Genomic DNA, 144,179 nt, shown 5'->3' with positions numbered 1-144,179 from the left:
AACCCCCCCCCCCCGACCCCCCACAACCCCTTCAGACAACTGGCACACAATCCCCTGGGAAGCATGTCCCCTCATGGCGGCTTAAGCCTCACGTGTCTCCACCACCTCGAAGCCACCCCCACCCCTTTTTCCACCCTTTCCCACTTCGCCGCTTCCTGCACCGCCCTTACCACATCCCAGCTGACTACCACTCCGCCGGCCGGACCTCCTGGTACAGGGACACCCTGCAGCGCGCCATCCAGAGGCAGTAACCGCATATCACCGAAATCAGAAAGCGTGTTACCGGATCCCCGCGTCCATCTCCACCCTCTGGGGCCATAACACCCAGTCCGCATAGCTGTAGTTGCGGAAACTGGGGATCTGCAGCAACGAGGAAACCCGGTCAGAGACCTGGACTGTAAATGGGCACCTCACCAGGAAATGCTCCATCGTCTCTCAGTTCCAGCACATTCCTCCCGTGGGCACCCTATATCCCGCACATTGCGATATTTCAAATTTCCTCGGACGTACAGTCTACCGTGAAAAGGACAGCCACGCCAGGTCTTTATACTTCACCGGGATGCGGTTCGAAGCAATCACCGTAACCCCTGCTGCATCCGTGGGGGCCGGCGCGCCCTCAGCGCCAGAGGAGCTGAGAACACCTGCGCCCGTACTCTGTCCGTCCAGACCCCCCGTTGTCCTGCCTTCACCTCCCCACCGTCAGCCCCCACACCCTCACCAATTTCACTAGGGTCTTGCAATAACTCACCCCCCCCCGGAAGCCCCCTTCGCAGTGCCACTACCCTCCCCCCTCCCGCCATAGGTCCAATATCTCGGCCACCACTGCAGGACACTCCTAGCCCACCCGGTGGCTCCCGCCCTACCGCCTCCCCAGATTGAACTGCAGGAACAAAGCGCTGAAAACAGGACTGGGTTTATCATGCCCACCCCCCCCCTCCCTCCTAGGCAGATAGGTAACATTCCGTTTTACCGGATTCGTCCTGTTGCCCCAGAGCAGCCGGAAGAACACCCCATACAAGGCCGTGTACCGGCTCTCCGGCTGCAGGCAGATGTAACTGACGAACAGAAACAAAGGAACTAAGTGTGCCTTGATGAGCTGTACCCGCTCCCCCATGGTCATTTTCCACCCTTCCATCTATCCACCCTCCCCTTCACTTCTTGGAGACACCTATCCCAGTTGTAGAGCCTATAATCCCCTTCTCGAAGTATATTCCCAAGACCCGTATACGTTCCACAGCTGTAGGAAACCTACCTCCCAACTCAAATTGCAGCCCCTGATCCCCAACCCACAGGCTATTGGACTTTTGAAAATTGACCTGCGACGCTGTTGCCTGCGAGTATTCCTGGATCAGGTTCTGCAATCTACCTCCCTCCCTCTGGTCCGCTACCCACACTGTAACGTCATCTGCATACGCCACGACCCTTAACTGGTTATTGTCCCCCACCTCACACCCCTCCAGCCCCTCCGCCCCCCCCCTTCTCCAGCCGTCTTATAAAAGGGTCGATGGCGTATGCATACAACAGCGGGCTGAGTGGGCACCCCTGTCGGACCCCTGCCCCTACCTCAAACCCCTGCCCTCTCCACCCGTTAACCAGGGGAAAACACCCGCATGGCCGATAGAGTAGCTGTAATTGCTCTATCCAACCCTTCGGAAAACCCATAGCGCTCCAGAATGCTCCATAGGACACCCCACTGCACTCTATCAAACGCTTTTTCCTGGTCGAGTGTTTACCAACAGCCTACCATGCCCTCCCACTCTACTGCGTTCTACCCCCTCCCGCACCCACGCTGCAGCTTCCAAGACCCCTCTCCCTTTAACACCCACATGCTTGCGAGGCTGCTAGCAAATCCCCAGACACCTGCCTCATTCTCTGGAATAGCATTCGCAGCAAAGATTTTTCGATCCGTATTAAGCAGTGCTATAGGCCGCCAGTTGGCCAGCATCGCCAGGGTCCTTCCCCTTACTTAGTAGGATAAGAGCCGCCTCTGTCAAGGAACTAGGCAAGGAACCCTCCAACTGGGCTGCCCCCCATACCTCACCAGGATCGGCACCAGCTGCTCCTTAAAGGCCTGGTAGAACTCAGTTGTTAGCCCATCCGGCCCCGGCGAGGTCTTCCTGTGGAGCGCCCCGATGGCTTCCTCACCTCCTGTTCTGTCCACGGGTTCAAGAGGGCCTGAAGCTGGGGTCCCCCGTGACCTATCCCCGGGTTCCTTCCACATAACACTCCATCTGCTCCATATCAATCTGCTGGGCTGAAAGGAACGCCGCAAAGTGGTCCCTCACTGCCCCCAGAATCCCCTCCTTGGTGTCCTGCAGGACCCCTGTGCATCCGCACCCCCTCCACCACCCTGCGCGCCCTCCGCTCCCGGCAGCATGCGAAGGGGTCCGGGCTACACATTTTCCCGAAGTCCCGCTCATACACCAAGGAGGTGTAGCGGTTGTACTGTACCTGCTCCAGGAGTGCTTGGAGATCATGTATTTCTTCCTCCCTCCCCCCTTGTGAAATCAATGTGTCCCTCTTTTTCTTTATTGCCATGCCCAACTTTGTCCTTTCCCTCCCCTCCCTTCTCGCCTGTCTGAGAAAGAATCCCCGCGTTCGTCTTTTCACTGTATCCCACCACTCCCCCAATGACTGAAATGCCCCCTGCACTGACACCTGATCTTACCAAAAAACCGGCGGTACTCCTCCCGCACCTGCTCGCTACCTAACCACTTTAAATTTAGTCGCCATAACCCCCTCCCTGGCCTCTGCGCTGCCTGCCCCCCCCACCTGAAGGAGGACCATGTGGTGGTCTGAAAAGTCCACGTCCACGGTTCGTGGACCCCCAGACAAACCCCCTCTTTACCAGGAATCTATCGATTCTACTTTTACACTGCCCTCGAAAGAACGTGAACCCCTCCTGTTCCTCACAGAAGGCCACATGCGTGTCTACCAGCTCCGCCTCCCGCATGATCCCTGCCAGCCTCACCCCGTCATAGCCCACCTGTACCGATCGTCCCCCACTATCCTTTTTCCGCAATATGGTGTTTAAATCTCCCCCCCAGACTACTTGGCGCGAAGTGTAGGTAGGGCTTGATCTTCCCAAAGAGGAGCACCCTTTCCTTCTTGCTTTGGGGCCCGTACACATTCACCACCCTCAGTGCTCTATCCTCCCAAATCGCATCCACAACAAGACATCTCCCCACCCCCAGCTCCACCACTCGCTGAATATTCACCCGGTGGGACTTAAATAAGATCCCCACCCCACCATACCTCTCCCCCGCCAACCCCCACACCGAGGGACCCCACTTCCAGGCCCGCCTTGCCCGCTCTGATCACCTCAATGGACCGCAGCCGAGTCTCCTGGAGCAGGAAGCAATCTGCTTGGACCCTCGCGAAACCAGTCATACGCTAAACCCTGCTTCTTCGGAGAGGCGATGCTGGCCACATCAGCGTGGCAAATGTCAACACTAAGCCCTGCCATCCTCATTGCGAATCACAGGTCTGCTCACTCCCACTTCTTTCCTTATCTCCTGGGATACCCCCTTCTTACCCTGAAGCAGGTCCTCTGCTATGCGGTCTACATCATCCCCTGCCAGATCCCCCTCCCCCCCCCCCGCAAGCCCGTCCTGTCTGCACCTTACCCCCCCCTCCCCCTTTCTTCCTTCCTTTCTTCTTTGCTCTATCCGGACCCACCCCCTGATCCCTCCCTCTCCCCTCTTCACCCCGCCCCCCTACCTCCTCCCTCCGAGGTCCTCCACCTCCCCAAGTCCTCCAAGTCCTCCAGATCCTCCTCTAGCTCCACTCTGTCCCCCCAAGCCTGCACTTGGGCCTTCACCACCTGCCCGGCCCCCTCAGCTTTCCTCTTACTCCCCTTTCCCCTCCCTCCCTCCCTTCCCTCTTCCTCCTCCCTCACCCCTCCCCCTCCCCCCAGAGCCTTCCCGCCCTTCTTCCTACCACCTGTACCCTCCTCCAGTGCTTCCTCATATTTCCGTTTGCCCTCTCCAATCCCCCCTGCCGCCCCCTCTTCCTCCATTAACTCCACCTCTTCTCCTTCCCCCTGTTCTTCCTCCTCCCTCCCAACCTCCCTATCCTCCTCCTCCTCCTCCAACACCTGAAATCTGTTCCCCCCTCTTCCCCTGCAGCGACCCCTCCCTGCCCACCCCTACTTTCCCCCCCCTCCGAAACTTCCCTTTCCTCTGTGGCACTTGTACCCACTCCCCCTCTCCCCCCTGCTCCACTCCTGACCCAGCCCCCTGCCGCCCCCCCTCCTGCATCCCCTCCTTCTCCCCCCCTTGCCCCTCCCTGCCTATCACCCCTGCCCTATCCCCTCCTCCATTACCCCCCTCTCCCCGTCCCTTCCCCCACATATCCCACTCGTTATGGGCCGCCCTAGGGCAGTTCCGATATGCATGGCCTAACCCGCCGCAGAGGTTGCACCTGATCGTGGTGCAGTCCTCTGTGGCATGCTGATCCCCGCATCTTCCACACTTTACCACTGGGCATGACATGCTGAAGTGCCTAAACGAACCACATCTGAAGCACTGCCGCGGCTGCCCCTTGTAAAAGCACAGTATCCTGTCACGACCGATAAAGGCAGCCGAAGGAATGTGCTGGACCACATGGCTCTCCTGTCTCAATTTGACCAGGGCTCCCCAACCTCCTGCCCAAACCCTGCTTGGATCCGGTAACTTTGTAAGTGGGGATCTCAGCTCCGCGTACCTCTGTAGCCAGTAGGCTAAATCTGCCCCAGAGATAGACTCATTTCTCACGAGCAGGGTGATCTGCACCAGGTCCGGCTTGCTGACTGGAATGGCCCTGAGGTCCCGCCACTCCCCCTTTCCCCTCACCCCCTCATACCTTTCCCAGAATATTTCCATCCCCCTCTGGGTCATGAAGCTCAAGTCATATTCTGGGATGTTGATGGGGTGTATACACGCGTAAAAGTCCTCGGGTATAAACCCCATCCCATCACCAGCCTCAAGACCCGATCCCTGGAGGGCATTGCCCCCTCCCCTATCCATTTGAGCTGTACCACATTTCGCCGCTTAGGCAGCTGTCCACCCCCTGTCCCCGCTCCCCCCCAACCCCTCCCTGGGCCCTCAAAACCACCCGATCTCCCCCCCCCCCTCCTTCCCCCTCCCTGGACTACTGCCGCAAAGGACTTGGACCCCAGCCCCCACCGCCCCCCCTCCACACTTGTTCCAGCCCTTCCCTCTGCCTCCCCCCCCTTCTGTCCCTCTGCCCCTCCCCTCATCCCTCTCCCTTCCTCAATATCCACCGCCCCCCCCCCCCTCCCGTTGTCCCCCCGTCCCCTTCCCTCTCAGACAAACATCCAGCAACGTCCATAGTCAGTTCTGCGGCTTGGGCTGCCTCCAACTGATTGTCCTGCCCATCACCACTTCCTGGAACGTCCCTGCTCGTCCCTGCCACTGCAGGCTCCAGCCTCTGGGCTTAATCGCCTCCTCTCCTCTGTCTCCTGGCGATACTCTGGCACCTGCCCAGTCAGGTCTGCAGCTGGCGATACCAGACTCCCTGCTCGCTCTGCCCCCGAACTCCCTCCAACCTCCGGCACCAGGGGCGAAGCCTCCGGAACTCCGCCGCTCCCCTTGGCTCCTCGCTCCCAGCCATCCTGCTGGCAGGTCTGCTCCACCACCCGCTGCACATCTGTTAGACTTGCCATGTCCACTTCTGTAGTCAACGAAAGTCTCTCAACAATCGGGTTATTTCCCCCTTGCTTCTGGTGCAGTCCCTCCTGCGTTCTCCCAATGGCTGGCGCTTCCCGGGGGCATGGCTTGTCTGTTCCTGATTCCGCCACAGGCTGGCTGTTAGCACCCCCCGATTTCACCTCTTGTAATGGACAGCTGGTCAAATGAGCTCCCAGCTGCTGCCCGCTCCTATTCCTCTCTCTCCGACCCCTCTCCTGTAAACCGCCAGCTACTCCATGCTCAGGAAGACCTCCCCTGCTCCCGGACTTCGTGGGCGGGCTTCTCCAGATGCCATGCTGCTTCGGTTTCCACTTCAGTCATTGCAGACCCGGCCAAAAATACCGGAGTCTGCCTCTGCTGACCCTTTTCCAACAGGGCCTCCTTCACGGCAACTGTCTCTGCTGTTTGCACAACTGCAGGTAAGCCCTCTGAGACTTCGACCACCACCTCTGTAGAAAACAGGCTGCTACCTGCGTCTCCCTCTGCTGCCTCCATTATCTGGAGTTTTGAAAAGTTACTGAGTTCTGTCCTCCCCTCCACAGGTAGGATCTCTACTCCAGCCCCCACCTCAGAGCCATGTCCTGCCGCTGCCTCCTTATCCTCTGGCTGCTGGGTAAGTGCTCTAGACTGTGTTGCCAACTGTCTCATGTATTTTAAAGTGGGGTCACCTCTGAACCCAGACAACTCTTTTGAGTCTAATGCTGCTGAAGACACTGAAGCTTGCTGCAACTGTAGTGTTCCTGAACCCCCAGACTGTGGTATTGAAGCCATCCTTTCTCGGTTAACATAGAGCTCCCTCAAAGGATTCACAGAACCCTTTTTTAAACAGTTCAACAAGTGTTCTTTTTTCCCCAACAACTTTGATATCCGGGCTTCCTCTTTAACATACATTTGTCTGTGCTCCGCTGGGGCAATTTACACATAGTTCTTGCCATTTTCAGACGTTTTCCTAGCTCCACTACTTCTTTTTCCACCAGCTTAATTCGTCTTACAATATTTACCACACTACTTGCTGGATCATCAGGGTCATAGCTCACTTCAAGGAACTCCTCATCTGACGATCCACTCTCCTCACTCTCACTCTCAGCTGCCTCCAGCAAAGGCTTCTGGCAAACTTCCATCGCCTCTTCCTTCTCCCTTCCTTGGAAGCGCCCTTCTGGGGCCTGTACTATCTTCCTCCCCCCTCCACTGTCTTCTCGCTTACCTTCCGCAAGCTGGGCCATGGAGGGGGAAATGCTCTGGTGGCCTCCACTGGGCTGCTTCTCCCTTCGGTCCACTGGACTCCTTTCCCTTCTCCCGGTAGTCAAACCAGGGAGAGAGCCACTCCTTTCGGCCTTCTGGTCCCGGGCCCCAGGAGGCCCCATAGCCTGGGACTTTCCTGAGGCCTTCTCCCCAGGGACCCTCTCATCTTTGGGGAGGGAGCTAGGTCTCACTCCCTTTCACTGGAAGTCAGCAGAGCTCTCTAAAACACCTCCTTCCTCCTCAGCAGACTGGATGGACCATACAGGTCTTTTTCTGCCGTCATCTACTATGTTACTATGTTTACCTTTTTTTTTGTTTTTGTAAAAGTGCCCCCTAGGGTGCCCGGTTGGTGTCCTGGCATGTGAGGGGGACCAGTGCACTACGAATCCTGGCCCCTCCCACGAACAAATGCCTTGGAATTATTCGTTTTTGAGCTGGGCGCTTTCATTTTCCATTATCGCTGAAAAACAAAAACGCCCAGCTCACAATTTGTCGAATAACACATGGACGTCTATTTTTTCCCAAAATACGGTTCGGTCCGCCCCTTCACGGACCCGTTCTCGGAGATAAACGCCCATGGAGATAGACGTTTTCGTTCAATTATGCCCCTCCATGTATATATATATATTTTTTGTTTGTTTGTTTGTTTTGTTTTTTGTTACAGTTATAAATGACTTTATAGGACTTTAGTAAATCCTGGTTTAGAATAAGCTTGCTGAGTTGACTGAGTTATTTAGTATGGAGAATTATAAGAGTCTAAACTGCTCATTTGGCCTTCTGACAAAATTCTAGTCTGAGCATTGGTCTCAAAATCTATAAATTTGGTTTTGTACCCGGTTCCCACTCCATGGTTAAGGCATCTAAGACTCTAATCTGTGGTTATACTTTTCTCCTAGAAGAATGTATACTATGGTTTAAAAATTACAATGTATATTAAAACAACATACAAATATTGATATATAAAATTCAATAACAATATGAAGCAGCAATCAAGCAATAAAACAAAATTATCATACCACTTCTATTGATAAGCTCTGAAACTCTATAAAATATTGATGAAACAAGGTTTTTAACAGCCAGTAAAAATTCAAGTAGTTCAGTTCCACTTTAATTGGCTCAGAAAATTGATGCCACTCCATACAAAACCTGCTTCCAAGTCCCAGCCAATTGAAAGTCAATAGGCCCTGGAATTATCACCTTCAACGCTGAGCCCAAACATATAGTGGTCTACTGAGCATATAATCATCAAATACCCACACAGTGAAGAATGACTAGTCCAGGGGGAAATGATTTCATACACCTGTGGCAATCTATAAGACTTTCTTATGCACACAGTGCAAAAAGTAATCATCAACCAAAACCCCCCAAAAACATATTTTTCAGTGTTTTTTTTTCTTTTTGCACTATAAAATTTTATATATATATATATATAATTAAACCTGGGTAGAGAGAGGCAGAAAAATAAAGTGAAGAAAACAAAGAAAAAGTGGAGAGAAAAATGACAAATTGACAGGAAACCCTGGCAAGAGAGTTATGAGAAGACGAATGAAAATAGAATAAAGAGATTGGAACCAACACAAGTAGAAAAAGTAAATGGCCAGACAACAAAGGTACAGAAAATAATTTTTATTTTAAATTTTGGATAAAGTAATGTGGTAGCTATGTTAATAAATGCAAATAAAACACAAAATAGAAAATAAGGTGATACCTTTATACTGGACTGATTTTAAAACATTTTTGATTAGCCTTCAGAGATCAAAACTTCCTTCCTCAGGTCAGGAGAGGATACTGTCCTGACCTGACCTGAGGCAGGAGGTTTTGGCCTCTGAAAGCTAATTGAAAAAGGTATTAGGCTAGTACAATAAAAAGGTATCATCTTATTTTCCACTTTCAAGTGCCTGAACTGAGCATATATGCTGGAGGGCCGGCATCAGCAACAGAAACACACTGCCAACTGCTGCACTGCTCAAACAGCACAGTAGGGGGCTCATGCAGTGGACCTCTTCAAGTAGCGGGACTTGGGCAGTTCCGCCAGCGATTCAACCAATGCCACAATTTTGGAGTGGGTTTAAGCTCAAAGTGTATACAGTGGGGGAAATAAGTATTTGATCCCTTGCTGATTTTGTAAGTTTGCCCACTGACAAAGACATGAGCAGCCCATAATTGAAGGGTAGGTTATTGGTAACAGTGAGAGATAGCACATCACAAATTAAATCCGGAAAATCACATTGTGGAAAGTATATGAATTTATTTGCATTCTGCAGAGGGAAATAAGTATTTGATCCCCCACCAACCAGTAAGAGATCTGGCCCCTACAGACCAGGTAGATGCTCCAAATCAACTCGTTACCTGCATGACAGATAGCTGTCGGCAATGGTCACCTGTATGAAAGACACCTGTCCACAGACTCAGTGAATCAGTCAGACTCTAACCTCTACAAAATGGCCAAGAGCAAGGAGCTGTCTAAGGATGTCAGGGACAAGATCATACATCTGCACAAGGCTGGAATGGGCTACAAAACCATCAGTAAGACGCTGGGCGAGAAGGAGACAACTGTTGGTGCCATAGTAAGAAAATGGAAGAAGTACAAAATGACTGTCAATCGACAAAGATCTGGGGCTCCACGCAAAATCTCACCTCGTGGGGTATCCTTGATCATGAGGAAGGTTAGAAATCAGCCTACAACTACAAGGGGGGAACTTGTCAATGATCTCAAGGCAGCTGGGACCACTGTCACCACGAAAACCATTGGTAACACATTACGACATAACGGATTGCAATCCTGCAGTGCCCGCAAGGTCCCCCTGCTCCGGAAGGCACATGTGACGGCCCGTCTGAAGTTTGCCAGTGAACACCTGGATGATGCCGAGAGTGATTGGGAGAAGGTGCTGTGGTCAGATGAGACAAAAATTGAGCTCTTTGGCATGAACTCAACTCGCCGTGTTTGGAGGAAGAGAAATGCTGCCTATGACCCAAAGAAACACCGTCCCCACTGTCAAGCATGGAGGTGGAAATGTTATGTTTTGGGGGTGTTTCTCTGCTAAGGGCACAGGACTACTTCACCGCATCAATGGGAGAATGGATGGGGCCATGTACCGTACAATTCTGAGTGACAACCTCCTTCCCTCCGCCAGGGCCTTAAAAATGGGTCGTGGCTGGGTCTTCCAGCACGACAATGACCCAAAACATACAGCCAAGGCAACAAAGGAGTGGCTCAGGAAGAAGCACATTAGGGTCATGGAGTGGCCTAGCCAGTCACCAGACCTTAATCCCATTGAAAACTTATGGAGGGAGCTGAAGCTGCGAGTTGCCAAGCGACAGCCCAGAACTCTTAATGATTTAGAGATGATCTGCAAAGAGGAGTGGACCAAAATTCCTCCTGACATGTGTGCAAACCTTATCATCAACTACAGAAGACGTCTGACCGCTGTGCTTGCCAACAAGGGTTTTGCCACCAAGTATTAGGTCTTGTTTGCCAGAGGGATTAAATACTTATTTCCCTCTGCAGAATGCAAATAAATTCATATACTTTCCACAATGTGATTTTCCGGATTTAATTTGTGATGTGCTATCTCTCACTGTTACCAATAACCTACCCTTCAATTATGGGCTGCTCATGTCTTTGTCAGTGGGCAAACTTACAAAATCAGCAAGGGATCAAATACTTATTTCCCCCACTGTATATGTGTGTGTGTGTGTGTGTGGTGGTGGTGGTGGTGGTGGGGGGGGGGGGAGGCGAGGCCCACTCACAGTTATGACCCTGAGAGGAATAGATGCTGGATACGGGGTGTAATAGAGTGAACTGAAACACTTCCTCTTTCCCATCCCTGCTGTTACTGGTGTAAATAAAATATTTTCTAGAATGGCTATAGGATTAAGGTGTATCAGGGGTGGAGTCATGAGGTAGCATGGGCGGCGCCAAGACAGATTGGGGTGGGGCTGGGGCATGTACTGAAATCTCCCTCTCAAAAATTGAGACTCCTTGACAGCTTTGTTTGGGACCTGTTTGTTAGGCCCTAGACTATTTTCTAGCCTGCTGCAACACACCCATTTTTGGGTTTGTATTAGCTTGAGAAGCCTGCTGTCTGCTGAGGGAGGGCTAGCATTGTGAACTGAAGCCTTATTATTTGTTCTGTGCTAACTCCAATGATCTGAATGATTAAAGTGATTTTTATGGGACACTGCAGTGTTAAACTACCTGCTGAACTTCATCCTGTGTTTTATCTAAGTTTCTGTGCTGCACCCTGCTGACACCCGGATATTTTTCCCTGATCGCCCGGCTGACCGCGCTGAGTGTGACAAGGTACACGCAATGACAAAATAGTATATATTACTTGTACACTACATGTAGGCTTTCCTTGGGGCATATTTGGGCAGGACAGGAGTAAAGTTATAAGCTATCTGTGTGCCTTATAAAATATGCAAGTACACTTACACCTTCTTCAGAGCATCAGTAAATTTATGTGTGTACAGGGGCTGATTCAGGGTGTCTATTTTATAAATAGAATAAACATTAAATATGTGCCTTTTGGACATTCTACAGAGACACCCTTTTAGAAAATTATCCTCATACTGTATATATTTTTTCTCCTTTTTGTTATCTAAGGAAAATGAAATAACTTTCATGAGATATTTCAGTTTGTAAAATACCTTAGGCAGAAACTTTCTTGGGAGTTCTGCTAGTCTGCCTATCCCTCACCAATGACTGATCGACTTGCAAGGTTTACTCTGCTTCACCTCTTTTCTGGAAGATATTGTATACAACTTTTCCTCTACAGGCTGCAGTTCTGCTTACTAAAACATTGTCTGGTTGCTTGGAAACTTACCTTCTTTTGTTTTTGTGTTCTATCTGGGCATCATAGAGCGATTTAGTAATTCTTTTACAAAAGTGCAATAAGAGATAGTGCAGATCCTTCTCTCTGTGGACCACATTCAACAATTTATTTTAAACTACATCTTGAAAAAATCCTTTAAGAAAAGGTAAGAAACACAGGGGTGTAGTTACTAATGTGTGTTTTAAGAACCTCCAAACTGGTGCAAGGCAAACACTCTTGGACTCACAAAAAAATTGTAATCACACCTGTGGTGTAGCAATGTGGGGCCACGGGGGCCTGGGCCCCCGTAGATTTGGCCCTGGACCCCCCTGCCGACGCCCTCTCGAACTCCCCTCCCTCCGCCAACCCTCCCCCGCCACCTTCACTGTCTGCTACCTTTGCTGGCGGAGGACCCCAACCCCCGCCAGCCGAGGTCCTCTTCTTCCTGCGCAGGGCTTCGTTCTGTTTCTGTGAGTCTGACTTCCTGCACGTACAACGTGCACCTTGGTAAATGGACCTCCAAGTTAATAATGGCAATCAATGAAAAGGAGGAAAAAAGGCCTCAGATGCCAACAGACCCCCATATTTTTCCAGTGTCTTCCAATATGCTTCAAATATCTTTCATAGGCCAAATACCTCTGTTGATTTTTATTACCTTTTAAAAATATTTCTTAAAGCTAAATTTAAATAATGTAGAAACACTTACAGGTCCTTTTATCAAAGGGCACCAGGGCTACCACCGGCCTGCCGCATGGCGAATTGGCCCTACCGCCAGGCTCACCCAGGAGGCTGGCGGTAGTTCTCGTTTTCCCACATGCCTTTTCTGGCCATAGAAAATACTTTTGTATTTTCTACCGCCGGAGCCCTCACAGCCGGAGCCACATGACAATTTTTTAATTACCGCATGGCCATTTACTGGCCCTTTAAAAAAAAAAAAAAGCCCTTTTACCTGTGGTGGTAAAAATTGTCCTTGGTGTGCGGCTGAATATCTTGGGGGGGGGGGGGGGGGGCTGGTTCTTAAATGCTAGAATGCGCAACTACAAAGTGGGGTGTACATGGGCAATCAGGGGCCTGTCTTGCAGTTGCACGTGTAATTTATAGAATACTATCATTTACATGTGCAACTGCCAACTTTAGGAACGAACATTTACACCAGCCTTTTGACACGGTGTAAGTGCTAGCGGCTAAAGATAGGCACGTGCATGCCGACTTACACTCCATTCTATAATAGCATTTTCATGTGAAATTGGCACTTAGTGCCCATAACATCCAGGGCTATAATTTGGACGTTTTGGCCGGGTAGCTGTCACAGTCTTAGATAAAGTAGTAAAACTGGGGATCGTGAAGGAGTCCCAGCAGCACAAATTAGTAGAGGCCCCTAACAGAGATGACTGACCATTGGAGGAGACTAGACTTATACGGTCTGTGCCAGAGCCGGTGGTGGGAGGCGGGGCTGGTGGTTGGGAGGCGGGGATAGTGCTGGGCAGACTTATACGGTCTGTGCCCTGAAAAAGACAGGTACAAATCAAGGTAAGGTATACACAAAAAAAAGCACATGTGAGTTTATCTTGTTGGGCAGACTGGGTGGACCGTGCAGGTCTTTTTCTGCCGTCATCTACTATGTTACTATCCAGCTTTTAATCGAAAGTGATCGCCGGCCATCTTCCGACACAAATCGGGAGATGGCCGGCGATTTCTTAAAAGCGGCGAAATCGGTATAATCGAAAGCGGCATTTTTGACAGCATCGCCGCTTTCCCGTCGCTTCGCCGGTGAAAGTTCAAGGGGGCGTGTCGGTAGATTAGCGAAGGCGGGGCATGGGCAGGCATGGGCGTGGCTACCAGTTGACCGGCTTTCGCCAATAATGGAAAAATAAAAAGCGGCGTTAAGCAGTATTTCGCCGGCTTTACTTGGTCCTTTTATTTTCACAACCAAGCCTCAAAAAGGTGCCCCAACTGACCAGATGACCACTGGAGGGAATGGGGGATGACCTCCCTATACTCCCCCAGTGGTCACCAACCCCCTTCCATACTAAAAAAATAAAACTAAAAACCTTTTTTGCCAGCCTGTATGCCAGCCTCAAATGCCATACCCACCTCCATGACAGCAGAATGTGTTGTATCCTCTGACAGCCTTTCCCTGGTTGCGATGTGGCTCTTGGGTGAGTGTGACACCTTTTCTGTTAGGTGCCCTGCAGAGTCACATTAGCAATGCATTTTGGTGGGTGTAGGGTACTGGGATCTACTCCCATGGTGCTTTCCCCCCCCCTGCTAACTGGGTCAGTGTGTGCCCTGTTTTGTTTCCTGTTGTAGCCAGTTTTAGTTCCCTTTCCTGTGTTACCCACGTTAGAGAACGTAGTTCTTACCTTGAATGGTGCTGAAAGAGGGCATTGTACACCATTGTGCCAGCTCTGACCTACTGCTAATCTTAGTACCAGGGGACTCTTTGCCAGTGGGGCACAACCTCTGATCTGCAGTTAACTGTGAGTAAATGTGCTTATTTCAAGAAAGGACTTTTTCAGAGAGATTAGTCTTCAGGTGTGAACTGGTGTACCAAAGTTATACAGCAGCAATAAGTCCTAGAGGCTGTATGCAGGTCCCTGGAGCAATTTTAGTGGGTGCAGTACATTTGTGGGTAGTGGGTTTGGGGGGGGGGGGGTTGGGGGGGTTGGGGGGCTCAGCTCCCAAAGTAAGGGAGCTATGCACGTGGGAGCTTTTCTGAAGTCCACCGCAGTGACCCCTAGGGCGGCTGGTTGGTGTCCTGGCATGTCAGGGGGGCCAGTGCACTAAAAATGCTGGCTCCTCCCACGGCCAAATGTCTTGAATTTGGCCGGGGTTTGAGATGGCCGACATAACTTTCCATTATCGCTGAAAAACAAACCCGGCCATCTCAAACCCGGCGAACTCCACGGCATTTGGCCGGGCTAAACCGTATTATCGAAAAAAAAAGATGGCTGGCCATCTTTTTCGATAATACGGGTTCCGGCCAGCTATAGCGCCGCCGCCAACATAGATCGCCGGCGATCTATTTGGCCGGTGACGTTCGATTATGCCCCTCCACGTTAGAAGAACATGAGGGAACTGCTGCTTTTAAGTTCACCAAGTGAGACAAAAAGGGCTGAATGGTTGAGACCTTATCATGGAAGAAGACTGCAAGATCCCTAGTAGTTGGACGGACTAGTAAGATCACGTATAATAGAGAACGTTTTTTGTGGCTTGTTGACTGATGAAAGAATTAAGGCGGAGAAATACTTTTTTTTTTTGCGCCTTTAACTGAAATGTGGCAGAAATTGTAACAATGCTTGTAATATGCTAAAGAAGTGGCAGACCCAGGGCTTTTTTTGAAGGGGTACTTGGAGGTACTGAGTACTGGCACCTTTTCTATTGTCTGCTAAAATTGACCCAAGGACCCCCAAGTTTTAATGAAAGAGCTCAGGCTCTACACACCAATTCTGCCTTGCCATAGATTCTGTGACTGATTGCAGGAGGCCTGGCTATTGTGGGGTGGGTCCCTCAGTGATCACCCCACCCCTGAAGGGTGGCCTGGCATTTGAGTACCGACACCTTTTTTGCTAGAAAAAACACGCTGGGCAGACCTAGACTTCTTCCAGAGCCTTTCAGCATGGCGTGTTTGCCATTTAAGAAGGTGCAGCCTGGCGTGGAACTATTTCTTGCCATCTCAATGACAATTGGTAGGCAAGAGTTGCCTTGACATAGATTGAATAATTTGAGCGGAGAGAGTAGAATCCCAGATTGCACCTGGTCATCCAGGTTTAGATCACTAAAGTTAAAGGGAAATAGGGAGAGAAAGGAGGGAAAGAAAGGAGGATCCATCCGAGTAAGCCACCCTGAAGGGCAGCTGGGATTATTAGAGAACCGAGGAGGAAAACAAGCATGCAACAATAAATATAATTTTAAAAAAATGATCAATCCAAGGAAGAGGGAGACTAGTTAAAAAAAAAAAAAAAAAGCCTAACAGGATCCAGCAAAGAACTTACTAAGACAAGAGTGGAGGAGCGGCCTAGTGGTGAGAGCATCAGTCTTGCAATCCAGAGGTGGCCAGTTCAAATCCCACTGCTGCTCCTTGTGATCTTGGTAAGTCACTTAACCCTCCATTTTCTCAGGTACAAACTTAGATTGTGAGCCCTCCTGGGACAGAGAAATATCCAGTGTACCTGAATGTAAATCACCTTGGGCTACTACTGAAAAAGGTGTGAGCAAAATCTAAATAAATCAGATCAAGTGTGTGCCCAGCCAGATGGGTGGGAAAGGGGATACACTGAACAAGATCAGGGTCCTCCAAAAAAGGAAAGGAACAGTTTATCACAGTACCAATTTGGGGTGTCAATATAAAGGTTGAACTACCCCATAATTATAAGGTTGGGGTACTCAACAGATGTTTGATTTAATGCAGCCCATTGCTCAGCATTGAATGATGGTGCAAAATAGACCAGTGTCATGCTGGCTAGTGTGTACAAATTCACATCTTAATCCCTTTTTTTCATAGAGGGTAGGAAGTAGGCAGAGAACGAGCGGGGACCACATAGTACAAGATGGTGCGTATCATGTGTTGTCACTTGTACGTAAACACAGGTTTACTTAGCGCCTTAATAGGAGGTAGTAACGTGTCTTTATGCTGAGACAAAGTTTACGCACACTAATGATTTTTTCAGTGTGGTAATTGCTGAAGACATGCTCGGCATGTCCCCAACAATTAATGCACCGCCTTTAGGCTTAGTGTGTTTCAATTTTTGCTGTTCAGGCGTGCTAAGTGCGGAAACGTAGTGCACTTTATAAAAGACCCTCAATGTGTGTTAAAGCACAATGAACTTGTGTCAAAACTCTATAACATGAAAATGATAGCATCACATGCAAATGCACGCAAAGTAGCTAATTATTGTCAAAGCAATGCAAGGTGTATCATTCCCAGAAAGTTATCAACACCTTCAGAACTGTTGATAATTTTACCCTAGGAGCATTAGCTTGCTAACATATAAATCGAAGCGCCTGAGGAGGCATTTAAAGGTGACAGTAACCAACTTAAAATAGATGCCTGCAGCCTTCCTCCCTTGCAAAGGGAACTCCCTGGTGTCCTACTGCCTAGTATCATGTAAACCCACTGTGATCTGTGCAAGCCTGGCAGTATGGAACATTTTAATAAATGATAAACAATGTCCTCTCCCCTCCTCCTACAAGGTATGTTAAATGAATAAAGTAAAATTTTGCCCAAAGCTCTTCTCGGGGTCCTCCTCCCTCCTCCCCAGTCCTCCTCTGGACATTTAGGGCACTTTTGGGGGGGCCTTATTCATTAAAAAAAAAACAGGTCCAGCTCAAAATGTCTTTTAGTTTTGTTTTGTTCCATTATGGCTGAAAAACTTCCAAGTCTTAGGAATGCCCAAATCCCACCCTTAACATGCCCCCAACACCCTCCCCACCTTGAGATTTGGATGCACTGCAGATGAACAGCATAGAAAAGCATCTGAAATATGTTTTGAAAATACTGATTTGGACATCTCTGTGAGAAAAATGTCCAAATGCTGCTTTATGCCAATTTTAAGACATTTTTCTCTTTTGAAATGAGCCCCATGGTGGTTGGGTTGCCTGGTGGAGGGGTGACCAAGTATGTGCCATGGGTCTACAGGAGCAGGCCACTGGAGGGAGAGCTTATGAGTATAAGTAACTTTGTATGTCTAGTATCCCTTACCTGTGTACGGAACTGGTTATACATTTTTCTGCATATTTTCTACATTTTTCATCTTCAAAATCTGCACCTTAGTCCACAAAATCATGTACAGCGTAGCAGAGGCGTAGCCACAGGTGGGCCTGGGTGGGCCAGGGCCCACCTACTTTGGACTCAGGCCCACCCAAAATTGTGACACTCTTGCTGTGGCTGGTAGAGATCCCCAATCCTTGCCAGCTGAAGATTTTCTCTCCTTGGGCAGCCAGCGCTCCTCCAAATGTCAGCCAGCAGCACATGCCTTGAGCTGATGCTGAGACCGGCCCTTCTGCAAATGCTCAGTTTTCGCACGTGCAAAAGTACTGAGCATGCACGGCCTGCTGGCAACAGCATTAGTTTGAGGCAAGTGCTGCCGGCTGCCATTGGGAAGCGTGCTGGCTGCTTGAGGAGGAGGTTTGGGGATCCCCGCCAGCTGAAGTATTTAATATTTGGGGGCAGGGAAGAGTGGAGAGAGGAGCAAACCAAGAGGGGTACCGAGGGGGAGAGGGGCAAATTCCATGCCCACCCACCTTGGGCTCAGGCCCATCCAAAAGTGGCCATCTGGCTACGCCCCTGCAGCGTAGTCCCATGATACATGACAGACCTTATAGACTTAACAATAAGAAACAAAGTCAGATCGTCAAGATGCTGCCTAAACCTACACTACCCAAATTGCAAAGGACTGAAATACAAAACAACTTACGCAGCTGGCTTCTCCAACATAAGCGCACAACTATGGAATGGGCTCCCAAAAGCTGTGAAAACAATCCACGACCACTTGAACTTCAGGAAATCACTAAAAACCAACCTCTTCAAAAATGCCTACCCCAACAACCCCCCGTAACCCTCTTCGCCCACCAACACAGTATGACTATGATCGAACAGGACATCAAGTAATCTTCATTCATTCCGACCCTCCACTTTATCTCATACGATCACTATACAACTTTATTTGTTATCCACCGACTGGGCAAACACCTTTGACGGTACTATGTAAGCCACATTGAGCCTGCAAATAGGCGGGAAAATGTGGGGTACAAATGCAACAAAAATAAATAAATAAATAAATGTACCTTTCACCTTTAACCTCTGTGTGGCTGTGTTTACTGAGGGCCCAGGCCTGTCTTCAGAGTCACACTACTACACAGGGGTTGGTGAATTTTGAATATTTTTTCTTTGGTATAGCATCATGCAGAGTTGTTATGTTTTATAATTTTGTAAATATGCCTCTAGGCTTTCCTACAGGAAATATTGAAAACAAAACAAAACAAAAAACCCAAACCAAATTGCCACTCATAGAGTTCATTATTTTTATGTGACATTTGGTCCATGAAGTCAATTTCAAGCATCATTAACTACAAATTTGAATAAAATTTTTCATGTATTACATTATATAGAAAATTTTATTCTTGGTTAAGCATCGTTTCAGGGCCCTCACTAGCCCAGTAAGTTCCTGGTATCTAAACCGTGCCATTACAATATAGAGAGGAAGATGTAAAGGAGCTGAATGGAAGGCTGCAGTAAGGTGTTTTTATCTTTGAGATCCATGGTTTTAGGATGACCCTTTTTGATTAAGGGCAATAGTCTTTTTGCCAACTTCCAATATATATTCCGTACAGTTGATGTGCCCCTGAAGCAGGCTGTTTGGTCGAAACATATCAGGCTTAATGTAACTGGATCTACTATATGCTTCATAATTGCTCGACTGTTTCAATGTGGCTAATCTCTTACAGGACCGTTGAACTATTCATGCACTTTTATTAAGGATTATGAGTCCTGTTTAGATTGTAAGCTCTGTCGAGCAGGGACTGTCTCTTCATGTTCAGGTGTACAGCACTGCGTACGTCTAGTAGCGCTATAGAAATGATTAGTAGTAGTAGTAGTTTGCTAAGCTGCACTATAGGCGCGTTAGCGTTTTTAGTGCGCACTAATGCTAAAGACATCCATATTATCTCTAGCATTAGCACACGCTAAAATGCTAGCGCACCTTAGTAAACAGGGCCCTTAGTGACTATTCCTAGCCTGGGATCTGGGTGTCGTCGTCGATAACACGCTGAAACCTTCTGCTCAGTGTGCTGCTGCGGCTAGGAAAGCGAATAGAATGTTGGGTATTATTAGGAAAGGTATGGAAAACAGGTGTGAGGATGTTATAATGCCGTTGTATCGCTCCATGGTGCGACCGTACCTTGAGTATTGTGTTCAATTCTGGTCGCCGCATCTCAAGAAAAATATAGTAGAATTGGAAAAGGTGCAGCGAAGGGCGACTAAAATGATAGCGGGGATGGGACGACTTCCCTTTGAAGAAAGACTAAGGAGGCTAGGGCTATTCAGCTTGGAGAAGAGATGGCTGAGGGGAGACATGATAGAGGTATATAAAATAATGAGTGGAGTGGAACAGGTGGATGTGAAGCGTCTGTTCACGCTTTCCAAAAATACTAGGACTAGGGGGCATGCAATTAAATTTAAAACAAATCGGAGAAAGTTTTTCTTCACCCAACGTGTAATTAAACTCTGGAATTCATTGCCGGAAAATGTGGTGAAGGCGGTTAGCTTAGCAGAGTTTAAAAAGGGGTTGGACGGTTTCCTAAAGAACAAGTCCATAAACCGCTACTAAACGGACTTGGAAAAATCCAAAATCCCAGGAATAACATGTATAGAATGTTTGTATGTTTGGGAAGCTTGCCAGGTGCCCTTGGCCTGGATTGGCCGCTGTCGTGGACAAGATGCTGGGCTCGATGGACCCTTGGTCTTTTCCCAGTATGGCATTACTTATGTACTTATGTGTTCTTCTGCTTATTTTCTTGTTTGTCTACCCATATATAAGCCAGAGACCTCTAGAGTGTTGGCGGAATAACTGGTAAATTGTGGGAATAAGTTGAAAGAGGCTACATGTGGAAGGCCTAGTTAGTTTATGTTGAGTATAAAGTCTCCCTTGACTCTAGAGCTAAGCGTCCTTGTGAGAAGCATGTATACAGGCTACAGGTTTTGTCTCCCCACTACCTGACTGGAAGAATCCATGCAGTGAACTAGAGAGCTTGAGCCACAAGCTGAGGTGAGAGGAGAGTTAGAAAACAGCCTCCAGGAAGAAGGTACAGTGGGCTAATCTTCCATAGTATGATAGAATCTGTGTGAAGAGGATCCCAACATGGAGGGACTGTAAAGTTTCAGTCAAGAAGGGAATAGATGGCTACTAACTAAAATACCTTAATAATCCTAAAAGGACAGACCAGCATTGAAAGAGATCACAGAGATAGATGGAGATAGAGAATGTTGCGACTCTACGGTGTTTACTTATGTTGGATTATTTGTAGTAAATAATTAGCAGATTTTAGTACACACAGCTTCAGCTTTAGAAATGTTAATTTCTTTCTTCATCTCTCTCTCATTCACCCCTGAATAATTCACTGCTGAGTCACTTTAAAGTTGAAGTAACAAAACATCTGTTTACTCACAGTTTGTAGTTAGATTATAATCAGACAGGCTTATATATACATATTACTATACATTTGTATTATCAGCTCCTTCCATGTGCTTAGATGGTAATGGATGCTCACACCACCATAGATCCTCTCAGGTTAGGAGAGATCATGAGCTCCATGTGCTCCATGTGCTGCATCTGCTGCATCTACCCCCACAGGAAGTTGCATAGCTGTGTGACCTCTCTAAGTAATTCACATCAGAGGTCACAGAGTAATCACAGAGAAATAATAGGTGACAGGCAATGCATGTAAAAATACAATACATTCCAACAAACCCCTTCTCATGCATAACTGTCATGCAATTATTTATTCATACAAAGTCCAAGCTTTATACGCAGATTCACAAAATGTTCTCTGCACGCTTCCGATACGGCCACATATTCAGCTTCTGTAGAAGACAAACTCACAATACTTTGTTTATGACTGGCCCATGAAATGTGTACATTTCCATACATAAACACATATCCACTTGTGGATTTATAATCAGAATGATCCCCTGCCCAATCTGAATCACAGTAACATATTAGTTTTGGATTACTATTGGCTGAAATCTTTAATTTACAATCAATGGTACCCTTTAAATACCTTACCATCCTTTTAACTGCAGTCCAATCTGATTTGGTAGGTGAGCTGACCCTTCTGCTCAAAATTCCTACTGCATTTGCTATATCAGCCCTGTATGTGGTAGCTAGATATAAAAGCTTACCTATGGCTGATCTATATTGGATGTTATCTGGTAAAGGTTCTCTTACTGTTTCATCCTTCAGAAAATCAGTGATCATGGGAGTGCTTACAACTTGGGCATCTTGCATACCTAAACTTTCAATAAGCTCATTTATTTTCTGCTTCTGGCTTAGAAGATAAGAACCATCATTTTGTTTCTCAATTTCTATACCAAGATAGTATGACACATTACCAAGTTCTTTTATCTCAACATTCTGGTTTAAACATTTTACAATGTCCTTGTACTCTTGCTCACTTTTGCTTGCAATGAGCAGATCATCAACAAAAGCTAAAATGTATGCATATTGTCCATTTCTGCACCTAGTGTACAAGCATTTATCTGCTTCACCTTGCTTAAATCCTAAATTTGTCAATATTTCATGCAATTTATCATTCCAACATTTTGCACTTTGCTTTAATCCATAAAGACCTTTGTTTAATTTACACACTAGCTGTCTTTGTTTTGTATTTATGAAACCTGTTGGCTGTTCCATGTACAAGTCTTCAGTTATTTCTCCATGAAGAAACGCTGTTTTCACATCAATGTGGTTGACTTGCATGCCTTTGAGACTGCAATGCTCAGAAGTGTTCTTATTGTCGTGTGTTTCACTACAGGTGCAAACACTTCATCAAAATCTTCTCCATATTTTTGAAGATATCCCTTTGCCACTAATCTGGCTTTATACCTTTCCACTTTTCCTTGTGCATTCCTTTTTAACTTGAATACCCATTTGCATCCTATAGCTTTCTTGCCAGGAGGTAATTTTGTAAGAATCCAAGTATTATTTTTATCCAATGCATCAATTTCTTCTTGTGCAGCTTTATGCCATTCAGCAGCTTCTTCTGCTTGCATTTTCTCAATCTCATCCCATGTTAAGGGCTCTTGAGCTTCTGCTGACTTTGTTAGGTAAGACAGTCTTGGGGGTGGAACACCTTTGTTTTCCCTGGATGAGCGTCTGACAACAGGTTGGTCTGACCTTTCTGCATCCTCTATATCTGAGAGTCCTTCTCCAATTGATTCCCCTTCTCCAACTGTACTGTCTTCTTCAATGATCCTTTCTGTGTCTGCTTCCTCTGCCTGTTCCTCGTTAGATACAGGTGAGTTGCTTTCAGACATCTGCCTTGGTATGGCATTTATATACACTGGCATGTCTATTATGGTTCTAGTTTCATATTCTGGATGATAAGGCTCATCTGGGATAATCCAGCCTTTATCAACCCTTTTGTTTTCATCAAAATATGTAACATGTCTTATGCCAACAATGCCAGTTTTCAGATTCAAAATTCTATATCCTTTGTGTCCTGGAGCATAGCCAACTAAAATGCCCCTTTCTGTTGTGGAATCCAGCTTATGCCTTCTTTGCTTTGGTTCATGAGCATATGCTGTACTTCCAAATGTTCTTATGTGTGACAGGTTTGGCTTCCTACCATGCCATGTCTCATGTGGTGTGCGCTCAGCGCCTTTAGTTGGCATTCTGTTTTGTAGGTACACTGCTGTGAGAATGGCTTCCCCCCATAGTCTTTTAGGGAGATTGCTATCTGACAGCATACATCTGGTCATTTCCACAAGTGACCTAAATTTTCTCTCTGCAACAGAATTTTGCTCTGGTGTATAAGCTACTGTTGTGATATGCTGAATGCCTTCTTGTTCTAGAAATGTGCGCATGCTTTGTGAAATGAACTCACCACCATTGTCGGTCTGAAGAACCTTTGGTTTTCTTTCAAATTTATTGCTCACCATGGCTACGTATTTCTTCAGCATGTCTGTGACTTGACTTTTTTCTTTCAGCAAATAGGCCACACAATATCTAGAGAAATCATCCAAGAATATTAGCACAAATCTGTTATTTCCCAATGATGGGATATTAAACGGTCCACATAAGTCACTGTGTATTAAGTCCAGCACTTTATTACTCCTATTTCCTGTGTATGCAGGAAATGAGGGTCTCACACCTTTTTGAGTAACACAGTCTATGCATTTCTCAATTTTACTAGCATCTGCACTTATCTGAATGCCAGTGGCCAGTTGCTTACTGTAAAGATCCTGGATCACCTTAGAATCACGATGTCCCAGGCGGCGGTGCCAGATTTCCAGACTACATTTACCATCATTCTTCCTTACTTGCGCCATATGTGAGGCTTCACCTGAAATGTTCAGCTTATAAACATCATTATGCATAAAAGCTTCAGCATACACTTCATCATTTTTAGAGATTGTGCACTTACTGTTTTCAAAATGAATCACAAATCCCTTCTTATCTAATGTAGATACACTAAGCATATTGCAAACTGCTTGGGGAATATACAAGACATCACTTACAGGAATTTCTTTAACTTCATTAGACACTTTGCATTTTAAGAATCCAATACCTTTTGCTTGGATCTTAGCTGTCCCTGCGTTTGCAGTTTTAAGAATACCTTCTTCTGGACACATTTCCTGAAAGAAATCCTTACAATTGGTTAAATGGCATGTGCTCCCTGAATCCAAAATCCAAGTACTTTCATTTGAATTATTATTTACCATAGTCAAAGATTTTTCTGCCATTAGAAAGCCCTTGTGTTTATCTTTGTCCTTCATACATTTCCTGGTTTGAAAATTCTTTATTTCCATTGGCTTAGGTGAGCTAGAGGGAGTGTTTCGTGTTTCCTTACACCATTTAGATACATGTCCCTCCTTTCCACATGAGTAGCAAATCAGCTTGCCCTTGGGTGGAGTTTTCCCATAGCTCCGCCTTCCTCTGTTCTTTGCCAAGAAATTTGTTTCATTTCTCTCTGACTTGCTTTGAGAACACATCTCCTCAGAATCATTTATTATGCATTCCTGCCTTAGTTTTGATGTTGCCTGTTCAAAAGATTGCCCTTCAATGGCCTCATTTACAGACCTAAAAACATCAAACTTCTTTGATAGTGAGGTAAAAAGAAATGCTCTTTTCAATGCATCACACATGGGAATTCCAGAAAGTTCTAGCTTTTGAAATGAAGACATAAGATACATAATGTGATCATTACATTTACTTTTATCCCTTAATTTGGTTTCATTCAACTCTGCCAGCCAAATTGGTTGCTGCTTTGCATATGTAGTTGCATACATAGTTCTCAGTTTATATAAAATGTCCTTTGGTGTATCTTTTCCCTCCACTAATATGGCTTGTTTCTCTGAGAGAGCTTCCAAAAGCATGCACTTCACATAATAGTTTGCATTGTCCCATTCAGCCATATTTTCAGCTGTTCTGTCTTGGTCTAAGCATATATTTAATCCTTTTGCTCGAAGGAGACATATGAATCTTAGTTCCCACTGCTGATAATTAAACTCAGTTAATCTAGGCACCTTGAGAGAATAGAAAAATGGTGAATTTCTTCCCTCAGCCATTTTCTTAGCCTTCTGTCTGCTGTGTGGGGGGAGAGAGAGACAGACTGAATCTTTCCTTTAAAACTTAAGAGAAAAATGTGGCCTTTTTTTCTGCCTGGTAATATTTCTCTTCTTTTTCAATTCCTGGGCCCTGGGCCCTGGGCCCATAACCCTTTTGTTGGATTATTTGTAGTAAATAATTAGCAGATTTTAGTACACACAGCTTCAGCTTTAGAAATGTTAATTTCTTTCTTCATCTCTCTCTCATTCACCCCTGAATAATTCACTGCTGAGTCACTTTAAAGTTGAAGTAACAAAACATCTGTTTACTCACAGTTTGTAGTTAGATTATAATCAGACAGGCTTATATATACATATTACTATACATTTGTATTATCAGCTCCTTCCATGTGCTTAGATGGTAATGGATGCTCACACCACCATAGATCCTCTCAGGTTAGGAGAGATCATGAGCTCCATGTGCTCCATGTGCTGCATCTGCTGCATCTACCCCCACAGGAAGTTGCATAGCTGTGTGACCTCTCTAAGTAATTCACATCAGAGGTCACAGAGTAATCACAGAGAAATAATAGGTGACAGGCAATGCATGTAAAAATACAATACATTCCAACAACTTAATGCTCTCCAACCTTTAAAAATTACAAGCACAAATCCTATAGAAATCATGCCTAGATTGAAGGTGCAGACACTGCACCTGCTCAAAAGCAGGTGTCAATGTTAGCACATAAAGCCCCCTGTTTACTATGTTTTGCCAGCGGCTGCTGCGCAGCAATGCCGACACAGCCCATTCAAAGTGGGCATTAGTGTGTGGCAGCAGCTAACATGGCTTAGTAAAGAGAGAGAAAAGTTTATGCATATTATATAAACTCTCTGGCCTATATTCAAAGCGATATAATTGGGAAGGAAAGGCTCCGGCCTGCTTAAATTGCACCTGGCTGTCAAACAACCAAAATTCAGCAGCACTTAACCAGGCAGTGGCACTAAATATCAGCTCTGACCCCCCCCCCCCCAAAAAAAAGAAAGTAGGCAGGCCAGGGGCGGTGCAGAGGACAGCGTTTGGGAGGAGCCAGGGGTTATGCGGTTGTCAGCAAAATTAACCTGCTTAGCAACGTGGGCACTGGACCTGAATATCTGCTGGGACTCACATAAAAAAAATATTGCTGTTTCCTTCTAAGGAGTTACCCCCCCAAATTGCACCCTTCTTTCCATCCCCCTCCCCACAACCCATGACAGAAAAACACCCCTGGGCCTACCTTAGCTCCCTGATGGTCCAGTGGAGGCAATGGGGGCAAGCTGCTACCTCTTGCAGCAGCCTCAAGAAAATGGCTGCCATGAGAGATTGTAACGGACATTTTCTTGAGACTGGCGCAATGGGCAGGAGGCAGTGGGTCTCGCTCCCACCCCATCACCCCCACTGGACCACCAGGAAGCTAAGGTGGGCCTGGGGGGGGGAGCTCTACTGAGACTGGGGGGTCTTCCTGTCACAGGCTGTGAGGAGGGGGAGCTTCCTGTTGCAGGCTTTGGGAAAGGGGGCTCTTTCCTGGGGTGGGAGGGGGAGTTTCAGAGGAAACAGCAACATTTTTCTATGTAGGTCCTGGCCAGTATTCAGCCATGTTCGGCATAACCACAGTTGGCTTGTGGTTAAAAGAACATCATCTAATGGTTAGTACTGACAAAACGGTTGCTTGCTGGTTTTCTGGTGTTTTAACACCACCATCCATTTTCATATCCCGTCTGGATTACTGCAACATCATTTGTGCAGGTTTACTGCAATCATCCTTAAAAATACAGCGATTCATTTACTTTGCCGTTCATGCCGTTATAATCATACTTCACCATTATTAAAACTACCAATGGTTGCCGGTTCACCAATGTATTTTATCTATAAGGTTGCTACGCTAACATTTAAAGCTTTTCGTGTAGGATCACCTGGCTATATTTCTTCCCTTACTATCCCATACACTCTAGCTAGAGTCCTCCGTTCAGTCAATGATCATCGTCTGATTCTTCCAAGTCCGAAATTCGCCTACTTAGAATCCACCACACACTGTGCTTTCTTTTTTCTCTCGCCCCACACATGGAATAATCTCCCACTGTCCCTCCGTAGTACCACCTCCTTTAAGCAGTTCAAAGTTGAACTTAAGACATGGTTATTTTTGCAGGCTTTCAGAGTGCCAGTTGCCTAACTGTGTCTCTATTATATTTTGATGGTGTTTGCCCTGTCTCAACATGTTATCTTTCCCCACATATTGTTTATGTCTTAACTATCAGAAAATGCAGTTCTTTTCCTTTTCTATTTGTATTTTGTAGTATGTATACTCAGGGCTGGCCCAAGGCAAGATGCCACCCCCTGGCCGAGAAGCCACTCCCTTCCTACCTCCTGCTGCCGGCACCCACCTCTTCCCTTTACTCCGGCTGCCTGAGCCTCTGACGAAACAGGAAGTTACATCAGAGAGGCGGCTGCAGTAAAGGGAAGAGACGGGTGCTGGTGGAAGGGCAGCGTATGGGAATCGCTTCCGCTGCCAGGTAACGCCGTGAAGGGGAGATCAGATGCTGCTCCTGAAGAGTGCTGCCTAAGGCCCCTGCCTCAGGTGGCCTAATAATTGGGCCGTCCCTGTGTACACTGATTAGTCCTGCATAGTCAGTCAAAGCGGTATAGAACGGGTTACCATATGTCCGGATTTACCCGGACATATCCTCTTTTTGAGGGCATGTCCGGGCAACCTGACGGGTTTTGCCAATCTGCCCGTTTGTCCGGATTTCTGGACATACGGGCAGGCTGGTGGGTGGGCCATCCTATAGGATGGCCCATTTGTCCAGAAATCCGGACAAATGGGCAGATTGCTAGCCTCCCCTCCCCTTACTTACTAGTGCCCTGGTGGTCTAGTGACCTCTTCCACCTTCGGGACAGGAAAGAGCAACAGGAAGAATGCATGCAGGGCAGTGCTCCGGGCAGGAAAGAGGGGGCTCTTTCCTGCCCCGAAGAGGTCACTAGACCACCAGGGCAGTAGTAAGGTAAGGGGAAGGGGGGTGACGGGGAGGGGGGGCGACGGAGTATGTGACAGGGGGGAGGGGAAAATGTGACAGGGGGCGGAGCGAGGGGATGACAGGGGGTGGAGCAAGGGGTGACAGGGGGCGGGGTGGGTGTGAAAAGGGGCGGGGTGGGGTGTATGGTGGGGCAGGGCATGTGTCTTCCTTTTTGGGAGACAAATATGGTAACCCTAGGTATAGAAAGCATGAATAAACTTTAAACTATCTTGTGCAGGCACTGGCTGAATATCAGCTGGGACCTGCATAAGCTCCGGTGGTCAGCACCTTACCAATTAGGCCAAGATATTGAGTGCCAGTGCCCGGACATAGCCAGGCACTGAATATCTGAAGCTAATTCTGCCCACAGTTGTCATGTTTAAAAAGACGCTAAATCACAACTAGGCCCCTAAGTGCACCTACTCAACAAGTATGCTCTGGCTTGCACTGCTTATTCTTTTAGGCATTGCCTAATTTTATATGAGGCTTTTACACATGAAAAACATCTATAAAATGACTCTCTTGTATGTGCTGGGCACCATTTGTATTTTAATATATTGGCATCCAAGTCTGCTATGGAACCTATTACTTTACAAAGTTCCAGATTGACTATCACAATGGTGTTCACACTGGTGCTTGGGACCCCCCTCCTCCCCCCCTCAAATCTGGTTGGCAGTACATGCAGATATATTACTTGAATATTCAGTAGTGATATCCTGAAAACCCACCTGGCTAGAAGGCCTAGAGGACAGATTTGCGCACCAGTGAACTCTATAATTAAAATGATTATACACAGTACATTAAATATGTACAAATACATTCTCATTTATATTATTCAAACAATATTTGTTTGAAGTACCCATCCGGTAAGATCCCTTTAATGAACTTGTATGTATTAATGCCAATGTCAAGGCAGTTACAGTATCTTTTCTGGCAGGGAAAGATTAAACGCATCTTTCCTCTTCCTAGAGGACAACTGGACTTTTTGCAAAGGGTGACAGTGTTATTGGATTAAGCTAAGAATAATCCCAAGATGCTGTAGAACAAGCTTTTGAGACCATATAGAGCCTGATCTTGGTTATGTGGAGGAGAACTTGTGTGGTCTCAAAACCTTGCGCACATAGCTTCTGTGGATGATTATTTTTGTCCCATATAAAGTATCACAACCAATACAGAAGACAGTTTTAGGCGAGCAAAAAATAATCCCCCCCCCCCCCGATATTCAACCGGCGGCGGGCAGCGCTTTGACTGCACACCGGCGGCGTTCAACCCGGATAGTCAATGTCAGACCATTTCCATTGAGTATCCGGTTCGGTTGAAGGGGGGCAGACTCAAGAAAAATGTCAGGAAGTATTTTTTCACGGAGAGAGTAGTGGATGCTTGGAATGCCCTCCCGCGGGAGGTGGTGGAAATGAAAACGGTAACGGAATTCAAACATGCGTGGGATAAGCATAAAGGAATCCTGTGCCGAAGGAATGGATCCTCAGGAGCTTAGTCAAGATCGGGAGGCGGGGCTGGTGGTTGGGAGGCGGGGATAGGGCTGGGCAGATTTATATGGTCTGTGCCAGAGCCGGTGGTTGGGAGGCAGGGCTGGTGGTGGGGAGGTGAGGATAGTGCTGGGCAGACTTATACGGTCTGTGCCTATGCCAGAGCCGGTGATTGGGAGGTGGGGCTGGTGGTTGGGAGGCGGGGATAGTGCGGGGCAGACTTATACGGTCTGTGCCCTGAAGAGCACAGGTACAAATCAAAGTAGGATATACACAAAAAGCAGCAAATATGAGTTATCTTGTTGGGCAGACTGGATGGACCGTGCAGGTCTTTTTCTGCCGTCATCTACTATGTTACTATGGTTCTTGGAATGCCGGCTAGCGCATGACTGGTTAAGGGTTCTTTTACTAAGGTGCGCTGAAAAATGGCCTGCGGTAGTGTAGGCGCATGTTTTGGACGCACACAGATTCATTTTTCAGCACACCTGTAAAAATGCCTTTTTAAAACTGGAAGGCCCCCAGAACATTCCAACATTGTTGGCCTTATTTTTTATGCTAACCAGTCATTATCAGCAGTCATAACCAGTTAAATGCTGCTGAAAATGACTGGTTATCCATATCGGGCCCCCTGCACTGACCTGACAGTGCCTCTCACCTCCGTGTGGAAGTGCTGCAGGCAGCAGCAGAGCGATCTGATGCTGCCTGCAGTGCTTTCACACGGAGGTGAGAGGCGCTGTCAGGTCAGAGCAGGGGGCCTGGCACGGAGGGGGGAGGGAGCGGCGGCGAGGAGGGTAGCTGGAAATCTCGCCCATTTTAATGGGCTTAACGGCTAGTATTCTATAAAGGGCACCTGACCTTTATAGAATACAAGCTAAGCATGCAGGTTACGTCTAACTTTGGGCGCAGGATTTAGGTCTGTGCCCAAAGTTATAGATCTATCAGGTATACATCTGGCACCCAAAGTTAGGTGCAAATAGTGATTATTCTGTAACATGGAGCCTAGCTTTTGGGAATTCAGATGTCCCGCCCAAGCCTCTTCCATGGCCACACCCCCTTTGGGGTTGTGCATAGGAAAAGTTAGGCGACTAGAATACCACATAGAGGAGATCCATATGCAACTCCAACAAGTGCTTGTTAACACAAATTAAGTGCCTAATTGGTACTTGTTACCCCCTCTTAATCAACTGAGTTGTGTGCGGATCTCAGATCCCTGTGCAAATTCCAGTGCCCAACTTTGGGCAATCTATATAGAATCTGGGGGCTATTGTATTGTATTCTCCCTGGGAGCATTCTTAAAGAGGCTGGTGCCTAACATAAGACCTTCTCACCCCCTGAATCACCTCCAGCTGAAAGTATCCCCCACTCCTCCAGACACCCCTGATCCTCCAGCAAAGACCCCCACTTCCCTGTAGGTACCCCACTGGGCCTACCACATCAGTCCACAGTATCTAGCAATGTGGGATAGGAATGATCCCTAGTCACTCCTATCCCATCAGGTGCCAGGTTCAAAATGACACCAGTTGATCCCTAGTGGTAGTCTTATGGTACTGCATCTAGTGGGTCACGCTGCCAAATAAGGCCATGGTGAAAATCAAAATGGTAGCAATGTAGAGATTGCTGTCTAATTTTAAGGCTTGTTATTGAAAATCCTGTTAAAAAGGAGAACAGGAAAATGTATAGTCATGTTCATGTAGAAAATGACTGTTACTTGTTTGAGTGGAACTGGATATACCTGTTAAATTAAAGAAAGAGGTAGATGATACTTAGAAGACAATTCTAGAACTGGATGCCTCCATTTAGACACCCAGAGAACCTTGACAACTAGGTTCCATTCTAGAATACTTATGTAACTCTCTATCGGTGCACTTAATAATTAGGTGCCACAGTTACACACTAACCACTGGCTTAAGTGTGGGTGCCTAAATGTGGCAAGGACGCATGTAAATTCCAGTATCCTGTAAGCAATGTGTGTAAGTGGGAGTCCCGTCTATGTCCTCGCCCAAGCCCTGCCCCCTTGCAAATACAAGCACTGTAAGTTAGTATTTGCAGAATAGTGCTTAAGCACACTACTTATGCAAATATATGCACACATACACACATAAATACCAGCATTCTAGATATTTACTTGTGCAAGGATATGCAGGGACCAGGATTATAGAGTTGCTCTTTTAACAGATATTTAATTTTCAACAAGAATACCATCTTCCAACAATTGCATCATTTCTTCCTTTGATCTGGTTCTTGAGGTGGTTACATAAATATCATCCACTATTCAAACTGCCTAGAGGTTTATAAACATTTGGGGGCAATGCTGAAAGGGGCACTTTTACTAAGGTGCGCTGAAAAATGGCCTGCGCTGGTGTAGATATGTGTATTGGACACGCGCAGGTCAACTTTTCAGTGCGTCTGCAAAAAAGGTATATTTTTTTTGCCCAAAGTGGACATGCGGCAAAATAAAAATCGAAATTATTTTCTGCCGCGTGTTTTGGATGCGCTTAGAAATTAGAATTACCTCCTGGGGCACGTGGTAGCTGGGCGGTAGTTCTAATTTGACGCACATTGTACATGCGTAGGAGTTTATGTGTCTTAGTAAAAGGGCCCATAAAGTAGGTGCTTAACACTTATGTGCCGATCACTTACATAAATGTTTAGAATACCAATATATATGCACGTATGTGTGTACATATGCAGATAATTGCTGAAAATCTGCCTCGGTGTTATTCTGTAAATATTTGCATATCTTACATAGTGAATATCTGACAGGTAGGTGTACACCTAAGTGGAGTCTGGGTAGAGCATATAACTGATAGAATACTATCAGTTAAGGGCATATCTTCAGCAGTTAGGTGCAAGCACGTACATCAGCTCTATGGCTGGTTAAAGTGCTTGTGTGTAACCATAAGTACATAAGTAATGCCATACTGGGAAAAGACCAAAGGTCCATCGAGCCCAGCATCCTGTCCCCCGACAGCGACCAATCCAGGCCAAGGGCACCTGGCGAGCTTCCCAAACATACCAACATTCTATACATGATATTCCTGGAATTATGGATTTTTCCCAAGTCTATTTAGTAGTGGTTTATGGACTTGTCCTTTAGGAAACCGTCTAACCCCTTTTTAAACTCTGTCAAGCTAACCGCCTTCAACACGTTCCCCGGCAATGAATTCCAGAGTTTAATTATGCGTTGGGTGAAGAAACATTTTCTCCGATTTGTTTTAAATTTACTACACTGTAGTTTCATTGCATGCCCCCTAGTCCTAGTATTTTTGGAAAGCGTGAACAGACGCTTCACATCCACCTGTTCCACTCCACTCATTATTTTATATACCTCTATTATGTCTCTCCTCAGCTGTCTCTTGTCCAAGCTGAAAAGCCCTAGCCTCCTTAGTCTTTCTTCATAGGGAAGTCGTCCCATCCCCGCTATCATTTTTGTCGCCCTTCGCTGCACCTTTTCCAGTTCTACTATATCTTTCTTGAGATGCGGCGACCAGAATTGAACACAATACTCAAGGTGCGGACGCACCATGGAGCGATACAACGGCATTATAACATCCTCACACCTGTTCTCCATACCTTTCCTAATAATACCCAACATTCTATTCGCTTTCCTAGCCACAGCAGCACACTGAGCAGAAGGTGAATATATATCCCTGCTTATGCTATTATTCTATAATGGAAAGTAGGCATCTTTTCAGAATGTGCTCCAACTGTATTAGGTACCCTCTAACCCCTGGATTATATATTTGGCGACTAAAGTTACATGTGCAATTTGCGTGTGCAACTTAATTGTTTAAGAAGCCAATCAGCACTGATAACTGGCTACTAACAAGGAATTATCGGCACTAATTAGAATGCATGCACACAACTTTCTAAGTGTATTCTGTAAAGTGATGCGCGTAAATTCTAATGCGTGGATCTCAAAAGGGGAAGGGGAGGGACATGGGCGTGTGTGTCATGGGTATTCCTAAAAATGACATGCACTGTTATGGAATATGCCCGATCTGCGCTTAAGTTAGGCACAGCATTTATACCAGGGTTTAGTTGGTGTAAATGTTTGAACCTAAATTTTAGTCACAAGAATGGGTACTATGCGTATTCTATAATGTGCGCCTAACTTGAGGTGAGGTTTATAGAATAGTGGTAAGCACCGTTTTTCCAGCGCTGATTTTTTAGGTGCCATATATAGAATCTGGTCCTTTGCACACAGTTACATAATTACCCACTTGCTTTTTTTTTTCCCCAAGCCCCCTTCCTTCTCCTTGCTTTGGGGAGATGTCTTCACAGGGTGGAATTATCCATGACCCTGTAGAGGGACGGGGTTCTGTGGAAGAGTAATAGGATATGAATTCTTAATTTGTGTACATTTCAAGTGATGTGAAGACAGCTTCAAACACCTGGCCTCAACAGAGATCCTTGGCACTCTGAAGCAGGCATTTTCTTGATCTCGGGGGGGGGGGGGGGGGGGGGGGGGGAGGGGGAGGCACAACACTACTCATTAACAAGCACAGTGTTTCTATGTAACTTATACAGTAAAGTAACTTCTGGTGATCATTCTGATCAATAAAATCCATTAAACTTAGACCTACAGGATAGTCACCAAAATAATTAAAGTATATCTTGATGTATAGAAAACAGAATTTTAACTTTTATTCCGCTTCAGATGAAATCTCATTTCATGTCCTCTAGTAGATGGGAAGGCGGTAGAACTAGAGGACATGAAATGAGATTGAAGGGGGGGGCAGACTCAAGAAAAATGTCAGAAAGTATTTTTTCACGGAGAGAGTGGTGGATACTTGGAATTCCCTCCCGCGGGAGGTGGTGGAGAGGAAAATGGTAACGGAATTCAAGAATGTGTGGGATAAATAAAAAGGAATCCTGTTCAGAAGGAATGGATCCTCAGAAGCTTAGCGGAGATTGGGTGGCAGAGCCGGTGATGGGAGGTGGGGCTAGTGGTTGGGAAGAGGGGCTAGTGCTGGGCAGACTTCTACGGTCTGTGCCCTGAAAATGGCAGATACAAATCAAAGTCAGGTATACACATAAAGTAGCACATATGAGTTTATCTTGTTGGGCAGACTAGATGGACCGTACAGGTCTTTCTCTGCTGTCATCTACTATGTTATGTTACCATGTTACTATGTTACTATATTTTTTAATTTTGAACAAATAATTTTTCAAATCATCTCATGACCTGAATGAAATTAGGTCACCCAAATGTTTCTTGGAAATAAAACAATACTTTGTCATCTTATCTACAATACAGGGCTAGAAATTATGTAAAAGCAGCGCACATCTGAGTAAAGTTGCAAATGATAATGAATGGTTCAGACAGAATCATTATCAATTTTCCGCAGGTGCAGCTGTGGGAATCAGCTGCTTCAATCAAAAGTCTCTGTCAGCTTCCATAGTAATGCCATTTTTTATATTCCAAATACTGCTGGAATTCATAAAAGGAAGAAAGGCAATCCTTGGTCTACCTTTGCATGTCTTTCACCTTTTGGTGGTGCTTTTGAGCAATGCTACACTGTAGTCCTATGCTGATGATTTAACAATTTAACAGCATTTATATCTCTCTATCTATCTCTCTATCTATCTATCTATAAACACACACACACACACACAAACACACACACACACACACCGGCGGCGACTCCGGGTGGGTGGGGGGAGCGGTAGCGGCAACCCTGGGGGGGGAGCAGTGTCAACGGCAGTTCCCTCACTCGCAGGTGCGCAGTTTCCCTCTCTGTCACGCCCCCGTCATCACGTATTGACGCGGGGGTGGGACAGAGAGGGTCTCTACTGCCCATTTGCGAGTGAGTACGCCTCTTGCCATTTATATGTTTGATATATATATATATATATATATATATATAGATAGATAGATAGATAGATAGATAGATATAGATAAATTGATATCTATCTATCTATATATATATATATATATATATATCAAACATATAAATGGCAAGAGGCGTACTCACTCGCAAATGGGCAGTAGAGACCCTCTCTGTCCCACCCCCGCGTCAATACGTGATGACGGGGGCGTGACAGAGAGGGAAACTGCGCACCTGCGAGTGAGGGAACTGCCGTTGACACTGCTCCCCCCCCCAGGGTTGCCGCTACCGCTCCCCCCACCCACCCGGAGTCGCCGCCGCCGCCACCCACCCTCCACCCGGCCCGGGTACCTGGCTTCACTATTCAAACCGCCGGAACGCAGCACACAGCTCATCTGAGCTGCCGTTGGCCTTCCTTACCTGCCTGTGTCCCGCCCTTGCCGACGTTACGTCACACGAGGGCGGAACACACGCAGAGAAGAAGGAAGGCCGATGTGTGCTGCGTTCCGGCGGTTTGAATAGTGAAGCCAGGTACCCGGCCCGGGTGGAGGGGCGGCGGCGGCGACTCCGGGGGGGGGGGGAGGGGCGGCGGTGACCTATCCGGGGGGGGGGGGGCTTTCAAACCCCCCTTTCCTTTACTAGCCCGTTTTTACAGGCTCAACGGCTAGTATATATATATATATATATACAGAGAGAGAGAGAGATTTATATATGTGTTCCACTTTCTATTTGTATGATATTTCTTTTGTGAGATTATGGAGACAAAATCGTGATGTGTTTCTTAACTTGTGTCTAAAGGCAAGCGGTAAACTCAAGGAAATAAGAGGTCCTTTTACTAAGGTGTGCTGAAAAATGGCTTGCAGTAGTCTAGGTGTGGGTTTTGGGCACACACCGATCCATTTTTTAGCGTGCCTGTAAAAAAGGCCTTTTTTGCCGAAAATGGACGTGTGGCAAAATCTAAATTGCCACACGTCCATTTTGGGTCTGAGACCTTACCGCCAGCCAATGACCTAGCGGTAAAGAATCCGGGCGGTAATGACCTACGTGCATCAAATGCTACTTGGCTTGCATCCATTACACACGCCCGAAAATAAAAAATATTTTCAGACGCGCGTATCGGACACGCGCCAAAAATGAAATTATCGCAAGAGCTACATGGTAGTCGGGCGGTAACTTCATTTTGGCAAGTGTTGGGCACACGTAGATGCTTACGCGGCTTAGTAAAAGAACCCCTAAGTCAGGGAAGCCTGCATTTCCTTCTTATAGATGTAGATCTATGAATGTAGAAACATCTTTTGCAATTTGTTCATGATAATTCAGTATAACTTGAACATTAACCTTTCAAAAATACTATGAAGGGACATTTTGAGGTGATGGCAGAGTTCACAATAAGTGAATTTATGAATAGTGTTTAAGTTCTTGCCTTGCATGCTGACACTGATATTTTAACCTACTTCTTTGCAAACTGTTGATTACAATTCAAAGCATTTAATCTGGTTCTGCCAACTCCTCGTAGGAGGTTTCTATATTTACAAACTCATTTAAAAAAAACTTAGATTAAAGAAGGGCATCTGTTCAGAAGATTGTATATACCACGAAAAGCTTTTGAATATCTAATCAGTTTGCATGAATCACAGAATGGGCTATTTTATTTTTATATATAAACTAGTAAAAAAGGCCCGTTTCTGACACAAATGAAACGGGAGCTAGCAAGGTTTTCCTCTGAGTGTGTATGTTTGAGAGAGAGTGTGTGTGAGAGATGGAGTGTGTGTGTCAGAGAATGAGAGAGAGACAGAGACAGCGTGTGTGTGTGTTTGTGTGAGAGAGAGTATGTGAGAGACAGAGTGTCTGTGTGTGTGAGGCTGTGTGTGTGTGACAGAGAGAGTGTGATAGACAGGGAGTGTGTCAGAGAGAGTGTATGTGAGAGACAGTGAGTGAGTGAGTGTGAGCCCCCACCCCCCTCTCGCAGGCCCCCCTCCCCACCCCCACCTCTCTGGTCTCAGGACCCCCTCCCCACCTCCCTCTCCCCTGCCCTGTCTCCAGCCATCCATGTCCAGCGACCCTCCCCTCCCCCTCCAGCTACCCATGTCCAGCGACCCTCCCCTCTCCCCATGTCCAGCGACTCTCCCCTCCCCCTCTGGTGCATCAGACCCCCTCGCCACCCGCAGCTGCCAGTGGTAACAGTGTCTGGCTGCTGCTGCTTCCCCTGTTGAGCAGCAGCAGCCGCTACAAAAAGAAAAGAAGTGGTAATGTTTTTAAACCCAGCCCAAATCATTCGCAAATGCCCGAGTCTTACAACGCAGTCTCTGCAGCCGCTCCTCCTCTCGCCTGTCACGTCACTGCGCTCCTCCAGGGTCTTACTCCAGGGGCAGTGACGTGGAGACGAGAGGAGGAGCGGCTGCAGAGACTGCGTTGTAAGACTCGGGCATTTGCGAATGATTTGGGCTGGGTTTAAAAACATTTATTGTTTCTTTTCTTTTTGTAGCAGCCGCTGCTGCTCAACAGGAGAAACAGCAGTGGCAGGACAGCGTTACTACTGGCATCTGCAGGTGGCGATGGGGTTTGATGCGCCGGGGGGTGTGTGTTGATGTGCTTCGGGTGGGGGGAGGGGGGTGTTTGATGTGCTTGGGGGGGGTGTTTGATGTGCCGGGGGGGGATTGGGTGATGCGCCAGGGGGGGGGGTTGTGGTGCCGCGGTTGTAGTTTTTTGATGCGCCGCTCCCTGCCACTTGCTCCGAAGTGGCAGGGAGCGGCGCACTGACAGCTGATTCCTAGGCAGGGGAATCAGTTGTTAGTGACGTCATCCTGGCTACGGAGCCTAGCTCAGCAACTCCAGGAGCCATGGACACAGGCAGTCCTACATTAGAACGTTGGTGGTGAGAATTATTATATAGGATATTCAGCAGGTTTTAATCCTGTAAACTGTTAAAATGCCTATGTGCTTTAGTAAAAAAAAATCTAACCAACCCACAATATTACATATTTGGCCCTACCGATTTGTTTTCTTCAAGGTTCGGTTCCCAGCAAGCTGTGATGTCATTATCATACTGTATTTATCTAAATCAGTAACTTAGGGGCCCTTTTACTAAGCCGCATAAGCATATACGCATGCCCAACGTGTGCCAAAATGGAGTTACCGGCCAACTACCGCATGGCTCTTGCGGTAATTTCAATTTTTGGCACGCATCCGATACGCGCGTCTGAAAAATATTTTTTATTTTCGGGTGGGTGTAACGGATGCACGTCAAGTGGCATTTGATGCGTGTAGGTCATTACCGCCTGGATTCTTTACCACTAGGTCAATGGCTGGCGGTAAGGTCTCAGACCCCAAATGGACGTGCGACAATTTTCATTTTGCCGCACGTCCATTTTCAGCAAAAAATTGCATTTTTTGTAGGTGTGATGAAAAATAATTCTGCTTGCGCCCAAAACCCGCGTCTACACTACAAAGCCACACTAGAGATTCCGGCGCAGCAAATAGGATGAAGCCCATTCAATTCCTAAGGGCTTTGTCACATTTGTGGTGTGGGAATCATTAGCACTGCTTTGTAAAAGGTGCCCTTAGCTATTAACTAGAAAGTCTACTGATGAAGATAATTTGATTAAATTTAACAAACTGTTCTTAAATTATTTCCATTTTTTCCTCATGGCCCTTAATATTTTACTTTATATTATGGGTGAAATAAATTTGTAATTAGTGGTTTATTAATGAATATTTCCTTTATTTATTTTCTTTTTATCCTCCCATATCACATGTATGGCTGTGACTGTATTTTTGGGAAAATTAGTAAATTAAAACAATGTTCTTAAATCATAGTACAACATTACTATGAAATATTCAAGCTGAACATTTCTGTGCTTTTCCTTTTCTTTAAGATACATGTGATACAGCAAGAAATACAATTTTTAAAATTGTAATCAAACTGCACTAGAAATGTCACTTTACAGCTGATTTTGATGGAAGATTTTTTTCTTGTGTAATGTTGAAGCCACATCTGTGTCACATCCACCTCCATTTGATTCCTTCCCAGAGAGAGTAATTAGGACAGCAATAGTAGCTTTCAGCTAATCTTCTGAAGACATAAAAGATGGCATAATCACTCATGAACTAAAGAAAAGCTAAGGAATTTCATAGGGTAAAAGCCCAATTTTGTGTAGGGCGTTTAGGTCAAGAAAGGGATGTCCAAGAGGCACAACACAAGATTTATAAGGTATTTTATAAAAGGCTTGTGGTTGCAAAGCCTTTAATAAAATATGTTCAAAGTCACAGAAAAAATATGAGTGATTCTATAAGGGATGCCTAAATTTGGGCACCATTTATGCACTAATTTATTGAATAGGTGTACCTATGTGCATAAGGGGTATGTTTACTAAGGTGCGTTAGCACTTTTTAATGCACCTGTAAATTTAAGGCGTGTTAAACGCTAACGCGGCTATACATTTCTATGGGTGTGTGAGCATTTAATGTGTGTAAACCATTTACACATGTTAAAAACGCTAATGTGCCCATAGCGCCACTTAGTAAACAGGCGTAAATGATGTCACTAATTGGCATTTACGTGTAAAGCTGTGCTAGGTGCTTTTCTATAAACACTGCATCTTGGTCACTTAGGGTCAGATTCAATAAATGGCGCCAAAACTTAGGTACTGAAAAACTTTAGTGCTAAGTACTGTTCTATAAAGGGTGCACAACTTACGTAGACTAGCTTTTAGAGATTCTATATATGGCACCTAAAATGTTGGCGCTGAAATCAGTGCCAACTAAGCATATTCTATAATCAGTGCTTAGGCATAGATTCCGGTACAGTAATCTAAGTGGCTCAATACCATAGATTGTATTAGTTTGCGAAAAACATCTCTGGGGAAAAAAGGTTTAATAGGTTTCAGTTTCCACATCGAGAAAAACATTTTCTTTGTGGTACAATTTCCCACAGGTGGAAGAAAAAAATGGCTACAGATGTAAAGAGATGTGACAAGACCTTTTTCAGATGTATTGGGGACTTCAACACCTTGATTTTTTCAGTTATTGTGTGCTTGTCTCTTCTGCTGTTTTTTTTTGCATCTGTTGTGCTGTGTGGAGGATTGTTCTATGTATTTTGGTTCGTCTTAATTTATAACCCACCTAGAAAATGAATGTGTCAACTATAGACCATGAGTTGCTTGAGCTCAATTTTGTTACCATCTGCAGCCTCCAGCCTGTTCTACCATAGGTTCTCATTGAATATGGCTGACTCCATCTCTTGGTGACATCATCGGAGTACACAGATATAGCACAAGAACCCACTCTGGAGTAACTGCCTGACTTTCCACCAGAGCTATATCCTTTGTACCTGCTGTGGACTGCAAATTACTTGTGCACTTGCTTCTACCATCTTCAGCCTCTAGACTGTTCTATGCATGGTTCCTCCATTGAACATATCTTATATTCTTTACTATTTTATAAAGAGGGTAATATTCAGATTGTGTTCATAAATACAAAATTTGGGCCAGACTCAGCAAACAGCAGTAGCGCAGCCAGACCTCATTTAATGGGTGGGCCAGGGGGTGAACCGGGTGGGCATGACCCACATTTCCTCTCTGCCTGCTACTCCCCTCCCCCCCACAGCATTAAAAATAGATACCTTGATTGGTGGGGATTCCTGAGCCCATTTGCAGCTGCCGACACCAGTCCAGTATCCCTCCTGCGCATGCTCAGTTTAACTAGCATCCCCCATGAACGCATGCGTGGGAATGCCAATTGAACTAAGCATGCATGGGGAGGGGGTGCCAGTGTCAGCAGCTGGCAAAGTGCTCCTGACTGCTCCGGGGATGAGACTAACAGGGGAGGAAATCCTAGAGGGGACTCCTCAGCTGCGGGGTCTGGGGATCCCCGCCAGCTACACTATTGATATGTGCTTCCACTGGGTGGGCCTGAAACGAAACTGGGTGGGCCCATGCCCACTTGGGCCCACCTGTGGCTATGCCACAGATATAGACTGGCTGTTGCGTGTCTTATATTTGAACAGACTTGTTTGGTTGATCAGCCTCAAGCCACTAGCCAAGCTGGTTCTGTCAATGGATACTCAGTTCAACATCTACACAGAAGAACCAGACTTACCTACAGCCCTAAATAAATGGACTACATGTTCAATAGCAATTCAAGAATGGGCAAAAAACAACAAACTGTGCCAAGTAAAACTGAGCTCCTGTAGGTCCCGAACACAATTACATACCTGACTTCAAAATCCTTTTTGGGAGCTATGAATGCCCCCCTTAAATCACGTGTCTGGAACTTTGGGGCACAGCTAGACTCAACACTTATTCTCATCCACCAAATCCAAATAATCTTCAGGAGCTGCCTGAAAAGTATGCTGTCTCTCTCTATACATTGTGTGACAGGAAAGAGAGCCTGGAGTTCTTAAGGTTCCTGTCAGAGTCACAATCACTTAAAAGGAGGTTTGGGAAAAACTGTTTGTTAAGGTGTTTATACAGCCCTTTTATTTTTATTACATTTGTACTCCACGCTTTCCCACTCATGGCAGGCTCAATGTGGGAGGCAATGGAGGGTTAAGTGACTTGCCCAGAGTCACAAGGAGCTGCCTGTGCTGGGAATCAAACTCAGTTCCTCAGGACCAAAGTCCACCACCCTAACCACTAGGCCACTCCTCCACTTTTGTGTTGGAGTGCCTTAAAGTAATCATAGACTAGCACTGGAAGCTGAAAGAAGAAATCCCTGTCCTCAGCAGGCATGTCTCTTTAAAGATATGGGGATGGGGAAATAAAGAGGACAGCTCCTGGGGTGGGCTTCTAGATCATTTGTAAGGAAACTCCCTCAGCCCCATGCATATTGAAGGGAAATGGTTCAATTCCAGTGTAGGGGGAGGAGTGGATTAATCTCTTGGTGAGGCATTAAAATCTCCCCTGAAATGATAAGGGGAGGAAGAGGGGTGGGTTGACAGGACTGAATTGTGATATTCTGAGGAGAAGCCCTGCCAGTGGAGTCCAAGATAGAAAAGAGAAATGGAGCAGCACTTTTGCTGACAGCTTTGGGGACAGATGGAACTATAAAGAAAAGTACCCAGTGCTGGTTTAATTTAAATGAAGTAGCAGAGTTGATACAATAGACAAGGTAGCAATGATTGAAGAAGCAGGCTGCCTCTCCTTTTCTAAGGAACTGAAACCTGGTGGACTTTTTCTGATAGTTTGTTTTGTCTTGTTTTCACAGCCATGGGAGTGGAAGATAGTGCCATAACGTTTTCAGGTACTATCTAGGGATGGTGGCTATTACAGGCTGAGCAGAGTCCTGTGTTTTAGAGGACATGGAGCCAGCCTGGTTATTATGTTAAATGTTTTGAATTATTAAACCCAGCAGTTCTGGGAAAAAGAGAGACTGTTGAGGAGAACTCTGAATTGGATTCATGTGTGTACTTGATTCTGCGTGAGAGAGTGAGTGAGAGAGAGAGAGAGAGAGAGAGAGAGAGAGTAATTTGCATACATACATACTTCATGTTTGAACATAGTTCACATTATATGAAAGCTGGAAGACAAGAGTATTATACATTCATGTCACACAAAGAAGCAGCTAGTGTGACTGTCTTTTAGAGCATAATACCCGGATATGGAAATGTATTGATGTGTCTTTCCATCTCACCCTGAGCATACAAGGTACTGTAAATGTATTTGCTCTGGATTTGTGCACTTGTAGACAATATGGTGGAGTTCTCTCCTAAATCATTCTTTTAGTTATTGCTGGGAGCTTCAGCTTGCTAAGCAGAACATAGGCTCAGTCTGCAACAATCTCACTGGAAGCTTCAACGTGACAATTAAGAAAGCGAGTCTTGTCACAGTAGTTCATATTATGATAGCATCAAAGCTGGGTTACTATAGTGTGCTGTACACTGGTGTGACTACAAAGAGTTTGCACCAGCTCAATCTGATTCAGAATACTACAGCACAACTGATGAAAGGCTATAAGCAACAGGATCACATCACATCATTCCTGCACAAACTTCACTGGCTACCAGTACAATACAATACAATACCATGCCCTCTCCCGAGGAAATCACACAATGTGGCCCTTGGTGATGAGCCTTCTTCAGACTATGTCCCTCCACTCTAGAAAGCACTCCCAGAAAGACTTTGCCTAACGTGAGACTACCTCTACTTCAAGAAGCAGGCAAAAGCTTGGTCCTTCTTCCAAGCCATTAATGGAGGAAGCAACTAACTAGCTAGTCACATACACAAGGATACACTGGAGCTGTGCATACAGTAAGAGGACTTGCTTATCCACTCCAGCTGTAGCTGAAATCATTTTCCTGCACTTTTTCTGACTTCATGTGCAATTTTTCCTTAAGTTAATCACCCTTATCTCTATCTACCTTCTGTTACTCTATCATATCTGTCCGTTACACCCTAGGCTGTCTATTAAGATGTTTTAATGCATATTGTATTGGCATTGTAAGTAACATATTATGCTATGATGTATATTATTTGAATATGTTTACTGCTATAATTGTCTATTATCTATATTTGGCTTATTCTTGCTGTACACTGCCTTGAGAGAATGTCTGATTTGCTTAAACACATGCATAGATTATAGTATTCTATAAGTTATCTGCATAATTGTGTATCATGTCCCTGTTCTATCCATGTGTTCATTCAACTTCATACCCTCTTCGCCCCTCTCATGTCCCCAAACCAAAAGAAATACCTGAACTGCCAGGGATTCACAAGTCTCGCCAGCTGAAGATCTCCTTCCAGCAGAAGGAACACATACCATATACAGCTGGCAGTAGTGTCCCTGAGCCACTCACATGGCCAGCCTCCATGCATGCACGTAAACTGAGCGTGCAAAAGCTGTTGGACAGCAGTGGCTCAGGGACACATACTGCCACTGGCTGCATAGGGTGTAATTGTTACTTCTTCTGGGAGGATGTCTTCAGCTGGCAGGGCTTACAGATCCACACCAACCATTCTAAAGGAGTACTGATTTTAAGTGGGCCTGAGTACCAAGGCCACTAACATGGCTAGCCTCTGCACATGCAAAAAGGGGAGAGGCGGCAGCAGCTCGGGACACTCACTACTGTTGGCTGCTTGGGGTGTACGTTTTTCTTCTGCTGGGAGGAGATCTTTGGCTGGTGGAGCTTGCAGATCCCCACCAGCCACATCAACAGACCACTGATTTTGGGTGAGCCTGAACCCAAAATGGGTGGGCTGGCCCACTCGTAGCTACACCACTGCTTCATACTATGCATCACTGCATTTAGGCATAGCTGGAATTTTGGCATTTACTTGCATATGTGCACACACATGCATGAATGTAATGATATACTGATCATTTACTTTGTTACTTATGTTATATTGTATATTTTAATATTTCAAAAATGTTTATTTTGTCATCTGCTTAGGAAGTACTGATAGGTGGAATACAATTATGAAAATATATTTAGCCTGTGGCCAGTGGCGTACCAAGGGGGGGGGGGGCGGTCGGGGCTGTCCGTCTCGGGTGCACGCCGCTGGGGGGGGGGGGTGCCGCATGCCTATTGGCTCCGAGTCCACTCATTCCCTCTTTGCTGCTCCCTCTGCGTGGAACAGGTTATTTCCTGTTCCCGGGGCAGAGGGAGCAGGAGGGAACGAACGAGCGGACTCGGAGCCGACAGGCACGTGGCACTCCCCCCAGCAGGTAAAGATGCACCGGGGGGGGGGGGGGGGAGGTCGCGCTACACCTGGGGGGGGGGGCGGTAATTTCACCGGGGGGAGGTCGCGCTGCACCCGGGGGGGGGGGCATCGGTGATCCGCCCCGGGTGTCAGCCAGCCTTGGAACGCCACTGCCTGTGGCAGTAAGCGCCTGTAAACCGCTCGCAGCTGTGGGCTGAATTAATCCTGGATATTAGAAGTCTAGGCATGTCCGGCCTCTAGCATTGGGGTTAGTGCAACGACCTGGAAGTTAACCGGGCACTGGTCAATATTCAGACTGCTGCACAGTTAAGTTGGCAGATAAAGTTAGGACAGAATTGTTGCTGTCCTAATTTTGTCTGCATACGTAGCTGATTAGTGGACTGAATAGCGCTGTTAACTGGCTAAGTAGTGGGTTAGCCCAAACTTTGTCCCAGACTGCCCCTAGCCTATCCAGTTAGAGAACTGGCTAGTTAGATCTTGCCAGCTCAGTGGAGTTTAAATGGGCAGGAGCCTCTCCTGCCTGGTGAAAGCCCTATGAATATCAACCGCAGAATTTCTAGACTTTGGGGTCGATATTCAAAGCGATTTAACTGGCCAGTTAAATCACCTGTTGGGGACCAATTGCTAATTTTCAGCAACATGGTTAGTGCTGCTGAAAATAACTGGTTAGTGCCAAACTGAAAACTGGTCATTTTGGGGCGTTCTGCTGGAGGAGTTGGCATTTGGCCAGCTAAGTGCTGATAGTCAGTACTTAACCAGCCAGGTTAACTACATAAATTGAACCACATAAAAGTGAATCCTATCTTTATGTGGAGGAGTGGCCTAGTGGTTAGGGTGGTGGTCTTTGGTCCTTGGGAACTGCGGAACTGAGTTCAATTCCCACTTCAGGCACAGGCAGCTCCTTGTGACTCTGGGCAAGTCACTTAACCCTCCATTGCCCCATGTAAGCTGCATTGAGCCTGCCATGAGTGGGAAAGCATGGGGTACAAATGTAACAAAAATAAATAAATATAAGAACATAAGCATTGATGTGCTTGGACAGACCAAAGGTCCATCAAACCCAGCATCCTGTTTCCAACAGTGGCAATCCAGATTACAAGTAATCCTGGCAGCGGTATAGAAATGCTAAGTAGTAGTAGTAAAACAGTACAAAACATTTTATGCTGCTTATCTTAGAAGTCGGCGAATAGAGATCTTGTAGTCGGAGACAGCACACAGCAGTTCCCCTTGAGAAAGCCAGGAGGGCGAAACAGGCTCCTGTTGGGGGTGTGCTTGTCCGAAGGCATTCAGATACAAGATAAGTGATAGTTCACATAATTAATGTGCTAGTAGCTAGCAGAATAGACAAAGAGAAATAGAAAAAGAAAAAGAAAAAAAAAGAAAAAAAGAAGTTAGTTACCAGTGAAGACCAGCGGAATGATGGAGGGTATAAGTCTATGATTATAAAACCGCAGCAATAATGCCAAGAGTAGCTGCAATGTTGAAATGAGACTTTGCCCTTAAACCTCCTACATACTGGTACTCCTGGTAGTTCTCTACTAATTTTGTGTATCTTAGAAAAAAAAGCAGTGGATTTTCCCCAAATCCATCTTAATAATGACTTGTGGACTTTTAGGAAGTTAGCCAAACCTATTTAATCCCCGCTAAGCTAACTGCTTTTACCACATTCTCTGGCAACAAATTCCAGTGTTTACTCGTTGACTGAAGGAATATTTTCTCCAATTTGGTTTACGTTTACAACTTTGCAGCTTTACTGTGTGCCCCCTAGTCCTAGGTATTTTTGGAAAGAGTAAACAAGCGATTCACGTCTACCTGTTCCACTCCACTCCACTCATTACTTTATAGACCTCTATCATATCTCCCTTCGTTCGTCTTTTCTCCAATTTGAAGAGCCGTAGGTGCTTTAGCCTTTCCTCATAGGGAAGTCATCCCATCTCCTTTATCATTTTCGTCGCCCTTCTCTGTACCCTATCCCAGGGGCGTATCTGAACTGCGGCGGTAGGGGGGGCCAGGGCCATAGTGAGGGGGCACATTATAGCCCCCCCCCGCCGCCGCCATTGCCGATCCCCCTCCCCCCAGCCGCTGCCATTGCCAACCCTCCCCCTCCGTTGCTCGCCTACCTTCGCTGGCGGGGGACCCCAACCCCCGCCAGCCGAGGTCCGCGTCCTCCTGCCCCTGCCGGCTGCCTTTAAAGAATTCCGTCAGCTGGCGGGGGACCCCCAACCCCCGCCAGCCAAGCCGAGGTCCTTTCATTTTTCCACCGAAGCTGGCGCCGACGAAAGTTTCTTTTGAGTCTGACGTTGCTGCACGTTGTACGTGCAGGACGTCAGACTCAGAAACAGCTTCTGAGTCTGACGTCCTGCACGTACAACGTGCAGCGACGTCAGACTCAAAAGAAACTTTCGTCGGCGCCAGCTTCGGTGGAAAAATGAAAGGACCTCGGCTTGGCTGGCGGGGGTTGGGGGTCCCCCGCCAGCTGACGGAATTCTTTAAAGGCAGCCGGCAGGGGCAGGAGGACGCGGACCTCGGCTGGCGGGGGTTGGGGTCCCCCGCCAGCGAAGGTAGGCGAGCAACGGAGGTGGAGGGTTGGCAGCGGTAGGGGGGTCCAGGGCGAAATCTGCAGGGGCCCAGGCCCCTGAGGCCCCACGCAGATATGCCCCTGCCCTATCCAGTTACATGCTGAATATCATACTTAACTGGCTATGTGTTAGCTGACACTATAAACTCAAAAATTCAATGCCAGTGCCTGGACATGGCCTGATATTGAATTTTCAGGTTTAATGCCAGTGACGGTCAGCAAAACGCTGATCACTTCTGGATTAATATTGGGCCCTTTGTTTTCTGCGGAGATTACAAATTTGTGTACTGGCTTTTCTCCATCCTTCTAAGAAAAATAAGAAAGCAAAGTGTTGACAGTAATCTGAAAGGAGAAAGACTGATATTTATTTATATGGATTTAGTCTACACCTTATTCAGTAGTAAATCAAGGTGAGCTACATTGGGTATACTAGGTATTTCCCTGTTCCTGGAGGGATTGCAATCTAAGGGGCTGATGCAGAACCACATAACTGAGCCACACACAAATGGCTGAGTGCACAGCTTCTTCTGCAAAATTATTTCAAAAATATACCGCAGCAATGCAGCATTCAATGAAAATCCAAATTACTGCTCCAATCCACAGCTCATTGTGAAAATCTCACCTACCTGTCAGTGTGTGAGTGGCGATTTTTTCATAAATTGAGAAGTTCGGGGACACTAAAAACTATACTCACCAGGTCTACAGCCTCCCCAACACCATAAATCCCTGCTAATCTAGTGGTCTTATTCCTGATCCTGAACCCGACGTCCCTGTCCCACCATAAAAAAATTTCCTGCTGGTCTAGTAACATCCCTGTCCTTTTAATCCCCCTGGGTTCCCCAGAGCTCCACCTCCCCCAGTGTACTTTCAAGAGGCAGGAGCAAAGCCCACTTGCTCTTGCTTTCACACCGCCATCTTGGAATATGGCATGTAAACCCCTGAGGCAGGGGCGTATCTACTATGGGGCCACAGGGGCCTGGCCCCCGTAGATTTGCCCCTGGACCCCCCTACCGATGACCCTCTCAACCCCCTCCTCCCGCCGTCACTCCGCCGTCGCGCCTCACCTCCCTTTGCTGGCGGGGGACCCCAACTCCCGCCAGCCGAAGTCTCCTTCCTTTCTTCGTTTGGGTTTGGTTTCTGACATCCTGCATGCACGTACAACGTGCAGGACGTCAGACTCACAGAAACAAGTCTGACGTCCTTCACGTTGTACGTGCGCGCAGGACGTCAGAAAACCAAACCCAAACGAAGGAAGGAAGGAAGGAAGGAAGGAAGAAAGGAGACTTCGGCTGGCGGGGGTTGGGGTCCCTCGCCAGCAAAGGGAGGTGAGGCACGACGGCAAAGGTACGGCGGGAGGGGGGTGTCAAAGTAGTTGGAGCCAGGTGGCGGTGTCGTCGTCGGGAGGGGCGGGGGGTTGTGGTGTCATCATCTTCAGCGGGGGGGGGAGGGGTCAGTGGCGCCGGGGGAGGGGGGGGGTGCTAAATGTGCCCCCTCACCTCGGCTCTGGCCCCCTACCGTCGAAGTTCAGATACGCCCCTGCCCTGAGGTATATCCTGGGATTCACTGTGTGGGTTCAGTCTGCCAAATGAAACCCCCCTAAAAGGAGGGGTTTGAGAAACAGAAGGAAAAAGCAGAAATCTCTGGAGAGAAAGGGAGCATTATAACTGACATGCTCTGCTCTGAAAGCAGCCCTGAAAAGGTACAGTTTGGAATACATCAGTGAACTTGGGTAAAGGTGAAGGGGGCTGAAAATGCAGATTACTGGTTTCACTGTAAAGGAAAGGCACAACAATAAAATCATTTGCATACTTTAAAGATAAGTTGGTGAATACAGTTATGGGTAATAACGTACACACACTAAACAGAGGTGACAGGAACATGTTAGGAGGTCAGTGAAAACTCCTTACCTAAACCTTCCCAGGAAAAATTAGGATAAGAAAATATAGAGATTTGGAAGAAGATCTCTGTCTCATGGCCTTTTGACGGAGAGGTAAGAGAGGGCCAGAATCAGAGAGAGCTAGACTCACAAAAGAGCTAAGAGCTGTGAGCAAGGCAGGGAATTGACATTTGGAGGCTCCTCCTGAAGAAGTGGACTGGCCCACCTGGAAGAAGAGGTAAAGTGGATTGGCCCAATTGGAAGAAGAGGGGACCCAATAGCAGGACAGCCCTTAGGAGCATGCTCAGGACAAACCTGAATGCAATTGAGGACACACACAATTGTTGCTTGAGACCCAGTGGCAGGATTGCCCCTGGAAATGCAATTGGTGCTTAGGGACCAGCAGTGACCCCAGGAGCATGGTCAGTGTTTGGGGTAAGGCCCATAGAAGCATAACTGGCACTTGGGGTCCAGCAGCGGTCTCTAGGAACATGGTCAGTGTTTGGGGTCCAGCAAAACAGCAGAAACTGGTCAGACATCTCACTGGATGTCCATCAGCCACTGGCCCAGTGTGCCCAGTAGGAGAGTAAGATTTGAGGCCATTGTGGGGGTGGACAGGGAAACGTCTTTATGAAAGAGTAGGGAGATATAATTAATTCTGCCCACATTGGTAAAGAGACTGATTGGTTCTAGGAATAAGGATTTTTTCAAGACTACCAAAGAAGGTTAAAATCCTGACCCCCCATGCGGTGCATCCCAGAATGCACCACATGGAGTCAGATGCTGCCATTTTCCAAGATTTTAGCATGGAGTCAGGAATCAGTGGGTATCATACCTATACAGCAAGGCTATTTCTTTTATGGTAGGGGTAGCAGGTCAGGAGAGGGCTGCTGGACTACCAGGGAATTTTGTTTTAATGGCTGGGGCAGGGGATCAGATTGGGGGGGAGGAAGGGGGCAGCTAGACTACTAGAGATTTTTTTTAATGACAGGAGCAGGGGGATTAGTTCAGGGGAACAGGAGAGGGGCTATTAGATTACCAGGGTTATTGGTTTGGGGGTCTGAAGTGGAGGTACCACTAGACAGCAGGGCTATTTTTTTTTGGGGGGGGGGAGGGGGAATCAGGGCAGATGGGAATGGGTAAATGGAGGATCAGGGGTCATCATGGGAGGAGAGATCTACTACTACTACTACTTATCATTTCTATAGCGCTACAAGGCATACGCAGCGCTGCACACCAGAGGGCTATTAACTTTTCTGCTCCAATGCTGAGGTGAGCTAACCCTTTTATGCACTGTTCCCTTTGAGTGGGAGCCCTCCAACTGCATTGCTACCACTGGGTGATGTTGCTTCCATATTGTGTCTTCAATCGCTAGGGACAGGCAGGTTCCTTGGAGTCCTGCAGAGCTTGCCTGTCCCTCACTGTTGAAAATGTGATAGTGAAACGCAGTGGTGTTCCTAGGGGGACTGACACCCGGGGCGGATCGCTGATGCGCCCCGCCCCCCGGGTGCAGCGCCCCCCCCGGTGAAAGAACACCCCCCCACCCTGGCGAAAGAACCCCCCGGTGCACGCCGCTGGGGGGGTGCCGCGCGCCGGTCAGCTTCGTTCGTTTCCATGCTCCCTCTGCCCCGGAACAGGTTACTTCCTGTTCCGGGGCAGAGGGAGCATGGAAACGAATGAAGCTGACCGGCGCGTGGCACCCCTCCAGCGGCGTGCACCCGGGGCGGACCGCCCCCCCCCCCCTTGGTACGCCACTGGTGAAACGGCACCTCATTTGGCACATGCTGCACACGCGTAGAACCAAATGTTTCTAATGATTGTCCCAATATCACAAGGAGCAGCAATGGGATGTGAACTGGGCTTCCCTGGTGGTTAGAGTACTGGGCTGACAACCAGGCTGCTCCTTTATAGTATCACTATCTTTTCTTCAGTAGTGATACTATAAAGGAGCAGCCTGGTTGTCAGCCCAGTACTCTAACCACCAGGGAAGCCCAGTTCACATCCCATTGCTGCTCCTTGTGATATTGGGACGTCCCTTAGGGGCTCTTTATAAAGGCACGTTAGGCTCTACGCAAGTGCCAAAATGAGACTACCATCAGGCTACCATGTCCCCCGGCAGTAATTTCAGATTTGCGGCAGGCCCAACTCATTTATATTCCGCCTGTAACTAAGTGGAAAACAGTATAATATATATAAAATTGTAAACAAAACAACAGCATAGCAAATATGTAAACAACCCACTATCCCTCTCACAAATCCCAGCCTCACGTAAACCTTATATAAAATCATCATATGGGAAAAAAGAACCCAAATTATAGCTACGTCATGCAAAGTTCCACGTTAGGAGTTACGGACCAAGAAAGGGATCTGGGTGTCATCGTCGATAATACACTGAAACCTTCTGCTTAGTGTGATGCTGTGGCTAGGAAAGCGAATAGAATGTTGGGTATTATTAGGAAAGGTATGGAAAACAGGTGTAAGGATGTTATAATGTCGTTGTATCGCTCCATGGTGCGACCGCACCTTGAGTATTGTGTTCAATTCTGGTCGCCGCATCTCAAGAAAGATATAGTAGAATTGAAAAAGGTGCAGCGAAGGGCGACTAAAATGATAGCGGGGATGGGACGACTTCCCTATGAAGAAAGACTAAGGAGGCTAGGGCTTTTCAGCTTAGACAAGAGACGGCTGAGGGGAGACATGATAGAGGTATATAAAATAATGAGTGGAGTGGAACAGGTGGAAGTGAAGCGTCTGTTCACGCTTTCCAAAAATACTAGGACTAGGGGCCATGCGACAGTGGCGTAGCCACAGGTGGGCTTGGGTGGGCCAGGGCCCACTCATTTATGGCTCATGCCCACCCAACAGTAGCACGTGTTTAGTGGTAACTGGTGGGAATCCCAAGCTCCGCCAGCTGAAGATTTCCCCCTGACGGTAACGAAAATGCTACTCTCCACACCACCGGCACCTGCGCATGCTCAGTTTTCGGTGCATGCCTGCTGCCAAGGTGGAAAGAAGCGTTTTCCCACCAGCTGAGAAAGTGTTTTTTTTTGGAGGGGGGGGGGGGGGAGAACATTTGGTGCCCACCCAATTCTTGCCTAGGCCCACCCAGAATCTGTTATCTGGCTACGCCCCTGCCATGTGATGAAACTACAGTGTAGTAAATTTAAAACAAATCGGAGAAAACCTTTCTTCACCCAACGCATAATTAAACTCTGGAATTCGTTGCCAGAGAACGTGGTGAAAGCGGTTAGCTTAGCAGAGTTTAAAAAGGGGTTAGACGGTTTCCTAAAGGACAAGTCCATAAACCACTACTAAATGGACTTGGGAAAAATCCACAATTCCAGGAATAACATGTACAGAATGTTTGTACGTTTGGGAAGCTTGCCAGGTGTCCTTGGCCTGGATTGGCAGCTGTTGTGGACAGGATGCTGGGCTCGATGGACCCTTGGTCTTTTCCCAGTGTGGCATTACTTATGTACTTATGTAACATTTTCAAATTACTAGCTCAGTTACGAAAACTCTAAAACTCTGCCCACTTTGGATTTATATTACCTGAACAAAAAGATGGGATTTCAAACGTGTCTCAAACTGTGATGTATCATGTATTGTCCATATGCACAATGCAAAATGCTTTATTAATTACAGTAAAAAATGAATGCATGTGCTAAATATGATTCAATAAATAAATAACAAATAAATCTTTAAAAGTGCACTAGCATTCAGGTATACTGGGATATTAGTAAAAGTGTTGACCGTGCAGAATGTGACTAGACAAATGTCTTTTCATTGTGTGAAGCATGAAGTCCATGATAGATGATTTTAAACAAGAAAGCGCAGCCACTGAGAAAAAAAAATTAGTGTTGTTTTAATTACTAGTGTTGGTAATGCTCTCTATTCATAACTGTCTCGAAACGGGCTGTCATCGGAGAGAACTGAGAGACAACCAGAGAGGGAAGAGAGAAAGATTAGAATGGCCACTTCCACGGCTACTTCCACATGGTATCGCTTATCTTTCAGAAGCCCCGGCAGCAGTGTTTGTTTAAAATGATGGTAGAAACTCCGTTAATAACTTTTACTAACAGAAAAAAATGTGTTTCAGTTTTCGAAGGAAGTATCTTTATCATGCATTAGAGGGGGAGAAATCTATCAGCTCCTATTAAAATGCTACTTGGAGGTCAGGGTAATGGATAGGAAATGGAACTTGGCCCTGACATACTTCAGTGAAAGTTTACACTTTCCAAGCTGTGTTTTTTGTCAGTCACAAACAGCGCTCTGACACTAATAGTAACGAAGATATTTTATTCTTGAAGCCTCCATTAGCTAAGATCAGCTGTTCTTCATGTATTAGAGTGAGGATGTAACATGCCTTTATCCCCGGGTTTGCAGGAGATGAAAGATAGGGCAGCTTTTGAAAATGGCCTGTGTGGCACATGCTACAAATGAGCAGGGAAAGCAATCGAGCTAATAGATTACACTAATTATCCAATCTTTGGCTAGTTTGTATTGGCAAACTATAAATACAGTACACATTAGAACAAGGTGCTTACAGAATATACATGAAAGGTCAGTGTAATTTGCAAGCTGCTAGTCATTAGAATATGCTAAAAACCATTGCTTCGGGGCTCAGATTTTTAATGATGAATACATTGATTATTAAGTAGCAGAGGAAAAATACACCAGAGCTACTGTAGTTTAATGATAGGTCACTTTAGTTTGAAAAAAAAGAATCAACTTAGCTTCAGAATGCATGTGTTTAGAAATATAATTGCAATGTGGTTGGGGGGGGGGAGAGGGAAATTCCTCAGAGATGCTTGGCACATATTAAAAGCACAAAAACTTGAGACATGTTTGTGATAAGATTACTAATAAATCCTAGTAAGTCTTAGACTCCTGACAATAACAGAGCAACAGAGCACTTCATCTTCCCTATGCTTTAGAATTTAAGATTGGTCACAAACAATCTAAATTACGACCGACACTAGGCAGATGCAGAGTTGCACTGTGTTGCTCGTCATAAATCTCTCTTGTTCCTTGTATGCAAATTAAACTCCATTTTAAAAGATAATTTTTCACAGGGTGATCGCGTTTTATTGGTGAAATGCTAGCGTTTCTTACTGCTTGGGGAACCCACACCAGGAGCTCAGCTGCTGCACACTGAAGTAGTTTGTATACCCCAGGGTGGAACATTTCAAGCAACATTTTCCTAGAATTTAACACAACAGTATTGCTGTTCCTCCTTTATCTGTGGCCTTGGTTTCTTCGGCAGCTGCCCAGTCTGCCTTATTTTTGGTCGTATCAATCTGCCACTTTTTAAAATTATGTTAACATCACCCTCTTGTACTTACCATTTCCTGTTTCGGCTGTGTAACAGAGATCTATTCAACAAGCTTGGTTTTGTTCTGAGTCCCACCTTGAAACATTTTGCATTCTTTTAGTCTGCAGGGGATTGGAATTCTTAGGAGTTAATTTAATCTCCATATTAACAGTGCACACAGATGCAATTATAATCATGCTACAACTTGGGCGTTATGCTGGACTCTGAGCTTACCATGAAACCTCAAGTGCTGAAAATTATTAGGCAAATGTTTTTCAATCTGAAACTAAGTCTATGGGCTTGATAGTTAGACTGAGGGAGTTAGCTGGGCTGACTCCCGCGGTCGGTGCTGAGCCCGGATATTCAGTGCTGGGCCACTTCCGATGATCGGCATTGAATATCCGGACATATTTTGCCTGCTTTCATCTTAACCGGCCAAGCCAATATTCAATACTGGCTGGTTGAGTTGAAACCTGCCAAAGATAAGCATGCTATTTCGGCATCCAAATATGGCCGTCAAACTTTGCCAGTGATGCACTGAATATTAGTGAACATCTGGTCATATTGTGCTTTTTAACTGGTTATCCACTATGTGCTAATCAACAATATTCAGCAGAAGGTAACCGACAATCTCCTGCTGAATATTGTCAGCTGGTTAAGTGCCATTTAACCTGTCAGGAGCTGTTTCTGGTCAGTTAAATGGTTTTAAATATTGGGCGGAATGAGGCTCATTTTCAAAGCACATAGACTTACAAAGTTACCTAGGTTATAATGGGGCTCATTTTCAAAAGAGAAAAATGTCCAAAAAGTGGCATAAATCAGTATTTGGATATTTTATCACAAAAACGTCCACATTGGTATTTTCAAAACCAATTTTTAGATATTTTTCTATGAAGTCCAGCAGAAGCGTGTTCAAATCACAAGGGGCTTGTCAGCGGTATACTAAGGGTGGGATCTGGGCGATCCTAACAGTTGGACATTTTTCTGCCAAAATTGAACAAAGCAAAAACATCCAGGGCTATAAATTGGATGTTTAGGTCTAGCCATAAAAAAGTGCCCTAAATGACCAGATGACCACTGCAGGAATAAAGGAATGACACCCCCTTACCCCTTCAGTGGTCACTGAACCCTCTCCCACCCTGGAAAGATGTTAATAAATAGCTGCAGAGAGAGCCTATTGTATGACATCTGGAAAATCAGGTACTCTTAGGGAATAACAGCGTACACCGGCATTAGCATTCCTAACTCATGCTACACTGACTTGGGGAAGGAAACATAGCTTTGCCTACTTTATTTCTTGTCTATTAGATTGTAAGCTCTTTGAGCAGGGACTGTCTTTCTTCTATGTTTGTGCAGCGCTGCGTACGCCTTGTAGTGCTATAGAAATGCTAAATAGTAGTAGTAGTAGTAGTAATAGTTATGGTCAGTCCTATTAGAGCAGCAAGCAGTTTCCTGGAATAGCCTAGCTTAATGATCAGAGTAGGCCCATAATCCACACTATTACATTTGTGGAGTAAACTGTCAGCCCCCCCCAAACCTACTGTACCCACATGTAGGTGACACCTGCAGCCACAAGGGCTATTGTAGTGGTGTATAGTTGGGAACAGTAGGTTTTTTGTGGGTTTTGAAGGGCTCACTATACAATATAAGTGGTAATGGTGAGATTTGTACCCAAGACGTTTTATTTGAAGTCCACTGCAGTGCCCCCTAGGGTGTCCCACTGTTCTCCTGGGATGCCTGTGTGGCCAATCTGCTAGGAAAGCTGGCTCCTCTTATGTCCCAATGGCTTGATTTTGTGCGTTTTTCACTTGGATATTTTTTTGGGAAAATATTCCAAAACAAATAGACATACACACATACAACAACATCTAGGAAACAGTCATTTTCAAAGAAAAAAGACAGATATTTTTCTGTTTTGAAAATGGTCATTTTCACTACTTGATTTTTGGACGTTTTCAGCAAAACGTCCAAAGTTGGATTTAGACGTCATATCGAAAATGCCCCTCTATGTAACTTTGTAAGTCTATGTCATTTGAAAATGAGCACTATCCTGCTTATTTTCGGAGAAGGCTGGCCATCTTCTGGCACAAATCGGGAGATGGCCGGCCTTCTAATAAACCCAGCCAAATCAGTATAATCGAAAGCTGATTTTGGCCGGCTTCAACTGCTTTCTGTCGCTGGGCCGGCCAAAGTTAAAGGGGGCGTGTTGGCAGGGTACCGAAGGCAGGACAGGGGCGTGGCTACGAGATGGCCGGCTTCGGCCGATAATGGAAAAAAGAAGGCCGGCTCTGACGAGCACTTGGCCAGCTTTACTTGGTCCATTTATTTTTAGGACCAAGCCTCAAAAAGTGCCCCAACTGACCAGATGACCACCGGAGGGAATCGGGGATCACCTCCCCTTACTCCCCCAGTGGTCACCAACCCCTTCCCACCCACAAAAAAAAAATTAAACATTTTGGTGCCAGCCTCTAGCCAGCCTCAAATGTCATACCCAGCTCCATCACAGCACTATGCAGGTCCATGGAGCAGTTTTAGTGGGTACTGCAGTGCACTTCAGGCAGGCGGACCCAGGCCCATCCCCCCCTACCTGTTACACTTGTGGTGGTAAATGGGAGCCCTTCAAAACCCACCCAAAACCCACTGTACCCACATGTAGGTGCCCCCCTTTACCCTTTAAGGGCTATGGTAGTGTTGTACAGTTGTGGGGAGTGGGTTTTTTGGGGGGGGGTTGGGGGGCTCAGCACCCAAGGTAAGGGAGCTATGCACCTGGGAGCAATTTATGAAGTCCACTGCAGTGCCCCCTAGGGTGTCCAGTTGGTGTCCTGGCATGTGAGGGGGACCAGTGCACTTCAAATGCTGGCTCCTCCTACGATCAAATGGCTTTGATTTGGCTGGGTTTGAGATGGCCGCCATTAGTATCCATTATCGGCAAAAACCAATGGCGGCGATCTCTAACGCGGGCCCAAATGTTGAGATTTGGCCGGCCCCGACCGTATTATCGAAACAAAAGATGGCCGGCCATCTTGTTTCGATAATACGGTCGGGTATGCTGCTTTATGGGGCCGGCCATAAAGCAAAATAAGGTTAAGGCACCAAGGGAAAAGGGGCAGCACAGAGTTTTTTTCCACTAGCTATCAAGCCTTAACTCTTTCACGCCATCTGCCATACCCATTATCCAGCATGAATTCCAGTGTTTTTCTAATCATTATAAATATATATGATGTTTTGTTTCATACAATAATGATATTTCTGAGCACTTGTTGAGTCTAAAGGTCCTGTTTACTAAGATGTGCTAGCTTTTTTAGCGTGCACTAAAAATTAGCATGCGCTAATGCTAGAGATACCCATAGGAATATATAGGTGTCTCTAGCATTAACACGTGCTAAAAACACAAGCTCGCCTACAGCGCAGCTTAGTAAACAGAGCCCTTAATGTATTGTCAGTGAAGCAATGGAAGGGCCATGGGGCACCATTGTTGGGCTGTGCTTAGGGTTTCCGTTGGAATTAATTTAACCCTAAGTGTAAATGTTATAAAGGGAAGCCTGGATTTAGGCAACTAGAATTTGAGCCTATGCTACCCCAGACTCTCCCAGGCTTTACCTATGTGAATGACCTACTGCAAAGTACCTGCTATTGCAAATATACACGTATTATAGAAGAGTGGAATTATTGTAGACTCTATAAACAGCTTTTACATAACAAATAAAGAAAAAAGAACAACATGGAGGACAAGACCTCAGCAGGCTATGGTTCAACAAATTAGCTTCAGTAATTACTACTACTACTTAACATTTCTAGAGCGCTACTAGGGTTACGCAGTGCTGTACAATTTAACAAAGAGAGACAGTCCCTGCTCAAAGAGCTTACAATCTAATAGACAAGTGAACGGTCGGCTTCCAACAGATTAGAAGAAAATTGTGCAAAACAGACTCAAAAGATCTTTAGAAGGTTTTGCAATATGGAATGAGGAGCACTTACTAATATTGAAGCACTGACTGATCCCTGATGAAACTGTGGGTGAAACGGGTCCCCGTTGAGATCTATATTGAAAGATAAGTGCTCCCCCCCCCACACTTTATTTTAAAAATATTAAAAAGATGTTTTGAGTCTGTTTTGCCTTGGTGGTTTTTCCTGCTAATGATAATTCATTGCAATATACCATTAGCAAGGAGAATAGGAGTGGAGTGGATTGACAAACTAAAGCCTGTTTAAGCCAGTCACTAATCTATCTCCCCATCGTACCTTCTCTCTAGGTCATGTAACAAGCTCCGTGTCCTGGTTCCTACACACCAAACCCTGTGCCCTGGTGTTTTCCTCCATAACATTAATGGATCATTCTGTTGGTTAGTAGAATCTCTCTTCTTTAGCTGTAGAATAGACCGGTTTATATTTATGTTTATATTTAATGCAATAGCTCAGGACACACAGGATTAGAAGGCGGTGGTGAGAGCAATGCACTTAAGTCAACCTGTAGGCTACTTTTGGCCCCTTGTTGATAGTAATGAGATATTTGTGAACTCTGGTTATTGCCTGTTGGGCAGGGGATGACACTATTTGTATTTGGGAATGATACTATTTGGCTTCTCTGGTTGCAATGGGGATACCTGCTACCTATTCACTACAGATAGACTGAGAAGAATGACAAGTGTTGGCCAGAACTAATGCAACAGATTGGATGAGGCCCTCACTTATCTGTTAGTCATGACTGAAACAGGATAACAATTAAAGGAGAAAAGTTTCTGATAACCACTTACCCACAGATAGGTAGAATGGTTACGCTTCTATGATGTACCTCCACAGCAGGTAGGTGAGACGAAATTTCCTGTAGACAGAGTCCTGATATTTTAAGGTAGAGTAGAGGATGTTGTCTTGTGCCCCTGTTAAGGGTTTTATTGTAGGTGTCATTCCATGGAAATTTATGCAATCAATATGTTCACTTGATGATGTGTAGTTGTATTCATTTTTATCTTAAAATTATTTTACATAGTAACATAGTAGATGATGGCAGAAAAAGACCTGCATGGTCCATCCAGTCTGCCCAAGAAGATAAATTCATATGTGCTACTTTTCTATTTGTACTGTCCTCTTCAGGGCACAGACCGTATAAGTCTACCCAGCACTATCTCCGCCTCCCAACTACCAATCCCGCCTCCCATCACCAGCTCTGGCACATACCGTATAAGTCTGCCCAGCACTATCCCTGCCTCCCACCACCGGCTCTGGCACAGACAGTATAAGTCTGCCCAGCACTATCCCCACTGCCCAACCACCAGCCCCAGCACAGACCGTATAAGTCTGCCCAGCACTAGTCCCGCCTCCCAACCACCAGCCCCGGCACAGATTGTATAAGTCTGCCCAGCACTAGCCCCACCTCCCAACCACCAGCTCTGCCACCCATTCTAGGCTAAGCTCCTGAGGATCCCTTCCTTCTGCACAGGATTCCTTTATGTGTATCCCATGCATGTTTGAATTCCGTTACTGTTTTCATCTCCACCACCTCCCGCGGGAGGGCATTCTAAGCATCCACCACCCTCTCCGTGAAAAAATACTTCCTGACATTCTTCTTGCATCTGCCCCCCTTCAATCTCATTTCATGCCCTCTCATTCTACCACCTTCCCATCTCCGGAAAAGGTTTGTTTGCGGATAAATACCTTTCAAATATTTGAACGTCTGTATCGTATCACCCCTGTTTCTCCTTTCCTATAGACTATGGCCATAAATTATTTCTTTCATCAACTTGATCTGTGTGGTATTACTTTGAGATTGGGTAGGAGGTGGGAAAATGAAAGGATTTTAGGCAAGCAGGTGGGGGTTCAAGTTGTTAGGAATTATGCCCTTGGTTGAGCCAAGATATTTAAGTGACATTTCGCTGTATGCTGATGTATATGTGAATCAAGGTTAAGAGTGTGAAAATAGATTTTTAGTTTTCTTTATTAATGCTAAATACCTACCTCAAGAAAAAGATTAACATATGCCACTGCTTTAGCCTGTGTTATTTTACTGCAGATCCTATTTGATGCTTTGGGACCTAGTTATTATTAATGTGCGTTAATATTGTTAACAAACACTGGCACAGTAACGCACGATAGTAACTCTAGCTGTGTAGTTTTACAACTATTGTAAAACATATTCTATTAAGGATATACTTTCATTGGAAATGAAATATTCTTTTCTTTTCTATTCTATTCTTTGATCTTATATACCACTTCTACCCTTAAAAAAGGTTCCAAAGTGGTTTGCAACAATTTACAAGGAATACAACTAATAAAATGAAAAAAGAAATAAAGAATAGAAATAGCAAAAAGGCTTCAATTATCAGTGAAAAAATACATCTTTAAACATTTGCTAAATGTAAAATAAGAAACAACAAATCTAATAGCTTCGGGAAGAGCATTCCAAATAAATACATCATTATATGAAAAGGATCGTTCAAGCATCTTTTTTGAACCAACACATTTGAAAGAAGGGTACATGAGTTCATGAGTTTAAAAATCCTTGAGCCTCTAACAGAAAACTTCCCCATAGAGAAGAAACTAGACTCATAAGCTTTTCTGGGATGTCTTCTCGAAAAAGTTTAAACACAAAATAAGTACACATGAAAAAAAATTGGTCAAAAGCTCACCCTCACCCTCGATGCCCCTTGCTCTGATATGGTCTGAATATATATCTGATTGATCGAAATGCTACAAACCCCCAGAGTATTAACTGCCAGAAAGTGATTGTTCCCCTACCTACCTTATTTTTCTCAATAAAAACGAGTTAAAAAAATATTCAGGTCCTGAAAGCAATCATAACCTCGGGGTCAGATGTTTCCTACTAATGCCCTGTCAATTCAACTCCTTCATGACAACATTAGTCAGCACCCTTCCACATCAGTCATTAATACTTTAGTACTACACGTTAAGCCTAATTAAAAATCAAATCTGTCTTGTTTATTGACTTTAAGAGCTATATTTGTTGAATTGGATTAATATTACTAGATAACTACTGTTTTGCTTCAATATGCAAAATAATTAGGTTTTTACTCTTGCCTAGACTTGCCTAAGATCCAAGGGATAAGAACGATTTGTATTTGTCTTGAACTGCAACACTTTACAGCACTAAAATTGAAACTCCATAAAATCTTTAAGGTTTGATTGCAAGGCGCACTTGTGCAGACAGTAATTAGCCTGTTACAGAGATATTAATTAACATGTTAGAAATGTTTTCCTTATTAATGAGAAAATCACACATTCTATTTAGATTAATTTATATACTTTAAAATTAATTTATCGTGGCCTTCAATGACCTCGGAGCCACAAAGACAAAGCAAGAGCATTGTTCTAACTGTTAAACCATTCATTAAACATTTTATGCAAATAGTGTTTGTTTATAAACAAATTAACTGCAAGGATTTTCAAAACAGGTGCTGTGCTGTGAATGCGTACTAAATGATGTGGTACTGAAAGAATTAATTAGACCTTCAGATGTAATTAGTTGCAATAATTTGCGTGATTAGCGGCTTGGTTAAGAAGTAAGACACACACATTGTAATGCATGGAAGAGTCACTGCAGTAGCTTTGTCTTTCACAGGGAGAAGATGAGCTTTCTCCATGTTTGGGAAATTTTTCAAAAAACTGCTGACATAGCTGTAGTTAATTGCAAAGTGTGCTGTGGGGGGTAATGTTGTCTTGTTTTCCCTAGCTTGTCACAAAGCACATTCACTGGAAAGAAGCGCACACAGTTTGTTTGAACCACCATGAATTTTTAAAGCAGAAAAGTTGTTAACCCTAGGTCCTTTATCCTCTAGAGGAAATGATAAATACTTTTACACTTTCTGGGTTAAAAGACAGGCTGCAAATATGTTCAACTTAATCAAACTTATTCTGCTCTTCAAAAGACTGAAAAGAGCCCTATATCTTATATTCTAGTTTTATATTCTGTTGCATGGTGTAATGGCAGTGATGTTGCCCTTGATGCTGGTCGTTGTCACAGTCGATATCCACTTCAAAATAATCATTAATATGCCAAACTTAAGTTTACAAAATATCCATCTAATATACTACCTTTAGAACCTCCATGAATAACGGCATTGTATTGATCTCTGTCACCATGTCCCTGACTTAATCTCTGGTGACAGTTTAGACAGTAATTTTGAAATTAATTAGTCTAATGATGACACCTTGCACCTCCCTGGTACAGATGGGTTGAGGCTTAGGGAGATTTGGACCCTGCAGCTCCATGCTGTTTAGCTAAGCATTGGGGACTGGATGACTCAAAGGAACCATAATAGGATTATAGTGATTTATACCCCTAGCTCAGATCAACAGACTCTATAGGATATGAGTTGGTCATCTCAGCTGAGTTCCAAGGGCCACACAGCAGATGTGTCTCCATTACGGCACTTGTTACCTTTCTATGAATCCATGAATACCGCTGCATATCTTGTCATAAAGGCACAAGCAACTTTTTTGTGTAGCCTTTGAGAGGGAATATATCTACTAATATTGTCTTCCTGTCTGAGGCGGAGTGACTAGAGCCAGTCTTTCAAAAGAGAAAAAGGTCTCAAAAGCGGCATATGGAAGTTTTTCCTGCCAAACGTCTAAATTGGGATTTTCAAAAAAGCAGAATTGAAACATTTTTCACTGAATGTGGCCAGATAGCAAGGGGACGTGTTTAAGGTGTGTTTTGGGTGGAACTTAGGAGGCTTACAATCAGGTCATTTTTCTGTGATAATAGAACAGAAAAAAAGGTCCAGGGCAGACAAGAAGTACGTTTTTATCTACACCTGTTGCAGTCAAGATTGAGTTTGAAAAAGTGCTCTAACTGACCAGCTGATCACTGGAAGGATGAAGATATGACCCATCCTTAATGCCCCAGTTCTCAATGACCCCCTCCCACCCCCAAAGGTGTGACAGTGACATTAGATACCAGGTTCTATGACAGCTCCAGCAAGTGGATGGAGTAGCCTAGTGGTCAGTGCAGTGGACAGTGAACAACAGGACCAAGGTTCAATTCCTGCTTTAACTCTTTCATTTCAGTTCAAATATGTGAGCCCTCCTGGAACTTAAGTCCAAACAAAAAAACAGCACCACGGGCCTTTAAAATGGAACAAAGTTCTTTAATGAATGAGCCTTGACCCGACACGGGCCGTGTTTCGGTGACTAGCACCTGCGTCAGGGGTCACAGTGATGACGTGGAAAACTTGGGGAATAACTCGAATATTTTCATCTACAATATTCCTTACCCCACGTCTCATGTAGTAAAAGCTACAAAGCACCAAGGCACTTTCACTTTCTGTTCCCTCTCTTTTGTTATGCCCTCCTGGAACTTAGAAATACTTCCTCTACCTAAATATATAAGGAGTCCTTTTACTAAGGCGCGCTAACAGATTTAGCACTCACTAACGATTAGCACACACTAAATGATAAGACTTCCATAGGAATATAATGGGCGTCTTATCATTTAGCGCATGCTAATCATTAGCACATGCTAAATCCATTAGTGTACCTTACAAAAAGATCCTCTAAGTGACTTGCAAGTCTGAGGGCTACTGTAGTGGTGGACCTTTAGATACAGTAGGTTTTCTCTGTTCCTGGAGGACTCACCATACAAAATGAAGATGTTTAGGTGGGGTTTGTACCTGGGTCTCCTTATGTGAAGTCCACATCACTGACCAGAAAGCTGCTCCTTTGTATTGCTGAGATGTCTGTGTGGCCAGTTTATTAGGACTGTTGCCAGTCAGATATCCCTATGGCTTGTCTTTCTACATTTTTCCCTGGGTCTTTCTTTTTTTTTTCAAAACTGGTACTTGTTCAGTTTGAAAATATCTAGCTGAAAGCCATAATTGAACAGAAATTTAGACATTTTTCTGGTTTCATTATGGCTTTGAGCTAGAGTTTTTGTTTTTTTAGATGTTTTTGGCAGTGTCACAATTCAGACTTAGACACCATATTATAAAATGCCCTTCCACGAGAATAATATTGTTCATACAGTCAACAAGGCTGCTGCATTCTGAAGCATCAGATTATGAATAATCAGTAATCAACTTTGGAAACAGCGACTGGATCACTTGTCTAAACTGGACATGTACCCCCAGATTCTAAATATGGCACCAAAAGTTGCACATGGAAATTCAGCAGTGTGGCCAAATTGTGCGTGCAATTTAATTGGTTAACAAGTCAATCGGTGCCAATAATTGCCCACTAACAAGCAATTATCGGCACTAATTAGAATTTACATGTGCAACTTTCTAAGCGTAGTGTTTAAAGTGATGTGTATAAATTCTAATGTGAGGACGAGTTGAAGAGGAAATCCAAAAAGCCTTTATTAATGATAAAATGACGACCCGACATGGCTGTGTTTCGGCATCAAAGCCTGCACCAGGGGTCAAACAAATCTTTTTAAGTTGTCACTGAATAAAAGACCAAGGGAAATGTGGCCGTATGACTTCCTTAAAACACAAGAATTAAGCAGTCAACTGTGATGCGCCTCGGCGGCAATACACATAAATGACATCATTTATAAATGTTTGACCCCTGATGCAGATTTTGATGCCGAAACACGGCTGTGTCGGGTCGTCATTTTATCATCAATAAAAGTTTTTTGGATTTCCTATTCAACTCGTCCTCACTTTTTGTGTCCATTGCTTTTGCTATACGTGAGGATTCTCCTCTCTGCTTTTTGTTTTTCTTATAAATTCTAATGCCCAGATCTCAAAAGGGGCATGGACATGGTCATAGGTTGTCAGCATTCCTAAAACTTATGTGCACTGTTATAGAATATGCCAGATCCATGCCTAAGTTAGATGCGGGCATTTACACCAGGTTTTATTTGGCATAAATGGTTGCACTTAAATTGTAGTTGTGAGAACAGGCGCTACGCATATTCTGTAAACCACGCCTAACTGTAGGTGAGATTTATGGAATAGCACTAAGCACGTTTTTTTTTCAGCACCAATTTTTGTGATGGCATATATAGAATTCACCCCTTGCTCCCTAGTTCTATATAGAGGGGCATTTTTTTATATGATATTTAAGCTCAACTTTGGGCATTTTGCTAAAAATGTCCAAAATTCAAGTGGTGAATATAGACATTTAATGCCTATCTTTTTTTTTCAGAAATGGCTATTTGCTAGATGTTTTTGTGCTTTGTGCATTTATTATTTTTGTCGATGTTCGAACCCCCCTCCCCCCAAAAAAAGATCCAAGTAAAAAAAACCTAAAATCAAGCCACTGGGATGTAGGAAGAGCCAGCATTCTTAAGAGATTGGCCACACAGACATCCCAGGAGAGCAATGGGGCACCCTAGGGGCCACTACAGTGGACTTCAAATAAATGTCCCAGGTACACATCTCAACTTTGCTCCCTTATCTTGTCTGCTGAGCAGTGGCGTTCCTAGGGTGGCTGACACTCGGGGCGGATCGCCGATACGCCCCCCCCCCGGTGAAACGACGACACCTCCCCCCGGCGAAACGACCCCCCGGGTGCATTTTTACCTGCTGGGGGGGGGGGGGGTGCCGCGTGCCTGTTGGAGTCGCTCGTTCCATGCTCCCTCTGCCCTGGAACAGGAAGTAACCTGTTCCGGGGCAGAGGGAGCACGGAACGAGCAGCGCCGATAGGCGCGCGGCACCCCACCAGCGGCATGCACCCAGGGCGGACTGCACCCACCGCCCCCCCCTAGGAACACCACTGCTGCTGAGCCCCTCAAAACCCACCCAAACGCCACTACTTCCAACTGTACACCACTACATTAGCCCTTATGGGTGACGGGGGCTCCTACATATGGGTAAAGTGGGTTTCTGGTGAGTTTTGGAGGGTTCATAGGTTCTACCACAAACGTAACAGGTAGGAGGAGGTATAGGACTGGGTCCACCTGTCTGCAGTGCACTGCAGCCACCACTAGACTACTCCAGGGACCTGCATGCTGCTCTAATGGACCTGAATATAACATCTGAGCCCGGCATAGAGGCTTTTATTTATTTATTTATTGCACTTGTATCCCACATTTTCCCACCTATTTGCAGGCTCAATGTGGCTTACAGAGATCTGTTATGGCATCGCCATTCCAGGGTAAAGATACAATTGGTGTTACAAAGAGGATGTCAAAAAAGAGCTAGGCAAACAGTATAGAGGCTGGTAAGTAATGTCTTTAGTCACATTTTTATGGAGTGGGAGGGTATCAGTGACCACTGAGGGAATAAGGGGAGGTCATCCCTTGATTCCCTCCACTGGTCATCTGGTCATTTAGGTCACTTTTTTTTGTAGCTTATTCATTAATAAAACAGGTCTAGCCCTGGATGTTTTTGTTTTCTTCCATTTTGGCTGAAAAAAGTCCAAATGTTAGGAACACCTAGATCCCACTCTGACAAGCCCCCTTGTGATCTGAACGCACTTCTGAAAAACTTCATAGAAAAATGTCTACAAATTGGTTTTGAAAATACCAATTTGGACATTTTTGTGAGAAAAACATCTTGATGCAGATTTATGCCACTTTTTAGATGTTTTTCTCTTTTGAAAACGAGCTCTATAGTGTGCCAAAATTTAGAAGCTGATAAAGGGCCAGATTCTATATATGGCACCTAAAAATTCCATGCAATAAACATTTCCGCCTAAGCGTATTCTATAAGCGATGCCTATTTCTAGGCATGGTGTATATAGAATATGCATAGTTGATATCCCAATGATTAAAACTACACACGTCCATTTACACCAATGAAAATGTAGTGTAAATCCTTGTGCATAGATTTACATGCACTGGGCCATATTCTATAACAATGCCATGGGGTATTCATGTCACTGTTTATACCATTTTGTTCCTCACCATAGTGTGTAAATGTTAGCATCCTTTATAAAAAAGGATGCTAACATTTATACACCGATTATGGGCCAGATTCTTTATAAGGTGCCTAAAAAATCCACGCGATAAACATTTCTGCCTAAGTGTATTCTATAAGCGGTACCTAGATTTAGACATGGTATATAGAATATACTTAGTTGATATCCTAGCGTCTAAAACTGCATGCCTCCATTTCACCAGTGAAAATGTGGTGTAAACCCCTGCATGTAGATTTACACGCACTGAGCCATATTCTATAACTACGTGTGTACATTTTGGAACACTCATAAATTACCGCCGGCATAGGAGCCAACTTTTCAAAATGATTGGGGGTGCTGAATTTTTGTTCTTTTTTTTTTTTTACAGGTGGTGCATTCCCCCCCTCTCCCCCTCCTTCCCTTCTCCCTCCTCTCCCACCCTCTCCCTCCTCTCCCTCCTTCCCTTTTCCTCCCTCCCCTCCCTCTCCTCCAAATTCCAGGCCCCCCCTCTCCGAGTGCCAGTTCCAACCCCAGCCCGACCTCTTCTCCCACAAAACAGTCCTCCACCTTCGCCTTCCTGCGTGCTGCCCAGAATTTAAAACTCATCTTACCTCGGGGTCCCGGCGGCAGCAGTGAAAGGCGAGCAGGCTCGGCGCTTCAGCCTTCCCTTCTCTCTCAGCTCTGGTCCCACCCTTGTGGAAACAGGAAATAAGGGTGGGACCAGAGCTGAGAGAGAAGGGAAGGCTGAAGCGCTGCGCCTGCTCGCCTTTCACTGCTGCCGTTGGGACACTGAAGTAAGATGAGTTTTAAATTCTGGGCAGCACGCAGGAAGGCAAGGGCGGAGGACTGTTGAGGGAGAAGAGGGTGGGCAGGTCGGGCTGGCTGGGAACTTCTGGCGGGTCAAAATATTGGGGGTGCTTGAGCACCCATAGCACCCACAGAGTCGGCGCCTATGACTGCCGGAGGGTGTGCTGGCCTGGCGGTAGTCTCATTTGGGCAATCGCTGCACACGCATAGAGCCTACCATGGCTTAGTAAACGGGCTCCTCTATGCGCTAACTGCTAATATTCAGTGGAGAAAACCGGTTATCTCCCACTGAATATTAGTTTACCAGCTAAATGCTATTTAATCGCCCAGGAGCTGATCCTGGCCATTTAAATCGCACTGAATATCGGCCAGTAGGTGTCTATAGAATAGAATAGGCACCATATAGGCAGACAATTATAGATTTATCCCCTTGGTTCATTAGGGTGCTGTTGCCTCTACTGCTGCTACCTGCATCTTCCATAAAACTTGTATGCAAAAATTCGAGAGTCCAAAGTAGGAAGCATCTCTTCCCCCATTTGATTCTAGTGGGAACAAAATATATGCCGAAACAAAACGAACAAGGGAAGAATATGGAGTAGGGATGTGTGTAGAAAATGTTTCCCTTTTTTTCTTTTAGCTTGTCCTTTGCATTCAAAATAAACCGGTGCTATGCCGTCTGGTTCATGACACCTTGACTTAACCTTTAAAGGGTTGAATTTAACCAGACTCAGAACTTCGAAAATGTTAGCACAAATGTGTTCATCAAATTCAGTATAAAAAAGCATCAAAATCTTGTGTAAAAAAAACACCAAAACAACTATGAGGCTGAGAGTCCCTGCTTATCTTAGGAAGCTAAATACAGAGGTTCACAGCAGAATCAGTTAGTGTGGGCCCAGTTCAGTTAAGGGCACTAAAACTTAGTTGACAATAATTTGGGAACTAAACCCTGATTCTATAAAGGTTGCCAAAAATTACGCACACAAATTTAGACATGCTCTCGATTTGCATGCACAATTTAAGGGGTCCTTTTACCAAGCTGTTGGAAAAAGGGCCCTGTGCTAGTGGTGGGGACCATTTTTCACGTGCAACAGGGCCCTTTTTACTGCAAACACACATGGCCATGTGGTAAGAGAACTCTTACTGTGTGGCCATGCGATGGGGAGTCCTTACTGCCACACACTGAGGTGGCGATAAGGGCTCCCGCACTAATATGGCGGTAACCGGACAGCGAGCAACGATGCTTGATTACCACTAGTTTAACACCACACAAGCCATTTCCAGGGGTTTTCTTTGTCCCCAGAAATGACGTGTGCTCAGGGTGGGATTACGGCCAGTGGCTGCGTTGAGCCGGCGGTAGTCCCGGAAGAGCGAGTGGTAAACCTGTGTTGGGCTTAATGTGCTCTGTAAAATGGCCCCTAATTGAATAACAAGCCAATTTGTGCCAATAATTGGCTTGTTAACAAGCAATTATTGGCAGTAATTAGATTTAATTGGGACCAACTCACACAAAGTTAGACGCAGGATCCGTACCAAAAATTTATGCATGGTCCATTAAAGGGGGCACGGAAATAGGAGGGTCAGGGGGTTTTGGGGTGCAACAGGGGCATGACTTTGAGTTATGTGCATAATTACAGAATAATAGTGCTCCACGAGTAAATGTAGGCACAGGCATTTACACCATGTTTTCATTGGTGCAAATGGCCGCACCTAAATTTACACACAGCTCTCAGCTTAAGCATGTATTCTATAAACCATGCTGAATTTTAGGTGCAACTTATAGAACACTGTTTATGAGATTATTTTTCTGCACCGATTTTTTAGGGCCATATGTAGAATTTAGCCCTACGCACCAATTCTGTAACAGCAGTATCAGAATTGGTTATAGAATACTAGCGTAAGTCCATGTTTTGGCGCCTAACTCTAGGCATGAGCACTTATGCCTTGTCAAGGGCTGGTGTAAATATTCACACTCAAATACTGTCAGTTGTGCGCATAACTGACAGTATTCTATAATTTAGTGCCTAATTGCTTGGCATGTCCCTGACCCGCCCATATCCCTCTCATATCCATATGCACATAACTATAAATTAGTGTCAATTAGTGCTTGTTTATTTATTTATTTTATTTTGTTACATTTGTACCTCACATTTTCCCACATATTTGCAGGCTCAATGTGGCTTACATAGTACCGTCAAGGCAATCGCCAGGTCAGTTGATAACAAATACATGGATGCATAGTGCTTGAATGAGGTCATTATAGAGGGTCGAAGGTAATGAATATTGTATATTGTCCGGTACAATCATTGGTCATACTGTGTTGCTGGGTGAAGGGTTTATGTTGGATCATTGGGGTAGGCCTTTTTGAAAAGGGTGATTTTTAGTGATTTCCTGAAGTTTAGGTGGTCATGGATTGTTTTTACAGCTTTAGGGAGCCCGTTCCATAGTTTTGTGCTTATGTAGGAGAAGCCAGATGCGTAAGTTGTTGTGTATTTAAGTCCTTTGCAGTTTGGGTAACGTAGGTTTAGTTAGGATCATGATGATCCGATACTGTTTCTTAATGGTAGGTCTATAAGGTCTATCATGTATCCAGGGACTATGTCATATATAATTTTGTGGACCAAAGTGCAGATTTTGAAGATGATCCTTTCTTTGATTGGGAGTCAATGCGGCTTTTCTCGGAGGGGTTTGGCACTTTTGTTGATGCCAATTATTGGTATTCAATACCAATTTAGCATCAATTAGCTAATTTAGGGGTCCGTTTATTAAGCCGTGGTAAAAAGTGGCCTTCGGTAGTGTGGGTATGTGTTTTTGGTGAACTCTTGGTCATTTTTTTTACTGCAGTTGGGGGAAAAAGGCTTTTTTAAATGGAGGCAGTAAATGGCTGTGCACAACAATTAAAAGTAGTGCGCGGCTATCTACTGCCTGAGCCCTTACCACCAGCCTTTGATCTAGCGGTAAGGGCTCATGCGCTACTCGAACAGTAATCATGCACTGCTCGCCGATGTAGGCATGCTTCCAATTACCACTGGGAACACCCACTGTGGTAGAAAATAGAAAGGACCAGCACACATAACTTTCAAAATTACTGTTACCCACATGTTAGGCCTACTGCTGCTTTGTAAAAGGACCCCTTAGTTATGTGTGTGTGTAAATGACCCTGTGTGCCCAACTGCACACTCAGTTTTTAGAACCCTTTATAGAATTCGAGGTACATGTTTATATATGACCCTCAGGATTTGGGAATTGAACTCAGTTCCTCAGGACCAAAGTCCACCACCCTAACCACTAGGCCACTCCTCCACTAGCCTCCAGATCTCAAGATGTATAAGTTCTCCTGGAGGATTCAGGGTAAGAGGTCTTTCAAGTTCTGAACATCCAGTGAATATCATTGGTTGCAAACTGGATTTGTTAATGAAATCTTCTGAAGAAAAATAACCAACAAAGATCACAGATGGAACCTCAAGATGGGCAGTCATAGGAGGTGCATCTAGATTACCTTGATTGGTATCATCAGAAACTTTCAAATACCCTCTACAGAATTTTATATCAATGCAGTTCCTTGAAGGGCTCTTGTTTCTAATAATGGCTGAAGGTAGGGGTGGCGATAAGAGGACTGGATTCAAAGAGATTCCCTTCTCAATTTGAGAAGCCATATTTTCCACTGATTTTGAAAGTTTTCAGCTATTACAATAGAGTCCATAGGACCTCTAGGAGTTAAGGATTGACATGCCCTTAAGTCCATAACTTCTCCCCTTACTTTTCCCCATTTGTTTTATTTCAAGATCGATTGATTAATGGTTAAAAGTAAAATAAATTCAATTAAAAAAAGAAAAAGAGGCACTCGTATATATCTCCTCCATTGATTCTGAAGGGGCACCAAAAAGGCATTCCCCTTTAGTCATGACCCATTGGGCATACATTCATGGACACACATCCACAGTAGGCAGGTGATTAAATAGCTCAGTCTTGTGCCTCTCTGACCTCATTCTCAGGCACCTGGGTGAAAAGTCAATTGTTCCAGGAGGATTTTTCCATGATCACTGTCTTCAAGCTGCACTGCAGACCCCCTCAGCTAGCTCTCTTTCTGACCTAAGAATATTTTTGAGTTAGAAGAGTTCTACAAGGAAGAGAGGAAACTTTTTGAAAAGTAAGAATAGAAAGGCTCTTAGCCAGCAGTAGGACATAATTTCAAAGTTGTTATTTCTGCCAAGGGAGGTGTTATTGAAAAATGTGTCCAAACTTTTTCACATGTCTTAATCACTGTTTTATTATTATGAATGTGTAAAACACCACAAATATATAGTAGATGTGAATTACAATTTGCAGAAAGATGTATTTAACTTGGTAACATAAAGAGCTTGTGCCAAGCTTCTATTCGCTTAGGAATTCATTGAAACACACAATTTGGCCAGGGCTACCTAATGCTTTACACACCTGTATACAGAAATAATAATAAAATAATAATAATATCAATATTCAGCACTCTTTATAACTGGATAAGAGAGGATCCTACCTGGTTAAATAGTGCTGAATGGCTTAGATGCTAATACTCAGTGTCTGAACATCTGCTCTGACCATCACGGCACCATCTACTTAGTGTTGTGATGGTGGTGGTGGTGGTGGGGGGGGGGGCATTGAGGCACAGATGGGCAAACCTAGATGTAATCTGAGTACCACCAATATTCAATGCCAGTGTCCAGATAACTAATCTGGCAAGTAGACTAGCATAAACAGCAGTTTTAGCTATGCATGGTTAGTTATCCCTGAACCGACACTTAATATCGTCTGGACCCAGATAACTTCTGCTGGCTATGGAAGTCCAGAATAGCGCAGCCAGATGTGTGAACAAATTCTAATGAGTGCCAATTAACATCAGTAATTGGTTGTGGCACCCAATGACTGATGGTTAAGATTTTGCATGCACATCTCGGCAGTGTGCTCAAATCTGGGTGCTCGATTTTGGGCGCCATATATAGAATCCAGGGACAAATGGGAATCAAACTCTTCTTTCCCACAAAGTAGCATAGAGTACTACTAACCTTTGGTGCTCAAGGAAATATGCCCGTATTATTTAATCATTAAACATCTGAGCCAGAATTAGATTCTCAAAGGAATTCCAAAGATATGATGCTCAGTTCTATTGGAAATCCACCATTCCTGAGCCCTCCCTTCCCACCCCCAAATCTTCATTCATCAAACTCCAAATAGTGGTGTGAGAGTTAGAACACACATGGTAAGAACAAACAAGAAAGCAAATGAATTCATCCAGTTTAAATGACAAACGCTTTTCCTTACAGTAAGATGTTTCCTAAGTCATCTTTGTACAGTGTGTGTCTCTATGGCATTTGAGTTCAAACAAAATTAACACTTGTCTGTTATCAGTTACTGTAATGCATAGCCAAAGGCAAAGAAGAATAGAAAATCAAGGAATATGGACGATTTGATTAAAATTAATGAGCAATGAAAGTTTTCAAAGATGGATACATGTGAGTCTCCTGACTAATTAATTCATACTCTATCCTTGTAGGAGGTTGGAGCACATTTTTTCCAAGCATGTATGACCATTTCAGAATTAGACAGTAAATATGTGTTTTACTTTAAAGTAAATGCACCCATTGTGTTGTAAAAATTGAGCATTTTCGAGAATGGGAAGCCTGAAGATTAAAATCACATTCTTTTGAATACAGAGCCTTTTTTTCATCCTATTAAAGATTTTGTGGAATATAATTTTCTGTTTTTAGTAGTGTTTGATTGGTCTTTGAAAGGTGATAGACTTCTATTACCTTTGGCTCTGGACAGATCAGAGATGTTTATTGAGTAGATATCAGAAAAAAACTGAATGCTCTGTATATAAATATATACAATATTGTTAGTTCAATAGGCAGAAGCATGTATACATTCAGTGGTGTTCCTAGCCTCGATGGCACCTGGGGCGGATCGCTGATGCGCCCCCCCCCCTGGGTGCAGCGCGTCCCCCCCTGCGAAATGACACCCCCTCCTTCTGCCCTCTGTTCCGGGGCAGAAGGAGGGAGCTGCAGCGAATGAGAGAATTTAGCGAGCGTAGCGAACTGGGAGCAGACAGGCACGTGCTGCGGCACCCCCCCAGCGGCGTGCACCCGGGGCAGACCGCCTCCACCGCCCCCCCTTGGTACGCCACTGTATACATTCTATGGCAGTGCTGATCTGATAAGTGATTTAAAAATATATTTGTAATAATTATACAGATAACCTGGCTATTTAAACCAGCAAACAGACCAAATTATCTATTTTAAAATGGGGTATGGTTTTGGCTGAGCAGGGCGTTGACATTGTAAGTTATCCATTCAGGGAAGGATTCTATATATGTTGCCTAAAAAATCCACATGGAAAACATTTTTACCCAAGTGTATTCTTTAAGTGGTGCCCCCCCCCCCCCCTGTTTATAGTAGTTGCATGCCTTGAACCAGGAGAAGATATTCTGCCTTTTAGGGCTCTAGTTCCAGACAGCCCATTCCTAACTGTATCTTGTACTGCTGGTAATCTTAGTTCCTATTTCCTGATTGGCCCAGCTTCTGCCCTGCCTCTGGACTTCTTCACTTGAATGCACTTCTTGGAGATTCAGTGACATTAAGATTTACCTTGAGCATTCCTAGCTCGCATTCTGTTCTAGTCTGGCATATAAGCCTTACGAGTCCCTGTCTAGTAGCTGCCCACACACTGGCTAGGGTCTCTGTGACAGAATGAACCAGCTCAAGTAAAGGTACTGGCAGATTGGCACAGGGAGGAAGTTATCGGTGCTAAGAGGGTTATTTTACTGATAACGTGGGTTATTATTAACTAGGTCTCATTGTATAAAATGGCACCTGTGCTAAAATAGCATGAATTGTGGTAAAATAACCCATCTTAATAGTAGCCCATTTTTTGTTTCTTTTCTTTTCTTTCCTCACTCAACCCGCAACTCCTCCGCAAGTCCAGCCTTTCTCCATTTAGCATCTTTCTTTCTTATCCTTCCTTCCCTCCCCCGTGGGTCCAGCATTTCTCCCTCTTTCTCCCTTCATTGTATCTTCTCCACCCCTCCTTGACATTTTTGCTAGACCCAGATCATAATTGGGTTCTAAGACTCTTCTTCCGCCATTGTGACTCACTTTTCCTTGGATGTTAAAGTGAAGACTTTCCCGGACGTGGCGAGAGTGACACAGAACTGTCGCCCAGCAATTTTTGATCTTAAAGCCGCAAGTTCAGCAGTTAGGAACTCTTTTCTGGCTTAATTATCCATGTGTGTGTTGCCAAGCTTAATTCTGTTAAATATATATTTTTCTGATCCAGATCACTTGAAATCTTTTTTGGATTCTAAATCGCCTCAGCTACGGTCACTCGTCCGTCTCTAGGCTTGTCCACTTAATATATAATGGAATGTATCCTTCTCTTTTTCCTGTTAAAATAAGTTGCCTTGTATAGCACCTTGCCCTCTCTCTAGCATTGTGGACTGAAATGGTGGATTTATTGGGAATATTTTCCTTTGTTTTTTTCTTTAATTGCATAGTTCAATTGTATAATTTAATTACACAACTATCCAGCTTATAATCGAAAGACAAAAACGCCTATATTGCGACCTAAATCGGGAGATAGGCGTTTATCTCCCAAAAACAAATAACGCGGTATAATCGAAAGCCGAACTTGGACGTTTTCAACTGCACTCCATCGCGGAAGCGTACAAAGTTGACGGGGGCGTGTCGGAGGCGTGGGGAAGGCGGGACTGGGGCGTGGTTATCACCCGAACAGAGATGGGCGCCTTTCGCCGATAATGGAAAAAACGTATGCGTTTGTATCTAGAATTTAGGGCAGTTTTCCTGGACCCTGTTTTTCCACGAATAAGGCCCCAAAAAGTGCCCTAAATGACCAGATTACCAGCAGAGGGAATCGGGGATGACCTCCCCTGACTCCCTCAGTGGTCACTAACCCCCTCCCACCACAAAAAAATGATGTTTCACAACTTTTTATTTTCACCCTCAAATGTCATACCCACCTCCCTGGCAGCAGTATGCAGGTCCCTGGAGCAGTTGTTAGGGGGTGTAGTGGACTTCAGGCAGGTGGACCCAGGCCCATCCCCCCCACCTGTTACAATTGTGCTGCTTAATGCTTAGTCGTCCAACCCCCCCCCCCCCAAACCCACTGTACCCACATGTAGGTGCCCCCCTTCACCCCTTAGGGCTGTAGTAATGGTGTAGACTTGTGGGCAGTGGGTTTTGAGGGGGATTTGGGGGGCTCAACACACAAGGGAAGGGTGCTATGCACCTGGGAGCTCTTTTACCTTTTTTTTTGTTTTTGTAAAAGTGCCCCCCTAGGGTGCCTGGTTGGTGTCCTGGCATGTGAGGGGGACCAGTGCACTACGACTCCTGGCCCCTCCCACGAACAAATGCCTTGGATTTATTCATTTTTGAGCTGGGCGCTTTCATTTTCCATTATCACTGAAAAACAAAAACGCCCAGCTCACAAATTGTCGAATAAAACATGGACGTCTATTTTTTTTTTAAAATACGGTTCGGTTCGCCCCTTCACGGACCCATTCTCAGAGATAAACGCCCATGGAGATAGACGTTTTCGTTCAATTATGCCCCTCTATGTCTTCAATATCTATCTATAGATATCCAATATCCACCCTCCCCACAACCCACCCACCCCAGGGTTTTCCACTCATTTATAGCCAAACCAAACCTCATTAACTTTACTCCTCAATCATACACAGGCAATCTTGCAGCCTGTTAACTCCAACATAGTACACCTGTTCATACCCATTTCAACCAATCAGGATGACTTTTATTCTCTGCAATAACTGTGGTGCTTTAGTTTCAAGGCAAATCATCTGGAGACTGAAAGCTTGTCCTATCTGTCTTCAGCTATCTACTTTAAAACAAGAGCTCTGTAAAGTAATGCAAGAATTAGATGCAATTAAAGCAACTTATAGGACTATGCAGAATCATAACTTCTCACCACTGCCTCAAAGAATAAAACCACATAAGAACAGATGGTTCACAGTAGGCTCAGGCATGTGACACAAAAGCATCCACTACAAAATTCTTTTGCTCCACTACAGCATTGCGATGTTCCTGAAAATAAAACTGAGGCAGAACAAAAACCAAGGAAGGTGGAACAAAAAGATAAGAAGGTACTCAAAGAGAAAAGACATCCCCAAATGACTAAAACCAAAACACATACTAGGAAATGTAGATGGAAAGTGATGACCACAAATGCTCATAGTCTAAGCAATAAAATTCATGACCTTCAAGCCCTGATGTTGGAGGCAGACTTGGACATAGTTGCAGTCACAGAGACATGGCTCAATGGTTTCCATGAATGGGATGTAAACATACCAGGCTATAATCTTTTTAGGAAGGACAGAGAGGGGCGTAAAGGTGGAGGAGTAGCTCTGTATGTGAGAAATGATATCGCAGCGACTGAAATGACAGGAAACTGGGGAAAGGAAGAAGCGATATGGATCACCTTAAAAAGAGAGGATGGAACCTCTGTCCACGTGGGCGTTGTCTACAGACCCCCGACACAATTGGAGGAACTAGATAAAGATCTGATCGCTGATATTCATAAGTTGGCGAGGAAAAGAGAGGTGCTGTTGTTGGGAGATTTTAATCTGCCAGATGTAGATTGGAAGGTTCCATCTGCCAAATCTGAAAGAAGTAGACAGATTGTGGATGCTTTCCAAAGTGCTCTGCTCAGACAAATGGTGACAGAACCCACGAGGGAGGGAGCAACGTTGGATCTGGTGCTCACAAATGGGAATAGTGTGTCAAATGTCAGAGTGGGTACACACCTGAAAAGCAGTGACCATCAAATGGTTTGGTTTGATATGACGGCTGAAGTGCAGGGCGGACACTCTAAACTCAAAGTCCTGGATTTCAAGTGTGCTGACTTTAGTAAAATGGGCGAATACCTGAGAAAGGAGCTGATGGGCTGGGAGGACGTACGAGAAGTGGAAGGACAGTGGTCCAGGCTGAAAGAAGTAATAAATAGGGCCACAGACCTTTATGTAAGGAAAGTAAATAAAAGCAAAAGAAAAAGGAAACCAATATGGTTCTCCAAGCAAGTGGCTGAGAAAATAAAGGCTAAAGAGTTGGCGTTCCAGAAATATAGAAAATCTCAAGAACAGGAACACGGGGAGGAATACCGGATGAAACTGAAAGAAGCCAAGAGAGAGGTACGTCTGGCGAAGGCGCAAGCGGAAGAACAAATGGCTAGAAATGTAAGAAGGGGAGACAAAAACTTCTTCAGGTATATTAGTGAAAGGAGAAAGACTAAAAACGGAATTGTGAGACTAAAAGATACAACAAAACGCTATGTAGAAAATGATGAAGAAAAAGCCAATTTGCTAAATAGATACTTTTGCTCTGTTTTCACAGAAGAAAATCCTGGAGAAGGACCGCTAGGGACTGGCAAAAGTACACCTGAGAATGGAGCGGATAGAGCACCGTTCATGGAATAGAGTGTTTATCAACAACTTGGAAAGCTAAAGGTGGACAAAGCCATGGGACCGGACTGGATCCACCCCAGGATATTGAGGGAGCTCAGAGAGGTTCTGGCGGGTCCTCTTAAAGATTTGTTTAATAAATCCTTGGAGACGGGAGAGGTTCCGAGGGACTGGAGAACGGCGGAGGTGGTCCCTCTTCACAAAAGTGGTGATAGGGAAGAGGCTGGAAACTACAGGCCGGTAAGCCTCACTTCGGTTATTGGTGAAGTAATGGAAGCGATGCTGAAGGAAAGGATAGTGAATTTCCTGGAAGCAAATAAGTTGCAAGATCCGAGACAACATGGTTTCACCAAAGGGAAATCGTGCCAAACGAATCTCATTGAATTCTTTCACTGGGTGACGGGAGAATTAAATCAAGGACGTGCTATGGACGTAATCTATTTAGATTTCAGCAAAGCTTTCGACACGGTTCCCCACAGGAGGCTCTTGAATGAACTAGATGGGCTGAAGGTAGGACCCGAAGTGGTGAACTGGATTAGGAACTGGTTGACGGGCAGACGCCAGAGGGTGGTGGTGAATGGAGTTTGCTCAGAGGAGGGAAAGGTGAGTAGTGGAGTGCCTCAGGGATCGGTGCTGGGGCCGATTCTGTTCAATATATTTGTGAGTGACATTGCCGAAGGGTTACGAGGTAAAGTTTGCCTTTTTGCGGATGACAGCAAGATTTGCAACAGAGTGGACACCCCGGAGGGAGTGGAAAACATGAAAAAAGATCTGAAGAAGCTAGAAGAATGGTCTAACGTTTGGCAATTAAAATTCAATGCGAAGAAATGCAAAGTGATGCACTTAGGGAGTAGAAATCCAAGGGAGACGTATGTGTTAGGCGGGGAGAGTCTGATTGGCACGGACGGGGAGAGGGATCTTGGGGTGATAGTATCTGAGGACCTGAAGGCGACGAAACAGTGTGACAAGGCGGTGGCCGTAGCTAGAAGATTGCTAGGCTGTATAGGGAGAGGTGTGACCAGCAGAAGAAGGTAGGTTTTAATGCCCCTGTATAAGACGTTGGTGAGGCCCCACCTGGAGTACTGTGTTCAGTTTTGGAGGCCGTACCTTGCGAAGGATGTCAAAAAAATGGAAGCGGTGCAAAGAAAAGCTACGAGGATGGTATGGGATTTGCGTTCCAAAACGTATGAAGAGAGACTTGCTGACCTGAACATGTATACCCTGGAGGAAAGGAGGAACAGGGGTGATATGATACAGACGTTCAAATATTTGAAAGGTATTAATCCGCAAACAAATCTTTTCCGGAGATGGGAAGGCGGTAGAACGAGAGGACATGAAATGAGATTGAAGGGGGGCAGACTCAGAAAAGATGTCAGAAAGTATTTTTTCACGGAGAGGGTGGTGGATGCTTGGAATGCCCTCCCGCGGGAGGTGGTGGCGATGAAAACAGTAACGGAATTCAAACATGCATGGGATGTGCATAAAGGAATCCTATGCAGAAGGAATGGATCCTCAGAAGCTTAGCTACAATTGGGTGGCAGAGCAGGTGGGGGGAAGAGGGGTTGGTGGTTGGGAGGCGAGGATAGGGGAGGGCAGACTTTTATACGGTCTGTGCCACAGCCGGTGATGGAAGGCGGGACAGGTGGTTGGGAGGCAGGAAAAACTGCTGGGCAGACTTATACGGTCTGTGCCCTGAGAAAGACAGGTACAAATCAAGGTAAGGTATACACATGAGTTTATCTTGGGCAGACTGGATGGACCGTGCAGGTCTTTTTCTGCCATCATCTACTATGTTACTATGTTATCTATCTATCTATCTATCTATCTATGCCTTTTTCTGTTACAAGATTTGATTATCTTAGAATTCATTATATAATCTTATAAATAAAAAGTTTAGAAAAAAGAAAAGTATAGAAACTTGCCAAGAAATAGTGACAAGGTATTTAGAGGTGTCAAGCAGCAAATAACAGCAGAGAAGGAGAAGGAAAAGACTATCCAAGGTTCGCCACATGCAACTTTATTTTGTAATTACCCGACTCGGCTAAGTTTCAGTACTATGCCTTCATCAGGGATCAGAAAACTTTGCGGTATAAATAAAAACGAGTGGCTCATTAATATTTGCTCCCAGAGAAGTCACAATTGCAACTGTGCGCGGGTGTCAAAGGGGTTATATTATGGCACTGGTATATTTCCTCTGAAAGGAAAATAATTATGCTCAAATCTCTACATGAAAACATACCAAACAGTTAACCCATACATCATTGTTTCTGTGAAGTGCTGATCTCATAAGCCAATGTAGCAAGAGAAATGAAAGTTTTACATTTTCCCCCTTTATACAGGAAAATGATTTTAATAAGGAATCCATTTCTGAACATTTTAATACCCTGGAGACATCTCTGAAGATTTACGACTGTATGCTATTTGACATTTATGTTCCGCTTAGTTCCAATCTGACTGATGACATGTCTTCATCTGGTAAACAAATGCTTCCTGTTCTAAGGGACAGAATTTCCATTTTTTTGAACTTTGTCCAACTATTTGGAAGGTTTCTCAAGTTTCTCCCTCCTCCTCTCCAAAAGAGTCCTTAGACAACATCACCTTATGCAACAAAAACACCAATAAATCCCATCTTAAATACTAAGAATATTTATATTTCTCTGCCAAAAGGAAAGTCCACATGTGCACATTAATCTATGCAATGCCATTATAGCGTGAAATATTTCTGCATCTGTACAACGGATACTCTGTTTACAGATGCAAGGAAATAGCTCTGCTATTAGGCTAAAGGATGTCAGTTGGCTGAGTCAATGCCTGGAAATGTACTCTTAAATAAATTGCACAAACTAAAATCCAAACAGTTTAGACATTTAAATAGGAAGAGAATGAGGATCATGGCAGGATCTGTGGTGATGTATGATTTGTCCAATATTTTTGAGTCCTTAACATCACGTCCTACTTCAGTTTCTTAGCTACCTAAGGTTTTGATGCTCAAAGCTAATGTTAAAAGCAGTTAGCACCAGGCTAGCATGCACGTTAATGTGTGCAGGATGTTCAGAGGGCTCTAGCACAGGTATCAATGTATGTGCCAAAGATGGCCGCAAATTCTATTGAAATGGTATTTAAATTAATGTAAATGAGGTCAGTAGTATTTCTTCCCAATGCTCAGACAGATGTGTTGCGATGAGTAGAAGCAAATGCTGGCCTCAACGCTGAAAACTTAATGCTAGCTCAGGGGTGGCATTGAAGGTATTGAGGAGAAGATTTCTTGTCAATGCGGCACATCAAACTGCGGGTTTTGTCCTCTTTTGCAAGGGGAAACGAAACCTGTGCAAGTTTTAAGTGTTGTAGTGAGAAGCAAACATGTGTGTAAGTCAGAGCAAAATCAAAAATGCAAGGACCTTTGCTTGTTGTCCTGCGCTTAAATATGAGCCTTTCAAAAAATTCAGTACAAACACTTTTTGAAAGGCTCTTATTTAAAGGTGCAGAACAGTATCAATGTGTGCTTGTACTTCCAGGTCTTTGTCTGGACATTCACACAAGAGCCGTGCTTATTGCAAAACCTTTGTGCGCAAGTGTCAGCCATGTTCCTTCATCTATTTTTGTTTTACTAGCATGAATTAAGCATGCATATCAGTTGCATAGAATTTCTTCTGAGCTTTGCATTGCTATGATTCTGTACTCATCCCGCGCTATGGGCTTTTGCATTATGTGCTTTAGCACTGGCTTTTGAGCATCTGCTTCTAAGAATGTACTTTTGTTCCCCCTTTTAGCAGCCAATCACACTCTCCTTTAAACCCCTTGTTTTATTGATATATCAATTATCCCACTCTAACCGGTACATTTATGGTGGAAAGAGTAAACTCCCCAAAACCCACAAAATACCTACTGTACCTACATATAGGTGACACCTGCAGGCATAAGGGCTATTTTAGTGCTGTACAGTTGGGTACAGTACATTTTTTGCTATTCCTAGTGGGCTCACCATACAATATAAGCAGATTATGATATGATGTGTACCTGGGACCTTTTATGTGACGTTCACTATCTTGCCCCCTAGGATGCCCCACTGCTCTTCTGGGATGTCTATCGGGCTCATTTTCTAAAGTGAAGGATGCCCATCTTTCGACACAAATCGGAAGATGGGCGTCCTTCTCACAGGGTCGCCCAAATCTGTATAATCGAAAGCTGATTTTGGGCATCCCCAATTGCTTTCCGTCGCAGGGATGACCAAAGTTCACGGGGGCGTGTTGGAGGCATAGCGAAGGCGGGACTTGGGCATGCCTAACACATGGATGTCCTCGACCTATAATGGAAAAAAAGGGCATCCCTAACGAGCACTTGGATGAATTTACCTGGTCCTGTTTTTCTTACGACCAAGGCACAAAAAGGTGCTCAAACTGACCAGATGACCACCAGAGAGAATCGGGGATGACTTCCCCTTACTCCCCCAGTGGTAACTAAGCCCCTCCCACCCTCAAAACAAAATTTAAAAGTATTTTGTGCCAGCCTCTATGCCAGCCTCAAATGTCATACTCAGGTCCATCATAGCAGTATGCAAGTCCCTGGAACAGTTTTAGTGGGTGCAGTGCACTTTAGGCAGGTGGACCCAGGCCCATTCCCTCCCTACCTGTTACACTTGTGGTGACAAACGTGAGCCCTCCAAAACCCACCACAAACCCACTGTACCCACATCTAGCTGCCCCCCTTCACCTGTAAGGGCTATGGTAGTGGTGTACAGTTGTGGGTAGTGGGTTTTATTTATTATCTCATTTGTACCCCACAGTTTCCCAACAGTCCAGTGTGGCTTACAGTGCACCACAGAGGCAGATGCCAATGCAGTAAAATGAAGCTAATATAGCAGGAAAAACTACAAGAGATAATGGGGGATTTAGGGGGATTTGGGGGCTCAGCATACAAGGTAAGGGAGCTATGTACCTGGGAGCAATTTATGAAGTACACTGCAGTGCCCCCTAGGGTGCCCGGTTGGTGTCCTGGCATGTGAGGGGGACCAGTGCACTACGAATGCTGGCTCCTCCCACAACCAAAGGCCTTGCATTTGGTCGTTTCTGAGATGAGCGTCCTTGGTTTCCATTATCGCTGAAAATCAGAAACGACCAAGTCTAGGGACGACCATTTCTAACGATGACCATTTCTAACGACGACCTAAATTTCAGGATTTGGGCGTTCCTGACCGTAATATCGAAACGAAAGATGGACGTCCATCTTGTTTTGATAATACGGGTTTCCCCGCCTCTCCATTGGGACATTTTATGAGGACATCCTCAGCAAAACTCGGGCGTCCCTTTCGATTATGCCCCTCTATGTGGGTCAGTCTAGTAAGACTACTGGCCCCCAAACATACCAATGGCTTATTTTTGTGCATTTTTCCCTTGGACATTTTTTGTTTGAAAATGGCCCTTAAAGAAAGACGCATTGAGCATGAAAACCTCTAGGTGGAAAAATGTGGGATACAAATGCAATAAATAAAATAGGACAATTTTTGAACCACAAAGGTAGACATTTTTCTGGTTCAAAAATGACCATGTTTGGCTCTGGATTTTTGGATGTTTTTTTATAAAACGTTCAAAATTGGAGTTGGATGTCATATCTAAAATACCCCTCCACGTTTTTGAAGAAACTTACAGACACTGCAGAATGTAGCATTGAGATTAATATATTTTGCTAGTGAATTTGATACGGTTACCTCTTTAATGATCAAGGCACATTGGTTACCTACACAGGTACATATAATTTTCGAAGTATGTAACATGGTTTTCAAAATCTTATATGGTCAGGCCTGACAATATATGTCTGTGTTTTATCTTTACCAAGTTTTAGTAAGATGATACAGTTGAGGGAGAGAATGATATTACATTTTCTGGTTGGAAAATGAGCTAAATATAAACAGAGTGTAATGTCCACTTTTCCTTTTATTATCAGAAAGATGTGGAATGATTTACTATTGGATAGTTACCTATGATTTTGGAAAAAAATCTTAAAACCTGGCTTTTTTAAAGGCATTTATTGTGATGTGAATTTTTATATATATGAAATAATGATTATATCTTGTATTTTCCCTAGATATGAATAGGTTTTCTTAGTCTTGTTATCTGCATTGAACTTCCTAAGCTAAATGTGGGCTACAAATATTGTATTGGTATGGGTATTAGTTTTGGTAAAAGATGAATTTCAAAACACAAGACGTTTTCCCAGTTGCTCAACATGACAGTTCTTGCTGTTTGCAAAGTCCAAATAAAACTTCAACTGATAATATATTCATTTTAAATAAATGAAAGTTTTATTCCATAACATTTATATCTTCCTAGACATGTTTGCAAGATATATAAAGTGCTCTACAATAGTTTATAAGGCCTATTATGGAGTCTGTATTCATTGTATCAGTTTTCAGGGGTTATAGGAATGTTACTTCTATGCATTTTATATTGTAATAAATATGTTTTTGCATCTTAGAAATAGAGTTTGCCATGTGAAAATCATAATTTTCATGTACTAAATTTGCCTTACATGATGGGCAAATTATAGACTACAATATATGATCAAACAGCAGTCTAGAAGGTATAAACAGAACGTGCCCTAAGGACAAAAACTGGTTATAACTACAGGGGATTAAATAAATGGGGAGTTTAGTAATGCCATCCCTGATTCCAGCAGATAAATTATACTTTGCACTTCTGTATCTCTTTGGGACTATCAAACATATAAATGACAAGTGACCGACTCACCCGCAAATGCGCAGTAGAGACCGAACGTTGAGAATGCAGAAGTCCAAGCCCCGCCTCCACCAGCAGTACAGCCCAATAGGGAGGAGGTCTTGGACATGGGTGTGGAAATCGGAGGAGGATGGAGGGAAGGAGGGGGCGGAATGGAACTGAGGGAAATGGAGGCGAAATGACGACAGGAAGCACGGGAGGTAACGAAAGCAGCTGAAGGAGGGCATGACGACAGCGGAAAGAGGGGGGGCGATGCCAGGGGGGTCAAAGGTGGTGGCGATGGGGGGGGGGGGGGCTGAAATGGTGGCGGAGGGGACGGCAGGGCAGAGGAGGTCATAATCGTGGTACACTTAGGAGATGGGTGGACATGGATGGGAGTCCGAGGATGGAGGGTAGGGGAGAGAACAGTTGATGGGCACGGGTGGATGGAGCGGATGGGAGGGGGGAGAGGAGGGTTGCTGGACATGGGGGGAGGGCAGGGGAGAGATCAGGGTTGGTGGATGGGGGGAGGCCATAGGAAAACAAAAAACTAGCCCGTTGTTATGGGCTTAACGGCTAGTACTACATAAATTATGGCCAAATATAATTTAGACTTCAGCATATATTTCTGTGCATCCATCTTCTACTCTTTAAGTACTAAGGGGCTCTTTTACTAAGGTGCATAGGCGCCTATGTGCATCCAATGCATGCCAAATTGGAACTACTACCCAGCTTCTGTGTGCCCGGGTGGTAATTACATTTTTGATGTGCGCCCAAAACACGCTGTAGAAAATATTTTCTATTTTCTACCACGTGGCGCTTACCCAGCTGTAATCGGCAGTTTACGCACACTGGCTGCTTACCGCCCGGTTAGCGCGTGAGACCTTACTGCTAAGTCAGTGGGTGGCGGTAAAGTCTCAGGCTAAAAATGGACATGTGCTGCTTTTAATTTTGCCGCACGTCCAATTTTGACCACAAGAAAAAGCCTTTTTTCCAGGTGTACTAAAAAATTGACCTGCATGTGTCCAAAACACGTGCCTACACCAGCGCAGGCCACTTTTAGGCACACCTTAGTAAAAGGGCCCCTAAATTACCATTTTACAGAAGTATGAATTTGATGTTCTTAATTTTTGCGTGCTTCATAGTAGCCAAAGGTTTAGACCAGTGGTTCCCAAACCTGTCCTGGAGGATCCCCCAGCCAGTTAGGTATTCAGGATATCTCAATGAATACTCATGAGTTAGATTTGCATGCATGTATGCAGGACAGGATTGGGAACCACTGGTCTAGACAGTACATCATTTCCATCCATATGGTAGATAATGGCATTAAGTTCCACATGAAAGTGAACAAAGTTTGGTAATACAGTGGAATATTGTACTATGCATTACTTTGCAAGGGAAATATATCTCTTGTATCTAACCATGGAGATATCAGAGTAAAATCTTTGAGATTAATCCACCCCTAGTGGTTTGCACTTAAATCCAAATATTGAGTTTTGTTGCACTTGGTCAGCCTTATCATTTGCAGGGCCCTTTTGCGAACCAGCTTGGTGCCCCCCCCCCCCCCCCCGGAGTTCCAGTGTATCCCCTTGTCTCTGATCCCCCTACCTTAAAATGTGTGTTTATCCTTAAAGGTCTCAGAGCAGTGGTAGTGGCAGCAGCAGCAATTTGCATAAGATGTATGTTGACAACCTCAGAGTGTGCTGCATCCTGCCCCCTTCTGACCTAATTTCCTGCTTCCGCAAGAGCGAGACATGCAGAAGACAGCAGGTTCTGGGGTTGGCAGCAGACGGCCTATATGAATTGCTTCCACTGCCACTGCCCCTGCCCTGAGCCCTCTATAGAGAAATACGGTTTTAAGGTAGGGTGGGGATTGGGGTTTGGAGACAAGTGGACATGCTGGGTTGGAGCAGGTAGGAACACTGGGGCCCTAGCATTCACCTCTGATGACCCTGCTTAGGACCGGCCTTGTTACTTAATATCTACTGCTATAAAAAGTGATATTAAGCTGCTATTTTGTGTGTGTTGGAACTTTGACATTTATAGCATGAAGAAGGCTGTTCTCCACCTCTGCTCTTGCCCAGAACTGGCAATTCACCTCTTAGACACTTGACTTACTGCAGCTAAGTGGAGGCATTAAATCTGGGCAGTTTTCCTTTTGCTTGTGCACATTGTATACAAGGTAGCTTGTCTGATGAAAGGACAATAACTCTTGAAAGCTAGGCCTTGTTTGTTGACCTTCGTTTCTATATATACAAGAGGTCTAACATGGCAGCCACACTAAAAGGGCAATTCTATAGCTACCTACTTTTACTCATAAATGTACAGAATAGCAGCATTTTCACAAGTAATTGTACACTAGTCCATGTAAGTGTCCGCAAATTGACTTAAGTGCTATTCTGTACAGGAATGGACAGGGATCTGGGCATCCAGGCAATAAGAGGGTCCCAGGCCCCCACCACCCATGTGTCCCATTTCTCTCCTCCCTCCCCAGATCCAACATCTTTCTCCCCCCTCCCCATGATGCAATATCTCTATCCCTCTCTTTTGCTCCACCATCTCTGCGCCCTCCCTCCCTTCCCCAGGTCCATCTCTCCCCCCCTTCTGAGGCCAACATCTCCTCCTCGCTCCTCTCTGTCCCTGCATCAGGCTTTCTCCCCTGATATTTTCCTCAAAAGACCCTTTCTCTGTATAGGGCCCTGGCTGTCTGCCACTGACCCTTGCTTCATTTAGGCACCTACGATTCTGGGTTATGCATTTTATCAGGGAATCTGGATGCCTTGATGTTGTTACAGAATAGGCTTTCATCAGGCTGCATCGGGGCACCTAAAAGTAGGTACCCACTTATAGAATTACCTCCTAATCTAATTTTTAAATCCATTAAAAGTTTTTAAAACTTCTAACAAATACAGTTTTACCATGGATCAACAGAGCCACCAAACAGCTTTCCTTAAAACATTTAATTCCCCATTTCTAACATTTGGATGGTGATTATTCAGTTTATCTCCTCGGTAATCTGAGAGGAGGGTGTTGTCAATGTACAGTATTGTATCACTTAATACTACCATATGCCATGTACCTAAAAGAGTGAAAATGGGAGCAGAAATGATGAGAAACAAAACAAAGAGTGGAACGGGCTTCATTTTCGGGTCATCCTATCTATGTGTTGAAAATGTGATATTCCATTCTGCTTGTCAGAAGTGTGATATTACAGTCTGTGCTCTGTGGAAAGATACATTCACTCAAACAAGCTGTACCAGCTGGAGCTTACAGTAGAGTTCTACTAACAAAATCAAAGGAGCAGCCAGTGCAATACTTTCTGACCAGTATTTTTGAGAAGTTTCAGACTTCGCCTCTGTTTTCTGTATGGAAAGCATGGATTCAATTTGAAAAGTTGCTAGGACAATATCATAATTCATGAGCAGGCCAAAGGTGTTTAAGGAATGTGATAAAAAATAAATGCCCTGAGTACCAGCTGAACATTTTTCTTTTCTGTAAAGAGGTGTGGTAACATGAATGAGGGCAGGCCTGGACAGTGGCGTAGCCAAGGGTGGGCCCAGGTGGGCCCAGGCCCACCCACTTTGGGCTCAGGCCACCCAATAGCAGCATACCTACGATGTGGCTGGCACTGATCCCCAAGCCTCACCAGCTGAAAACTCCCAACAACTGTCCCTCCTGCATACGTTGTAAATAGCAGATCTTCGCCTTCAACGAGTAGCAACTGATACATACTGTTCGCACCAGCACCACAGCCTTCCCTCTGATGTTTCCCTCTGCAGAAACAGGAAGTTGCGTCAGAGGGAAGGCTATGGGGCCAACATGAGCAGTGTATTAGTTGCTGCTCACTGACAGTGAAAATCTGCTATTTAAAAGGTATGCGGGGGAGGGGGATTTTTGAGAAACCATATGGCATGCAGGCGAGAGAGGAACTGACTAAATCACTTGTGAGACAGAGCAGAGTTCTTCTGCCCACCCATCTTGAGCCCAGGCCCACCCAAAATTGGGTGTCTGGCTATGCCCCTGGGCCTGGAGCCTGGATAAAAACAGAACCACACAGTGGGCTAAGGTGAACAAAAATAATATTTATTGAAGATGTCAGGTAGGGGGGGTCCTGTTTAGTTCACAGGTGAGAGAAAAAGTAAACACAAAATTAGTCCTAATGTGTTGGAGCCGTGTCTTGAGGCCTGCTCCTACAGGACCACAGTGTGTACTATTGTCTCTAGCAAATAACGTATATTGGCCGACTTTTAGCCGGGTCAAAGATACGTTAAGCACATGGCATTGGGTTACCTAAATCTCAGTGCCAGCTTAATAGAATTGCCACCCAACTATTCAACAATTTGCAAAACTTTGCAAATATTCATCGTGGCACAATATTATCTCTGTATTTTGTGAAGTCTTGCAGATTGGTTGTATAAAATATTCCTCCTACAGAAACTTTCATCAGTTATACCACTGCTATGAGCAATGATCTTATTACTTATAATGGCCACCAAGTACAACCTACTCCAGTGGCGTAGCAGGGGGGGCTGCCACCCGGGGCGGGGCAGTTCACTGTTGCACCCCCTCCCGGGTGCAGCACGATGACACCCCCCTCCCCGACGACCAGCTCCTGCACCCTACCTTTAAAAAGAATATCGGGAGGCGAGGCGCAGCGCCTCGCGCCTGCCCTGCACGTAAAAGAAATGTGGACCGTCGGGCCTTCTCTTGCTCTGTCTGTCCCGCCCTTGCGGAAATAGGAAGTTGTGTCAGTGGAGGGCGGGACAGATAGCGCAAGGGAAGACCCGACGGTCCACATTTCTTTTACGTGCAAGGCGGGTGCGAGGCGCTGCGCCTCGCGTCCCGATATTCTTTTTAAAGGTAGGGTGCGAGAGCTGGTCGGGGGGGGGGGTGTTGATTCGCCAAGGAGGGGAGCTGGCAGGGAGCACCCCCCTCTGAGCTGACACCTGGGGCGGACCGCCCCTCCCGCCCCCCCCCCCCCTTGCTACGCCACTGACCTACTCTATTTGGTGGTACTCTCAGTGGTAATGTTTTATAATGCTAATCAGAAGAGTAAATACAAATTTTTATAATGATCCTCAAAACAGATCAAATTAGCTACAATCCCCAAAACAATGGAAATACAAAGATCTTCTTGGCAGCAGAACAAGGCTGCTCTGTCTCCACTATTACAATCTCTATTTATTGAAAATTGTAACAATAGAAAGGTATCACCTTATATGTTCTTTTGTTTTTTTTTTTATTTGTTAACCTTTGTTTCTGCTGAAAATTGACCAAACTCTTTTTGTTATAATGAAGGTGCTGTACTCTTTTGTGCAGCTCTCACTGTACCATGTAAGATACCTAGATTTTTACTTAGGAAGAAATTACATCCTTTTATTGAAACATAAAAATATAGAAAATGACAAATAAAGACATGTGGAGCGGCATATTAGAAAGGACATTCAGCTCAGAATGTCAGTACATCACAAACGGACGTCCATCTCCAAGAACAGAAAAATACCTACTGTTCCTGAATGTACACCACTTCAATAGCCTTCAGGCTTGCAGGTGTCTTATATATTCTAGTACAGCAGGTATTTTTCTGTCCGTGGAGGGCTCACAATTAAAAAAAAAAGAATTGAAGTGGGATTTGAACCTGTGCCCCATGGTTTTCAGTCTACTGCACTAACTGTTGGGTTTCTTCTGTACTTGACTCTGTTAAGAATGCCTATAGTACCTGAAGCTTTCATAGAGCCATACCTTGCCAGTTTCACATTTGGGGCGAGGAAGGGGGGCAGCAACCACTGAGGGTTTAAGGAGCTGTCGTGCTTTAATCCCTCCAGATGACAGCTGCTCAGTCAAAGCATCTCTGTTACCTGGACATACCAAGCACCAGGTCTAAATAACAACATCCATCTTTTTAGACTTGGGCATTTGTTCCCTTTCTGTATTCTGAGTTGGACATCCATATTTTTGCTCCCCCCCAGTCCCCCCCAAAACATACCCAGATCATGCCCCCTTGCCATATAAACATACTCTAGTTAGACATCCATATCCTGGCTTTATATAATTGAGATCTGGACTTCCTTACTATATAAATATATATCAGTCCACGCTCATCTCAGAATAAATTTAGTTACAGGGGGAGAAAAAGCCTCATAATTTCACAAAAGGAGTTGTGCGACAATTAAAGTCAGCAATCAATGGCTGGATAACTAGATAACCCCCTCCTCCAATTGAATGTTTTTAAGTGTATTCACTTTTAAGTATATTCTTTTTTTGGTACTTTTATAGATATTTTAATCTTCTACACAATGTTTGGTTTTACAAAATATTTAGTATATCAAGTTCAGAGGCTGTAAATGAACAAGAGTAAAACTTCTAAAATAACCACCATGGCCTATCAAGCCTGCCTATCCATTCCAACTAATAGAATACTAGTATAGAGCCAAACTGGTGTGCCCATTTATGCCAAGTCTATGACAGACGTAAAAGGGTGATCCTATATGGGGCAAGCATCATGTGCAATGTACATTATTTTATATGTAACAGACACACACCAGAGAGGTAGTGCAGATCTGTACCAAACCAATACAGAAGAAAGCAGATCCCAAACACAGTATTCCAAGAACAATTCTTTATTCATACTAACATAGTAAATGACGGCAGATAAAAACCTGAACAGTACATCCAGTCTCCTCAACAGTCGCATTCATTATCAATTCATGATTAAACCAACAATGAATGTGGTATAAAATAATTGATCCTGGATTTTCTTTGCAATTTCTGGGACATTGACCATAGAAGTCCCCCCATTGCTGTCCTTACATTCCAACTACTGAAGATGCCATCAAAATCCACTCCAGCCTATCCCAATCTGACATCATATATAGGAAGATAGGACACAGCAGAGGTGACAAAGATCAAAACTGTAAATCAAAAGTGCTGAAATATCCTTTATTAGGAATCTTCACTTGACATGGGCCATGTTTTGGCTAGATGGCCTGCATCAGGAGTCATATATATATATATATATATAGATATATCTATATATATATCTATATATATATATCTATAAGGAGGTGGGTTCTAGAATAATTTGCAGAAAGAAAGTGCTGCTGAGTGATAATTGATAGTTTGGGAGGAGTTAGATCTGATAAAAGGGTTGCAGAAGAGACCATAGGGTCTTTGGTTGTCTGTACCCCCACCGGGTCCTTGGAAGAGAGAGGGTCCTGGAATGACAGAATAAATCTCGCCTGAATTAAGGAGAAGTTGCTGCCTCTAACAGTGACAACTGTGAAGGAATGTGGAGCTCTGGGTGATTAAGGGGAACCCAGCCCGAGAGCAGGATCGGGAGCAGGGAAAGCCTGTTCAAGGCCAGGGTGCAGTTTGAAAAGTGCATCGCTGGAAGGAGGACAGCCAAAAGGGTCTGTGCCTGAAGGAGTTGGATTGTAATCAGGAATACCAATAACAACCTTGGATTATTGTTTGCCCCAAAGGACAGGTGGTATTGTAGATATGTAAAGATATGATAAGTTTACCGGGGGGGGGGGGGGGGGGGGGGTGCTGTGCTTCCTTATGGATTTTCTGTAATGTATACAGCACGGGAGTAGTAGGATAAAGATTATTCAGAAACCAATGTTCTTTCTTAGTCAGGAAGCCCTGGTTTAATCCCACTTGTGTCAGATCCATAATCTCACCTTGTAACCTGCTGGTTGGGTCTTGATCTAATTTAATGTAAGCCTTCGGGTCCTTCAGTTGTGGTTCAATCTCTTGAATATAGTGCTCTCTGTCTAACATGACCACTGCGCCACCCTTATCGGCATGTTTAATCATAATGACATGGTTATTGTGAAGAGTCATCAGGGATCTCCTTTCTGCTGTGGACAGGTTATTTTGAAAATGACGATGTTTTGCCCCATGGAACGCTTGTATATCTCGGAGAACCAGTTGTCTAAAAACCTTCACTGTGGGACCTTCCGGACTGGGACTTAGGGACCACTGGGACTTAGGGGTGACTCTGGATTTGTCATGAATGTCCACTTTGTCGTGGAAATAAATACATAGCTGTAGTGAACGTGTGAATTTCTCCAAGTCTATTTGGAACTAGAATGGGTCAAAAAGACGTGAAGGCATGAATGAAAACCCTTACGATATGTTGGAAGGAGCCATTACAGTCTTAGATAAATTGAGGACATTTGAATGATCTATTGTTGTTGCAATCTTGTCCATGGTCGAGTTGCAGGATGTCCTTGATTGCCTGTTCTTCTTGTGCCTCTGCCTCTTTGCTTTTTGGTCAATGACCCTCTAAAAAATCATCCAGGTTGCTACCGCCTGATGAACTATCAGTGTATTGAAAAGCACGGAAAGATACCATTTTAATTACCATGTCCGTGGTATTCTCAGAATCAGGTCTGATTTCTGTTTTTTTCTCTGTCATCCAAGGATAAACTCTGTGTTGCTCCGTGAGAGTTTACCTTTCTCTCAATTGTTGCGCTTTTGTCGTATATGTACCTTGGAACAAGAATTTAAGACACAGGCTGCAAGATTCTACCAGGTTCTCCATGAAAGGAATGATCCCCCGCAGACACTCAAATGTGCATATAAACGTGCTAGATTTAACAACAGAGATCTCTTATTGCGGGATAAACCACAACCTCCCACAGCCAATCCTACCACCACCTTTGTTATGCGATACACGTCTGACATCACCACACGCATTACAAGGGGACATTGGGAAGTCATGAGGGTACATCCTGTGTTTAAAGATCATCACCTTCGAATAGCATTCTCCCAATCCCAGAATCTCAAAGAGCTATTGAGTCTGGCTTTGTTACCTGTGGTGAGGACAGGCACTACTGATGTCCAGCAGCCCACTGGACATTTCAAGTGCAATAGATCTAGCTGCAAAATATGTGATATAACCATCCAAGCCAATTGTTTTTCGAATTGGGTTGATAAGAAGACGTACTCTCTCAAATACCACACAACTTGTTTATTGAGCAACAAAATTTATATAATCAGCTGTCCCTGCCACAAGATTTATGTAGGCGAAACTAGCAGGTCCCTGCAGGCCCGAATGACTGAACACCGTTCCTGCATTACTCAAAAGTTTCCCGGTGTTCCGCTAGTACAGCACTGTGTTCAGTCTTTACACAAATTTGAAGATTTAAGGTGTATGGTGATTGATTGTGTGATTCCCTCAAAATAAGGAGGCAACATCAATAGGATTCTTCTAAAAAAAAAACTCCATTGGATATATTGTTTACAATTCTTGGAACCCAATGGCCTTAATACCAGCATGCAGTGGGGATGCTACATGTGAGCAAAACAGCATTTGCCACCCGAATACCATCAGATCCAGTAATAGCCCTTCCGGGCTACATAGTATAAATAATGCTACTGCTACTGGAGCACAATCTCTGGTGGAACAGTTGACAGTTAACCATTGATACGTAAGTTGGAGCCGTACACGAGAGCATTGTAAGTCCACTGACCAATATGAACGCTGATCGCTTGCTTTTCTTCAACAGGTCTATACAGGCTCAGATCTCTTGACAAAGCCCCAGCGAAACGGGTACCTGTCAAGGTCTGAGGAGCCGTTAGAACGCCAAAGCTAAGTGATTTCATTTCACTGTTCATTTACAGCCTCTGAAATTGATATACCAAACATTGTGTAAAACCAAACATTGTGTAGAAGATTAAAATATCTATAAAAGTATCAAAAAAAGAATATACTTAAAAGTGAATACACTTAAAAACATTCAATTGGAGGAGGGGGTTATCCAGTTATCCAGCCATTGATTGCTGACTTTAATTGTCGTACAACTCCTTTTGTGAAATTATGAGGCTTTTTCTCCCCCTGTAACTAAATTTATTCTGAGACGAGCGTGGACTGATATTGTTTACTCCCTGAACTGGCAGAGAACCCTTTCTAAAGCTCAACTTTATTCCCATTGCTAACGGATCTCTATTCTAGACCTTGGCCCACCCTAATCTCGAATGGTGATACCAGTGACTGTGTGAGTTGGAGTGATTGAGTGGCCTGGGTCTGGGGGGGGGGAGGGGTTTACGAGAACCAACTAGTGCTAGGATCGAGACCCGGGTTACAGATAATGGGCTAGATTCTATATATGGCACCTGAAAAATCTGCACAATAAAAAAATACATCTAGGTATATTCTCCAAAGTATGCCTAAATTTTATAGAATAGGCTTACATTTCCGCACGGTGTATAGAATATGCCTAGCGCCTCTCCATGTGACCAAATTTGGTCTTGTCTATTTGGGCCCATGTTTTACTTGCATAAATCCGGACGCCTATATTAGGCGCAGAGCTGATGTAGTCTATAATAATGCACATAGATTCCATTCCATGCCTATAACCATGCCCCCTTTTCATCCATGCAACTTGGAATTTATGCACAACACGTCATAGAATATGCATAGCGAGTTGTGTGTGTAAATCATAATTAATTCCAATTAGTGCTGATAATTGCTTGTTAACATCCAATTGACAGCACTGATTAGCTAGTTAACCAACTAAACTACATGCATTGTTATAGAATACACTTCGATTTCTGCACGGAACTTAAGGCGCAATATACAGAATTTGGGGGAATATAGCATAACGTTTTTTTAAAGGTATAATATTACACAATACTTTTTCAATAAAAGTATTGCATAACTTCTTGTAAAAAGTTATTTCTAAAAAAGGAGAATCAAGAATATTTATCGCTGGGTACCAAGAGTACTGTAATTACCCCTTCATTTATGAATGCTCATTAATGTACTTTTAGAATCTATTATAAAGCTGAATGTTGTTGATCATCCTTTTTTAGAAATAAGTTTTATAAACAGAAGTTATGCGATATTATACATTTTATTTAAAAAAAAAAACTTTATGCAACATAATTTGTGTAAAATTGTTTAATATGTCATGGTGTCTCATTGGTTTGGTTCTTTTTGGTTATATTATTGTTTTTTTAATATCTGTTATATTTTAGACCCCTGATTCAGGCCTGATTTATTTTTTGTCTATTAGATTGTAAGCTCTTTGAGCAGGGACTGTCTTTCTTCTATGTTTGTACAGCGCTGCGTATGCCTTGTAGCGCTATAGAAATGCTAAATAGTAGTAGTAGTAGTAATCTAGTCGAACCTGTCACCTCTGCCGTTTCCTTTCTTGTTTGTTGCCTGTGGAGGATTGTTCTTCTGTTTTCTTCTATTTGTCATATGTGGGACACAGACCATAGATGTCTGCCCTTCACTGTTCTCAATCTCCACATTGCAATTATACATTATGGAGGAGATTCTATATATGACACCTAAAAAATCCATGTGGAAAACAGTGCCAATTAAGTGTATTCTATAAGCAGTGCCTAGATTTAGGTGTGGTATTTAGAAAACGCTTACTTGATATTACCGCACCTAAAACTATGTGCCTCCATTTACACCGATGAAAATGTGGCGCAAATCCAAGTGCGTAGATTTAGGCACCCTGGGCCATATTCTATAACTATGTGTGTAAATCGTGGAACGCCCATGGAATGCCCTGCCTTATAACCATGCCCCTTTTTGCCTGTATGCATTAGGATTTAGGTGCAGTGCATTATAGAATACGCTTAGGGAGTTGTGTGTGTAAATTCTAATTATTGCCAATTAGTGCTCATTATTACCTGTTAAGTGCTGTTAACAACGCTTATTGGCTTGTTAAGCCAATTAGCTTACCTGCGCTATTACAGAATACGCTTGGATTTCAGTACGGATCTCTAGTCGCACTAAATAGAATCCATGGGTACACCACATACATCTGCCCTTATAAAATAGCACTTAGGCTGTTTGTGTGCATTAGAGGCACTTTGCCCTGCATTTATGCACTCAAGTGGCATGCAAATGCATTCACATATTTATTGAATTGCCCTTCAAACATTTTAAAGAGTAAATAATTGAACATTTGATAAGAATATTGGTTGACACCTTTGAAAGCTCAAATGTATAATTGTTTCATCTTTCCATCCCCCACTACCATACAGGAGAAATATATTCTCTGCAAATGTCATCAGTATTATAGGAAGGTATGTCTGCCATTCTGTTCTGCTCCTTTAAGCAGTAAATCTTCTGTAATGCAAGTATTAATAAAGGAGCAGGAAGGATGCTAAAAGCACCTTGTTTGCCTTCTTTTTTGTTTGTTTCTGACACAGAACAATGACCTCTCTTAAAGTAGGACTCCTTACTCTTCTCAGGGTTACTGTGTTACCTTGATTAGCCCAAGGCCTGTCAAACAGGATAGCACCCCCCTTCCTTGCTCTTTCTGCGTAAATGACATGAAACAGTCCAGTCAATAATATTTTACTTGTCTTCCCACTGTGTGTCTCTTCCTCTGATCAGTTTAGGCGGGTTTGACTGCAGAAAGTCAGAAGGGAGGTTAAGATCTGAAAGTTCAGCCAAATGTTATCAGCCGTGGAGATGTTGCTAAGGGAAGGGCCCTGCAGCCCCCAAGACCAGAGCCAATAATAGCTGCATATAACTGATAACATCAACAGCTGTCAAAGATCCAGGCATTTGGGGATTGTCTGTAAACTTAAACACCTGTATTCAGTCAAGCTTTGATTGTTATCCTCTCTCTTCCTATCATTTTGATTCCTTCCTTGAAGGAGCTGGCAGGAAATTCTAAGCTGCCAGTTGATTTATAACGTGAAAGAGCTTTTCCAAACCTTGGCACAGATTGAAAAATTGATGGAGGCTTTCATTCAAAGTGTGACATGCTATTTTGACACTGCTATTGACAATGTTCTTTTAATTAACTTTCAAACCATGCATGCAAATGCTCAGAATCATGAAAGCATAGATTCAAACAACTTGAACAGCTTTGGCATGTGTCACTTAAAAGGATTTTATGTACTTGTTTTAGATGTGTTTGTGAGGCATTAGATCAAAGCCCCTAATAAAAATGACTCTTGAAAGCTCTTCAGAGCACAGTATATACTGTTTAAGATATTTAAGTGATAAGGTCGTGCAGCTCAAACTCAAAAATAAACTAAAATATTGTAAATGGAAAGATGATATTTTATTTTCCCACCACAGCGAAATTAATACGCAGATCAGAGAGACACTTCATTGGCTTGGATGCTTCCCTCAGACAAAAGTCAGCTGTCATGACTTGTATTAATGATGTTACTAAAGAAATACATGACATCCCTCATTTTTTGAAAATAAAATAATATTACTGAATGTGTAGTTTAAATAGACTGTAACAGTGTGCTAAAGAAATATTACAAAAGGGTGTTTGGCTTTGAATTAACAGAGGATGTGGGGTTCCTAAATACAGGGGTCAAATGCACTAAACTATGAGTTATTTGGCACTGCAGGAAGTTTTCTTTTTCTTATGCTGGTTTATTTAATAAAATGCAAAGTAGCCTTGCAACATTTTTCTGGTGAAATTTTGCATAGATAAGCTTAAATATACCTTCTTGAGTGTAGCAGTTTTGCGGAAAGTAGTGGTTTTGTGTGATTTTCTGCATGTTATTTAATAAAATGTAGTCCAAAACGTTTGCACACTGCCATAGCTTGGAAATTTCACATTCTCCCAGCAATGACAACCCCCCCCCCCCAGAAATCCTTAGGGACAGAAAAGTATATGTATGTAAAATGTAAACCGCTCTCATTGTAACCACAGAAAGATGGTATATCAAATCCCTTCCTTTTTGTTTAAAGAGGCCCAAGGACCCTTTGATAAGTCTATTTCCTGGTGGGCCAGTAGGTACTGCCTTGCCTATTACCGATGAGCATGTTACATGGTTGGCTTAACCATTAGGCGAACCAGGCAATCAGTAGGGCAGCAGCTTGTGGAGCCCAGTAAAGAGCAGCCGACTCAAAACAATTTTGACAAGCCCACCAAGTCAGTCATTTCTGGAGTTCGGAGGGAGGGGTGCTGGAACAGGGAGGGAGGGAGGAAGGGAGGAACAACGACCCTGGAACTGGGAGGGAGGGGGGATCCTGGAACTGGGAGAAGGGAGGGAGGGGGACCCTGAAACTGGGAGGAAGGGAGGGGACGACCATGGAACTCGGAGGGAGGGAGAGGGGACGACCCTGGAACTCGGAGGGACGACCCTGGAACTCGGAGGGAGGGAGGGAGGGAGAGGGGACGACCCTGGAACTCGGAGGAACGACCCTGGAACTCGGAGGGAGGGAGGGAGAGGGGACGACCCTGGAACTCGGAGGGACGACCCTGGAACTCGGAGGGAGGGAGGGAGGAAGGGAGGAACAACGACCCTGGAACTGGGAGGGAGGGGGGATCCTGGAACTGGGAGAAGGGAGGGAGGGGGACCCTGAAACTGGGAGGAAGGGAGGGGACGACCATGGAACTCGGAGGGAGGGAGAGGGGACGATTCTGGAACTCGGAGGGACGACCCTGGAACTCGGAGGGAGGGAGGGAGAGGGGATGACCCTGGAACTCGGAGGGATGACCCTGGAACTCGGAGGAAGGGAGGGAGGGAGGGGGTACCCTGGAACTAGAAGGGAGGGAGGGAGGGGCCCATGGCGCGCAGGCGGGGATAGTGCTGGGAAGACTTATACGGTCTGTGCCCTGAAGAGCACAGGTACAAGACAAAGTAGGGTATACACAAAAAGTAGCACATATGAGTTATCTTGTTGGGCAGACTGGATGGACCGTGCAGGTCTTTTTCTGCCGTCATCCACTATGTTACTAAGTTACTATTAACTACTGACACCTGTATCATGGTAACTATTCCAGTTATTTGGATTTATTATGATTACTTTTTTCTGACTAGAACAGTAGTGAGTTTTATTTTTAGATCTTACAAGTGGTTAATTAGTGGCTGAGTTATATCCTTTATGGTATGGGAAGGAATAATTGGACAAGCTGAATGGGCCATCATCTACTAAGTTAAGGGTCCTTTTACTAAGATGCGCTGAAAAATGGCCTGCAGTAGTGTAGACATGTACTTTGGGTGCATGCAGAATCATTATTCAGTGCAACTGTAAAAAAAATGTCTTTTAAAAAGTTTTTGCCGAAAATGGATGTGCGGCAAAAAATATATATATTTTTTGTTAGATTTATACCCCGCGCTTTCCCACTCATGGCAGGCTCAATGCGGCTTACATGAAAAATGCCACACATCTATTTTGGATCTGAGACCTTACTGCCAGCCATTGACCTAGCGGTAAAGTCTCACGCAGTAACTGGGTGATAATGACCTGCACATGTCAAATGCCACTTGGCGTGCGCCCAATACACACATCCGAAAATAAAAAATTTTTTTTTGGATGCGTGTATCAGATGCGCGCCAAAAATGAAATTAGCATAAGAGCCACGCGGTAGCCGGACGATAACTCTATTTTGGCCCGCATTGGGTGCGCACAGACGCTTACGCGGTTTAGTAAAAGGGCCCCTTACTTTGTACTTGGATATACAGTATGTGCTGTTGTCTCTGAGGAAGATCTCTTGGCAGCTTGCTTTAGTACCTTAACTACATGACTGCTTTCAAGATGGAGACATACAATATTATTTTTACAGCCCAGTAATAGTTGGATAAACTAAAGCAGAAGGAAAAAGGGAAACCAGTTTTAAGGTCACAGATAGACTTGGTGGGATATCAGGGATTAGAACTCTTGAATGTAAAAGCATACTGTCCCATCCTGAATCAGAGTCTGAAAGTCTTACTGTCCAATGACACCTCTTCATCCTTTCTGATTGCATATTGATTATACTGAAAAAATAATGTCTTAGCTGGTCCAGTAAGGATGTTTATTGCTCATGATTCAATTGCAAAATATGCCAGCATATTTTTCATATCAGTTCCATTGAACTCACAATGAGTTCAGACAGTAATAAACATTCTGGGTCTGGTATTGAGCTGGTGTTGCAACTGCCTTAAGTTAAACACTGGCTGCAGCATTTAACTTAATCCAGGAGGAAAGGGTTACGATGGCCATTTTTGTTGGTGATATATGTGATGATTACTTGGTTACCAGGGCCGCCGAGAGACTAGGCCGGGCCCAGGGCATAGTTGCCCCCCCGCCTCCGCCCCCCCCCCCCCGCCGCTGCCTCCTCCGCCCTGTCGCTTCCCCTGCTGCTGCCATCCCCTGTCGCTCCCCCCGCCGCTGCCGCCACCCATCGCTCCCCCACCGCTGCAGTCCCCGGTCTCACCTGCCTGCCTTCACGGCTCCGGGCTCCCTGCATTTGAAGCGGCAGTCGTAGATCACCTCTCTTCTGGCCTTCCCTCCCTGTGACCCGCCCTCATCTGATGTAACTTCTGGTTTCCGCGAGGGCGGGTCACAGGGAGGGAAGGCCCGAAGGGAGGCGATCTGTGACTGCTGATTCGAATGCAGGGGGCCCAGAGCCGAGGAGGCAGGCAGGTGAGACCGGGGACTGCAGCGCCAGCGGCCTGACCTCGGCGGCGGGCCCCCCTTGGAGGCCCGGGCCCGGGGAATTTTGTCCCACTGCCCCACCCTCTCGGCAGCCCTGTTGGTTACTTGCCTGCCTGTTATAAAGATGGCGGACCTCACACGTTACCTAGATAAAATTTTAGATACTGCTGGAGAGGAACTGGCGGTCTTGGTACATATAGATGCCAATGACATAGGAAAATCTGGAAGGGAGGCTCTGGAAGCCAAATGTAGGATCTTAGGTAGAAAATTAAATCCAGATCCTCCAGGGTTGCATGTTCTGAAATGCTCCCTGTTCCATGTGCAGGACCCAAGAAGCAGGAAGAGCTCCAGAGTCTCAATGAATTGCTGAGACAATGGTGCAGGGATAAGAGATTTAGATTTTTTAGGAACTGGGCAACATTCTGGGGAAAGGGAGCCTATTCTGAAAAGATGGGCTCTACCCTAACCATCATACTACTTGATTCTAGGTCCCACATTAGGAATCACCACCCAAGAAAAAGATCAAGATGTCATTGTGGACAATGCGTTGAAATGTTCTGCTCGTTGTGTGACGATAGCCAGAAAAGCATGCAGAATGTTAGGAATTATTAACAAAGAAATAGAAAAAAAGACAAAGTATATTATAATACCTCTGTAACACTCCATAGTGTGACCTCACCTTAAGTATTGTGTGCAATTCTAGTCACTGCACCTCTAGAAAGAAATAGTGGAATTTGAAAAGTTCGAAGAAGGACAACCAAAATGATTAAGGGGATGGAACTCCTTTCATATATGGAAAGGCTTAAGAGGCTAGGGTTCTTCAGCTTGAAGACGAGACAACTGAGGGGGTTATAATAGAAGTCTGGGACACTCCATGAAGTTACATGATAATACAAATAAAAGAAAATATTTTTTCACTCAGTGAATAGTTAAACTCATTGCCAGAGGATGTAGTAAAAGCAGGTAACATATTTCTTTCTTTCCTTTTCATTTATAGCCCACCCATTAACTACATAATAAAATTACATCATAACAGCTCATCAAAAGGAACAAAATATCTAGGTTTAAAAAATGTTTTGACAAGTTCCTGGAGGAAAATGCCATAAACTGCTTTTAAGGTAGACATGGGGAAAGCCACTACTTATCCCTGGGGGTTGGTTGCATTGCATGCAATCTTGCTACTCTTTTGGATTCTGCCAGGTACTTCTGACCTGGATTTGTCACTCTTAGAAGCAGGTTACTGGATAGAGGGACCATTGGTCTGATCCAGTATTGAAATTCTTATGTTCAGTGTTGCTATCCTTATAAGTGGCAGCACTGAGGGGTCCTTTTACTAAGCTGTATAAAAAAGAGCCCTGCGGGGGCCATTTTTCCCACGTCAGGGCCTTTTTTACCACAGTGGGTAAAAAACACCTTAAAAATGGCCATACAGTAAGAATACTCATACCATATGGCTATGCGGGGGGAGCACTGGTTTACCATGGGAGCCCTTACTGCCACCTCAATGGGTGGCGGTAAGGGCTCCCATGGTAACCCAGTGGTATAGGGTGATGCCCGATTGCCGCCTGGTTAGCGCTGTACCATCTTCCTGTGGGTTCTAATTCCATTGTTTCTCTTCCACCATCACATCCAGTTACTTTGTGCCTTCTTAATGTCACCCGCCCTGCTTGTGAACTTCCCACAGTTCAATTATCCTTCTTGTTTGTAGTCGTGTGAGCCGAGGTTCACTGTATTTAGTTCACAAAGGACAAAGTGAGCATAAACATAACATCATCCTGGAAATAGGTGTTACCGGATGAATACATTAAAGTTATAAGTAATTATTATGAGGAGAATCAATTGGATTCACACAAATGCCAAGTGCAAATCCAGGTAGTCTATAATGACTTATTTATTAAAGTGCCCAATTATAAGTATATTGCACTGAAATAGTTATATAACTAATTAAAATTGGATATAAGTTTAAATATAATAAATACCATAAGTATTCAAACCCCCTACTGGATCCAGTTATTACACTCTAAAATGTATTTTCTTTTCATAGGAATCAACAATATTTCTAACCAGGTAAGTATCTCATGTACCCATTAACAAAATTGGCTGCAATTTCTTTCATAAACTGGTACTTAACAAATTCAATTTCTTTTTCTCCCATAGGAATTCCTTCTTCTGGTAAGTATCTATTTAGAATATTCCAGACCAATTGTATAGTCAAGGAATAATTAAATCTATTTTAACCTTTTTCTTCTTCCTCCCAGATTCTCAGTTCTTTGTGGTAAGTATGAATGTATAGTGTCTCTCTTTAAATTTCAGAGCTCCATTAAGTTGTCTTCTTTTTAGTACTTAGCTGGATTTCCTGCTTTCTTGTCTCCTGGAACTCTTCATCTGTCTTGGTTGATCTTCACTTGAACTTCTTCCTAAACCTAATCTAAAAAAATAAAAATAAATAACAGGAGAGATTCTACCTCCCTGTAGTGTGTGCCTCTATAGATAAGCCTGTCAGCTGCTAGAACCTGTACTGTATTCTGATCTAAATACTACTGTTACTACTTATCATTTATATAACGTTACAAGGCATATGCATAAAATAACATAAATTTCCTTTGTCTATACTCCTGACTCTTTTATTTCACTTTTAAATTTAAATCCCTACCTAAAGAGAGCGGAAGAGCAGTTCTTCTTTCCAGGATTTGGTAAAATGGAGGATATTCAAATCATTCACACTCACAGTCTCACCTGGAATACACACAGCCTCAAGAGATTTGGTTGCAGTTGCTTTCTACTCTGATTTCCTAATACCAAGCAATTTAATTATCTGTCATGTACAGAATTTAAGTATTACTCTATTTAACTCCAATATTCCTTCCTTTGGTAACACAACAGGTATCCCTTAGAAATCATATCGATTCCCCATGTTCATTAAACAGTCACTGAAAACCATAGAATATTTCTGCTCATCAGCACCTACCCAATAAAATTTCCCTTAAACAGTGCTCTATTATTTTCCCCTCCTTTTTAAATAATAACAATATAATTAAAATATTCTAAAGAGCACAACCTTCCTCCTAGAAACAGGGAAATCAGTATCCTTTAACCACAGTACAAACCCCTGAAACCCTTAGTACTTCCAATTAAAGTGGTCCCAATCACTCTTTTATTATTTCATGCAAATCCTATCAGAGATTCTCATCAGACAGCTTTCACACACACAGACAGATCAAAAACAGGTCTTCTCTCATCAGGATCTTCCATTGCTCTCTTCAACTGTCACCAAGCAAAAACCCTAACAGGAGCAGTGCAGCCAATCAGAAAGCTCTAACTGAGACCCTATTTCCATACAGAGATTCCATTTCACATTTCTGAATAAAAATCCCCTATTAAACCTTCATTTTTGGCTTTAAACCATAAAACTCAGGTCAGAGCCATACCCTAACATTTACCCTGCAAAAGGTTTCCTTTAAAATGACCCCCAAACACTCGAACCCGAACATCATAAAATGTGCATAAACCCCAACCTTCAAAAACTACATAGCCAACATGTATTAGCTTCCAGTACCTGAAACCTGTCATTTAGATGCATGCAAATGCTATTAAAATGTATTTTTAAAAACTTTTAAAACTTTTGGGTGTCAGTGCAAGTCTCCCTTGAGTATATTGCGCATGTGCCAGAATTTGCGCCGTTTTCACCATTACCTAGCAACCAGAGCGCTCTCAGAAACCCCCCTGCACTTCCCAGCAACCCCCAGGTGAAATTAATTAGAAATGCACAACATGTACGCGCATCACGCATGCACAATGACATACACCACCCGAATTTGACCACAACTCTATTTGCTATTTACAACCCTTCTATGGGTCAAGACAAAACCCCACACCAACTTTCCCACTTAACATTGGTGGTACACCGTTCCCCAATGCTCCATTTCCATCTATGAACCATCGAGTGGAAACGGAACATCACGCATACGTGAATGACGTCTCTAGTGACATCATCACGTTTTCCCCAACGTCTCAACTTTTCTTTTCCCTTATCTCAGCTCCTACATGTCCCAGGGAGCTCAAAGATTTTCCTTAATGCCTGCCTTGTACTAACTCACCAGGGGCAGTCCCGGAATTACACAGATCGCAACGCAATCGTGATCCCGCGACAGACCCGATCCCTGGCACAAAACGCAATCCAGAGCCTCCCCACAGCCTCCTGCCAGGTAAATAAAACAAAATATTTTTCCAACTGGTTAAGTTAACTCTTGCTGTCTTCGGTACAAAGGACCTTTAATCTCTGACCTTCTCCTCCACTTTAAACTCTCAGTTCTCTGTATTACAGAATCCTGGTTGTGCCCTGGTAACACTGCTTCTATGCTAGACGCCCACCCCAACAGCTACTGTTTTACTTATTTCCCACATCCCATTCATCGGGGTGAGAGAGCTGCTTTCTTCTATTCCTCATCCTTTCAAGTCTTTCCATGCTCTTACAAACTGCTATTCTTTTCCGATGTCGGCATACTTCACTTTAAGACTGCCTCCTCTTCCTTTTATTTAGCTCTCATTTACTGTTCTCTTTATTCTGCTTCTGTCTGTTCTGATGAACTGGCTTAATGCATTTGTCATTGAACTTAATGTCTTTTTCTTTCCCCTTAGTCTTCTAGAAGACCACGTGGACACTCAATGAAATTAAATAAAAATACTTTTAAAACAAATGGGAGGAAATATTTGTATAATCAAAGAATAGTTAAGCTCTGGAACTCGCTACCAGAGGATGTGGTAACAGCGGTTAGTGTATCTGGGTTTAAAAAAGGTTTGGGCAAGTTTCTGGAGGAAAAGTCCATAGTCTGTTATTGATATGGACATGGGGGAAGCCACTATTTGTCCCAGGATTAGTAGCATGGAATGTTGCTACTAGTTGGGTTTCTGCCAGGTTCATGTGACCTGGATTGGCCATGGTTGGAAACAGGATACTGGGCTAGATGGACCATTGATCTAACACAGTATGTTCTTACTACTTCAATATTGAGGCAACATCATCCCTCACCCATTTTGCCATGAGCTGATAAAGGGAATACACCTGTTGAAAAATAGTCATAAATGTATTAAGCTAGTTCAGTAATGAAAAATCACTTACAGTTTCTTTGTTAACCTTTTTCTTCTATGGATCTAAGTGGACTAATATGGCAACCACACTATTTTATTCCATATTTGTATAAAAGAAAAATATTTAAAATAACACTCTAGGCCAAATGTTGATTTGGCAGTCTTCTCTTACTCCAGTGATGTATGTGTCTGAAACATTAACAAGCACAATGTCATCTAACACTCTTAATTTGTAGATATCTTGAGTTTTTCTTTGTGGAGACCACAGTGGTAGATGGCAGAATGGTCCTCTGGGGAAGCAGAAGTGAATATTGTTATTCACACCTCATATACCATGAAGGATCCTCTAAGTACTAAGTCAAAAAGTCAACGGAGATCCAAGTATAGAATTCATTTTACATGAAAATGGCCCACACTAGTCAAAATGGATTACCATCTGTATATTTTGAACACATAAAATATGGATAATTTTTAAAGTAATACATGTCAACCATTCAGTAATATTTATTAAAAAAACAAATATTTTCCAAATTGCAGATAATAGGATCATTCTTTTTTTTTCAGCCTGTATTTCATTAGGATATTTTGATTAGTTAATGAGAAAAGTGCAAAGCATGTATTGGACACAGTAGGCTTAAAAACGATTGGCTTAGCACTGATTTGATGCTGTGGAATAATAGTAGGGAGTAGTATAGACAGTAACAAGATCATTCCTGTGATTTGTGATCTGATTATGGGAACTGTGTGTATGGGGGAGGGGGGCAACATTTACAGGCATTTCTGTGTATAACAAAACAGGTTTATGTGCAGAAATGGACTTTTTGAAAACTGACTACTCCAAGGTTGATATTTAAGCACTTATGTAGTAGGCTTGGGGAAAGGTTAGAGTTTACTTGTGTACTTTTAAGAAATACACATGTACAGAGAAAAAACAACACAGATGATGTGTTCATGGCAAAACCCAAGTGTAAATGTAAGTGCATAAATACATATAACATCTTCCCCCAAATGATGAACGTAGGACTAAATTCTATAAATGGCGCCAAAAAATAGCACTTAGCGTTATTCTATAAACAGCATTAAAATTAGGTGTTGTTTATAGAATAGCGCTTAGTACCGGGAACCAGGGGCGTAGCCAGACTTCGGCGGGAGGGGGGTCCAGAGCCCGAGGTGAGGGGGCAGATTTTAGCCCCCCCTGCCACCGACCCAGCACCATTGCGACCCCCCGCTGCCGCCGCTGCCACCACCAACTTTGACCCCCCCTGCTGACAACCCTCTCGACCCCCCTCCCGCCGCCAACCCTCCCCTGCCGCTGCCATCGCCTACCTTTGCTAGTAGGACGTCAGACTCACAGAAACAGAACGGAGCCTTGTGCCGGAAGAAGAGGACCTTGGCTGGCGGGGGGTTGAGGTCCCCCGCCAGCAAAGGTAGGTGACGGCGGTGGCGAGGGAGGGTTGGCGACAGGAGGGGGGATCGAGAGGGTCATCGGCAAGGGGGTCCAGGGCCAAATCTATGGGGGCCCAGGCCCCCGTGGCCCCACGTAGCTACGCCACTGCCGGGAACTGCAACTACATTTGGGCATGATCATATACACCAATGAAAATGTAGTGTAAATCCCTGTGCCTAAATTAGGTGCAGATCCCCTTTATTCTATAACTATGCATGCAAATTAAAGGAACGCCCCATATCCATCTATGACCCTCCCATGGCCATACCCCCTTTTTGAATCTGCACGTAAAATTTATGCACAGATCCTACACCTAAATGTACATGTGTAAATATGAATGAAATCCAATTAGCACCAATAATTGCTTGTTAATATTTCAATTATTGGTGCTAATTGGTTTAGTATTCAGTTAAATTGTATGTGCCATACTGGGACAGAGCAAAGGTCTATCAAGCACAGCATCCTGTTTCCAACAGTGGTCAATCCAGGCTACCAGTACCTGGCAAGATCCAAAACAGTACAATACATTTTATGCTGCTTATCCTAGAAATAAGCAGTGGATTTTCCCAAGTCCATTTTAATAATGGCTTGTGGACTTTTAGGAAGTTATCCAAACCTTATTTAAATCCTGCTTTTACCACATTCTCAGGCAACGAATTCCAGAATTTAATTACACATTGACTGAAGAAATATTTTCTCTGATTTATTTTAAATTTACTACTTTGTAGCTTTATTGTGTGCCCCCTAGTCCTAATATTTTTGGAAAGAGTAAACAAGCGATTCACGTCTACTCGTTCCACTCAACGCATTATTTTTTTAGACCTCTATCATATCTCCCCTCAGCCGTCTTTTCTCCAAGCTGAAGACCCCTAGCTGCTTTAGCCTTTCCTCATAGGGAAGTCATCCCATCCCCTTTATCATTTTCCTTGCCCTTCTCTGTACCTTTTCTAATTCCACTATATCCTTTTTGAGATGTGGTGATCAGAATTGCAGATAGTATTCAAGGTGCGGTCGCACCATGGAGCGATACTAAGGCATTATAAGGTCCTCATTTTTGTTTTCCATTCCTTTTCTAAAAATACCAAACATTCTATTTGCTTTCTTAGCCACCGCTGCACACTAAGCAGAGGGTTTCAACGACACCTAGATCCCTTTCCTGGTCGGTGACTCCTAATGTGGAACCTTGCATCACATAACTATAGTTCGGGTTCCTCTTTCCCACATTCATCAAATTGCATGGAGAACCACAACAAGAAATCTTGAGAGAGAAAAGGACACGGCTGATCAAGCAAATGTAGAAAAAAAGAAAAAAAATTGCAGTATTTCTCACCACAGCTAGAATATGTTTATCAAAGGTCAACTATGAAGAATGACTCCTAAAATCTTAGCATGATTGACCAAGGTTAACACTTCACCATTCAGCTTCACATCTGGTTTATGACAGGAGAGAGGGTCTCCAGAAACAACTTTTTAGGTTGTTTTTATTGATTTTACAATGTCCTTACAGCATAGGAATAAACTATAAGTATCCAACATTGAATCCAAACCATGTTGTAGAATCTGAACAGAAACAACCTAAAAGAAATACCCTACCCAGCCCTAACCACCCAAAAAACCCAACTCCACAATACCCTCCCCACACACTCACCTATCCCCAGCACTACAAACATATATTATTTAATATCAAACTTCTTGCCATGGGAAATATGGAGTGTAAGTATGGGTTCCAGATGGAAAGGTAAGTTCCACACATCCAACCCCCTTATCATTTGTTTTCTGCGGTCCTACCCCCGGCTGTTCATCCGTGAACACAGAATGGAAATAATTGTTAAGCAATTCAGCTTTATCCTTATCAGCTTCTATATATTTCTCCCCCTCAGCTTTGAGCCTCACAATGCTATTTTGGCACTTCCTCCTATCACTTATATATCTGAAAAACATCCTAGCCCCTAATTTTGCCATATTGGCTATCTTTTCTTCCATTTTTCTCTTCACTTTCCTGACAGCTTTCCAGCTTATTTTAGCTTTTACAGGTATTTTTGCCTCTTTTCCTCTTGAAGGCTGATCTTCTTTCCCTTACCTTTTCAGCTACTGCATTCAAGAACCAGAGCGGCCTTCTTTTCCTCTTACTCTTATGTAATTTTCTGACATAAAGGTTAGTCACCTTTAAAATAGTTCCTTTCAGTTTTGCCCACTGCTGTTCTATTTCCTTCAGCTGTTCCCATCTAACCAACTGTTCCTTGAGAAATTCCCACATCTTGGCAAGTTAGTTCTCTTGAAATCTAAGACCTTCAATATCAAATAAGCCCTCTCCCCCTTTGTCTTAATATTGAACCATACCATTCGGTGATCACTAGATGCCAAATGATCTCCCACAGTAACATCAGAAGCAATGTCCTCATGACTGTGCAGGTCTTTTTCTGCCGTCATCTACTATGTAAGCACAAGGTCTAGAATAGCTCCATCCCACGTCAGTTTCATCACTCACTGCTGAAACAATTCTTCCTGTAGAGAATCCAAGATCCCTTTGCCTCTCGCTTAGACTATTGCAACTTGCTTCTCACAGGTCTCCCACTTAGCCATCTCTCTCCTCTTCAATCTGTTCAAAATTCTGCTGCACGACTAATATTCCACCAGTGTCGTTATGCTCATATTAGCCCTCTCCTCAAGTCACTTCACTGGCTTCCTATCCGTTTCCGCATACAGTTCAAACGCCTCTTATTGACCTATAAGTGCATTCACTCTGCAGCTCCTCAGTACCTCTCCACTCTTATCTCTCCCTATATTCCTCCCCGGGAACTCTGTTCACTGGGTAAATCTCTCTTATCTGCACCCTTCTCCTCCACTGCTAACTCCAGACTCCGTTCCTTTTATCTTGCTGAACCATATGCCTGGAATAGACTTCCTGAGCCAGTACGTCAAGCTCCATCTCTGGCCGTCTTCAAATCTAGGCTAAAAGCCCACTAACCCTTATTCACTTGTTCAGAATCCTTATTTTATCATCCTCACTTTAGTATTCCCTTATCTCTTGTTTGTGCTGTTTGTCTGTCCTAATTAGATTGTAAGCTCTGTTGAGCAGGGACTGTGTCTTCATGTTCAAGTGTACAGCGCTGCGTACGTCTAGTAGCGCTTTAGAAATGATTAGTAGTAGTAGTAGTCTTGGGATTCTGGAATCTTGCTACTCTTTAGGATTCTGCACGGAATCTTGCTACTATGGGATTCCGGAATCTTGCTACTCTTTAGGATTCTGCACGGAATCTTGCTACTCTTTGTCCTTATCCCTTATTGTCCTGTTTGTCTGTCCTAATTAGATTGTAAGCTCTGTCGAGCAGGGACTGTCTCCTCATGTTCAAGTGTACAGCGCTGCGTATGTCTAGTAGCGCTTTAGAAATGATAAGTAGTAGTAGTAGTCTTGGGATTCCGGAATCTTGCTACTCTTTAGGATTCTGCACGGAATCTTGCTACTCTTTGTCCTTATCCCTTATTTGTCCTATTTGTCTGTCCTAATTAGATTGTAAGCTCTGTCGAACAGGGACTGTCTCTTCATGTTCAAGTGTACAGCGCTGCGTACGTCTAGTAGCGCTTTAGAAATGATAATTAGTAGTAGTAGTCTTGGGATTCCGGAATCTTGCTACTCTTTAGGATTCTGCACAGAATCTTGCTACTCTGGGATTCCGGAATCTTGCTACTCTTTAGGATTCTGCACGGAATCTTGCTACTCTTTGTCCTTATCCCTTATTTGTCCTATTTGTCTGTCCTAATTAGATTGTAAGCTCTGTCGAGCAGGGACTGTCTCTTCATGTTCAAGTGTACAGCGCTGCGTACGTCTAGTAGCACTTTAGAAATGATAAGTATTAGTAGCAGTAGTTGACCCTGCAGCAGGGACGCCCCAATCGACGTCCGGTATATTAAAATCTCCTATCAGTAGTACTTCCACTTTCCTAGTTATCTTATGGATATCTTCTATTAAGACTCCGTCCATTTCTTCTGACTGTGAAGGTGACTTGTATATTACACCAATGTAAATACATTTTCCTTTTCCTCTTGCCAGTTTAACCCACAGCGCTTCTTCCTGACCCCATACGTCCTGCAGTTTTGTCACTTTGATATTATTCTTAACATATAACGCCACTCCTCTACCCTTTCTTCCTACCCTGTCCTTCTTGAATAGATTATAGCCATGTGTAACTACATCTCAGTCATGGTTCTCCATGAACCACGTCTCCGTGACCGCCACTATATCCAAGTCGGCTTCTATCATTGCAGCCTCTAAATCTAGGCATTTCTTTGCCATACTATGGGTATTGGTATGTAAGGCTCTCCAGATGTTACCCTGTTTTCCCCCTTTCTATAGGGGTATTTGATGTCTTACCTTCCTGAGGATTGTGTATGACTTTGGGGCTTTTCTCACTCATCCTTAGCAAATTAGCCTTTTACCCGTTGTGGTAAAAGGGGGCCTCAGTGCGTGTCAAAAATGCCCTAATGCTAGGGCAGTCCCCCTTTTACCGTAGCTTAGTAAAAGGACCTTATAGTTAGGACAGAAAAAAGGCTGTGCTGACTTTATGTGCCGAGTTTAATTGGGCACCGGTCTGAATATCAGCTAGTGACTGGTTAAATTCACATAGAATTTGGCCCTCCTCACAATCTCCCCTCCCACCCCCAAAGGAAATAGAAGGCTGCTCTAGCTCCTACCCCTATAGGGCCCCCCCTTCCAGAGGTGGAAAAGGAGATTGCGGGGGGGGGGGGGGGGTTGATTACCAGGGGGTGGAAGTGGGGATGAGAGCAGGAAGACTGCCTGATCTGGCATTTTTTAAATGTGGGTCATCGCTAATATTCAGCTGAGACCCACATAAGTGTCTTATGCAGGACCCGGCTAAATATCAGCCCAGACCCATATAAGCTCTGGCAGCAAACACCATTTGAATTAGCCCCGGATTTTCAGTGCTGGTGCCTGGGGCTAATCCTGCCTTCAGTGGTCAGCATTTTAAATAACCCTGACTGCCGCCAGCTGTATGTTAACCAGTAAACTTTTTGGAGTGAATTTTAGAAGACTTAGGTAGATTTCGAATCAGATTTGTATGTGTAAATTGCATATACATTGCATCGAACACTGAATTATCATTATAGAATCTGCAGATGACACAAAATTGATCAGAGCCTGCTTTCTTTAACAGAATAGGCCCCACATAGGTGTTCTCTAGATGCTTAAATATAGGCACCCCTCTATAGAATTACTCTCCACCTGATTATCTTTATCCTTTTAAGTAAGATTATATAAATTAGATATCCTGTGTTCACTGGATTACCTGTCCATTTTAGTTTAGGACCACAAATGTTTCATTGCATTGTGATGACACTCTGGGGCTCATTTACAAAAGAGAAAAATATCCCAAAAGTGGCATAAATCTGAATTTGGATGTTTTTCTCTACAAAAACGTCTAAATTTGTATTTTCAAAACCAATTTTTAGATGTTTTTTTTTTCTAGGAAGCCTCAGGTGTTATACATAGGTCCATTAGAGCAGCATACAGGTTCCTGGAATAGTCTAGTGGTGGGTGCAGTACACTGCAGACAGGTTGACCCAGGCCCATACCTCCCCCTACCTGTTACACTTGTGGAAACTGTGAGCTCTCCAAAACTCACCAGAAACCCACTATACCCACATATAGGTGCCCCCTTCACCCATATGGGCTATTGTAGTGGTGTACAATTGGGGGTCGTGGTATTTGGGTGGGTTTTGAGGGGCTCAGCAGACAAGATAAGGGAGCAAAGATGAGATGTGTACCGGGGAGCATTTATTTGAAGTCCACTGCAGTATCCCTAGGGTGCCCCATTGCTCTCCTGGGATGTCTGTGTGGCCAGTCTGCTAAGAATGCTGGCTCCTCCTACATCCCAATGGCTTGATTTTGTGCATTTTTCACTTGGATGTTTTTTTTTTTTCAAAAATGGACCAAAAATATAAACGCACAGAGCACAAAAACATCTAGCAAATAGCCATTTAAAAAAAAAAAAGATAGTTGTTTTTCTGTTTTGAAAATGGCTATATTCCCCACGTGAATTTTGGCAAAACGTTCAAAGTTGGAAGTCATATTGAAAATGCTCCACGAGTATCATATCTCTGCTATATCAATGTTCTACTGTGCTGGTTTTATAGACACACTGTTGCTTTATAAAGATGGTTAATAAATCTTAATAATTCCGTCCTACTGAAGTGAATAGTGTAGCTGAAGTTTTCTTTCTGCAGATTTTATCTGGATGCATTTACTTTGTGGTTGCCTCCTGAATATCGACTATGAGAAAGTCAAGTTCTCAGGAAACTGTGCTGGTTTGAAACAGTCTTTCATATGTTGCTGCTTAAGGGGCCCTTTTAAAAAGGGTCGGTAAGCCCAACATGGGCATACTGCACACTAAATCAAATCTATGCTGAAAACCCACCTTTTCACCACTGCTTTTGGCTCCTACCCACTACTCAATTGCCCTCCCCTTGTTCCTTCTCACCCAGTACTTCCCTCGCCCTTAATTATCTTGTCTGTCTGTATTTTTAGATTGTAAGCTCCATTGAGCAGGGACTGTCTCTCTGTGTCAGGTGTTCAGTGCTGCGTGCGTCTGGTAGGGCTATGCAAATGCTAATAATAATAATAATAACTACCGCCGGCTCAACGCGGCCGCCGGTGGTAGTTCCTGCTCGAGCGTGCGCCATTCCCAGAGTGCCAGACAACTTTTTTTATAGAATAGTGCTATCCCAGTGGTAATTGAGCACCACTGCTTGCTGCCCGGTTACTGTTGGGTTACTGTGGGAGCCCTTACCGCCACCTCAATGGGTGGCGGTAAGTGCTCCCCACCCCACCGCATGGCCATGCGGTATCTTGCTACATGACCATTTTTATTTGTGCTTTTTACCTGCTGCGGTAAAAAGGGCCCTGATGCATGGGGAAAAAGGCCCCCACCACTGCTGTAGGGCCCTTTTCCCCGCTGCTAAATAAAAGGACCTCTAAGCAAGTTAGAGTAATGAATGTAAAAGTACTTACAACATGAATTGTAGGTTGCTGAGGATTTTCATTGACCAGTGGCATACCGAGGGCGGGGTGGTGGGGGCAGTCTGCCCCGGCTCCGCTGGTTCCCTGCTCCCTCTGCCCCAGAACAGGTTACTTCCTGCTCTGGGGCAGAGGGAGCAGGGAACCAGCGGAACTGACAGCCACGAGGCTGTCCCAGCAGGTAAGAAGATTGAAGGGGGGCAGGCTCAAGAAAAATGTCAGGAAGTATTTTTTCACAGAGAGAGTAGTGGATGCTTGGAATGCCCTCCCGCGGGAGGTGGTGGTGGAAATGAAAACGGTAACGGAATTCAAACATGCTTGGGATAAGCATAAAGGAATCCTATGCAGAAGGAATGGATACTCAGGAGCTTAGTCGAGATCGGGTGGCAGAGCCAGTGGTGGGAGGCAGAGCTGGTGGTTGGGAGGCGGGGATAGTGCTGGGCAGACTTATACGGTCTGTGCCAGAGCCGGTGGTGGGAGACGGGACTGGTGGTTGAGAGGCGGGGATAGTGCTGGGCAGACTTACATGGTCTGTGCCAGAGCCGGTGGTTGGGAGGCGGGGCTGGTGATTGGGAGGCGGGGATAGTGCTGTGCAGACTTATATGGTCTGTGCCCTGAAGAGCACAGGTACAAATCAAAGTAGGGTATACACAAAAAGTAGCACATATGAGTTATCTTGTTGGGCAGACTGGATGGACCGTGCTGGTCTTTTTCTGCCATCATCTACTATGTTACTATGTAAGAATGCACCCGGGAGGTGGGTGTTGATGTGCCAGGGGGGATGTCGTGCTGCACCAGGGGGGATGGATGCTTCTGCACCTGGTGGATGGGGGCAGTGCGCAGTGGCGATCCGCCCCGGGTGGCAGCCGACCAAGGATCACCACTGTCATTGACTCCCACTTAAAATAGATACGTCCTTATTATCATTCCATAAGATGGTCTTTACTCAGCTTGTGCAATTTTAAAGCAACCTCAGAGCATGTGACCAAATAATAAGCCAGGCCTAGGTTTATAAAGTGAATACTTTATTTTCCTATCGAAGTAAAAGGTGGGCACAGACAAGAAAGAATCTGTTAAATCTGTCTGAGGCTTTATTATTCCATTGCACATCTCTCTTCTTCTGAGCACATTCCTGTGAGCAGAGGCTCCATTTTGAGTGCCAGACTGCCAGCAAGTTATTACTGCACAAATACAGAATGACTAATAAATACTGTTACAGGGGACAGGATGTCTCTGTGGGGACCAAACAGAGAACTCAGCAGTGTGCACAAACATATTTTTTTGCTTCATTTGCAGTTTGTTTCATTAATTTTAAATGAAAAAAAAAAAGAAAAAGGAAAAACAAAATCAGATTGTAAAATAGTGTTGGGTTCCAGAGGCCTCCCACTCCTGCCACAAACAAACAAAAGAAAGAAAGAAACAAACAAACAAAAAATCCTTCTGGGCCCTTTCCTCAGTCACCCCCAAACCTCTTACCCTATTCGTGTGCATGTTAATTCTTCACAAGACAGACAAAATCCCCATTCACTTCAACCACACTGATGCAGTAAATACAAATGCTACTGGTCAGCCCCATGCAGGGCCGCAGGTGCCATTTTGAATATTTACCATACAAAATGGCACCAGTGAACAAAAAAGAGGCAGGTGTAATTTTGTTATACAGTGATACAGTAGATATTCAAAGGATGGTGCCATTTATATTACCATGATATTAGGGAAGAAGATATTGGCCCCATGAAGAGTTTCAGGGCCCACCTGGTATAAAATGTGTATGGGTGGAGTTAGGGTGAGGAAAGAAGATCTAGGTGTGGGATGTATGGAGATGAGAGCATGGGAGGCTTTTGGTTTCCTTTGTGTCAGGGTCAGACCTATATTTTTTTAAATACAAGGAAGTGAAAGAATGAAATTTAATTTGTCTTCTTTCATTTTGTTTTAAAAAAATGAAAGGGAAGTGAGGAGTTTTGTAAGAAATAACCATTTTGTTTCAAAGGAACACACTTCCTTAGAGTTAGAGGGAGCAAGTAAGGAGGTCTATGGTTTTGGTCAGAATGCAAAATGTCGTCATTGTAGAATTTTGCTTTAAAAAATAGTGTTCTTATCCATTTGTCCAGTTTCCTTATTATTAGGAAGGTAGAGGGAGGGGAAATGATTGGGAGTGGTCATTTCTTTTTGTGAAAAAAAAACAAAATTATCAGCTCTTCAGCACCAGTGTGGATTTAATTCCATCTCTATTCTTGCTCTGGTACCAGGAACATTATTTCTTAAACTATAAATAAAACTAGAAGCGCAGTGAACACATTGCTATTTGTGCCTGAATTACAACTATTATCACACATCACCGAAGAACAGATTGTTTTCTCCATCCAATATAGCGTATTGCCCATCTGTACTGCTGTGTAACAAAGAGCTGGCTATGACTGTCAATGCATGCAGTCCATGTGCATTGCAAATGTAGGAATTTTCATAAGCTGTTTCTACCCTGATTTTTTTTTTTATATATTACAGTCTACATAAAGAAAGATTAACAAAGGAAGGCTACTGTGTAACAAGAAGAATGCCACTTAGGGGCTTTTAGCTAGGCAGTAATAAGCACTACTATGTTTTAAAAAGGCATGGGATAAGCATGTGGGATCGCTTAGGAACAGGAAGCATTAGGGGTTACAGAGGATGGGCAGACTGGATGAGTCATATGGCCTTTATCTGTTTCTGTGTTTCTAACTCGGGTATCCCGCGGTAATTTTGGAACTGGCATGTGCTACCCACATGCTAAAAAATAGGTTTTATTTTTTAGCACGGGTGGTATGTTTGGAGGTGGACAGTAGGCATGCCCTGTGCTAAGTAGGTAGTGCAGGTAAATTGCTAAGCACTGCCCATTTAGGACGAGTTTCTATATATGGTACCTAAAAAATCAGTGCCGACTAAGCATATTCTATAATCGACACCCAGATTTAGGTGCCAATTATAGAATATGCTTAGTTGATATTCTAGCACTGATATCTGCGTGCATCCATTTACGCCAACGAAAACCTGGTGTAAATGTCAACGCATAGATTTAGGGCAACTGTGCCAAATTCTATAACTGTGCTTACATTTTGGAATGCCCATGAAACTCCCATTCCCCCGCCTATAACCATGCCCCTTTTGCCTCCACATGTTAGAAGTTCGGTGCACAGCATTACAGAATATGCTTAGCAAGTTGTGCGCCTAAATTCTAATCAGTGCCAATTAGTTCTCATTATTGCTTGTTAAGTGCTGTTATCAGCGCTCATTGGCTTGTTAAGCCAATTAAGTTATGCATGGTGTTACAGAATCCACGCCAATTTCGGTAGCAGCAGGGGGCATTTTTCCTGTGCTATAGGGCCATTTTTCCCACAGCAGGTAAAAAACCCTCAAAAAAGGCCATGTGGTAAGATTACTTTTACTGCGTGGCCATGCAGCGGAAAGCACTTACTGAGGTGGCAGTAAGGCCTCCCGCAGGAACCCAATGGCAACTGGGCAGCGATTACTACAGGGTTAAAGTCTTGGTAACATTTTTCATTGCACTGGAAATGGAACACGCTTGAGGCAGAACTACCACTGGAGGCTGCATTGGCCGGCGATAGTTCTGGGTTGCCGCATGGCAACCCTTTAGTAAAAGGTCCCCATATTATTCTGAAAAGAATTTCTTCCAACCCTTGTCTATTGCAAAACTCTTTTGAAAATTCAAAGAAGCTGGCAACTTCATCTAGTACTAATAAATCGAATTGGTTATTAATAAATGCGCCTATTTGTTGGAAACTTCAGGAAGGTTTGGTAATGCTGCAACCTGCAGCTCTGGAGAAAAGAATATAATTCTGCAAACTCTTATCTGGAGAATCTTAGATAAGGCTGCTGCTTGCCATAATCTGTTCTCTGGTGCTTTCCCTATACCTTAATATTCCTGCCCGGAAGGATCTTTACTATTTATATAGTCCAATACCATATAGTCCAATACAGGACTGTTTTAAGGGACCTTGGACAATTTCTTGTGGATGGATCCCACTTTCGGGTCGATATTCAAAGCGATTTAACTGGCCAGAAATGGCTTCTGACCGGTTAGATCACTTGTGTGGGACTATCTGCTGATATTACGTGGCACTTAACCAGTTAGTGGTGCTGAATATTATCAGAGATCACTAAACTCAAAGCCGGCTATTTTGCGGGCGGTCCAGGGGCAGTGTCAGCATTTGTGCTGATAATCAGCACTTAACCACGTAAGTTAAGCAGCTAAATCAGTCTGCATAAAAGTCAGTTCTATATTCATGTAGTGTCGTGGTTAAGTGCTAGATATCACACTAAGGGCCCCTTTTACCAAGCGTGGCAAAAGGGGCCCCGCGGTAGCATTGGCACATGGATTTGCTGCGTGCCAAGGCCCCTTTTACCACAGTGGGTAAAAAGCCAAAAAAAAGGAAATGGCTGTGCAGTAAGTAAACACTTGCCTTGTGGCTATTTCTGGGGCAGCCCTTACCACCACTTATTTAGGATGCAGTAGGGGCTCCTGCACTAACCCAGTGGTAGAAAAAATATATTTTCTGGTTGTGTTGGAAATGGTGTTTGCTGGATTCGGTGCTACCATTAGTTCCTATGGTGAGCCGGCGGTAGTGATGGATTGGGGTGTGTGAAATTGGCAGTAGCTCTACCGCTACTTTGTAAAAGGGCCCCTCATAAGAGATAGTCGGCCACACAAACCTTGATATTCAATGTCAATGCCTAAACAAGGCCCATCATTGAATATCCAGGAATAACGCCAGTCTTGAAAAAAGACCAACTTATTTTGCCGTTACTTAAGTACTGAACATATAGCAGTTTTTGTACGCTTAATCAAGTTAAGACTCCTGAAGCAGGCCTGTGGCCGAAACACAGTACTGTATCGAGTCTTCCCGGCAGCCTTGAGATAAGTGCTTGATATTAGTTTTTGTTGAGTTATATAGCAAAAAAAAAAAAAAATGTGTGAGTCTCTGTTATGAACATTGACTAAACATTGAGTGGTCCTTTTACAAAGGCATGCTAGTGTTTTTAGCACATGTGTTAAATAGGCATGCGCTAAACGCTAGAGATGCCTGCATATTCCTATGAAAAGAAAAACAAAAAAGGCAACAGTCTGTTTGCTACATAAAAGTCTGTTATAAAAAGTAGACCAATACACATATATAAAAACAAAGAAATAATTTATTCAAACCAAGATAAAAGCAGTATCCGACATGGCCACGTTTCGCCCTCAGGCTGCGTCAGGGGTAAAACTACAAATAAAAAGTGTATAAAACGTTGGATGGATTTAATCAAATCCAATAATGTATCCAACGTTTTATACACTTTTATATGTTTGGAAAGTGACTTGTCTTATTTCCTCCTCCATTTTACTTTTGAATGTGTAATGCATTTATTGTACTCTATTTTATCATTTGCTGTTATGACTTTATATATATATATACAGTGCTTTTTTTGTGCCGGTACGCAACGGTACGGCGTACCGGCACCTTTTTTTTTTGCTCCCCCCCGCTCCGTGAGTCCATGTCCCGCACGCAGTGCCGGCCCCCATTTCCGGCCGCTGCTGCTTCTCCTGTTGAGCAGCAGCGGCCGCTACACAAAGAAAAAGATTTTTTTAAAAATTGAAACCTGGCTGAAACGCGGCACCCCGGCACTGTAGACAGCCATTAGGCATTGGCTGTTGCCCCGCAACCGCTCCTCCTCTTGCCTCTACGTCACTGCGCTCCTCCAGGGTCTTCCTCCAGGGGCAGTGACGTAGAGGCAAGAGGAGGAGCAGTTGCGGGGCAACAGCCAATGCCTAATGGCTGTCTACAGTGCCGGGGTGCCGCATTTCAGCCAGGTTTCAATTTTTTTTCAATCTTCTTTTTCTTTGTGTAGCGGCCGCTGCTGCTCAACAACAGGAGAAGCAGCAGCGGCCGGAAATAGGGGCTGGTGCCGCGTGCGTCGCGTCTTCGCGCCGTTCGCGTCAAACTTGGCAGGGAGAGGGAATCCAACAGAGGGAAGGATTGGGGAGAGAGAGAAAGAGGGAAACCAACAGAGGGAAGGATTTGGGAGAGAGAGGGAAAACAACAGAGGGAAGGATTGGGGAGAGAGAGAAAGAGGGAAACCAACAGAGGGAAGGATTTGGGAGAGAGAGGGAAAACAATAGAGGGAAGGATTGGGGAGAGAGAGGGAAAACAATAGAGGGAAGGATTGGGGAGAGAGAGAAAGAGGGAAAACAACAGAGGGAAGGATTGGGGAGCGAGAGAAAGAGGGAAACCAACAGAGGGAAGGATTTGGGAGAGAGAGGGAAAACAACAGAGGGAAGGATTGGGGGAGAGAGAGAAAGAGGGAAACCAACAGAGGGAAGGATTGGGGGAGAGAGAGAAAGAGGGAAACCAACAGAGGGAAGGATTGGGGAGAGAGGGAAACCAACAGAGGGAAGGATTGGAGAAAGAGGGAAAACAACAGAGGGAAGGATTGGGGAGAGAGAGGGAAAACAACAGAGGGAAGGATTGGGGAGAGAGAGAAAGGGAAAACAACAGGGAAGGATTGGGGAGAGAGAGGGAAAAACAGATGGAAGGATGGGGAGAGAGAGGGAAAAACAGATGGAAGGATTGGGGAGAGAGGGAAAAACAGATGGAAGGATTGGGGAAAGAGAGAGGGAAAACAGATGGAAGGATGGGGAGAGAGAGGGGGAAAACAGATGGAAGGATGGGGAGAGAGAGAGGGAAGATGCTGGATGGAAGAATGCAGAAAGAAATAGGGGAGACACTGGAAGGATGGGGAGAGAAAGCAGAGCTGCTGGATGGAAAAGAGGAATAGAGAAAGACTGGAGAATAAGAGGAAGGGGCATGGGGAGAACAAGGGTGAGGAAAAGATGAAAAGCCACAGGTAGATGAAGGACATTAAAGAATGGATAGTAAGAATGAATTAAATCTGGACAGAGAGAGAGCCTGAAAAATATTGAAGAAAGCAAAGAAAAAGGAGACAAAAATGACAAATGGCACAGAATCTGTTGTTATTTCAGAAACAGTGACATTAACTACCTTCATTACCAGATAGTTTATGAAGGAGCAAAAATCCCTGCAAAAATGTAATTCAGAACCACTAACTCTCAGAACTGGAACACCCAGTATGCAAAAGCAGCAATGTAAATATTACATGGGGCCCTAGAACACCAAAACACTTCTTAATAGGAAAACAGAATATGATGGATTGCTACAGATCGCTACACAGATCTTAAATGCTAACAGAATATTACATCTTGATCACACCTGCAAAAAAACAAAAGCAGGCCATCCCCAAATACAGGATACGTAACCACAAATCAGAAACAGAAATATGTAGACAAAACTTGAATTTTTTTTTTTGCTCTGGTGCCTACACCAGCTTCACCCTTTCCTTCCTGCAGACATGCCCATCACCTACCGCTCCCACGTTGCTCGCGCAATGAGAATATGCTGCCTGCTTGAGCCCTGACTGCCTCGCGGTGTGCACCAAATGATTTCTCTCGTGCTGAGCGTTGTTTACTTCGCCGCCACACGCTTGGATCGCGCTGCTGCTCACGACCTGCCGGACGATGTCTCCAGGTAAGACAGCGCTGCTTACACCTGGCCGTCTGGGGTTTCCAAGGGCGGTTTCTCTTTTTTCCTTTCCTTTTATTGCCTTCCTTCCCCTCCCTCCCCCCTTTCCCTGCCTTAACCCTTTGCCTACCTAGTTCTTCTTCCTTTTCCCTGGGTCCTCCTCCCCCCGCCCCCTCCCCTTCCCTACAGTCGCTGGCCATCGGCCCGGTTGTGCCCAGCCTCCCTTTAGGAGGTGGCTGGGTTCTTTCCTTTCTGTTCCCTGCAGACAAAGGGGGATGAAGTGCAGTGTTGTCAGGTAGTCATGGAAAAATAAGCAAGTTTTGCTTAAAAAAACAAGCACAAAACAAGTGATATCAGTTCCTAAAAATAAGCCCAATTTTTTATGTATCTTATAAAGTATGTCCCGGGTGTCAGGAGGAGTGGCCTAGTGGTTAGGGTGGTGGACTTTGGTCCTGGGGAACTGAGGAACTGAGTTCAATTCCCACCTCAGGCAGCTCCTTGTGACCCTGGGCAAGTCACTTAACCCTCCATTGCCCCATGTAAGCCGCATTGAGCCTGCCATGAGTGGGAAAGCGTGGGGTACAAATGTAACAACAAAAAAAGGCAACCCTAATACAGGGGTGGTGCATGTTGTGATTAACTCCTTCCACAGCCAATGAGGAAATGAAAGAGGACAGGAAAAGGCGGGACTGAGCGCCAGCTGACATACTTACTTGCAGTGTTATCACGGCAACAGTTGTGGGCAATCGGCGGTATATTAAGTCAAATAAAAGAAAAAAGAACAAGCCCAAAAACAAACTACCCACGAGTTCAGGAAAAAAACACACAACTTCAAAAAATAACAAGCCCAAACTCATGGGAATTAAGCTAGGTTGGCAACACTGATGGGGTGGGTGAAGAATAAGATAAGGGAAGCAGAATGGATTAGTGAGCAGGCTGGCTGTGCTTTGATCTGCACTGTGCTTTCTCTCTCCCTTCTGTCTTCATCCCCTCCCATCAGGTTCCCTGTAGTTGCCTGAAAGGGCAGGGACTTGAACAAGATACAGAGAGCTGATCTGTTCTGTTTCAGATCATGACACTGGCCAGTAGTCATCAGGACAGAGCCCTGTGTGTTGAGTCAATGACATCCCCCCCCCCCCCCCCCAACCATGCTCCTTTTGCTCAATTAAATTCATCTCTCTATGTAAAGAATAACTCTCCTAATAAAAAAAAAAGTACAATAAGGATGAAACAAGCTTCAATGATGTGATTAGAGCATATTTTTATTTCATGGAGATGGTTTGACCTGGTGGCCTGGGCCAGGAACTGGGATTTAGGATTAATGCTTTTGATTATAACAGTGTTTTTGCCACCGAGTGACCTCGGCCAGTTCACCTTCATTCCCCATATGGATTTTTGGATTCATTTTGGATTGCTTCTTTGAGAGATTTCATTGAACTGATTCAATGGGCCTTGGAAAGGTTTCCAGATTCATCAAACTATTTGCTGTACCTTTCTGAAAAAAGTTCTTATGTATTTAGGAGCAATTAAGTTGACAAGACACCAGCATGGGCAGACAAGCACATGTGTGCATTTGAAATGCTTTAACTCCAAAGCCCTTTAACATATTGGAATATAAAAGGTTAACATAAAGCGAATTTACCATTACAATTACTACATAATACTTTAAAAAAAAAAGGTGAAATAGCTATTTTAATTTGAAACTCCGAGCAACTTACACAAATTTGCAGTTTTGGATCGAGTAACAGTATTATTGTTGATTCTTAGAGTAATTAAAAGTGTCTTGGTTCCAGAGTAGTCAGTTTTGATTAGGCAAACATTAAATTAATTTGGTTTATAAATGGTTAGTCTCTGAGAACTATTGAAGGGAGAGAGCATCTGGATGGACAGAGGGACACATCTTCATTGGAATGCTAGCCACACCAGAGTAGTTAACAGTCAGATCAATACGGCTCCTGGAGCTATAATAAAATGGCTTCGACAAGCTCATCTGTGACTGAGAAGAGAGTAGACGCATTGATTTTCTGGCCTGGTGTAACCCATTTACCTATTCAGCTAGTCCGTAAAGGAAGGTGTGAGGCTATAAAGGCCCAAGGGAACAATGATGTCTTTAAGTAGGTTAGCAAATGCTTGGAAATGTCTTAATCTGCCTTTGCAGTTACAACTTCAAGGAGATATCTTTCTGCGAAAATGAAAAAGATCCCATGGAATTTCTTGTATTTTAATTATGTCCTATAAATATATAAAAAACAAAACATTCAACTACAGCACAGGCCAGTGTATGATTTCCTCTTTGTGTGTACAGATCTGAAGGGCTGCACTTCAGTCTTGTTTATAGGTAAGCAAGCTATACTTGTTTTTCTGGATCAAATTTAAGCAAGTACATAAAGCAAATTCAGATGCAGATTTCAGCAAGCAAAGTCCCATTCAAATAAGCAGACACAGGTAAAATAAAACCCTAAAATGGATTCCTTGAATTCTTTACCAGTACTGTTAGACACTTCAGGCCCTGAAGAGTGCGTCTTCATCTTTGATCTCTTCTATCTTCTAGGGTCTCTGGCCAAACCACAGGCATCAGCCCTCTCCACCAATAGACACACAGAGTCACTTCTCACTCCTCAGGCTCCTTGAATTCTCTACAGGAACCTGTTGGAATACAGGGGTCCTTTTACAAAGGCACGATGAAAAATGGCTTGTGGTAGTGTAGGTGCGAGTTTTGGGCACGAGCTGATACATTTTTTAGCATGCCTGCAAAAACGGCCTGTTTTTTTTGGCCAAAAATGGACACAAGGCAAAATCAAAATTCATATGCATCCATTTTGGGACTGAGACCTTACCGCCAGCCATTGGCCTAGCAGTAAAGAATCCGGGCGATAATGACCTACACGCGTCAACCACCACTTGGCACTCGTCCATTATATTGCCTCCAAAAATATTTTTTTCAGACACGTGTATCGGACGCATGCCAAAATGAAATTACTGCAAGGGCCACGCGGTAGTTGGGCGGTAACTCCATTTTGGCACGCATTGGGTACACATAGATGCTTACGTACTACTACTATTACTTATCATTTCTAAAGCGCTACTAGACATACGCAGCGCTGTACACTTGAACATGAAGAGACAGTCCCTGCTCGACAGAGCTTACAATCTAATTAGGACAGACAGACAGAACAAACAAGAGATAAGGGAATATTAAGTGAGGATGATAAAATAAGGGTTCTGAACAAGTGGATAAGGGTTAGGAGTTAAAAACAGCATCAAAAAGGTGGGATTTTAGTTTAGATTTGAAGACGGCCAGAGATGGAGCTTGACGTACCAGCTCAGGAAGTCTATTCCAGGCATATGGTGCAGCAAGATAAAAGGAACGGAGTCTGGAGTTAGCAGTGGAGAAGAAGGGTGCAGATAAGAGAGATTTACTCAGTGAACGGAGCTTACGTGGCTTAGTAAAAGGGCCCCACAGTGCGTAAACACAATGGGTGCTTCCTCTACAGTCCCTAGAATACCTTGACCTACAGGTCCCTCTCCAAGGAATTCAGACACTCCACCAAATTATGCCACTTCCAAGTAAGGCTGCAAAAGTAAGGACAAAATCCCTGGTTGAACAAGGGTTTTAAGCTTACTTCTTTAACTTCCAATATATCTCCTATTTATTTGTGGTTTTATCTGTATTTTTGTGTTTGTTGTTGTTTTGGTCATTATTATATTATGAGGGTTATTTCGTGATCTGCTTAGGATTGTAAAGGTAGGTGGAAGATAAATGTATTAAAATAAAAAGAAATGTACGGTTAACAGGGCCAATGATAACTCTGAATCTTACTCTTAAAGGGGATTTTAGTGATCCAGTAACATTAAAAATCATAGAATACCAGTCAGACATGGCCCTTCATGTGCCTTTATTTACTAAACTGTCCTATCTTCTGGACAGAAACTTTGTGCTTTCTTTAGCTTTACTAAAAAATAATCCTTATAAAATATCAGACTACATATGCAATAAAGAGGTCAAACATGATGCTTGATATTAACCACGCTGGTTATTACTGGTATATTGCTATCATATGTAGTATTGTTTGTAAAAATTGTACTTAAACTCTATTCATTTTAAGTTTATATGGATTCTAAAATCCATGTGTGGAGGAGTAGCCTAGTGGTTAGTGCAGTGGACTTTGATCCTGGGGAAGTGAGTTGGATTTCCAGTGCAGCTCCTCCTGACTCTGGGCAAGTCACTTAACCCTCCATTGCCCCTGGTACAAAATAAGTACCTGAATATATGTAAAGCACTTTGAATGTAGTTGCAAAAACCTCAGAAAGGCGGTATATCAAGTTCCATTTCCCTTTCCCCTATATAATGGGTGGAGGTAAGGGCTCATGTGCTAATCTATTTTAATGGGCACATGCTAATGGCAAAATTAGTGTGTGGTCATTAATATAAAAAAAATAGGAAACACAACCGTTTTACCCCAGCGGTAAAAATGGCCTCAGTGTGCGGGAAAGACCTGCCTAAGGGGCACACTAAAGCCACATTTTACTGCTGTTTGGTGGAAAGGCTTCACAGAAAATATATATCTTTACATTTAAATTTATCTATCTGCCTATCTTTCTAGTTCTTTATTTGCATTTACTATTTTCTCTCTGTACCAGGAGGTCCCACTGAGCAAGTGGGTATGCAAACTCATTCATGGGGAAAGAGATATTGAAAAAGACAGAGTGGTAAAGCTGCTGATAGGTGGTTATTAGACTCAGATAAACTGTAATCTTAAATCATTTTATGAGCATACTAATTACACAATGACATTACCTTTATAAAGTGCTTTTGCTTTGTTAACGTGTTAGGCAAGGTCCTTTATTAACACTGCAAGAAAGGACTTCCTTTCATTCCATGGTTATGCAAAACTATAATTATACTTGCCGGTGAGAAAAAAAAATGGTGAAGTACTAAAAAGCCGACTTCTTGAGGGCTGTATCTCTTTGCAGATTATAATCACTCTCTTTCAATACAGATGATGACACAGTTTAAAGTAAGAAATGTGTTTCTGCCCAGGGTTTCAATTTCACTAATCTTTTTATCTTTATTTTAAGATAAAAGTCATTATCTTTGCTGTTATTGAGTTAAAATAAAATTAATGATCACAATGCTAAATTTAGACAGCACACTTAGGCTTGAAAAGGAATTTAGGGTCTATCCATACAGAGCAAATTAGTGGAAAGAAACAGAAAGACTGTGAAATCACACAGGAACCTATTTACTTAGGACTTTTATAACAGGTAAATAACAACACCAGCAACAAAAGTGATGGAAAACCTGTCCTTTGTGAACCTTTCCTGTTCTGTGGTAGTCGTAGTACTGTTCTTCTGATGTATGTTTTTTTCCTACTGAGTTATCATGACTTGAAATGTGCAGACTGGACGGTCCATGCTGATCTTTATCTGCCATTGTTTACTATGGAATGCCTTGTTTTGTTTTCCATCGATGAAGGGCAAAGTAAAAAAGAAGTTTCCTGTTTGATAGTTCAGGCATTGAGTTATGTAAATTTTAGACATATTTGTTTCAGAATTATGGAAGGAAATGAATGTTTTAGTTTATTATTATTATTATGATTATTATTGTATTTCCTGGTTTGTCCAGCTTCTTTGTATGTAACCCGCACTGAATTGTGAGGTATTAAGGGCTATAAAAAAACAAAGTGTTATGTTATGTTCATTGCTCAGACACATTGGGCTAGATTTTATATATGGCACCTGAAAAATCCACGTGGAATAAATATCCACCTAAGCATATTCTATAAGCGGCACCTAGATTTAGGCACAGAATATAGAATACACTTAGTTGATATCCCAGTGCCTAAAACTATGCGCCTCCATTTACACCAGTGAAAATGTGGAGGAAATCCCTGGGCATAGATTTACGTGCACTGGGCCATATTCTACACCTGCGCACATACATTTTGGAGTTCCCATGAAACACCAATTTTTCCACCCATAGCCATGCCCCTTTTGAACTGCATGCCTTAGAATTTAGGCTCAGTTCATTACAGAATACGCTTAGTGACTTGTGTGTGTAAATTCTAATTATTGCCAATTAGTGCTTATTATTGCTTGTTAGGTACTCTTATCAATGCTGATTAGCTTGTTAAGCCAATTATGTTACATGTATTGTTATGGAATATTTATTTATTTATTTATTTGTCACATTTGTATCCCACATTTTCCCACCTATTTGCAGGCTCAATGTGGCTTACATAGTACCGTAAAGGCATTCGCCAATTCCGGTATGAACAAATACAGTAATGTTGTGGTAGAATAAGGTTCGTGTGTACAGACACATTAGGGAATCATAGAGAGGAAGAGAATCGTAGAGAGGAAGAGTTATTATATGTCCATTACGAGCTTTGGTTTCATTGTGTTGCAGGGTACAGGCATTTAAGTTGGGTCGGTAGGGTATTAAAAAAAATAAATTTTCAATGCTGATTAGCTTGTTAAGCCAATTACGTTACATGTATTGTTATGGAATATGCGTAGATTTCAGCATGGAACGCTAGGCACCTTATGTAGAATCTAGGGGATTGGGGTAATCCTCTACAGGTTGGCCAAAGTCAGGCGCTGGGATGTCATGTGCTAAGCATGAATTGTCATTATAGAATACTAGTATATGTCTGCAATTATATGCCAAAGTTTAGGTGCGAGCACTTAGTCTAGTTCAACGGCTGGTGTAAATGCTTACATCTTGTAAATGCTCACTTCATAACTGTTGTCAATTAGGCGCAAAATTACTTGTATTCTATCAAATGCAGTGTTGTGCAATATTGAGTTACTAGTAATTAGTTACTGTAGTCAATTACATTCTTGCAGTAATTAATAAAGTAGTTAACTATTTATTCACTATCCCAGAACCTGCAATTAACTTTGAAGAGTAAATAGCACAACATGACATGACATGATAGAGGATGTGGTTGGCATGCGTTGGTCAAACCTCCTTGAAATAAGCATCAATAAATGAAGTTATGCAATACTCACATCAGGGTTGTGTATAAGATGGATGTTTTAGCTCTTCACGTACCGTAAGTTTTCTTGGATGTGGTATTGGTAAAAGAAAAGCTCACCTTTGTAAAAACGGGGCCCTAAATGAGTAACTAATTTCTGTAACTAATTTCTTTAAGCTGAGAAGTAACTAATAACAGTAATTAACTGTTTTTGAAGTGCAACTAGCACAACATTGATCACATGTGCATGTAAGTACTGGGCATACCCCTGACCTAGCCATGTCCTTTTCGGGTGTACGTCCCCTCACAGCTGCATGCTATGAATTTTTGCATGTATAATTTGTAGAATCTCAACTAAGTTATGCATCTAAATGCTAATTAGTACCAATTAGCACTAATTATAGCCAATAATTGATTAATACCAATAAGTAGCTAAATATTACATAAAGGGGTCCTTTTACAAAGCTACGGTAAAAAGTGGCCTGTGACAGTGTGGGCATATCTTTTTGGCGTGCTCTGGGCCACTTTTTACTGCAGCTGGGAAATAGGCCATTTTTTTTAATGGGCTGGGAAAAGGGCTTGCACAAAAATTAAAACTAGCGAGTGCTTATTTACGGCCTGAGCCCTTACCGCTAGCCATTGACCTAGTGGTAAGGTCTCACATGCTACCTACATGGCAACCATGCAGCGCCAATTGGCTATGCTGCCGATTACCACTGGGAACACCCCCCCCCCCCCCATGGTAGAAAATAGAAAAATATTTTCTGCAGCGGGATAATTTCAAGAGGTCTTGATTAGTAATAACTTATTAGATCTTTGGCCATTTTGAAAGGCAATTCCTGTTTGGCCATTTTTGAGATTGGAGCCGGCATGGGCAGGAGTGACTGGGGATCACTCTTGCCCATGCTGGTTCCAATCTCAAAATGTCTGCTGCGACTCCCAGCGGCATTCCGACAAGACTGGCGCTAGAGATTTTGGCATCCATTTTGGCTGCAAAGAAGTCATGGGCAGGAGTGACTGGAGATTACTCTTGTCCTCACTACCCACTAGAATCCAGGGGATGGATGGTAGGTCTGGGGGGGGGGGGGGGAGGAGGAACTCATTCTGTACATGGGAGAGGGAGGGAGGGAGGGAGGAGGAGGCTTATCTATAGGGGCTGGGCTGAGTTGGGCCGGGCCCTAGCAGCCAGTTTTGGTTTCAGTTTTGGCTTCAAATTCAGCTGCGGATTTGATTTGGGCTAAAATCGGTTTTGGTAGTTTTCTAGTGCTAATATTCAGTTCTAATACATATAAAGGGCCTGATACTTAACTGTGGAGGTCAGTGGCAGCAGCTAAAATGAAAGGAGATAATTGTATAAAGGTTGCCTAAAGTTAGGCATTTGGATGCTGAGCGCTAAGCATGAATGCTATATGGGCACCTAGATTCTGTTATAGAATTCTAGCATGAGTTGACATTTTAGCAGCTAACTTTATACATGAGCTCTTATGCCATGCAGTGGCATAGCCACAGGTGGCCTGGGTGGGCCAGGGCCCACCCACTTAGGGCTCAGGCCCACCAACAGTAGCACACGTTTAGCAGTAGCTGGTGGGGATCCCAAGCTCCGCCAGCTGAAGACATCCCCCTGTGCATGCTCAGTTTTCAGCGCATGCCTACTGCAGACTGCCAAGGTGGAAAGAAGCGTTTTCCCGCCAGCTCAGATGTTTTTCTGGTGGGGGTTGGGAAGAACACTTGGTGCCCACCCATTTCTTGCCTAGGCCCACCCAAAATCTGTTGTCTGGCTATGCCCCTGATGCCATGACAACTGCTTGTGTAAATGCTCACACCTAAATGCTGGCAGTTAGGCATTCTATAAACTTAACATGTAATTGCCTGGCACACCCCTGCCCATGCCCCTTCCCAGGCTTCCTCACCTACATGTAGAGGCAAAGTACTCCTTTGTGCAAAAGGTAAGTACAGCCTTACCTCCTGCCCAGAGGAGCATCTTGCCACAACATATTCATAGGATTGAGAAGGTGGAAATCCCAATGTTAAGGTTTGGGGCATACACACATATTCCCCTTCTGTGATGTGGAATACAAATACAAATTTTGGGCCTGCCCTCACCACACCCATGGGTTGCCTATTCCATGCCCCTTTGTAAATCTCTTTCATGAATATTCATTGTGGACATCCTGAAAACCTGACTGGCTGGGGTGCCTCCAGGACCAAGTTTGGAAACCTCTGCTATATACAATGTAAGTGCTGGTATTTACCTGTGTATGAGGTTCTAAAGCGAGGGCCATAGGCTGGCTGTAGATGGGGCCACTGAAAAAACTCATCATTGTGCCTTTTATTTGTTGAGAAAAATGTTCTTTAAACAACAATGCCTATTAAATCAAATGAAAATTGAACTTTCAAAATGGAAAAAAGGGTAGTAACTCAAACTGTTCTGGATAACCTCCATAGTCCCTTCTTTTGAAATGTTGGTAAACAAAGAAGTAATATTCTGATGTGGATAAAACCTACTCAGGTTCCATATGCTATGCAGGTCATTCTATAAAGAAATAAAGTGGGATGAATTCCTAATATATGAGAGAAGCATGAGAACCAACAGTAATAAAAAAGTGACAAGATAGATAAGGGCTCCAACAAAAGAGTTGATTCCAGACACAACTGGGCAGCCAAGAACAGAAACTATGATTTATATATTTTTGTAAGCAAATACAATTTATGGGTCTTTGGAATCTCTTCATTCAAGAAGTAGAATTTTACCAAAATGAAGGTGTAGAGCAATTGGATCTTCCGGAATTGGACATATCTGTGCTTTTTAAAAAAGCAAGGTCTTCTGTCAAAGGATGGTAAAACTGTACATCCAACAATTGTTTATGTGCTTAATTTACAGTCTTCCAAACGATACTCCCATCTTTATCCACAGGATTAATAAAAGAGTCCCAGGCCAAGGAATAAGTAGAAAGGTCATGAAGCAATGCTTCTGCTGCATTTCTGCCTATGAAATGTCATACTCAACCATTCAAAAGCTTAAATCTCAGCAGGAGGCAACATTTTAGAAAACAAATACGAGACTATTTTATTTATTTATTTATTTATTGCATTTGTATCCCACATTTTCCCACCTATTTGCGGGCTCAGTGTGGCTTACAAAATATTGTGAATGATGGAAATACAATTTGTTGCATTACGATTATGGGTTACATAGCGAAGAGTTATGGGAAGACAAAGTCAAAGTCAAAAAATCATTTGGGAATGGAACAGTGGAGTATAACAATGGGGAATTGTTAGGGCGATAAAACAATAGCAAGAGGGTAGAGTATTAAGTGTGATGAAAATGCGGGGGAAGAGAACTCAGAAGAGAGTGTACTGATGCATTTCTATTAGTGTGTGTGGGCTTCATGTGTTTTGGTCCTTGCAGTATATTTTCTCAAAGAGATGGGTCTTCAATAGTTTGCGGAAGTCGGTAAGTTCGTAGATCGTTTTCAGGTTGCGTGGTAGTGTATTCCAGAATTGCGTGCTCATATAAGAGAAGGTTGATGCGTGAAGTACTTTGTATTTTATGCCTTTACAGTTAGGGAAGTGGAGATTGAGGAGAGTTTGGGATGATCATGATCACCATTTTCTCTGAATGGAACTGTGATGTTTTCAAGGACCAGAGGACACCTGTAGCTGTCCAAAGTCAAAACTTTGTAAAGACTCCCTAAAATGGTTCAGTGCTACTATCATCAGATGATTCAATAGATGAGTTTAAAAAGAGCAGCTTCACATGTGAGTACTGGCATTTATTTGTAGAAGTCACAGTTTTGCTAACATTTGCATGAATAGCCAATTCCATTTTACAAACCTATAGGTCTAAGTGTCATCAGTTAAGTAATGAGGCTGCAATTTTTTTTTTAATTTTTGAAGGCAGAAATAAACAATGGGGTATGAAGGTGAATTATTCCCTTAATTATTCATATAAAGCCATGAGCAAAATGAGCATTAAAAAAAAAATCTGTATATACCTCTGAGCTGTTGCAAAACTCAATGAGGAGATATTTGGGTCACCCAAGCCACATATAAATGACGGCTTTCTGAAATTGTCATTTATTTATTTGGATTAATTAACTGCCTTTATGAAGCAATTCACCCAAGCATTTTGCATGTGTACGTGATCTAAATGTGTGAATGCTTCTATTTACATTGAGAAAATGCTTTAAAAATAGAGGCCGTGGAGGGGCATAATCGAACAGGGCGCCCACGTTTTCCTGAGGGTGTCCTCGCAGGACGTACCGGCGAAGGGGCGGGGAAACCCGTATTATCGAAACAAGATGGGCGGCCATCTTTCATTTTGATAATACGGTCAGGGAAGCCCAAATCTCAACATTTAGGTTGACCTTAGAGATGGTCGTCCTTAGAGATGGTCGTGTCCAATTTTCGGCCATAATGGAAACCGAGGACGTCCATCTCAGAAACAACCAAATCCAAGCCATGTGGTCGTGGGAGGAGCCAGCATTCATAGTGCACTGGTCCCCCTCACATGCCAGGACACCAACTGGGGACCCTAGGGGGCACTGCAGTGGACTTTAGAAATTGCATTCAGGTGCATAGCTCCCTTACCTTGGGTGCTGAGCCCCCCCCCAAAAACCCCACTCCCCACAACTGTACAACACTACCATAGCCCTAAGGGGTGAAGGGGGGCACCTAGATGTGGGTACAGTGGGTTTCTGGTGGGTTTTGAAGGGCTCACATTTACCACCACAAGTGTAACAGTTAGGGGGGGTATGGGCCTGGGTCCGCCTGACTGAAGTGCACTGCATCCACTAAAACTGCTCCAAAGACCTGCATACTGCTGTGAGGGAGCTGGGTATGACATTTGAGGCTGGCAAAAAAAAATTTAAAGGTTTTTTTGAGGGTGGGAGAGGGTTAGTGACCACTGGGGGAGTAAGGGTAGGTCATCCCTGATTCCCTCCAGTAGTCATCTGGTCAGTTCAGGCACCTTTTTGAGGCTTGGTCGGCCAAGTGCTTGTCAAGAACGCCCTTCTTTTTTCCATTATCGGCCAAGGACGTCCATGTGTTAAGTACACCGCACTCCCGCCTTTGTTATGCTTCCGACACGCCCCCGGGAACTTTGGTCATCCCTGAGATGGAAAGCAGTTGAGGGCGTCCAAAATCGGCTTTCAATTATGCCGATTTGGGTGACCCTGGGAGAAGGATGCCCATCTCCCGATTTGTGCCGAAAGATGGGCGCCCTTCTCTTTCGAAAATGCGCCCAATAGCCTCCTAAAAATATAGGGAATTCTATATATGGTGCCTAGCATTATCACTATTTCTACACTGATTTTTTGGTGTAGAAAAAAGTTAAGACAGAAGCAACATGCCAAAATGGCCCCAAACCAGCAGATCTACACAGAACTGCACTTACACACCCTGCTACAGAATAGCACCAAATTGTTTCTACGTAGATCTGAAAAGGGGGCATAATGATGGGAAGGACGTGAACGGGTCAGGGCGTTCCTTTAAAATGCACACAGTGTTAGAGAATTTGAGGGATCCACATCCAACTTGTGCTCCAGGATTTACTCCTGGTTTCACCTGGTGTAAATTTGGGCATGGATTCCGGCGCTACACGCTGTTCTATAAAGGGTGTAGGGAGCTACATGGGAACGGGAATAGTGGGATTCCCATGGGTACCATGGGAATCCTGTGGGGATTCCTTCCAGGATCACAGGGATCCCATGGGGATGGACCAAGGTCCACGGGGATCCCACGGGTATGGACCAGGGTCCTGCGGGGTTCCCGCAGAGCAGAGCGCAATAACAAAGGGGAAACAGATACTACCCTGTCTTCAACTCCCTCCCACCCTCCCATTCACCTGTCCTCCAGCCCTGGATGGCCTCCCCACACATACCTCACATCACCCTGGTGGTCTTGTGGCTTGCTTCGGGGCAGGAAAGGTCCCCACGCTTTCCTGTCCACTGCCGCTGATCCTTTCGCTGGCGCCACCGTTTGTTTAAGATGGCTGCTGAGACTTCAAGTTAGGCATATTCCTGATAATGTACCTACCTAAAGTATGAATTTCCAGTAATCACTATAGTCACCTTTGGCTTGGTTCTCATCATTTATTTATTTGGATTTTGCTCACACCTTTTTCAGTAGTAGCTGAAGGTAAGTTACATTCAGGTACACTGAGTATTTTTCTGTTCCTGGAGGTCTCGCAATCTAATTTTCTACCTGAGACAATAGAGGATTAAGTGACTTGCCTAAGATCATAAGGAGCAGCAGTGGGATTTGAACCTGCCACCTCCGCTTATCAAGAGCAGTGCTCTAACCACTAGGCTACTCCTCCACTCTTAAAAGTCAGCTTCTTGGTGCCCTCGTGTTTTAAATCTAAGTTGTTTGAATTCTACTTGAAGACGATCAGTCATATGAGCAAAGACATTCTTGTAATCAGACTAATAAATAAGAGAAAGGAATGGAGTCAGAAGACTGTGGCTCTGCCGTCAGTCTGACTGAACTAAAGCAATTACCTAAGTAATGCAGTAATAAACAAAAAGAAATCTAACGGTCTCTTCCTTTCAGAATAAATATAAGTTTGCTTCATCTTCTGAGTGACACAACCTCAGCAGCCACACACCAAGGAATGGCAACATTTGCACACACTAGATGCTAGAGATTCATACTTAAGGACTGGGAAATGAATCATCTGATTAAAAATATATAAACAGAATAGGAGTCTTCAGTTGTTTCAATAAAAAAAGTATAACAGAGGGGCCTTGAGAAAAAAATATTATAGCGTCCCATAGGTAATAAAGCTAGGAGGCATAGCTGAGTTGGTAATTCACTTTCCTCAGAGGTACATGGCATATGGAGGTCTGAGAGAGAGAGAGAGAGTTTGTAGGTTGGGAATGTACACTAAACCTTACCAGAATTCACTTATAAAATTAAGAACTCTTGTGCTCGGAGTTCTCATTCAAAATACTTCTTTGAGCAGGTAAATTTCTTTACAAGGAAAGGCCAAATGGTCATTTATTAGTAGAAAAAAAATTAATTTCCCAAGCTAAAGGTTTCATAAAACTACTAGTTTGCAAATGTTTTGGCTGCTGAATTGTGATGCATCACATTGGATTACAACCTAGTAATAACCAGGTTATTATAATCCCAAATGCCTCATAACTAGGTAAACTTTAAAATAAAATATGTGTTTTTCTGAAGTGTTTAGGCTCAAGGGTGTAAAAGTAATACTGTTTTACTAGTAAAACTGGAGTGTACACAACAGTCATTTTTTAAAATTTTATTATATTTTATGGAATCCTTAATAATAAAAAAAGCAAAAGTAAATGATAGGACCCAATGTACTCAGCTAAAGCTCTTTTTCATAAATACAGATTGGATAGAAACTCCTTCTGTTATCACACTAAGGGGTGAATTCTATAAATCGTGCCTAAAAAAAATTGGCACAAAAAATACTTAAATGGTATTCTATAAACTGTGCCTAAAATTAGACTTGGTTTATAGAATAGCCCTTAAGCATAGGCACTGGGTAACCGGGGGGGGGGGGGGGGGGCAGTGGGGGCGGTCCGCCCCGGGTGCATGCCGCTGGGGGGTGCCGCGGCGTGCGCCTGTCGGCTCCAAGTTCGCTAACTTCGCTTGTTCGCTGCAGCTCCCTTTGCCCTGGAACAGGTTACTTCCTGTTCCGGGGCAGAGGGAGCTGCAGCGAACGAGCGAAGTTACCGAACTCGGAGCTGACAGGCACGCGCCACGGCACCCCCCCCCAGCGGTGTGCACCCGGGGGGGTGTCATTTCACCAGGGGGGAGGTGTCATTTTGCAGGGGGGGGGGCGCGCTGCATCCGGGGGGGGGGGGCGCATCGGCGATCTGCCCCGGGTGCCATCCAGGCTAGGAACGCCACAGAGCATAGGGGTTGTGCATAAATTTAGGCACATTCATTGCACCAATGAAATAGGTGGGAAGCCAGTACCTTGCCAATATATCCAGAGTCTCTGCCCATTTGCATAGTTAAATAGGATCAGGTGTGTATATACTAACAAAGAGAAACATAAAAGGGGAAGCGTATGAGCAGCTCCTGGTACCCTAACCCTATTTCCAAAAAGTAAACTTCAACTGGATCAAAGCCATTTGCTAGGGGTTGTTTGGGGAAGAGAAACCCCACAGGTGAATGTTAATGCAACTCTATTGGTCAAGGCTATATAAGCATGTGAAGTCATAAATACTTTTGACATTTTTATTACCCTTATGCATATGATATACAGTCACATATACCCCTTAGTCTACTGATGACGGTGTTTCACATATAAATATAGAGGAACATTTTCAGGCAATTGTGCTATGGTTGTTCACAGAAAACTGAAGCTATATTTCTTAGCTGAGATAATTTATTTGTTCCTTCTTCTACTGTATGACTGAAAGATATGAAGCTGGTGCTTAAGATGGAAATTGTTTACCTGAGAATACCCTAGATCAGCACTTACTACCACAAAGTTAGTGCGCCCACCTGGTGGTAATTTTGAAGTTGGCATGTGGTTTCCCACAGTAGGGGGCATTCCTAGTGGTAATCAGCAGCACGGAAACATCGCCGTACAGCACATGTAGCACGTGAGCCCTTACCGCTAGGTCAATGGGTGGTGGTAAGGGCTCAGGCAGTAAATAGCCGTGTGTTACTTTTAATTTTAGTGCATGGCCATTCACTGCCCCCATTATAAAAAAGCTTCTTTTCTCAGCCACAGTAAAAAATGGCCCAGCACGCACCGAAAACACCCACCCACACTACCGCAGGCCACTTAAGCTTTCCTTAGTGTAGCGCATGATCTGGTGCAGGAGGCAATGGTGATGGGGTCGCTTGATAACAGTGATCATAATATGATCAGATTTTATATTGGCTTTGGAGTAAATACACACAGGAAATCCAATACTTTAGCATTTAACTTTCAAAAAGGAGACTATAAAATGAGAAGAATTGTGAAAAAAAAACTTAGAGGAGCAGCTGCGAAGGTCAAGAATTTACATCAGGCGTGGACGCTGTTCAAAAATACCATCCTGGAAGCCCAGGCCATATATATTCCATGTATTAAAAAAGGAGAAAGGAAGATCAAACGACAGCCGGCATGGTTAACAAATGAGGTGAAGGAAGCTATTAGAGATCAAAGAAACTCCTTCAGAAAATGGAAGAAGGATCTGACTGAAAATAATAAGAAACAGCATAAGGCATGGCAAGTCAAATGCACAGTGCTGATAAGGAAGGCAAAGAGGGACTTGCATTGGAGGCAAAAACACATAGTAAATATTTTTTAGGTATATTAAAAGCAAGAAGATGGCAAAAGAATCCGTTGGACTGCTAGATGACCTAGGGGTAAAAGGGACATTCAGTGAAGACAAAGCCATAGAGGAGAGATTAAATGTTTTGCTTCGGTCTTCACCGAGGAAGATTTGGGAGAGATACTGGTGCCAGAAAAGATATTCAAAGCTGACTAGTCAGAGAAACTGAATGAAATTTCTATAAACCTGGAAGATGTAATGGCGCTATATGACAAATTGAAGAGTAGCAAATTGCCTGGACTGGATGGTATTCATCCCAGAGTACTGATAGAATTGAAAAATGAACTTGCAGAACTATTGTTAGTAATATGTAATTTATCTTTAAAATCAAGCATGGTACCAGAAGATTGGAGGGTGGCCAATGTAATGTCAATTTTTTAAAAAGTTTCCAGAGGCGATCTGGGAAACTATAGATTGGTGAGCCTTTTCTCTCCAAATTACTTGAGCGTGCTGTTCACCGCCGCTGCCTTGATTTTCTCTCCTCACATGCTATTCTTGACCCACTACAATCTGGTTTTCGCCCTCTCCACTCAACCGAAACTGCGCTTACTAAAGTCTCCAATGACCTATTACTGGCTAAATCCAGAGGTCAATATTCCATCCTCATTCTTCTTGATCTTTCCGCTACTTTTGACACTGTCGATCACAGCATACTTCTCGATACCCTGTCCTCACTTGGATTCCAGGGCTCTGTCCTTTCCTGGTTCTCTTCCTACCTCTCCCTCCGCACCTTTAGTGTTCACTCTGGTGGACTATCTACACTTCTTCCCTTGGTTCATTAATCTCATCCCATGGCTTTTCCTACCATCTCTATGCTGATGACTCCCAAATCTACCTTTCTACCCCTGATATCTCACCTTGCATCCAAACCAAAGTTTCAGCGTGCTTGTCTGACATTGCTGTCTGGATGTCTCAACGCCACCTGAAATTAAATATGACCAAAACCGAGCTTCTCATTTCCCCCCCCAAACCCACCTCCCCCCTCCCCCTGTTTTCTATTTCTGTTGATGGCTCTCTCATTCTCCCTGTCTCCTCAGCTTGAAACCTTGGGGTCATCTTTGACTCTTTTCTCTCCTTCTCTGTTCATATCCAGCAGATTGCCAAGACCTGTCGCTTCTTTCTTTACAACATCCGTAAAATCCGCCCCTTTCTTTCCGAGCACTCTACCAAAACCCTCATCCACACCCTTGTCACCTCTCGTTTAGACTACTGCAATCTGCTTCTTGCTGGCCTCCCACTTAGTCACCTCTCCCCTCTCCAGTCGGTTCAAAACTCTGCTGCCCGTCTCATCTTCCGCCAGGGTCGCTTTACTCATACTACCCCCTCTCCTCAAGACCCTTCACTGGCTCCCTATCCGTTTTCGCATCCTGTTCAAACTTCTTCTACTAACCTATAAATGTACTCACTCTGCTGCTCCCCAGTATCTCTCCACACTCGTCCTTCCCGTGCACTCCGCTCCATGGATAAATCCTTCTTATCTGTTCCCTTCTCCACTACTGCCAACTCCAGACTTCGCGCCTTCTGTCTCGCTGCACCCTACGCCTGGAATAAACTTCCTGAGCCCCTACGTCTTGCCCCATCCTTGGCCACCTTTAAATCTAGACTGAAAGCCCACCTCTTTAACATTGCTTTTGACTCGTAACCACTCGCCTCCACCTACCCTCCTCTCTTCCTTCCCGTTCACATTAATTGATTTGATTTGCTTACTTTATTTATTTTTTGTCTATTAGATTGTAAGCTCTTTGAGCAGGGACTGTCTTTCTTCTATGTTTGTGCAGCGCTGCGTACGCCTTGTAGTGCTATAGAAATGCTAAATAGTAGTAGTAGTAGTAGTGCTGAGAAAAATGGTACAGACTCTTAAAAAGAACAAAATTACAGAACATGTTCAAAAGCATGGATTAATGAGACGTGGAGGGGCATAATTGAACGGGGTGCCCAAGTTTTCCTGAGGACGTCCTCACGGGACCCCGGTGAAGGGGCGGGGAAACCCGTATTATCGAAACAAGATGGGCATCCATCTTTCGTTTCGATAATACGGTCGTGGATGCCCAAATCTCAACATTTAGGTCGACCTTAGAGATGGTCGTCCTTAGAGATGGTCGTCCCCGATTTTTGGCGATAATGGAAACCGAGGACGCCCATCTCAGAAATGACCAAATGCAAGCCCTTTGGTCATGGGAGGATCCATCATTCGTAGTGCACTGGTCCCCCTCATATGCCAGGAGACCAACCGGGCACTGTAGGGGGCATTGCAGTGGACTTCAGAAATTGCTCACAGGTGCATAGCTCCCTTACCTTGTGTGCTGAGCCCCCCAAAACCCACTCCCACAACTGTACAAAACTACCATAGCCCTAAGGGGTGAAGGGGGGCACATAGATGTGGGTACAGTGGGTTTCTGGTGGGTTTTGAAGGGCTCACATTTACCACCACAAGTGTAACAGGTGGGGGGGGGGATGGGTCTGGGTCCACCTGCCTGAAGTGCACTGCACCCACTAAAATTGCTCCAGGGACCTGCGTAATGATGTCAGGGAGCTGGGTATGACATTTGAGGCTGGCATAGAGGCTGGCAAAAAATATTTTTAAAGGTTTTTTTTAGGGTGGGAGGGGGTTAGTGACCATTGGGGGAGTAAGGGGAGGTCATCCCCAATTCCCTCCAGTGGTCATCTGATCAGTTCAGGCACCTTTTTGAGGCTTGGTCGCAAGAAAAATGGACCAATTAAAGTCGGCCAAGTGCTCTTCAGGGACGTCCTTCTTTTTTCCATTATCGGCCGAGGACGCCCATGTGTTAAGTACGCCCCAGTCCCGCCTTCGCTATGCTTCCGTCACGCCCCTGGGAACTTTGGTCATCCCCACGATGGAAAGCAGTTGGGGATGCCCAAAATCGGCTTTCGATTATGCCGATTTGGGCGACCCTGGGAGAAGGACGCCCATCTCCCGATTTGTGTCGAAAGATGGGTGCCTTTCTCTTTCGAAAATAAGTCTGAAAGCCAATATGGATTTAGAGAAGGGAAATCTTGCCTCACCAATCTATTACATTTCTTTGAAGGGGTGAACAAGCATGAAAGGCTCCAGAGGAAATTGGAAAGTCATGGGATAGGAGGTAGTGTACTGTTGTGGATTAAAAACTGGTTAAAAGATAGAAAACGGAGAATAAGGTTAAAAGGTCAGTATTCCCAATGGAGAAGGGTAGATAGTGGGGTTCCCCAGGGGTCTGTGCTGGGACCACTGCTTTTAAACATATTTATAAATGATCTAGAGATGGGAGTAACTTGTGAGGTAATTAAATTTGCTGATGACAGAAAGTTATTCAAAGTTGTTAAATCACAAGAGGATTGTGAAAAATTACAAGAGGACCTTACGAGACTGGGAGACTGGTGGTCTAAATGGCAGATGACGTTTATAATGTGAGCAAGTGCAAAGTGATGCATGTGGGAAAGAGGAACCCAAATTATAGCTACGTAATGCAAGATTCCACATGATTCACCGACCAGGAAAGGGATCTAGGTGTCATCATTGATGATACATTGAAATCCTCTACTTTTTGTGCGGTGGCAGTTAAGAAAGCAAATAGAATGTTAGGTATTATTAGGAAAGGAATGGAAAACAAAAATGAGGACATTATAATGCCTTTGTATCACTCCATGGTGCAACTGCACCTCGAATATTGTGTGTAATTATGGTCATTGTATCTCAAAAAATATATAGTACAATTAGAAAAGGAACAGAGAAGGGCAACAGAAATAATAAAGGGGATGGGAAGAGTTCCCTATGAGGAAAGGCTAAAGCAGCTAGGGCTCTTCAGCATGGAGATGAAACAGCTGAGGGGAGATATGATAGAGGTCTATAAAATTATGAATGGAATGGAACGGGTAGACGTGAATCGCTTTGTTTACTCTTTCCAAAAATACTAGGACTAGGGGGCATGCAATGAAACTACAAAGTAGTAAATTTAAAATGAATTGGAGAAAATTTTTCTTCACCCAGTGTGTAATTGAACTCTGGAATTCGTTGCCAGAGATTGTAGTAAAAGCAGTTAGCTTAGTGGGGTTTAAAAAAGGTTTGGATATCTCCCTAAAAGAAAAGTCTATAAGCCATTATTAAAATGACTTTGGGAAAATCCACTGCTTATTTCTAGGATAAGCAGCATAAAATGTATTGTACTGTTGTGGGATCTTGCCAGATACTAGTGACCTGGATTGGCCACTGTTGGAAAACTGGGTGCTGGGTTTGATGGACCTTCGGTCCGTCCCAGTATAGCAATACTTATGTGCTTATGTTTATAATGTATGGTTATTCACGTTATGATTATGTGATGATGCTGCTTAGACAGTTACACTGGCTGCCAGTTTCTGCTCAGATAGTTTTAAAGATTGCCTGTATTGTGTTTAACATACAGCAGGGGAACTGTTCCTCTCTCCTTCCTCAATTGATAGCTCATCCAGAATAGTGAAGGTATTCTCATTTTGATTCTACTTTGATGGGGTTTCCATCTTAGGAAAATTCATTATAAAAGAATCCATGATGTTTCTTTTTCTTTTCAGGCTAGTAAGTTGTAGAATTCATTCCTGAACAAGTTTGTGTGATTTCTAGTTATTTACAATTCCGCAAGGGACTGAAAACTTGTCTTTTTGATAAATATTTGAATGACTAATTTTTACGAGCTTTTCTAACTTTCCAATTTATGTTTTATATTTATGTAACCCTCTTAGACTCTTTATTGATTTTAGCGGGATATAAATACCCTGAATAGAATAGAATAGGTTTGCCAGAACTTGCAATAGGAACAGCCACTTTACAAAAATACCTGGTGAAAA

Source organism: Microcaecilia unicolor, chromosome 5 (assembly GCF_901765095.1).
Source record: "Microcaecilia unicolor chromosome 5, aMicUni1.1, whole genome shotgun sequence".
NCBI lineage: Eukaryota > Metazoa > Chordata > Amphibia > Gymnophiona > Siphonopidae > Microcaecilia > Microcaecilia unicolor.
Note: the sequence above shows the minus strand (reverse complement) of the source record.